We start from the raw sequence: 144,179 nt of genomic DNA, 5'->3' as shown, positions 1-144,179 counted from the left end.
CGGCAGGGCAGGTGAAGGGGCAGGTTTCGGGTCGAGAGCCAGACCCGATCCTCCGGTGTGTAAACCGGGGCCTCACTGCGATGGCTGTCGGCACTCGCCTTTTGCCGCCTGATGGCTCGTTGTAGTCGGACATGGGCAGCGTTCCATGTCTCCTCCGAGTGCCGAAACCATTCATCCACCGCAGGAGCCTCGATCTGGCTCTGATGCCATGGTGCCAGGACCGGCTGATAACCTAGCACACACTGAAAAGGAGTAAGATTAGTCGAAGAGTGGCGTAGGCAGTTTTGGGCCATCTCTGTCCAGGGGATAAATGACGTCCACTCTCCCGGCCGGTCCTGGCAATAGGACCGCAGAAACCTACCCACCTCTTGGTTGACTCTTTCCACCTGCCCGTTACTTTCGGGGTGGAAACCTGAGGTAAGGCTGACCGAGACCCCCAGGCATTCCATAAACGCCCTCCAGACTCTAGACCTAAATTGGGGACCCCGATCAGACACTATATCCTCAGGCACCCCGTAGTGCCGGAATACATGGGTGAACAGGGCCTCCGCAGTCTGTAGAGCCGTAGGGAGACTGGGCAAAGGAAGGAGACGGCAGGACTTAGAAAACCGATCCACAACAACCAGGATCGTGGTGTTACCCTGTGACGGGGGAAGATCCGTCACGAAATCCACTGATAGGTGTGACCACGGTCACTGCGAAACGGGAAGGGGTTGTAATTTCCCTCTGGGCAGATGTCTAGGTGCCTTGCACTGTGCGCATACCGAACAGGAGGAGACATAAACCCTCACGTCCTTAGCTAACGTGGGCCACCAGTACTTCCCCGCAAGGCAGTGCACCGTCCGACCGATACCAGGATGACCAGAGGAGGGTGATGTGTGGGCCCAACAGATCAAACGAAACATACACGCGCTCAACGGGACACTTGGGGGGAGAGGGGTCTGCACGTGACGCCCGTTCAATGTCCGCGTCCACCTCCCATACCACCGGTGCCACCAGGCAAGAAGCGGGAATTATGGGAGTGGGCTCCGTGGACCGCTCCTCTGTATCATACAGCCAGGACAGTGCGTCTGCCTTTACGTTCTGGGAACCTGGTTTGTAGGAAAGGGTGAAAACAAAGCGTGTGAAAAACATAGCCCACCTAGCCTGGCGAGGGTTCAGTCTCATCGCTGCCCGAATGTACCCCAGATTTCGGTGGTCAGTCCAAATGAGAAAAGGTTGTCTAGCCCCCTCAAGCCAATGTCTCCACGCTTTCAGAGCCCCGACAACAGCCAACAACTCCCTATCCCCCACATCATAGTTTCGCTCCGCCGAGCTGAGCTTCTTCGAAAAGAAAGCACAGGGGCAGAGTTTTGGTGGCTTACCCGAGCGCTGAGATAGCACAGCCCCTATTCCAGCCTCGGATGCATCCACTTCAACTATAAACGCTAAGGAGGGATCAGGATGCGCCAGCACTGGAGCCGTGGTAAACAGAGCCTTCAGGTTACCAAAAGCTCTGTCCGCCTCAGCCGACCACCGCAGTCGCACCGGTCCCCCCTTCAGTAAGGAGGTAATGGGAGCCGCCACCTGGCCAAAACCCCGGATAAATCTCCGGTAGTAGTTGGCAAACCCTAAAAACCGCTGCACCTCCTTTACCATGGTTGGAGTCGGCCAATTACACACGGCTGAAATGCGGTCAGTCTCCATCTCCGCCCCTGACGCGGACAACCGGTACCCAAGGAAGGAGACAGACTGTTGAAAGAACAGACATTTCTCCGCCTTGACGTAAAGGTCATGCTCCAACAATCGACCAAGCACCGTGCGTACAAGGGACACATGCTCAGCGCGGGTAGCGGAGTATATTAGAATGTCATCTATATACACCCCGCCCGTGCAGGTCCCTGAAGATCTCATCCACAAATGATTGGAAGACGGATGGAGCATTCCTTAACCCATACGGCATGACGAGGTACTCATAGTGCCCAGAAGTAGTGCTAAATGCCGTCTTCCACTCATCCCCTCCCTTGATACGCACCAGGTTGTACGCACTCCTGAGGTCCAATTTTGTGAAGAAGCGCGCCCCGTGCAATGACTCTGTCATACTAGCAATAAGAGGCAGCGGGTAACTGTATTTTATCGTAATCTAGTTCAAACCTCGATAGTCAATGCACGGGCGTAAACCTCCATCCTTCTTCTTCACAAAAAAGAAACTCGAGGAGACAGGTGAAATGGAGGGCTGAATGTATCCCTGTCCCAGAGATTCGGTGACATATGTCTCCATAGCCTCCGTCTCCTGCTGTGACAGAGGATACACGTGACTCCTGGGAAGGGCAGCACCCTCCCGGAGATTTATCGCACAATCCCCCGGTCGATGGGGTGGTAATTGAGTTGCCTTCTTTTTACAGAAGGCGATTGCCAAATCGGCATATTCGGGGGGAATGTGCATGGTGGAAACCTGGTTTGGACTTTCCACCGTAGTGACACCTATGGAAACACCTAAACACCTCCCTGAACACTGACCGGACCATCCCTTAAGAACCCTCTGTTGCCACGAAATAATAGGATCATGAGAAGCCAACCAGAGAAGATCCAACACAACGGGAAACACAGGAGAGTCAATCAAAAAGAGACTAATTCTCTCCTCATGACACCCCTGTGTTACCATAGCAATGGGAGCTGTGACCTCCCTAATCAGCCCTGACCCCAAAGGACGACTATCTAGGGCATGTACAGGGAAGGGAACAATCGGAATCCCTAATCTATGGGCCAAGGTCCGATCCATAAAGTTCCCAGCTGCGCCTGAATCTACTAGCGCCTTATGCTGGGAATGCGGGGAAAACCCCGGAAATCCTATAGATAACCACATGTGAGCAACAGGGGGGTCTGGGTGAGTCGTGTGCATACTCACCTGAGATGAACCGCCAGTGTTCCGCCTACCACCTCGACTTCCTGGAGAACCTCCCCAGCACCGACCAGCAGTGTGCCCTCTGCGGTCACCTCTAGTGCATGGACTGGTTCCCCCTCCGGTCTCCCTCGTACCAGCCCCTCCCAACTCCATAGGTGTTGGGGGATGGAACCAACGGACCCCGATCCGGACATCCGCGGGAGGCCAACAGGTTATCCAGCCGGATCGATAAGTCCACCAGCTGGTCCAGGTGGAGGGTGGTGTCCCTGCAGGCTAACTCCCTACGAACGTCCTCTCGCAAACCACACCTGTAGTGGTTGATCAGGGCCCGCTCATTCCATCCCGCACCCGCCGCCAGATTTCTAAAGTCCAGTGCAAACTCCTGAGCGCTCCTCATCCCCTGTCTTAACTGAAACAAGCGCTCTCCTGCCACTCTCCCTTCTGGTGGATGATCAAATACTGCCCGAAAGCGGCGGGAGAAGTCCTCGTAATTATCCAGAGTCGGGCCTTCCTCTCCCCCGATGGCGTTGGCCCACTCCAGGGCTTTACCAGTCAGACAGGAGATGAGAGCACTCACTCTCTCGCTTCCCGAAGGTGCCGGCTGGACAGCCGCCAGGTAGAGCTCCAGCTGGAATAAGAACCCCTGGCACCCGGCGTCTGTTCCGTCATAAGGTCTCGGGAGCGAGAGCCGAATCCCACCAGATACTGATGACGGAATGGTGGGCATGGGTGTATGAAGAGGTGCGGGTGGTGGTGGAATGGTTGAGTTGAAGGGAAATCCTCTTCTCTCCACCCTCTCCATAGTCTGCAGCACGCGATCCATGGCTGTCCCGAGATTCTGTAACATTATCGCGTGCTGCTGGATGCGCTCCTTTGCTGGAATAGGAGTGCTGGCTGCTCCTGCTGACTCCATATTAATGGTTCGTGATTCTGTAATGCTTTAGTAGAAGAAGTGTCGGAGTCAGGCGCAGGACACATGGATGAGTGTAAACAATAACGTGTTTACTAAAATCATAATCAAACTTCTTCCACATCCCAATACAGGGTTAGGAGAAAACACCTCCATCAATCACAAAACAGGAAACAATCACGGACAAGACAAACAGGGAAGCCAGAGGGTTAAATAATGAACATAATCAGGGAATCAAAAACAGGTGTGAATAATAAAGACAAAAGCAAACGAACAGGGAAACATAGATCGGTGGCAACTAGTAAGCCGGTGACGTCGACCGCCGAACGCCGCCCGAACAAGGAGAGGGGCTGACTTCGGTGGAAGTCGTGACAATAAACAGTAATAAAAAGGAAAAACCGTCAAGTTGTCAGGTAGCAAAGTAAGGTTAGCAACAAAACGCACAGCAGCACGTAAACAAGTCTGCAAGTGCGTTTTGAATTTTTGCATTAAAAAAGTTAGGGATCTCCAGCCAAAGAGAGCTGCGTTCCGCAATATGGTGTCATCAAAGACTGATGTTATCACCAATCATCCATTCTGCACGGACTGTGTGATGGATTCCATGTGACGGTGACAAAAATATTTGAAGTTTATCAGAGGGCTTTGGGGAAACTGGATACTTTTTGCACATACACATTTTCACACAAAACAGTACCATCAAAGGCCATAGAGGTTTGAAAGTTGTCAATTTATTGGGGAGATGAGTATCGGCTGAATTATCAGCCTTATTCTATAAACGGCTGTATGCACGGCTGCATATTTCCTAATTAATTGTTCAGTTCTTCAAAGCTTTTGTTTCATAAAACAGCACTTTAATATCTACAGTTGAAGTCGGAAGTCTACATACACTAGGCTAATTGACATCATTTGAGTAAATTGGAGGTGGACCTGTGGATGTATTTCAAGGCCTACCTTCAAACTCAGTGTCTCTTAGCTTGACATCATGGGAAAATCAAAAGAAATCAGCCAAGACCTCAAAGAAATTGTAGACCTCCACAAGTCTGGTTCATCCTTGGGAACAATTTCCAAATGCCTGAAGGTACCACGTTCATCTGTACAAACAATAGTACACAAGTATAAACACCATGGGACCGCGCAGCCATCATACTGCTCAGGAAGGAGACGCGTTCAGTCTCCTAGAGACGAACGTCTTTGGTGCGAAAAGTGCAAAACAATCCCAGAACAACAGCAAAGGACCTTGTGAAGATGCTGGAGGAAACAGGTACAAAAGTATCTATATCCACAGTAGAACGTGTCCTACATCGACATAACCTGAAAGGCCGCTCAGCAAGGAAGAAGCCACTGCTCCAAAACCGCCATAAAAAAGCCAGACTACGGTTAGCAACTTCACATGGGGACAAAGATTGTACTTTTTGGAGAAATGTCCTCTGGTCTGATGAAACAAAAATAGAACTGTTTGGCCATAATGACCATCGAAAAAGGGGGAAGCTTGCAAGCCAAAGAGCACCATCCCAACCGCAAAGAACGAGGGTGGCAGCATCATGTTTTGGGGGTGCTTTGCTGTAGGAGGGACTGGTGCACTTCACAAAATAGATGGCATCATGAGGGAGGACAATTATGTGGATATATTGAAGCAACACCTCGAGACATTAGTCAAGAAGTTAAGGCTTGGTCGCAAATGGGTCTTCCAAATGGAAAATGACCCCAAGCATACTTCCAAAATTGTGGCAAAATGGCTTAAGGACAACAAAGTCAAGGGATTGGAGAGGCCTTCATAAAGCCCTGACCTCAATCCCATTGAACATTTGTGGGTAGAATTGTAAAAGTGTGTGTGAGCAAGGAGGCCTAGAAACCTGACTCAGTTACACCAGCTCTGTCAGGAGGAATGGGCCAAAATTCACCCAACTTATTGTGGGAAGCTTGTGGAAGGCTACCCAAAACAATTTAAAGTTAATGCTACCAAATTCTAATTGAGTGCATGTAAACTTCTGGCCCACTCGGAATGTGATGAAGAAATAAAAGATGAAATAAATCACTCTCCACTATTATTCTGACACTTCACGTTCTTAAAATAAAGTGGTGATCCTAACTGACCTAAAACAGGGAACTTTTACAAGGATTAAATGTCAGGAATTGTGAAAAACTGAGTTTAAATATATTTGGCTAAGATGTATCTAAACTTCTGACTTCAACTGTAAATAATGTTGAAATTATAAGTCACTGTAGCCTACAGTTTGTCACATTTTATGACATTTTTCCTTGAAGATGTACATTTTAATTTCAGCTTTAATTGTTTACATTAGGGTGCACCTCGTTTCATTATGGTTTCACTTTCCATAATGTGTGAGGCATAAATTAGGTCATAATGTTGGCTTTGTGTGTTTGCTCAGTTTTGTCAACACAAGACAGTTCGCTTTGCACTAATAGGGTTTCATTTAAAGTTACTGCTTGAGCGAATTTATAAGTACCATAAGTGGCAATAAGAGATGTCAGGGTTCAGGTACGGTAAGAGCAGCAACTCTCAGCATGATTTCTTGTGTTCTGCGTACTGAGACTCAATATTCAGGTACCCACTGTTTTAACAATGGCCTGCAGATGTATCCCAACGGCATCTTTTCTTTTCTGACATTGTTTTGAACTTTCTGGAAGTCCATAGCATGAATAAAACATTCTGTATCACGACTGAAAATACGTTTCTGTCAAAGGAGAGCACAATTCTGTGTCGTTAATCTGTATAAGTATACGCTGAGTGTAGAAAAAAATTAGGAACACCTGCTCTTTCCATGACAGAATGACCAGGTGAATCCAAGTGAAAGCTATGACTTGTTAAATGTACTTCAATCAGTGTAGAAGGGGTGGAGACAGGTTAAAGAAGGATTTTGTGTATGTGTGCCGTTCAGAGGGTGAATGGTCAAGACAAAAGATGTCTTTGAACGGGGTATGGTAGTAGGTGCCAGGTGCACCGGTTTGAGTGTGTCAAGAACTGCAATGCTGCTTTTTTTTAACGCTCAACAGTTTCCCGTGTGTATCATGAAATCTAGGCAACTTTACACAACTGTGGGAAGCATTAGAGTCAACGTGTGCCAGCATCCCTGTGAAACGCAACTCAATATTAGGGAAGTGTTTCTAAAGTTTTGTACACTCAGTTTGTGTGTTTGCTTAATTTGCACAACTTTTTGATTATTCAGTTCATCAGGTATAGTGACGGCTGACAATTATTCTGACCTCTCAAATGAAACATGGGATGTTTTTGACAGGTTTATAACATAGTCTACAGAAGGTAATGAAGCCCCTTGTCTCGGTCCCAGTCTGCTAATGGACAGACCTATTGCCATTCTGCCTATTTAAAGGTATTGTCTTAATGATTCAAAGACAGTGTTCTGCCTGATCCCATCCCAGATCTACAATATTCATGATCTGAAGCATTGTAGCGAGTTGTAATGCAAGGTGACAGGCTTTGTAACGCTGCCTTTCCAAAGCCCCATCTGCACCATAGCAGTGGGAAGCGGCATCCTTGAAGTGTGAATAAAACATACCATCACAAGCCTGACCAAGACACTTTATCTGTCAATCTCTGGTCTGTTTGACCTTGGTGGTATTTGAAATGAGATTGAGCTGTGGGAGGGAGTTATTCTCTCTCACACCTGAGCTCTGACTTAGACATACCTACAGTAGACACCTCAAATGGCATTCTACCATATTCAGTACTCTACATTGTCCAGAACCCTATGTTTTAGGCAACTTGTCAATACAGCTGTTCAGTTGGATATTCAAAGCTGCAGTCTTTATTTTAACCTCTGAACTATAGGTCAATCATCCCAGGCTGTACTAAATCCTAATGGCCCTATTTATTTAGCTGTGTAAAGCAAATATTGACTTGTGCGCTAAATTCCCCAGTGCTCTGTAGTAGTAGACACTTTTGAAAGTTGTGTTATTGGGATGAAAACAGGGTACAGCCACAAGGGCTGTTTGGGGGGCCCTGAGCGAGATTTGGTTTGGGGACCCCGCCACCCCCCACCAAGACCCCACCACCCCCACCTACATTTCCTGCAATTCTCCACATTTTGCCGTGGAGGACAGCTCTTAATGTCTGTTATGGCGTGGCATCAAACACATAGACACCATGTGTGTGATGTATTTGATACCATTTCGCTCCAGCCATTGCCACCACCCTCCTGTGGAGCAGAGAAAATGTCGTTTTAAAGCAACTTTTCTGCAGTTCTCCACATTCTGCCATGGGGTGGAGATAAAATTTGGCAATTTTACAAAAAATGGATTGTACTCATTTTGCCATGGGGCAGAGACACATTTTCACTTGTAAAGTAAGTTTTCTACAGTTCTACACATTTTGACATGACTTATGCCATGTTAATGATATCTGAGAGAGTGAAAGAAAATCTATGGGGATCCCCTGGCACGTGCCCAGTAGGTATTGATAACTGGCTAGACTAATTTACCAATCTAAAAATTGTTAGCTGACATCAGTGGAGGCTTGTGGGAGGAGCTATAGGAGAATGGGTTAATTGTAAGGGCTGGAATTAAATAAATGCAACAGAGTCAAATATATAGTTGCCACCATTCCATTCTAGCCATTACAATGAGTCCATCCTCCTATAGCTCCTCCCACCAGTCTCCACTGGCTGACATGGCTAATTGAGTGAGTGTCAGTGATTGACAAAACAAGAGAAACTGCTGATGCACAACCAAATTTCAAACATACACCTTGTGTATTCTACTATTATAACTCAACAGTAAATTGAGACACCGACTGAATTGCTCATTTATTTCATATTATAAAATAAAAAAATTGGGGTCAGGGGCCTCCTATCCTGAGATGCTGTCTTTGGTGTGTATAGAGATTTTAATATTTTTTTTAAGCGTTTGAGTTGAGGATCTATGTGCCTTCCCACTGGGCACAGACGTCAATTCAACATCTATTCCACGTTGGTTCAACATCATTTCATTGAAAATACGTAGAACAAACTACGTTGATTTAACCAGTGTGTGTCGAGGTATTTGTCACTTAACTATGGCATGCACTTATTTATTTAGGCAGCAGACTTATTTATTTAGGCAGCAGATTCATCCATCCAAAACCAGCTGTACCATAACAACAGCTTTTCTGGCATGGTATAAAATGTGGATAAATTAAAAAAGTTATTTTATTGTAGAACCACACTCCAGAATTGCTTTGTTGATTTGTTTTAAAGATTCTTCCACAGAAAATAAAGCTTTGTCTTCAGAATAGGCCAGCAACCAGGCATATTACTGCAAATAGATAAAAAGAGAGTCTAACTGTAACGGCTGCCTTTAGAGAGAGTGGACCAAAACGCAGCGGAGTTAGTGTTCGTCATATATTTAATTACGGCAAGAACACTATACAAAACAATAAACAGACAACCAAAACAGTCCTGTCACGTTAAACACAGTAACACGAACAGAAACAATTACCCACAAAACCCCAACGGAAAAACATGCACTTATGTGTGACTCCCAATCAACAGCAACGAACTTCAGCTGTGCCTGATTTGGGAGCCACACACAGCCCAAAACAAAGAAAACGCAAACACATAGAAATAGAACGCCCACCCAATGTAACACCCTGGCCTAACCAAAATAAAGAACAAAAAACCCCTCTCTATGGCCAGGGCGTTACACTAACGGGCATTCACTTCTTTAATTGAATTAATATGTTCTCTTGGGCAAAACCATACGTCCCACCACACTCAATATTGAAATGGGTCTTGGTTGTCATAAAACTCTGAGTTGAGGATTAGCTGACTCATTCATGCACATTAAAATGGCCGAGGGAAGTAAAGGTGCTGAGGGTGCTGCAGAACCCCTAGGGCTTACAAAAGTAGTGCACTGGGCCTTTAATAGTCCTGTATTAGCCGTCTGTAGCGTGCGCAAATTATTCTTTTTGAGGCAGCAACACCAGACAGATGCAAGACATGCAGATGCCAAAGCCAGAGGGTGTCTTGCATTGCAGAATTAATAGAATGTACCTCTACACGAAATATAAAGTGAAACATGATGCTTTGAAGTGGTTTCTATGATGCCCTGAAAAACAGGCAAAATCCTTGACAAAGTTCTTAGACACCCGAACAGGGTCAGATGTGTAAGCAGACTTCATTCCGTCAAACAACAATACAGTTTCCTCTTGAGACAACGGACAAAAGACACTTTAGAAGCACTTAATAACCTTACCTCGACCGTTCACAAAATCACTCATCTTCTGAAGGACCCACAGAACTCAAGGCGCCTTTATAGATATCACCAGAATAGACATTATCTTTGGCAGATACGCTGTATTTTGGTTCCAATACCAACTCTATAATTGCTCCCAAAAGTTGATTCTTGATAATATGCCCTCTGAGTCAGTCACTTATAAATTCTTAGTCAGTAGATTGATCAGAACTCAGGGACATTATATTCTTTACTAGCATCAACAACACTGTGTGAGAGAAGCTGGTAATATCCCCTGCAGGTGTCTTAGTCTTATACCTAACTCCTCCAGATCCTGATTTAATCCCCTTTCAAATCCAGCAGACATTTTTCACTGTGACAATGTTGTTGATCACGGGAAAAACAAACTCCCAGTCGTGTGTATCCCTGAAAGTAATCAGAATCTGTAAACATTTCTTTTGAAAACTAAAACATGGTGGCTGAGGAGACCTCCACTGCACAGCGACAGCACCGTAACCAAGATGTTATAACCAAGCTGAAGCTCTCAATTGACATCGGGGTTGAATAACCATTTCAGGTTGAATTGACTAATTATTGGCAGTCTCAAATATTGTTAGTTTTTTATAGCGTCTATGGTTAAAGCTTCAGAAATGAAAGAATACTGCTTATGGCAGCGCTTGCAATAAATCAGAAATTTGTTCATTTGGTGTTCTCTAATGAAAAGCTTTTTATTACAGAGAAACGCAGTAGTCCTCTACAGCTTTCTCATCAACAAGAAAATTCCAATCGAAAGCCATAGCACCAACCCGTTGGGGACACACTAGTTAAATCAACGTTGTTTCCACGTCATTTCAATAAAATTGTTACACTGACGTCTGTGCCCAGTGGGAAAAGGCGTAATCTAGATTCAAGTCTTAACATTTGGACAACTGCCCCTCTCATTATTTACTAGCTTTGTTAAATATAGGCCCTCCATTAGGATCCCGTTACTTGTATGTCCTTCCGCGCTAGTATTGGTAGCTGTCATTATTAAGTAATGAGCTGCACACAATAAAATACAATTTCATGCAAAAACTATAAATTCATGGGGCAGAGAGAATATTCCTGCCAATGCTCAATGGGGCGTTACCCTAACTCTAACGAGCAATCCTTGCACAAGCAATTAAATGTGTGTTCCACCAGATCACTGTTCGGCATACAGCCTGATTTGCAGTACCAGTCGAAAGTTTGGACACCAAATCATTCAAGGGTTTTTATTTATTTTTACTATTTTCTACATTGTAGAATAATAGTGAAGACATCAAAACTATGAAGAAAAAAAACATGGAATCATGTAGTAACCAAACAAGTGTTAAACAAATCAAAATGTATTATATTTGACATTCTTCAAAGTAGCCACCCTTTGCTTTGCACACTCTTGGCATTCTCTCAACCAGTTTCATGAGGTAATCACCTGGAATGCCTTAAAAGTTAAAAATTAATTTGTGGAATTTCTTTCCTTAATGCGTTTGAGCCAATCAGTTTTGTTGTGACAAGGTAGGGGTGGTATACAGAAGATAGCTCTACTTGGTAAAATACCAAGTCCATATTATGGCTAGAACAGCTCAAATAAGCAAAGAGAAATGACAGTCCATCATTACTTGAAGACATGATGGTCAGACAATCCGGAACATTTCAAGAACTTTGAAAGTTTCTTCAAGTGCAGTCGCAAAAACCATCAAGCGCTATGAAGATACTGGCTCTCATGAAGACCGCCACAGGAAAGGAAGACCCAGAGTTACCTCTCCTGCAGAGGGAAAGTTCATTAGAGTTACCAACTTAGAAATTGCAGCCCAAATAAATACTTCAGAGTTCAAGTATCAGACACATCTCAACATCAACTGTTCAGAGGAGACTGCGAGAATCAGGCCTTCATGGTCAGATTGCTGCAAAGAAGAATAGACTTGCTTGGGCCAAGAAACCCGAGCAATGGACATTAGACCGGTTGAAATCTTTCCTTTGGTCTGATGAGTCCAAATTAGATTTTTGGTTCCAACCACAGTGTCTTTGTGAATAGCAGAGTAGGTAAACGGATGATCTCCGCATGTGTGGTTCCCACCGTGAAGCATAGAGGAGGTGGTGTGGGTGTGCTTTGCTGGTGACACTGTCAGTGGTTTATTCAGAATTCAAGGCACACAAAACCAGCATGGCTACCACAGCATTCTGCAGCGATACTTAGTCCCACTATCATTTATTTTTCTACAGGACAATGACCCAACACACCTCAAGGCTGTGTAAGGGCTATTTGACCAAGAAGGAGAGTGATTCATCAGATGACCTGCAGCAATCACCCAACCTCAACCCAATTGAGATAGTTTGGGATGAGTTGGACCACAGAGTGAAGGAAAAAGCAGCCAACAAGTGCTCAGCATATGTGAGAAGTCCTTCAAGAATTTTGGAAAAGCATTCCAGGTGAGGCTGGTTGAGAGAATGCCAAGAGTATGCAAAGCTGTCATCAAGACAAAGGGTGGATACTTTAAAGAATCTCAAATATAAAATATATTTTGATTTATTTAACACTTTTTTTGGTTACTACATGATTCCGTATGTGTTTTTATAGTTTTTCTTCACTATTATCCTACAATGTAGAAAATAGTCAAATAAAGAAAAACCCTGGAATGAGTAGGTGTGTCCAAACTTTTGCCTGGTACTGTATCTGTCCATTGTAGGAACACAGTCCAGAGGACTTAAGGAGATAGATGCATCTCGTACGTGGTTATACTCAATGTTCTGACATTGAAAGTTGCCGGTGGTCAAATAAGTTGAGAACTAAGTTTTAATGGCTTGAACTCTTGTAGCAGCAAGTACCTGGAGAAAGGAAGAGACTGACGAACTCACGTTGTGCCATCTGTATTACACTGAACTAAATGCAACATTCAAAGATTTTACTGAGTTACAGTTCATATATGGAAATCAGTGAATTATATTTGTTTGGCCCTAATCTATGGATTTCACAGGACTGGAAATACAGATATGTATCTGTTTGTCACAAATACAAAAATAAAAAATGGGCCTCAGGTTCTCGTCACTGTATTCAAATTGCCATCGATAAAATGCAATTGTGTTCATTGTCCGTAGTTTATGCCTGCCCATACCATAACCCCACCATGGGGCACTCTGTTCACAACGTTATCAGCAAACCGCTAGCCCACACGATGCTATACACATTGTCTGCGGTTGTGAGGCTGGTTGGACATACTACTAAATTCTCTAAAACTACGTTGGAGGCGGCTTATGGTAGACATAAACATTCAATTCTCTGGCAACAGCTCTGGTGGACATTCCTGCCGTCACCATGCCAATTGCACATGCCCTCCAAACTTGAGACTTCTGTGGCATTGTGACAAAACGGCGTGTCCTTTTACTGTCCCCAGCACAAGGTGCACCTGTGTAATAATCATGCTGTTTAATCAGCTTCTTGATATGCCACACCTGTCAGGTGGATGCATTATCTTGACGAAGGAAAAATGCTCACTTAAAGGGACGTAAACAAATTTGTGCACCATATTTGTGATAAGGTTTTTATGCGTATTGAACATTTCTGGGATCTTTTTTTTTCAGCTCATGAAACATGGAACCAACACTTTACATGTGGCATTTATATTTTTGTTCAGTGTAGATTCTTCTGAAGAATGAGGGCATATTCAAAGAGCCTTACCAGGTAAAGCTCCAAATGAAAACGACTGCCAGGTAAAATGAATTAGATACATTTGAATTTAGACTACAATTCCTTAAAGATGCCATAGAAGGAAATTGAGCATATCATTAGATTATCAAGTGTATGGTACCACTAATTAAAAATAAGTGACGCGTAAAGGTAAACATAGGCTTTGACAGTAAATACGATTCAAATTAAACATCGAACTGCAAATCCTATTCCCAGTTTGTCAATGAGAGGAGATTAAACTGAAGAGCATAACCTCTTCCAGAAGTGTACTAGAATACAAACACCAGCCTTAATTTTACCTTTTAAAGTGTTTTCACACAGTATAAGTGTACAGGAAGACTGCAGCCAGGCCTATTCACACGAACACCAGGTGGTGTGTGGGCAACGTGTGAGCATGCATAAGAAATAGCGGCTAATGTTTTGACTTTCTTCACAATTAAGTGGTTACATTTGAAGATGATGAAAAGTACATTTGGTAGTATGAATAAGCTGACTGATGGGAGGTTAAAGAGAGACAATCTCTGAAGATTTGTAAATCTACATAAAAAATGAATGCAAGGCAGACGACCTATGAGTGTCAACTTTTTCTCTATGGTGCTCATTGAGAACTAATAAAATATTTGAATGGTGTTATAACTACTGTCTGAGTGCTTAATCTAACCAGACCACCATGGAAATGCTGAGAAAATCAGAGAGGTAACAATGTGCCGTGCCAATACTGTAATCAGATGTCTGAATAGTGGATATAATTAGCAAAATGCAAGGCAAAGAAAAAGTCACATCACTTCCTTTGACAAGTACAAGGAAGTATGTTATATGAGCCCTCGAACAACCTTTCAACATCAGCAAAACAAAGGAGCTGATCGTGGACTACAGGAAGCTGAGTATGGCCTCATCCAAATCGCTGGAGTAGGTCGAGAGCTTCCCCGGTGTCCACATCACTAAGGATTTAACATGGACCGCACACGCCAACATAGTTGTGAAGGCACAAAAAAACGTCTCTTCCCCCTAAGGAGGCTGAAAAGATTTTTGCACCGGCCCTCAAAAAGTTATACAGCTGTACCATTGTGAGCATCTTGACTGGCTGCATCACCACTTAATATGGCAACTGCTTGGCATGTGACTGCAAGGCGCTAAAAAGGGTAGTTTGTACAGCCCAGTACATCACTGGGGCAGAGGTCCCTGCCATCCAGGACCTCTATACCAGGTGGTGTCAGAGGAAGGCCCTTAAAATTGTGAGAGGAGAGAGAATCTCACCAGAGCAGGTCAGGAACAAAGAGAAAGACACAAGGATAACCATTTTACCATGTTTGGATTCAAAATCAGTGTTGTTGACCAATAGCACTACTGTAAAGTTAGCTTCCAGTTATGTCACACACGCAGCTAACAAAAATATATTGACATTTCTGCTCTACCCAAAATTACAACCAACTATTTTCCACATTATTGCAAGACGCAAAAAGTAAGGAACTTGTCTGTCGGCCCTCCATTAAAGACCAACATTGATTAAAAAAGGTATACCAGTTTAATTTAACAACAAATAATGGACAGATTGGAAAAAAGATGGGAAGAGATTTGATGTTCCGATTCCATGGCACATGGTTTATTAACTGATATGGAAAACAACGCTGGATTCAAAACGTTCATTTTTCCCATTTAAATTATACATAATTCTTGCAACCAATAGAATGTTATATGGGGGATGCAACCATCCCAGTTCTGCATATCTTGCTGTGAAGAGACAGAATCTTTAGATCATTTGTTTTGGGACTGTCCATATGTAGGTTGTTTTCGGTCGCTGAAGAATTGCAACATTTACCTGGCGCTTACTCTGCAAATACTGTAGCACTGCTGGGTGATTTGAAAAGTCAATCAATCAATCAATAGTATAATGAAACTTTTACCAACATTTTTTATTTAATTTACTATCTGTAGAAACTGAGAATAGAAAGGATCAGAACTTTTGTGAAAAATATGGCAAATAGAAATCAAAAATGGATTGTGTTAACCTCTTGGGTAGGGGGCAATATTTTGACGTCCGGATGAAAGGCGTGCCCAAAGTAAACTGCCTGTTACTCAGGCCCAAAAGCTAGGATATGGATATAATTTGGATAGAAAACACTCTAAAGTTTCTAAAACGGTTTGAATGGTGTCTGTGAGTATAACAGAACTCATATGGCAGGCAAAAAACGGAGAAAATTGAATCAGGAAATGGGGGCCCACAAGTGTACGTGCTCAGCCCCCTCCTGTACTCCCTGTTCACCCATGACTGCGTGGCCATGCATGCCTCCAACTCAATCATCAAGTTTGCAGATGACACAACAGTTGTAGGCCTGATTACCAACAATGACGAGGTGAGGGCCCTGGCAGAGTGGTTCCAGGAAAATAATCTCTCCCTCAACAAAACGAAGGAGCTGATCGTGGACTTCAGGAACCAGCAGAGAGAGCACGCCCTTAACCACATTGATGGGACCGCAGTGGAGAAGGTAAAAGGCTTTGAGTTCCTCGGCATTCACATCTCCCACGCAGACAGTGTGGTGAAGGTGCAACAGCGTCTCTTCAACCTCAGGAGACTAAATTTGCTTTGGCCAATAAGACCCTCACAAACTTTTACAGATGTACAATTGAGAGCATCCTGTCAGACTGCTTCACCGCTTGGAATGGCAACTGCACTGCCTGCAACCGCAGGGCTCTCCAGAGAGTGGTGCGGTCTGCCCAACGCATCACCGGGGGCACACTGCCTGCCCTCCAGGACACCTACAGCACCTGATGTCACAGTAAGGCCAAAAAGATCATTAAGGACAACAACCACCCGAGCCACGGCCTGTTCACCCTGCTACCATCCAAATGGCGAGGTCAGTACAGGTGCATCAAAGCTGGGACCGAGAGACTGAAAAACAGCTTCTATCTCAAGGCCATCAGACTGTTAAATAGCCATCACTAGCCGGCTACCACCCGGTTACTGCCCTATATACATAGACATGGAATCACTGGTGACTTTAATAATGGAACACTAGTCACTTTAATAATATTTGCATACTGCTTTACTCATTTCATATGTATATACTGTATTCTATTCTACTTTATTTTAGTCATTGCCACTGACATTGCTTGTCCTTATTTATGTTTCTTTACTCCATTCTTTTACTTCAGATTTGTGTGTATTGTTATGAATTGTTAGATATTACTGCACTGTTGGAGCTAGGAACAGAAATATCATCTGCTAAATATGTGTATGTGACCAATACAATTTGATTTGATTTGATCAGCAACCAAGTTGTCCTTACCACGGGCATGTCGGATTTCAAGGGGAAACTCCAGCAATATCCGTAGAGATTTTCATCAGTAGAATGGCCTCAGGGAAACGAGTGGCAGCGCATATGATGGTTAAGAGAAACTGATTACCACTCTGCTTTGGCCAAAGGACCAATACCAATACAATCCAGTCATACGTCTTGTTGGCCCCAAGATGGCCTGCCATACTAACATTGTGAGCCAACCTCAGTATCTCTTGTTGAAACATAACTGGAACAACAATTTGATACACTGCCAATCGTCTTGCCTAGAAATGGCGCGAGAACGCCTTTCCTCATCAGAACATCTCTGTCAAATTAACGCACACAAACTTAGGCCTCACTCCAATGACAAAGGAATCAGAAATAACATCAGACTCAAGTTCCATATTATACAAAGCAACTTCCATGCAACCCATCTCCACACCCTGTACTAACACTGTAACCAGTTGAAGTTTCAGACAAAGGCAAAACATCCTCCAATGAAGGACTGGGCTGCCCCAGCTTCGCAGTATCGCCGCTCTGCAGAGACATGAACCCGTCTGAAACAAAGGGTTCATACACATCTGATCCAGGAAATACACCATTCCCAACCAGACTTAATGGGCAGGAGTGCTCCGACAAAAATAAACAGCTTTTTCTCTCTCTCATTTTTCTGTTTTAACTTAGGACACAGACAATGTGTCCTTTCTCACGGCAATAATGACAAACTGGCAGATATAAAAAAAAAAAAACGTTTTCTGCTAAACTTTGGGCACTGTGGAAATGGACTGAAACCTCACAGTAGGTGACTTCTCTGGATTGCTTTGTTCATAGGGATAACTACTGGGTGTGTTGTTTGAGAAGGTAGTGTGTCAACAAACTAATCTGCAAGAACTGCAGATTTCTCAACAGTGAGATCCTTGTGCTCATCAATGTAGGTAGCAACCGTTTCATGAAAACAATTATTGAACTGCTTGAGAAGTATGACTCATTGAATCCTCAAGGTCCTGTATTTCGTAATTTTCGGAACTGTTGTCTGTAGGCCCCAAGGATAGCACCTTTAATTAACAGTGTCATAATCTGAACTCTGGTCAAGAGACAAAGCAGCATACACTTTGAGTTTTTCCCACAAGAACACTTTGGAGGAGCAGTGACCAAATATCTTATGGCAATCCGCTCAAACAGAGTAAAATATACATCAACCTAATTTTTGTTGAAAGGCGGTACAAGTCGTCTTTTCCGACCAAGATCAAATGCTGTTGAGGGTGCCGGATTGCCTGACTGGATCTCCCTATGTTGTGCTCCAGCTCCATCTCTTTAAGTCGAATGGCATGCGCACATTCTTCTTTTTCTAGGCTGGCTGCACGTTCTTGTTTGGCTGCACGCTCATCTTGTCTTTCCCTATGCTTCAACTCTAATTTCTGTTCCAATCTCTCCTCACTCTCTTTCCCTGTTCTTGTCCTCAAGCTCTAATTTCTGTTGTTCCCATTTTGCCTTTAGATCTACCTCTCAAAGTTCCCATGTCTATGTGGGTACTCTACCACCCGTAGGACCCTTTTCATCATCCCCCACCAAAGCAGTACAGATCAACTCTTTGACTAGTGCTTTTGGATCACCAGATGCTACCTTGTTAATGCTTTGAAACAGCAGATTCGCCTTTGTACATTTATCTAGCATCTCCCATGTAGGGGTTTCCACAAACATTTCCAAGTTAAAGTCCCTGGCTTTATTTTAATGGCCTGTGTGTTTATGCAACTTTCAAAATCCCCTCAATCTTATAACCCCTCAAGGTGGATGTCAGTGACAGAAACTGTACCACAAAAGTGTATTTTGAACACTCAAATATCTGGGCAGAGCTTCAGAGTAGGTGACTACTATACTCACGGGGAAGAATATGACAGATGAGCCCCCATTTTGCTACGTTCCTCAGAAGAAAAAAAAAAGAAAAGTTGCTGAAACAGAAAGGGGAACAAACAAAGAGTCAACAACCAAAACAAAACAGGTGGGGTTTTAGGAGGGGCTCTGAAAGAAACTCATGGGGGTGTCCTCTGAAAGTTGACTAGCAACAACAACTAGGACATCCACCATGAGCACCCACTAAATTTTCCCATGAAGAGCACCCCACCTGCACTGAATGACTGGTCGCCACTGGTTTTAATACCCACTGTCCACCAGGCAAGAAATCCTAGCAAAGTTGCCTCTTGTGAATAGCTCACCGGATTCGATTTGATCCTGTTTTGTTACTGTTGTGATGTGTGGTGCTTGAAGTGTTACTGTGCATTTGGAGATTTTACAAATACTGTAAAAGCAATGTTTGCAAATTAATTTGCCCACATGTATGAACACTGACGCAAATGCAATTGATGTTTTGAAATTAATACATTTGTGACACTATACTCATCACTTTAGGCCAGGGTTGGGGTCAATTCCATTTTAATTCCAGTAAATTCAGAAAGTAAACAAATTGCAATTCAAAGTTTCCCTCATTGAAAAACATTTGAGATAATTGGAATTTCAGTCTACTTCCTGAATTGACTGGAATTAAAATGGAATTGACCCCAACCCTGCTTTAGGCACATTATATCAGCAGAGAGTCACTTTAAAATTCCCAATCATTGCCAATATTTTAGCAGAAAAAATCTACTTTAGACTGACAGTGTGAAATAGATGGAAGATAATGGAAATTGTATGGCTGCATGGCCTGCCCAGAGAGCTGTAAGATATCTGACCTATTGAGATGGTAACAGCATTTTAAGAGATGGCTTTTTACAAAGGACCAGCTCAATGGGAAAAGGTGAGAGGGTGAGTCATTTCTCTGAGCACATACCGGCACCTGCCTTTCTCTCTCCTCTCACTCCTTCAGCAGCTGTGCTACTCAGGCAGACAATCAGAACAGCACAGACCCCGAGCAGCAGTCTCTGCTTTCATCTCCATTCATTGTGCCCACTATATGAATCCCATTGGGTGACAAGGCTAAGCACAATTTGTATCAATTGGCAAGGCCTTCTACAAATGCTGGATTTCATGGTGTAGGCATTAAGAACATGATAAACAATATAAATATTGCCTTACCGGCCAAGGTTGTAAGCCTCATCTCATTTTACTAAACTGCCTGGGTTATTATAAGGTTTTTGGTTGTCTTTGTTTCTTTTGTTTATTTGAAAAATATATAAGAATTTGTACAGTTTTACCGTTTTTTGAAAATGTCTCTCCGCTCCCTGTTTCACCATAAACCTAAAGCCCTTACTCTAAGCAGCTCATTAAAAGTTGGCCAATGTCTGGGCAAAATTGCAGCGAGAAAGTGAAGGTAGTATTTTGTAGAATAACTGTCTTTAGTTAAATATATAAGATGTTAGTAAGGCTGTACAAACCCAGAATAGGAACTGAGAATCTCCTCTAAAGCAGTGGTTTTCGAACTTCTCCTCTGGGACCCCCATTTTTTTGTAGCTCTGAAGTAGCACACGTTTCAAGTAGTCATGGGCTTGAATTGTTGAATCAGGTGTGCTAGCTCTGGAATAGGTGTGCTAGCTCTGGGGGTCTGAAAGGGAGGTTTGAGAACACCTTCTCTAAAGAATAAGCACATTTAGAGTTTCTTGCCTGGGGGGTAATATCCTGTATGAGTCTGTCTGGAATGACTAGGAGGTTTAACAGTGCATTGGCATGCCATGTGTGTGGGGGGGGGGGGGGGGGGGGGGCAATACTATCCAATATCTACACGAATTATCCCACTTCAGATATTTTCTGATGGTTGGAGAATATAGTCAGTTAGGGTTAAGCCACATAAATGTAACGCATTTCCCTTTATGTACTTTTCTCTCTATGCGTATTCTGACCGTGAATTCAAGCATGAGAATAGCATTCTATTTATTCACCCGCTATTCGTTTGGGGTGGAGATCTAAGAAATGACGGTGTGGTGGTGATATGCCATATTCTGACCGTGAATAAGGTCTAGCGCACCTGCTGGTTTCAAGTGTAAAAGGCATCTACTTGAGTCTTTCCGATATAAATGATCCTGTCATTTACAAATTGATGAGAGCTATTGATAAGACCTAGGTAAATGAGTAATCCGTTTGGATAAGCAGATTGTAAATATAAATTAATTGTTTTGGATCTATTTTACCATCTGATCGCTGGAGACATGTGAAACCAGCTATATTTCAGCAAACTGAAAAGCAGATCAACATGACAGGTATTTTGGCCTCTTTTCCACAGTGAAGTATATGGGCCTGAAAGCCAAGAAAGTAACAAAAGTCTAAATAAATATATATAAAGGGTTCGTATGTGTGGGGCTTTAGCAAGTTTATTTGTCCAGGCCACAATTGTTCGTTGACTAGCACCATTCATTCCTGCTGTCGATAATTCTGATGTTATAACTTCTATTAGTAATTGTATGCACTGGTTGATTGGGAGAGAGTGAGGTAGTTACCATCTTAGAGTCAACATTTGTTTTGCAGTAATATTCCCTGACTGAGAGATTCAAGGGCTATCATCATTAAGTAATATCATACAATAGAACATCATGAAGAGCATTGCATATTTAAATTCATGCACTTCTAAATTAATTGTGTAACTTTGCATCAGAAGCATTTAACTGCAGGGCACTCCCACATCATTGTGAAGGAATTGATTTATGGGACACAGTAAACAGTTGGGGGTTTGGGCCAATTTCATCACAAAATGTTTCCTTGGTGTTAAATACAGTCTGTGAACAAATTTAACATGTATAAATTGGTGGTGTGGATTACGGGATTCCAAGGTCATATTTTTTCCATAATCTGTTCTAGTTAAAGGGTGGTTCACATTTTTGAATGGCTAGCTAAGAATGAGGTTCCAAATAAAAAAAATGTATTATAGAGGTTAGTCCTTTCAGGAGCCCAGATAATTTATTTATACATCTCATCATAGGATGTTTCGGTAGCTGTGTTTCCCACGGGACAACATAGGCCACCATAGTTGATCTAAGTTGTAAACATAGAAAAAATGTGTTTCCTGGAAATGTGTATTTATCTTTCAAATCTCGGAATGTTCTCAAACGTTACTGTCCATGATATCGGTAAGGGTACGGATTCCACATTTGGACCATTGGGGGGATACAAAGGCCGCCCTCCAGATCACAAGGCATTATTGTGAAATATTGGAGTATGGCCATACCATTTTGATTCCCAGTTACACTGTTTTTTAATATTGTTTAAGGGATATATCAGTGAAGACCCCCTCTTCCAGGGCAATAGGAGACACCATATTTCTCTCTATACTCATCCAGAGGGCAGAAGAATCATGTCTAAAACAATTTAGGATAGGGCGAAATGCTCGTGCATGGAAACACAATTTAAAGTTTGGTACGATTAGTCCTCCTACGTCTTTTGCTCTTTGTAAATGTGTTAATTTTATTCGGATGGTTTACCTTGCCATATACATTTTGAAACAGCACTATGAATTTGATCACAATGGCCAGAAAGGGAAGCATTGAATTACAGATATTCAGCCGTGGCAATATATTCATTTTGACAACATTTTCACCGGTTAAAGCAACTGGGACATGATTCCATCTACTGAGGACGGATTTAATTGATTCAAGCATTCTGTTAAACTTTCTGGCAATGGTTTTATCTAAAGAAGGAAATATCTCTACTCCCAAATGGGAAACGATTGGGATTCCATAAGTAGAGATGGAGTCATCCATCGGGGACTTGAGAGGCAGTAAGGCTGATTCGGTTAGATACATTTTATAACTTGAGATGAAGCTGAATTTATCTACAATCTTCAATGCATTTGTGTAATGTGTGTGCTGAGAGTCGGGAAGCAAGTTCAGGGAGTAAGTGTTTTAATAAATAAATGCAAATAAATACAAAACAAGAAACACAAATGATGCACAGACATGACACGAACACAAACAATGACGCCTGGGGAAGGAACCAAAGGGAGTGACATATATAGGGCAGGTAATCAAGGAGGTGATGGAGTCCAGGTGAGTCTGATGACATGCAGGTGCGCGTAATGATGGTGATAGGTGTGCACCATAACAAGCAACCTGGTGACCAAGATGCCGGAGAGGGAGCACAAGTGACAGTTTGGGAGCGATTGAGATACATTGTCTAGATATAGTAAAATATAATCTGTGTATAATGAGATTATTAAGGGATCATTAGATTTGACAGAAATTGGTGTTATTTTTGTTGATAGATGAATTGCCTAGGCCAAGGGTTCCATGGATAATAGGAATAGCAGAGGCGAAATTGGATCGCCTTGTCTGCGGCTTCTAGTGATTCTGAACAGAGCAGAGCAGATATTACCTGTTCTAACTATGGATGAGGGACTGGCATATAGTATTTTAATCATATGAATGAAATTGGAGCCAATTCCTATATGTTGTTTCTGATGAAGCATCTAAGATAAGTAATAGTCGATGGAGGTAATCCAAGCATAAACACTTTTTAACAAACCAGCTTCGGTCTGTGTGGATCAAGTTGGTTAACTTCCCTGGGCTAGGTCCCTAGTCAACAGCCAGTGGAATCTCGTGGCGCGAAATACAAATACCTCAAAAATGCTATAACTTCAATTTCTCAAACATATGACTATTTTACACCATTTTAAAGACAAGACTCTCGTTAATCTAACCACATTGTCCGATTTCAAAAAGGCTTTACAGCGAAAGCAAAACATTAGATTATGTCAGGAGAGTACCCTGCCAAAAATAATCACACAGCCATTTTCAAAGCAAGCATATATGTCACCAAAACCACAGCTAAATGCAGCACTAACCTTTGATGATCTTCATCAGATGACACTCCTAGGACATTATGTTATACAATACATGCATGTTTTGTTCAATCAAGTTCATATTTATATCAAAAACCAGCTTTTTTCATTAGCATGTGATGTTCAGAACTAGCATACCCACCGAAAACTTCCGGTGAATTTACTAAACTACTCACGATAAACTTTGACAAAATACATAACAATTATTTTAAGAATTATAGATACAGAGCTCCTTTATGCAATCGCTATGTCCGATTTTAAAATAGCTTTTCGGCGAAAGCACATTTTGCAATATTCTGAGTACATAGCTCGGCTAGCTATTTTGACACCCACCAAGTTTGGCCCTCACCAAACTCAGAATTACTATTAGAAAAATTGGATTACCTTTGCTGTTCTTCGTCAGAATGCACTCCCAGGACTTCTACTTCAACAACAAATGTTGTTTTGGTTCCAAATAATCCATAGTTATATTCAAATAGCTCCGTTTTGTTCGTGCGTTCAGGTCACTATCCGAAGGGTGACACGCGAGCGCATTTCGTGACAAAAAAATCCAAAATATTCCATTACCGTACTTAGAAGCATGTCAAACTCTGTTTAAAATCAATTTTTATGCTATTTTTCTCGTGAAATAGCGATAATATTCCAACCAGGCAATGTTGTATTCATTCAAAGGCTGAAAGAAAAAAATTGAGAATTCTCCTGAACGCGCATCTCAGTCTCACTGTCCCCAGGCTGACCACTCACAAACAGAACTGTTGTACTTTGCCCAGAGACAGCAGACACCCCATTAGACTTTCTGGCGGCTTTAGAGAGCCAATGGGAGCCTTAGAAAGTGTCACTTTACAGCACAGATGCTGTATTTTCGATAGAGATGCAACAGAAGGACAACAAATTGTCAGACAGGGCACTTCCTGTATGGAATCTTCTCAGGTTTTGGCCTGCCATATAAGTTCTGTTATACTCACAGAGACCATTCGAATAGTTTTAGAAACTTTAGAGTGTTTTCTATCCAAATCTACTGATTATATGCATATTCTCATTTCTGGGCAAGAGTAGTAACCAGTTTAAATCGGGTACGTTTTTTATCCGGCCGTGCAAATACTGCCCCCTAGCCCCCCAACAGGTAAGTCACGAAGGGAAGACAACATTTTGGAAAACTGTTTAATGTCTGTGTTTATCAAAGATAGGGGCCAATAGTGAGAACACTGAGTGGCATCTTTACCTTTTTTTTTATAAAAACAAAATTAGTGCTGTATTCACATCCTCCTACATGAACCTTTGTGAACGGATGTATTAATCATTTCGAGCACTAGTGGACTAAATTGTTTCCGAAATGTTAAATAGACCTCAGGAGGAATACCATCCCATCCAGGTGATTTGCCTATATTCATGCTATCCAATGACCTTTTGAGTTCATTGAGAGAGATTTGGGCTCCCAGCGAGGCGGCTTCCTCTGTTGAGAAAAGAGGAGTTCTTAATTATTTTAGAAAGGACTTAGACTGGCATGGTGTGGATTTACAATCAGAGGTGTACAGTTCTTTATAGAAGCAGGAAAATCTTGGATTAATTTGGGTTCTGATAGTAATTCCCCTGTTTCAGATTTAACAGTTGCTATATCAGCTAATTGATCATTACTGTGTAGCTTATTGGCCTGTAAAGATTGAGACTATTACCATGGAAGTCATGCTTGAGTCTTACTCAATGGATGGCAAATTCTGCTCTCTGTCTTACAATTCATTTATGTTTTGAAATTGGAAAGAGTAATAGCAACCTGGTCTGAAAATAGTGTTTGTTGAGAACACTCTAACACAGTTAACATTTCCAATTCTGATATCTTCTTTATTTGTGATTTATTCAACCCAGATGCAAATGCGGTTGGATTATTTTTAATAAAACCTTTATGGTGGCATCCCATAGAATCCAGGGGTCATCGACTGAACTTTTATTGATCATTATGAATTCATTTAGTTACATTTCAAATTGATCACAGAATGAAGGATTTTGAAGAAATGAAACGTTTAAACGCCATCTAGTGGCTCTTTTAGGAGATTCAGAAATGTAAAGTTGGCAGTAGTAAGCATGGTGGTCAGATAAGCTCACATGTCAAATTTAGATTTTCTTGATTGAAGAAAATAGAGGTGTAGATAATAGTATGAAATCGATTTGTGAGAATGATTTATGCAGAACGTGTACTCTTTTGCTTTATTATATGCTTGCCAAGCATCAATGTTGTTAGAGAGTATATGCTGGAGAGCCTTGGTTACGTGTGGATTGTAGTTGGTCTTATTAGATTTGTCCCGAATGTCCAAAATAGAATTCATGTCTCTAACAATATGCTCTTCAGTGAACCAAAAAAACGTAGTATCAAATGAATTTGGAGCATGCACATTAATAAATGCAATTTTCGTTCCATTATGGATACATTTAAGGAAAGTGATTCTGCCTTCTTAGTCTTCCCACAGGTGAATTATGAACGGACAGAATATGCCAGCTACTGGAGCGAAATAGACATGCTATTGTTCCTTGTAATATAGTGAACGTCCCACACATAATGTGATGTTATATGTTGACAATTATTTGAAAATAAGTCCGTTAAGGGAGTGAACATTATTTATAGTAAGGGTTACATGGAGAAAATCGGACTTCTGTGAAATGAAAATGGATGGCCCTCCCTTCAGCAAAATATATTTTTCCTAAATCCTCCCTGAATGCTTGGAAAAAAAGTGGCCCTCCCCTATACCCAAAATAATTATTAAAACAAAGTGGATAGCAGAGAACATGTCTACCCTCACTTCTTGGACAGACGATAGCCTTAGATATGCAGTTTTAGAAACTGTTACTCGTCCTGTCGGCATAGAAATTTCGATAGCGCCCATGGTTGAGGCCAGAAGGTTCACAGACCATAGTGGACAACTGTAAAAGCATTGCATGAATCTATCATCGTGTTTTCCAGTCTGAGAAAACACTGCCATTTAGAAACATTTCATGAAATTCTATGAATTGTACATATTATTGGAATGTTTTTTTTAATACAACACAAATTACTGAAATTTCAGGCTAAGAATGGACAAGGAGATAGGCCTATGTATTCATCTAATATTTCTTCAATGCCAAATCAGTGTGTCTTGTTTGCAACCAAGCAGTTGCTGTTTGCAAATAATTAAATCTGAGTGTCATGACTTCCACCGAAGTCGGTTCCTCTCTTTGTTCGGGCGGCGGTCGGTGTCACCGGTCTTCTAGCCATCGTCGATCCACTTTTCATTTTCCATTTGTTTTGTCTTGTTTTCCTACACACCCGGTTCTCATGTCCCTCATTAAGTGTTGTGTATTTAACCCTCTGTACCCCCATGTCTTTGTGTGGAATTGTTTGTTGTAAGTGCTTGTGCACATGTTTACTGGTGCGCGTCGGGTTTTGTCTTTATGCCGTTGGTTTTGAAATTAAACTGCTCTGGCTATTACCTAGTTCTGCTCTCTGTACCTAGCTCTGCTCTCTGACTTCACTGCCACCAGTTACGCACCCCTTTACACTGAGACATCATTAGGAATCTGAGCATAGTACTTTTAAAAGTTAGGAATACCTTTCCACCCCAGACAGAGCAGGCCTACCGACGGAGAAAAATGTATTGTTTTTAATAAATTCAATTATAGTAGTTGCAAGCTATCAAAGTTGACCTCTGGTCCTCCTTCTCAAACTGAACAGAACATAGGCTATAAGCTAGTCCATGCACAAAATAGTGATTTTTTTTTTGTACTAGGCCAAAAATATTTTGGAAGAAACCTTTGACTCTCCTCCTGAACTGCCATCATAGCCCTACGCAGCACATCCATTGGTTAACCTGTTAAGGATAGGGGGCAGTATTTTCACAGCTGGATAAAAAACGTTAACTTTAATGACACTTTAAATAAAACAAGAAAACGAAAGCCAACAGTTCTGCCATGTGAACACACAAGACAGAAAACGACTACCCACAAAACCCCAAAGGAAAACAGGCTGCCGAAGTATGGCTCCCAATCAGCGACAACGATGTACAGCTGTCCCTGATTGAGAGCCATACCAGGCCAAAACAAAGAAATACAAAAACATAGAAAAAAGGACATAGAATGCCCACCCTAGTCACACCCTGGCCTAACCAAAAGAGAGAGCAAAAACCTCAATGGCCAGGGCGTGACACACACCCAGCGAAGAATCAGAGATGAGGGGCGGCATCAGGCACACATCGATATATAACCTAATAAGCAACTAATTATAAAACACTGAAAAGTATTGACATGTCATCAATTACAAATTACATGACCCTCCCCTGGACTAAATAAAAAAAATACTAAACCCTCCCCTTAACTGAAATGTAATTTCCTCCAAGTAAGCATTCTGTAAATTTTGATCCGTCCCTAAATCATAGTTAATTTGCCCAGAAAAAATGCCATGAGAAAGCCACGCGTTATCAATGCATTCCACCAGAACTGGAACAGTTTGAGAATAAAAAGCTTGCGGTATGCTTAGTACTCCATTAAAATTCCACATAGATATGCTTGTTTTTGTGAGGAGTCTTAGAAAAAGAACAGGAACTTTTAATATGAACAGCATATACTAAAATATGAAATACTACATGTCATGTCTCAAAATCGATATGTATCTTACCTCTATATTGTTTTATTTGAGAATAAAGATGACGAGTTCAATTGTAGCCTGTCAGGTAGCCTTAAAGGGATACTTCTGTATTTTGGGTAATTTCCTACTTTCCCAGAGTCAGAAAAACTCATGGATACCATTTTTATGTCTCTGCGTGCTGTTTGAAGGAAGTTGAAGGTAGCAGGGAAATAGATCTAACTATTCAAAGGCCGGGTGGTTAGCACTTTGTACTCTAAGTATAATTTACAAGTACATATGAAATTATAATATTTTGATTAGTTTGAAAAACATTTGTATTTTTTTACTATTTTCTCTGAACTACACATTTCATTCATCTGCTGTGATGGTGGGTACAAGGATAGGCTGTGCGTGAGTGTCAACACAGCTGGTGAGTGTGTAGGGCCCTGTGAGTGTGCATAGAGACTAAAATAGGCTGTAGTGAGACTTGTGTTACATTGATGGACTACCATCACTTGTCCAATATCAAACATGGTTCGTGGGTGTGCTGTAAAATCTTTCAAACTTCAATTGAAGGATCCTTAGCAATTTAAAATGTCTATGTCACACCCTGATCTGTTTCACCTGTTTTTGTGCTTGTCTCCACCCCCCACCAGGTGTCTCCCATCTCCCCTGTGTGTTTATACCTGTGTTCTCTGGTTGTCTGTTACCAGTTTGTTTTGTTCGTCAAGCCTACCAGAGGTTTTCCCCTTGCTCTTGTCTTTTCTATAGTTCCTGTTTTCTAGTTTTGATCATTCTGCCTGCCGTCTTGTACCTTGCCCCACCACTATCAGGAATCTAGGTAAGACCCAGATGCAGACATGTCAAATTGACAATGGTTTAATATTCCAACAGGGGCAGGCAATAGACAGGTCAAGGCAGGTAGGGGTCAGAAAAACAGAGGTGGGGCAACGGTACTGGAAGGCAGGCAAGCTCAGGGTCAGGGGCAGGTGTGACAGGTTAAAGGAAATACTCATAGCCTGTTATACATTAAAAAGTATTAGTAAATTCATAGTATGCAAGGATCTTAAAACATCTAAGGTTAAAAAGATCAGGCATTCAGTACTAGTTGATAGAGATTGATAAAATTCATATAATTGTGTTACAAAGTTAAAATCCGTCAAGCGTACAAAGGGTAAGAATTGTGTAAACGTTATATTGATTACTTTATTTTGTGGTGCCTAATGGAAGGGTAAAAGTGTTAATCTGTGATCTACTAAATGCGCTTAATCTATGAGCCTGAGATCGATTGCTCTGGTCTCCACCCAAGTTCCCGGGGAAACCGCGGTCTTTTCCTCATTGCACTAAAGTTCTCATTGAGGAAACAATACCGTATCACTCTCGTGATTATTTCTTCCCTTTTTCAGGTACCTTATTGATGATAAAGAGTAATTTAAATGTAATAACTCGCTAACATGTCAAGAGTGTTTAAGGTGTGTCTTAGTAACATCTTGAGGAAGTTAGAGTTAAGTTTGCAGAGAGTAATATGAGCCTGCTCGGTTGCAGCGAAGAATAGCTTCGTACTGAGAGTACCTGCCATTTTATGTCGATTGTGAATGAACATGTGCGTTGTTAATAAGATATTTTGCGGTGTTATTTGTATAATGGTTTTTCAAACACTTTATTGCCTGTTGATAAAGTGAGTGATGGTTTACTGAGTTAAAGCTTTGTGCTTGAGTTATATTGAAATTAGTATATGTTTCAGTGAATTACAGTGTATACTGTTGTGAATTGAAGAAGCCTTGTACCCTACAATACTATTTCCTGTAGATCTGTTGTTCTGTAAAATGTGTTACTTTTGTAAAATGATTGCAGTAAAAGTTCTCATTGAGGAAACAATACCGTATCACTCTCCCCTTTTTCAGGGGCGTAACACAGGCAGATTGGACAGGCAGGCAGGCTCAGAGACAGGAAAGGCAAGGGTCAAAACCAGGAGGGCGAGAAAAAGGAGAGACTGGGAAAAGCAGGAGCTGAGAACAAAAACGCCTGTTGACTTGACGAACTGGCAACGGACAAACAGAGAACACAGGTATAAACACACGGGATAATGGGGAAGATGGGTGACACCTGGAGGGGGGGCGGAGACAATCTCAAGGACAGGTGAAACAGATCAGGGTGTGACAACCACACTGAATTATTGACCTCTACCTGCCCTGACCCTAAGACTGCCTGCCGTTCTATACCTTTTGGACTCTGATCTGGATTACTGACCTCTGCCTGCCCTTGACCTGTCGTTTTGCCTGCCCCCTGTTCTAGTAATAAACTTTTTTGACCAGGCCTTCGAGACTTTGCTGGAGCAATTCCGCGGATTTCCCAATGGGCAGCGGGTCACACCAGTAATCTCCCATCCTACCCCAGTGTTCTGAGATCCCCGCTTACCTCCTCCAGAGCGCTACGTGGAGATTCCGGAACCTGCCAGGCTTTTCTCTCCCAGTGCTCCCTCATTTTCGAGGTGCAGCCTTCTTCGTTCTGCTCGGACTGCTCGAGCATACAGTAGCGTACATCATAACGCTGATGTCCGGGAGGGCACTCGCCTTGGCTACAGCGGTGTGGGAGCAACAGTCCGCCATCTGCCTCAGTCTGGAGGACTTTGTGGCAGAAGTTCGGAAGTGTTTGATTCGTAAGCTGCTCCAGCTACATCAAGACGACCGTAGTGTGACTATGCAGTGGATTTTCACACGTTGGCGGCTGAGAGTGCCTGGAACCTCGGAAGCATTGTTCGACATGTTCCTTCAAGGATTACTGGTGGTCAAAGATGAGCTTGCAGCCCGGGAAATGCCCATGGACCTTGACTCCCTCATAGTCTTGACCATCTGGATCGATGGGCGGCATCGATAATGTAGGAGGGAGAGGGAATCTGTGCCCTGGCACCCTCGTTCGCCCTCGATTCCCACCTTGCCTCAGAATCCTGGAGACCCCCGAAGTCTACATGTCAGAGTGAACCCCAAGTCACCCGAGTTCTCTAGAATCACAGAGGGTTTCCAACTCGCCTCCTTCGGAGTCCAGGCACCTGGGCAGGGCTAGATTGACTCCGGCTGAGTGCTTATGACAACTCCACACCCAGAGCTGTCTATATTGTGGCACTACGGGACATTTCATAGCTACCTGCCCATTAAAAAACCAGGTCTCTGGTGGGCCTTAAGGAGAACTTTTCCTCTCCCCTTTTCCCATTCCTTTCCATGCCATCCTGCTGTGGGGAAACCAGTCAAAATTTCTCCGGGTACTCATTAACTGATGCCGATGAGAGTTTTTTGGACGCTACCCTGGCGTCTGAGCTGGGCATCCCCACTCAGCCCCTCTCCATTCCCATGGATGTTAGAGCGCTGGACGGGCGCTCTATATGCCAGGTCACTCACAATACCACTCCCATCAACCTACATGTGTCAGGGAACCACATCAAGGCAATCCAATTTATGCTATTAACCTGTTGGGGCTAGGGGGCAGTATTTTCACGGCCGGATAAAAAACGTACCCCATTTAAACTGGTTACTACTCTTACCCAGAAACGAGAATATGCATATAATTAGTAGATTTGGATAGAAAACAATCTAAAGTTTCTAAAACTGTTTGAATGGTGTCTGAGTATAACAGAACTCATACGGCAGGCCAAAACCTGAGAGGATTCCATGCAGGAAGTGCCCTGTCTGACAATTTGTTGTCCTTCTAGGGCATCTCTATCAAAAATACAGCATCTCTGCTGTAACGTGACATTTTCTAAGGCTCCCATTGGCTCTCAGAAGGCGCCATGACGTCTCTGCAGTCTCTGGGCGAAAAAAGCAGGAGATTTTGTGAGTGGTCAGGCAGGGAACACTGACACTGGAGCGCGCGTGCACGATAGGACTCCATGTTTTTCTTTCTCTCTTTGAACGAATACAACGTCGCCCGGTTGGAATATTATCGCTATTTTACGAGAAAAATCGCATAAAAATTGATTTTAAACAGCGTTTGACATGCTTCGAAGTACGGTAATGGAATATTTTGAATTTTTTTGTCACGAAATGCGCCCGCGCGTCACCCTTCGGATACTGACCTGAACGCACGAACAAATTTCAATATAACTATGGATTATTTCGAACCAAAACAACATTTGTTGTTGAAGTAGAAGTCCTGGGAGTGCATTCTGATGAAGAACAGCAAAGGTAATCCAATTTTTCTTATAGTAAATCTGAGTTTGGTGAGGGCCAAACTTGGTGGGTGTCAAATTAGCTAGCCGTGATGGCCGGGCTATCTACTATAATATTTCAAAATGTGCTTTCACCGAAAAGCTATTTTAAAATCTGACACCGCGATTGCATAAAGGAGTTCTGTATCTATAATTCTTTAAATAATTTATGTATTTTGTGAACGTTAATCGTGAGTAATTAAGTAAATTCACCGGAAGTTTGCGGTGGTTATGCTAGTTCTGAACATCACATGCTAATGTAAAAAGCTGTTTTTTGATATAAATATGAACTTGATTGAACAAAACATGCATGTATTGTATAACATAATGTCCTAGGAGTGTCATCTGATGAAGATCATCAAAGGTTAGTGCTGCATTTAGCTGTGGTTTTGGTTTTTGTGACATATATGCATGCTTTGAAAATGGCTGTGATTATTTTTGGCAGGGTACTCTCCTGACATAATCTAATGTTTTGCTTTCACTGTAAAGCCTTTTTGAAATCGGACTGTGTGGTTAGATTAACGAGAGTCTTGTCTTTAAAATGGTGTAAAATAGTCATATGTTTGAGAAATTGAAGTTATAGCATTTATGAGGTATTTGTATTTCGCGCCACACGATTCCACTGGCTGTTGACTAGGTGGGACGCAAACGTCCCACCTTGCCCAGGGAGGTTAAGTCTCCTCAGGTTCCCATAGTATTGGGATTCTCTTGGCTCCTGCGACACAATCCCATCACAGACTGGACTGCTGGTGCCATTATGGGCTGGAGCCAGTTCTACCACAGACATTGTCTGAAGTCAGCACAGCCTGCCCCGGGACGTCTTTTGGTGGGCTCGGAAGTTGCCCCAGACCTCCCCGCCATTCCTGCGGAGTACCAAGCCTTCTGTGAGGTGTTCAGTAAGGCCTGGGCCACTTCGCTTCTGCCGCACCAACCCTATGCGGAATTGACCTTCTCCCAGGCACCAATCCACTCCGGGGACGACTGCACTCTCTGTCGGGTCTGGAGACCAAGGCTATGGAGACCTACATTGTGGACTCCGTATCTGCAGGGTTCATCAGTCCTTCTGCCTCCCCTGCCAGCACAGGGTTCTTCTTTGTGAGAAGGACAAAACCCTGCGCCCGTGCATCGACTGCCAGGGCCTCAACAACATCACGGTGAAGAACCACTACCCGCTACCACTCATCTCCTCGGCCTTCGAGCTGCTCCAGTGGGCCACCACATTCTCCAAGCTGGACCTACGGAATGCATACCACCTGGTGCGGATATGGGAAGGGGACGAGTGGAAGTGTGCTCAGAGGCACCCTTTTTCTAGTGTGGGGCCTGACTATATCCACTACACTAATCATTACCCTACACTACACAAATCTGATCAACTGCATCCAGCCTGAGTGGAATGTAGCAAACCAAGAAGTGTCCGATTTTGTTTAGATTTTCATCTGTCTTCATTTCAGGGACTCCAAGATTCAACGTTGTCTACGCAAAACAATCACGGCCAGTATCAGCCCACCACTCAAAGATTCAGCAATGACCTGATGGAGTCCGTCCTGGAGAGACGCAAGGACAAATACTGGGAGCTCAAATCCTGTGGAAGAGGCCATTGTCTGGCTTCCAACATTGCCCCATCCCAAAACCCAGTAAGGAGGTCATTATTGGTTTATTCACATCTCCATTTGCTTTTGTAGAAGCAGCAGCTATTCTTCCTGGGATCCACAAAAAAACACGACAAGTAACAAAACACTGATACACATAGATCATTGCAGCACACTATTCTAACACCCCCAACTCCCACCGTATCCACGGACATGGTTTGCCTTGCACTATTACCTAATATAAACACACTCTAATGTAACATAAATTGTTAGCCTCTGGTCATTATCACTCTGCGTCTATGGATTAACAAAAAAAATGTTTTACTATAGGCTACTACTGTACATAACAGCACCGCCATGACTACGTTATACTGTCTATTTTATTGTAGATTTGAACCTTTTATTTATGTGAAGTGTCTGAATGCCTTCTCTATACTGTGTATTGTACATTATGTGCAGTGATCTGTATTGTGTTGAAAAAAATAAATATGTCTTTGCCAGTTCATCGATTGTCATGTCATTATTGTCACGTCCGTCGTAAAGATGGGACCAAGGCGCAGCGGGAATGTGTGAACTCATCTTTTATTGAAGGAACGTGAACACAACACTTAATCAAAACAACAAACAATGACGACGAAGACAGTCCTGTCAGGCTAAACGCTAAACATGGAACAACTACCCACAAATCCCAATGAAAAAACACCCCTATTAAATAGGACCTTCAATTAGAGGCAACGAGGAACAGCTGCCTCCAATTGAAGGTCAACCCAATAAACTAAGCATAGAAATAGAATAACTAGACACAGACATAGAAATAGACTAACATAGAACATAACCCCGAAACACACTAAACAAACACCCCCTGCCACGCCCTGACCAAACTACAATAACAAACCACCCCTTTTACTGGTCAGGACGTGACAATTATATACTGTGGGTCTACACTGTTTTGTTGGCATTTACCAATACCTGTAGTATTCAAATGTTACTGATACATTGATCTGACTGCTATATTTCATACACAACACTACCTCATGTGGCATCCTGTATTACAGTGATTTGAGAGAATTGTAACAAAATAGGTTGTACTGGTCAAAACAGCATTTATTAGAGTGACAAAATTGGTTAGGCAATGTCTGGCTGTGCTGCTGAATCATCAGAGTGTAATTACAACAGGCCCATTACATCCTCTGCCTCCTTGAATCCCATGTAAACTCCTGTCGGCTAGGGATATTTGCCGCGAATGGCACAAACAACACATAACGCAAGACTTCTGTTCCCTCGTCCCAGTCTCTCTCCATTCAATGCCCACTTCAACACCAGTCGATATCCAATCAGCCCGAAATTGACTAAGAAGAAATAAGTTGTTATTCGTGAGTGGCTAGATACAAATAATCTAACAAGAAACAATTTGATTTGATCAAAGTGAACCAACAAAAGTTATCAATAGATTATCTTCTCTATATTTTGTTACTGTGTGCTGTGACAAGCAACAATAATGTCACTTACTCAATAGACAGCTATCCATTTGATCCAGCAGGTATGGGCTGCGTCTTCCAGTTTATTTTTGGGACATGGAAGAATGTCTCTGTAATTCCAGAATTGATGAGCACATAACAGTTATTGGGGTTTGTTACACAGTCTCTGGGTGTGCTGCTTCCTTTGCCATAGCTATCAAGCCCCCCAATCGATGGCAGTAACAACTCCTACTCTGCGCAGGACAAACATTGCCATGGGTTGACCTGCGTCGCAGTCCCCCTCAGACCTGGCCAGTGGTATAAAAATACTTGAAAGTATTACTTAAGTTTTTTTTTAAGGATATCTGTACTTTACTGTTTATATTTTTGACAATTTTTACTTTTACTTCACTACATTCATAAAGAAAATGATGTACTTTTTACTCCATACATTTTCCCTGACACCTAAAAGTACTGGTTACATTTTGAATGCTTAACAGGACAAATTCACACATTTATCAAGAGAACATCCCTGGTCATCCCTACTGTCTCTGATCTAGCGGACTCACTAAACACATGCTTCATTTGTAAATGATGTCTGAGTGTTGGAACATGCCCCTGGCTATCCGTAAATAAATAAAAAACAAGAAAATTATGCCGTGTGGTTTGCTTAATATAAGGAATTTGAAATTATTTATCTTTTTACTCTTGATACTTCAGTATATTTTTGCAATTACATTCACTTTTGATACATAAGTATATTTAAAACCAAATACTTTAAAAGTTTTACTCAGGTAGTATTTTACTAGGTGACTTTCACTTTTACTTTAGTTATTTTCTATTAAGCTATCTCTACTTAAGTATGACAATTGGGTACTTTTTCCACCATTGGACCTGACTCTCACCACTGCTCCTGGTATCTCGTCTACCGGCTCCGCTGACTCAGCCTCCCTCTGTGCTTGCTCAGAATCTAAATCCTCAGCCCTTGAATGACGTTTTACATCGTCACATCCGAGTGCACCTTAAATGTCCCTTGCCCAAGCGAGGGAGAGTGATGTTCGGAGAGGCAATGTCCTGGGTGGAAATCTTGAAGTTGAGCTTAAAAACAAGTGATCAAAGTTGTTCACTCGCTCCCTCGAGCTAAATCAAGGCCCAAGGGGGCAACGTTAGTGAATTGGACCTCCACTTAAGATGGCAATCAAACTGCATCCGGTTTCGACGGGGATTCTCAGAGGGAAAGTGGATAGCGCAAGGGCTGAGGGGGTAAAAATAACATGTTTGGACTGCAGCCATAAAAATGTTATCCATAAGTTTGTCTGACTCAGCAAGTAGGAAATTACCCAAAATCCCCAAATACAGAAGTATCCGTTTAATTATTGCACAGCATCTTGCCTAGCTGAATTCTTTACCACTTTTTTCCCTCTGGCCTCCATTGATTTAGTCCCCTAATTCTGACCATCATACAAGGCTAAAAACTCCAATATGTTTTGAACAATTTAATATGGTAACTTTCAGGAGGAATCAAACCACCATTTGTATTTATTAACTAGGCAAGTCAGTCGAGAACACATTTTTATTTACAATGACCCCTGCCAAACCCTCCCCTAACCCAGACGACGCTGGGCCAATTGTGTGCCACCCTATGGTACTACTGATCACGGCAGGTTGTGATACAGTCCAGGATTGAACCTGGGTCTGTAGTGACGCTGTGCCACTCGGTCCCCCCAGGTTCACCAATATATTTTCACCAATATATATTTTTGTGTAAAGGCTCTCTAACCCTGTAGGTTAGCCTAATATGATCCACTATTGCTAGAGATTCTCACGAACAACCACATGAATGTGACAGAGGAACGAAAGGTAAACTAATGATGTAATGGAATAATGCAAAATGTAAGGAAACTAACACTAAAGTGACAGCTATAAATGTATGTGATATAACTGATGATGCCCAGTGGGGACACCATGTGATTTCAACATGGATAATTGGGTAATATTTGGTTGAGACATTGATCAGTGAGATTAAAACCTATATTCACCAACTCAAAAAGACAGCCAAAAGTTTATTGAATTTCCATTGTGTTTTCACTATGCATTCAAACATCTAAAAGCACAATCAAATTCCAATGAAAAACAATGTCTGATTTTTGATTTAGCTGTCACCCGAATGTCTATCATTGTGCTTTCAACCATTTAAAACCACAGCATAGTTCAAATGGCAATACAATGTCAGATATTGTGTTCATTTATACAACAGATTGTGTTATCAATGTGCCTTATCTGATAGCAGAACCAAATGACCTGGATTGCAGTTGAGATTACGCTAAAAGTACATGGTGTAAGTGATCAATGCCATTCGAGATTCTGCAGCAATTGTGTAGATCTCCACATACCTGTGGCAACCTATGCATGCCATCTTAAACATGCATGCATTATATGGTTACATAAGAAGAAATGTATAGTAACAGTAATCTCAGTGTGGCCATGGATGTGTTACGTTAAACGTTAAATGTTACATTAGTTTGTAAGATAGCCTTAACTTTTGGCTATTTACTGTATTACAAAAGTAATATTGAGTTGTGTTTGGTTGTCAACGCAACCCAAAAATCAACATTTGAAGATTTTTGTTCTTATTGGATAGTTCCATCTGTGCCACTAGCTAGTTTTCTATCCAATTGGCGACTGATTTTCATGTGTATATTCTGAAATCCACATGGAAACACATTGTTTGTAACAAATGGACTTGTTGCAGATAAAAAGCTGGGCATGATGACGAAGTGCACATAAAAATAATACTTTTTGCGGTTCAATTCCCATGTACCGAATAAAAAATACAAGTTAAATGGGTTTCCATCGCATTTTCAACTCTACTGATGGTTTTCTCACAAATATATATATTTTTTAATATAGCGAGTATGCCCACTCTGATACTGACACGTGCGTACTCTAGCAAACAGCTCGCAGATAGAGTGCAGGTAGGCTACCTACATTATGAGATTATTATGGACAAAAAAACGAGACTATTTTTATCTGTCAAATGGCAGCCAAGCATCGATGATCATGTCACCAGAATAAGACCCTCGATATTTATTGGAAAGGAGCATCAATTGAGCTCAACACCTTGCACTTTCACCACCCTGTCAAGTTCATCATCATTTATTTCATCTGTAGCCTAATAAATTGCATGCTTTTCCAACTAGTTGGGAAGGACCACATATGTTATCGCGTGACTCCAAGTTTACTTCGATATCATGTTTATTATTTCAATATTTGAGCATAAGAGTTTCCAGCAACATTTCTCCCATAATTCATTGTACAGACACAAATGATCCCTCCTTGTCTAGCATCTCTTGACTTGTCGACTTTTGGAGCTTTTACCGTTTGTTTTTCCATCAGGTCTGTCATGACATTTTTTTATCTGTACTTTATTGTATAAAAAGGTTGGATGGAAACCTGGATACTGACTGGCTTTAATACCAGTTTGTCTAGAAATTAAAAGTTAAAGAATAGGACTAAATCAAATCAAACTTTAAATACAGTTTGATTTTATTTAGTTTTACTCAAATTTCTTTTTTCTTTTGGTGTTGAGATGGAGACATGAATCCAACATATCAATTATTAAAATCCTTACATTTGAAATCAACTGGAGCTTGAAAACCTATTGCATTGTCAATTTTTAGTTGAATTGAAACAATAGCCATTGATGACTTTGCAAATGCTATATAGGCCTAAATAGCATCATGATGATGAGAGACAAAGTGTGGTCACATTTAATTTGGTCTGTTAAACCTACCCTTTGGAATGACTTCTATAGCAACAGTGAATCTATTTAGTTTAAGTGGAGATCTCTCAATCCTTCTGACCATAGCACATTGGTAATAGTCAGTGACAAATATGATAGCTAAACTGGGCTTGGTTAAAACCCTGTATGGGAGACCAAAGGGGAGCTTATCCAGTAGGAGGTGCTGCCCAGCCTATTGTTTTTTTCTGATAGTGGATATAATGTTGAGGAGCTGCTGTTGTTTTAAAGATACAAAGTCAACATATTTTATACAAGGTTTGTCTGTTGAAATTTGGTTAACATGGTGACATAATCCTGTGGTTGAAATTTCACCCTCAAAACAAGTTAGACTTTTTTCAAATCCAATGTATTTTCCATGTCACAATACGTTAATACATTTTTTTTGTCATTTTTTAGCAGACGCTCTTATCCAGAGCGACTTACAGTAGTGAATGCATACATTTCATTAAAAAAAATTCCGTACTGGTCCCCCGTGGGAATCAAACCCACAACCCTGGCGTTGCAAACATCATGCTCTACCAACTGAGTCACACGGGACCTGATGATGTTGATTCAACCAGTTTGTGTCCAGTGGGTTGCTACCGATAGTGGCTAATATTTAACATGATACAAATTGTTTTAAAAATGCTGTGAAAATTCTGGGCATATAATTCAAACATTCTAGAAAGCATAAATCAACTCTAGGTTCGGTGCAACTGTCAGTGCGCACAGGTTTTCATAGGCTACAGCTTTGGCTTGTATAAGGGCGAGACCCAGATGCAGACACGGGAGGCAGATGGTTCGAGTCTCTGATATTTATTATAATCCAAGGGGAAGGCAAGAGAATGGTCGTGGACAGGCAAAAGATCATAAACAAGGTCAGAGTCCAGGAGGTACAGAGTGGCAGGCAGGCTTGAGGTCAGGGCAGGCAGTATGGTCAGGGCAGGCGGGTTCAGAGTCAAGGCAGGCAAGGGTCAAAACTAGGAGGACTAGCAAAAGGGAGATGAGGAAAAAGCAGGAGCACGGAAAACCACGCTGGTTGACAAGACAAGACGAATTGGCAACAGACAAACAGGGAACACCGGAATTAAATATCCAGGGACTAATGGGGAAAAACGGGTGACACCTGGAGGTGGGTGGAGACAATCACAAAGACAGGTGAAACAGATCAGGGTGTAACAGCATGGTTCTCCACATTTCATCCCCACAAATTATGAAACCATTGGCCTACAATTACAATTCTGAATACTTCAATGTGGAAAGAGACCGAAATACCTGTCATGTTGATATGCTTTTCAGTTTGGGGAAATATTACTGGTTTCACATTTGTCTACAGCGATCATAAGGTAAAATAAAAAAGTCTGTCTTTCAAAGATAACTCGTAAAAATCCAAATAACTTCACAGATCTTCATTGTGAAGGGTTTAAACACTGTTTCCCATGCTTGTTCAATGAACCATAAACAATTAAAGAACATGCACCTGTGGAACGGTTGTTCAGACGGTAGGCAATTAAGGTCACAATTATGAAAACTTAGGACACTAAAGAGGCCTTTCTACTGACTCTGAAAACACCAAAAGAAAGATGCCCAGGGCCCTGCTCATCTGCGTGAACATGCCTTAGGCACATCTTCAAGGAGGCATGACGACTGCAGATGTGGCCAGGGCAATACATTTCAATGTCCGTACTGTGAGAGGCCTAAAACAGCGCTACAGGGAGACACTTGCTATATTGTATTTACTTTGCCACCATGGCCTTTTTTGCCTTTACCTCCCTTATCTCACCTCATTTGCTCACATTGTATATAGACTTATTTTTCTACTGTATTATTGACTGTATGTTTGTTTTACTCCATGTGTAACTCTGTGTTGTTGTATGTGTCGAACTGCTTTGCTTTATCTTGGCCAGGTCGCAATTGTAAATGAGAACTTGTTCTCAACTTGCCTACCTGGTTAAATAAAGGTGAAATATTTTTTTTTTTTAAAGGACGGACAGCTGATCGTCCTCGCAGTGGCAGACCACGTGTAACAACACCTGCACAGGATCGGTACATCCAAACATCACACCTGCGGGACAGGTACAGGATGGCAACAACAACTGCCCGAGTTACACCAGGAATGCACAATCCCTCCATCAGTGCTCAGATTGTCCACAATAGGCTGATAGAGGCTGGACTGGGGGGCTTGTAGGCCTGTTGTAAGGCAGGCCCTCACCAGACATCACCGGCAACAGCGTCGCATATGGGCACAAACCCACCGTCGCTGGACCAGACAGGACTGGCAAAAAGTGCTCTTCACTAACGAGTCGCGGTTTTCTCTCACCAGGGGTGATGGTCAGATTCACATTTATTGTCGAAGGAATGAGCGTTACACCGAGGCCTGTACTCTGGAGCGGGATCGATTTGGAGGTGGAGGGTCCGTCATGGTCTGGGGCGGTGCGTCACAGCATCATCGGACTGAGCTTGTTGTCATTGCAGGCAATCTCAACACTGTGCGTTACAGGGAAGACATCCTCCTGCCTCATGTGGAACCCTTCCTGCAGGCTCATTCTGACATGACCCTTCAGTATGCCAATGCCACCAGCCATACTGCTCATTCTGTGTGTGATTTCCTGCAAGACAGGAATGTCAGTGTTCTGCCATGGCCAGTGAAGAGCCCGGATCTCAATCCCATTGAGCACATCTGGGACCTGTTGGATTGGAGGGTGAGGGCTAGGGCCATTCCCCCCAGAAATGTCCGGGAACTTACAGGTGCCTTGGTGGAAGAGTGGGGTAACATCTCACAGCAAGAACTGGCTAATCTGGTGCAGTCTATGAGGAGGAGATGCACTGCAGTACTTAATGCAGCTGGTGGCCACACCAGATACTGACTGTTACTTTTGATTTTGACCGCCCCTTTGTTCAGGGACCCATTATTCCATTTCTGTTAGTCACATGACTGTGGAACTTGTTCAGTTTATGTCTCAGTTGTTGAATCTTGTTATGTTCGTACAAATATTTACACGTGTTAAGTTTGCTGAAAATAAACGCAGTTGACACTGAGAGGATGTTTCTTCTTTTGCTGAGTTTAGATCTAAAATAATAGTCATTTATATTTACGACTCCCTTATCCAAGCAGATTACCCATTTACCTAGCTCTTATCAATAGCGCTTATGAATTTATAAATTACAGTGCATGGAGAATGGTGTTATTTATATCGGGAAAAAATTTGGTAGATGCTTTTTCCACTTGGAACAGACAGATTCGCTAGACCTTATTCATGGTTTCCTCAAGTGTAAAGATGGTGGCATTATGAGGGAATTATGTCAAGGTCAGAATACGTGGTATCTGTAGACACCTCCGCCACACCTTCATTTCTTTGATCTCCACTCCAAACAAATAGCGGGTGAATAGCATGTTATTCTCATGCTTAAGTTCAAGGTGCGAATACGTGTAGAGAGAAAAGTGCATAAAAAGGGAATTACATTCCATACAGCCTTACCTCTTACCACCTCTGCATTGCTATTTCCTTCTGAGTGGAGATTTCACACTGTTAATTGCGATGAAAGGATTCCTGGAATTCATACATACAGCACAACATAAATTAGGTCAAATGAGCTGAACCTCACTAACAATGTGATGATCAAGACCAGCTCCTTGGATTGATAAGAGAGGTCGTTGCTTTTCAAAGGAACATCCTGTCTCTTTCACATCTCTCTCAAATCTCACAAACGGAAGGCCATGTACAGGGCAGAAGAGAAACGATGAAGGAAAACGGAACAGAGCATCCAAAAGATCCTGAGGTCACCCCACAAGCACTTGCTGACTCAGACTTGAAACGTAAACAACAAATGCACTGCTGAAGAAATACCATGAATAGAAATTCACACACATTCTGTACACAGGTCACTTCTTCAACAACACTGTGTATATCAATTCAATAATGTAACAGAGTCGCAGGCATAACCTGTGTAACCATTCAAGTTCGTCCAGAGGTCAACAGGGATGAAGCATACAGTTTAGGTACTTGATGAAAATTCAACTGTACGTTAGTAGGAACCATTAAATAAGAAAATTGCAATAGTTCCTTTGTGGGTGATTATATGGATGAATGCCGTTGTGATATGCAATTGCTAGCTAATACATTCTGCAGAACCACTTTTTATAAAAGTGTTTTCCACAATGTTACTAAAAGTGCAGTTTTGTAGCAAATAACTCTGAAGTACAGGACAACATGACACATTCATTCTCACAACGGAAAATATAATGGGAATGGAACTACGTACAGGTCGAACTTATCTCCCACAGTAGCCACAGGGATAGGGCAGCACACAATAACATATGGACGCCAGTACACACAGAAAGCCTTATATTCCATTTGTGACCAATAGTCAACAAAACAGCACTCCACGATCCTGAATGCTTGAATGAATATGAGGAATATTTGATGACAATAGTGGTTAGAGCCCTCAAAGCAAACATGTTTTCTGGTTTCATGTTTAATGGATTTCACTCATGGGAAGGACAGGGCAGCCTTCAAAAACAGCAGGACGGAAGGTCAAGCTTTGGTAAAATGTTTTCGCTGTTAAAAATGTATCAATGCAGGATCGTGTTCTACATTTTAGATGCATGCAATTATCAATGCGGCCCTATCTTTCTATTATCATGTTGTAATCATTGACAACATTGCAGGCTTGTTTTGTGAAGCATTAATGAGAAAGTCAGGCTGAAATTCCTCTCTATCATTCACAGATAAATTGTTTAGTTATTATGCTATTAATAAGCACTTTATATAAACCTCTGAGTAAATTGAAATGATCAGATCGAAATGTCCAACATCTGTTATGATGAACCAAGACTTATGTATTGGTAGAATGGAGAGTACAGAAGATAACTGATAACAATTACCTGGGTTTGACAACACGAGTTCATTTTTAATGGGGAGGGGGTCCGTTCAATTGGAACCCTGAATGAATGCCTGTTATCCAGTATTTGCTTTGAAAGTGCACTGTTGAGCCATGGTTGGTAGAAAATGTTATAAAGCCTGAGGCTCTGAGACAGTAAGTTGTGACTGCAGCATCAGGAGTGTGTTTCAATCGAGACACTGCTGCAGCTCTGAGACTCACCTTAAACCCCCTAGAGTCTAAGCCTGGGTGGGGATTGGGGAGTTCTACTAAGCTAACATATGGCATTGTTTTAAAATGGTCATACCAAGGACCAACGTTATATGATTTAGAATTTTAGGACCCCTTTAGGTATAAAAATGAATATATGTTAAAAAAAAAATATGATAAAACATTGAATTTGTCCTTACTGCTATTAGCCCATAGAAACGTGATTGAAAAAACAGTAAAAAAATGTATCAAAAGGAAGTTTGTGTTTATTACCCATATTTAACACCCTTTTTTTAGGCACTAAACTACTTCCATATATATACTTCCATTCATTTTTTTTACCGGGCTACCTTCATACGAGTCTTGTGAGGCTTGTGGGGGTCCTAGAGCAAAACATGTATGACATGTACAGTACGTGTTCGTGAGAGTCTCACCTTTCCATAGAGGTGTCAAGTGTGTAGCCCATACTGTTCAGATGCTACACAGAAGTTGACAGATTGGCGCTACCGACTTCAGACGAGTGACGCTTGTGGGGGTCGTAGACCAAAACGGAGAACAACGTTGTGTTCATTCAAACAATACTGACATTTTCTGGATGTCTCCTGGTCTGACAAACACCACTGTAACTCTGCCACCTTCCACTGCAGATGAGGAAGGCCGACATCGGCGGATGTGTGGATTGAGTCCCAGCCCATGCAAAAAACAGATATCTCTAGCTTAAACAGATGGATTTTTATGGGGATTTGTGTATTATGCTAATTCGATTTTCGACTCTAGGGGGTTTAAATTAAACAGCTCCAGGAGATATATTATTAATCACCGCCACATTGAAATAAAATATACATTAGCAATAGTATAGGTTGGATTGATAGTCCAACCACTGTGACGATTCCCCCTACCCTTCTTTAATGAAAATATATTTTGGGAAAAGTCTGTGTGTCATTTCTCTTGGTGTTCTGTGACTGCATGGTAAATGGATATTGGGTATTTGCCTAGCACTACAGGCTTATCTCTAGCTGTATGTGGCCCCTAAAGGATTGACGTTCCCTTACCAGAGGTCCCTCTATCTCTTTTTGGAGCCAATCAGCATGTGCACTTAAGGTATCCATGTTTAAATGTTTTCTTCTCTGAGAAGCAGTAAATGATGTGGAGTTATGGTGATTTAACCATACTCAAGGGATGTTCGTGTGAAATAACAATGTCTTACTTTCTGCTATCAATGAGCTACTCATACTGAAGACAGTGTGACATGGCGGAATGTCTGTGTCTGTGATACCAGAGAGACACGGTCACCCTATTGAAGGCTGAATGACAGCTATTTCATGGGCTCTAATGATAGAAAATATAGGAGGAAACCATGCCTATTGAACCCCTTTTCAGAGATCTGTCAAAAGCTGTATTTTGAGCTGGTATAGTCATTTAGTAGTGCATTACCCCGTGAAAAAGCCTGCCTGGCCAATAAATTGTCACCTCCGATGGTGCTTTGGGCTTGCATTTCCTTTCCTGTCTGATTGAGCTTAGTTTCGATTGCTGTCCTACCCTTGATACCTCTAACAAGAAACTATTTCAGTGGAGTGCCATTGAAAATCTCTTAAGCCTTGGAGGTATTACTTTTTACATACAATTGTTTGAACTTCTATTCCCATACTAGGGAATACAATAAATCAAGGGGGAAACATTGTATTTAGAATTTTGTAAACATGTTTTTCACCTTTATTTAACCAGGTAGGCAAGTTGAGAACAAGTTCTCATTTACAATTGCGACCTGGCCAAGATAAAACAAGCAGTTGAACCGTCCAGAGTAGTGATGCTGGACGGGCGGGCAGGTGCAGGCAGCGATTGGTTGAAGAGCATGCATTTAGTTTTACTTGTATTTAAGAGCAGTTGGAGGCCACGGAAGGAGAGTTGTATGGCATTGAAGCTCGTCTGGAGGGTAGTTAACACAGTGTCCAAAGAAGGGCCAGAAGTACACAGAATGGTGTCTGTGTAGAGGTGGATCAGAGACTCACCAGCAGCAAGAGCGACATCATTGATGTATACAGAGAAAAGAGTCGGCCTAAGAATTGAACCTTGTGGCACCCCCATAGAGACTGCCAGAGGCCCGGACAACAGGCCCTCCGATTTGACACACTGAAATCTATCAGAGAAGTAGTTGGTGAACCAGGCGAGGTAATCATTTGAGAAACAAAGGCTGTTCAGTCTGCCGATGAGGATGTGGTGATTGACAGAGTCGAAAGCCTTGGCCAGGTCAATGAATACAGCTGCACAGTATTGTTTCTTATCGATGGCGGTTAAGATAACGTTTAGGACCTTGAGCGTGGCTGAGGTGCACCATGACCAGCTCTGAAACCAGATTGCATAGCGGAGAAGGTGCGGTGGGATTCGAAATGGTCGGTAATCTGTTTGTTGACTTAGACATTTACATTTTACATTTTAGTCATTTAGCAGACGCTCTTATCCAGAGCGACTTACAGTAGTGAATGCATACATTTCATACAATTTCATACATTTTTTTTTTGCTGGCCCCCCGTGGGAATCGAACCCACAACCCTGGCGTTGCAAACACCATGCTCTACCAACTGAGCTACAGGGAAGGCTAAGCTTTCGGAGACTTTAGAGAGGCAGGGTAGGATAGATATAGGTCTGTAGCAGTTTGGGTAAAGAGTGTCCCCCCCTTTGAAGAGGGGGATGACCGCAGCTGCTTTCCAATCTTTGGGAATCTCAGACGACACGAAAGAGAGGTTGAACAGGCTAGTAATAGGGGTTGCAACAATTTCGGCAGATAATTTTAGAAAGAAAGGGTCCAGATTGTCTAGCCCGGCTGATTTGTAGGGGTCCAGATTTTGCAGCACTTTCAGAACATCAGCTGACTGGAATTGGGAGAAGGAGAAATGGGGAAGGCTTGGGCGAGTTGCTGTGGGGGGTGCAGTGCTGTTGACCGGGGTAGGGGTAGCCAGGTGGAAAGCACGGCCAGCCGTAGAAAAATGCTTATTGAAATTCTCAATTATAGTGGATTTATCGGTGGTGACAGAGTTTCCTATCCTCAGTGCAGTGGGCAGCTGGGAGGAGGTGCTCTTATTCTCCAAGGTCTTTACAGTGTCCCAGAGCTTTTTTGAGTTTGTGTTGCAGGAAGTAAATTTCTGCTTGAAAAAGCTAGCCTGGCTTTTCTAACTGCCTGTGTATATTGGTTTCTAACTTCCCTGAAAAGTTGCATATCACGGGGGCTGTTCGATGCTAATGCAGAACGCCACAGGATGTTTTTGTGTTGGTTAAGGGCAGTCAGGTCTGGAGAGATCCAAGGGCTATATCTGTTCCTACATTTCTTGAATGGGGCATGCTTATTTAAGATGGTGTGGAAGGCATTTTTTTTAACCCCCCGGGCAAGACGGGACGCTTGCGTCCCACCCAGTCAACAGTCAGTGGAATCGGGTGGCGCGAAATACAAATACCTCAAATGCTATAACTTCAATTTCTCAAACATATGACTATTTTACACCATTCTAAAGACAATACTCTCGTTAATCTAACCACATTGTCCGATTTCAAAAAGGCTTTACAGCGAAGGCAAAACATTAGATTATGTTAGGAGAGTACCCTGCCAAAAATAATCACACAGCCATTTTCAAAGCAAGCATATATGTCACAAAAAACAAAACCACAGCTAAATGCAGCACTAACCTTTGTTGATCTTCATCAGATGACACTCCTAGGACATTATGTTATACAATACATGCATGTTTTGTTCAATCAAGTTCATATTTATATCAAAAACCAGCTTTTTACATTAGCATGTGATGTTCAGAACTAGCATACCGACCGAAAACTTCCGGTGAATTTACTAACGATTAATGTTCACAAAATACATAACAATTATTTGAAGAATTATAGATACAGAACTCCTTTATGCAATCGCGGTGTCAGATTTTAAAATAGCTTTTCGGCAAAGGACATTTTGCAATATTCTGAGTAGATAGCCCGGCCATCACGGCTAGCTAATTTGACACCCACCAAGTTTGGCCCTCACCAAACTCAGATTTACTATAAGAAAAATTGGATTACCTTTGCTGTTCTTTGTCAGAATGCACTCCCAGGACTTCTACTTCAACAACAAATGTTGTTTTGGTTCCAAATAATCCATAGTTATATTGAAATAGCTCTGTTTTGTTCGTGCGTTCAGGTCACAATCCGAAGGGTGATGCGCGAGCGCATTTCGTGACCAAAAAAATCGAAATATTCGATTTAAATAGTAAAATAGCGATAATATTCCAACCGGGCGACGTTGTACTCATTCAAAGACTGAAAGAAAAACATGGAGTTGTCTCGTGGATGCGCATCTCCAGTGTCATTGTTCCCTGCCTGACCACTCACAAAAACTCCTGCTGTTTTTCGTCCAGAGACTGCAGAAACGTCATTCCACTTTCTGGCGCCTTCTGAGAGCCAATGGAAGCTTTAGAAAATGTCACATTACAGCAGAGATGTTGTGTTTTTGATAGAGTTGCCACAGAAGGAGAACAAATTATTAGACAGGGCACTTCCTGTATGGAATCTTCTCAGGTTTTGGCCTGCCATATGAGTTCTGTTATACTCACAGACACCATTCAAACAGTTTTAGAAACTTTTGTGTTTTCTATCCAAATCTACTAATTATATGCATATTCTCGTTTCTGGGCAAGAGTAGTAACCAGTTTAAATCGGGTACATGTTTTATCCGGCCGTACAAATACTGCCCCCTAGCCCAGACAGGTTAAATAACCAGGCATCCTCTACTGAAGGAATGAGGTCAATATCCTTCCAGGATACCCGGGCCAGGTCGATTAGAAAGGCCTGATCACTGAAGTGTTTCAGGGAGCGTTTGACAGTGATGAGTGGAGGTCGTTTGACCGCTGACCCATTACAGATGCAGGCAATGAGGCAGTGATCGCTGAGATCTTGGTTGAAAACAGCAGAGGTGTATTTAGAGGGCAAGTTGGTTAGGATGATATCTATGAGGGCGCCCGTGTTTACGGCTTTGGGGTGGTACCTGGTAGGTTCATTGATAATTTGTGTGAGATTGAGGGCATCTGTAACGGCCGTCATAGTGGATGGACCAAGGCGCAGCAGGTTGAGTGCTCATTTTTTACTTTTATTGAACACTTAAACAAGAAAACGAACGACAGCTAGACAGTTTTGCAGGCTAACACACAGCAATGCAAAATCAACTTCCAACAAAAGACAGGTGGACAAAGGGCTACCTAAGTATGGCTCCCAATCAGCAAGAACGATGTACAGCTGTCCCTGATTGAGAGCCATACCAGGTCAAAACAAAGAAATACAACACATAGAAATAGAAAATATAGAACATACCCCAAAACACACAAAACAAACACCCCCTGCCACGCCCTGACCATACTACAATAACAAATAACCCCTTTTACTGGTCAGGACGTGACAGCATCAAGCTTAGATTGTAGGATGGCTGGGGTGTTAAGCATGTCCCAATTTAGGTCACCTAGCAGCACGAGCTCTGAAGATAGATGGGGGGGCAAGCAGTTCACATATGGTGTCCAGAGCACAGCTGGGGGCAGAGGGTGGTCTATAGCAGGCGGCAACAGTGAAAGACTAGTTTTTAGAGAGGTCGATTTTAAAAGAAGTTCAAATTGTTTGGGTACAGACCTGGATAGTAGGACAGAACTCTGCAGGCTATCTCTGCAGTAGATTGCAACACCGCCCCCTTTGGCCGTTCTATCTTGTCTGAAAATGTTGTAGTTAAGGATGGAGATTTCAGAGTTTTTGGTGGTCTTCCTAAGCCAGGATTCAGACACGGCTAGGACATACGGGTTGGCAGAGTGTGCTAAAGCAGTGAATAAAACAAACTTAGGGAGGAGGTTTCTAATGTTAACCTCTATGGGCTAGGTGGGACGTTAGCGTCCCACTCTATTCAACAGCCAGTGGAATTGCGTGTCGCGAAATTCAAATACCTCAAAAATGCAATAATTTAAATATTTCAAACATATGACTATTTTACACCATTTGAAAGATAAGACTCGTTAATCTAACCACATTGTCCGATTTCAAAAAGGCTTTACAGCGAAAGCAAAATATTAGATTATGTTAGGAGAGTACATAGCCACAAATAATCACACAGCCATTTTTCAAGCAAACATATATGTCACAAAAACCAAAAACACAGCTAAATGCAGCACTAACCTTTGATCTTCATCAGATGACACTCCTAGGACATTATGTTGTACAATACATGCATGTTTTGTTCAATCAAGTTCATATTTATATCAAAAACAGCTTTTTACATTAGCATGTGATATTCAGAACTAGCATTCCCACCCAAAACTTCCTGTGAATTTACTAAATTACTCATGATAAACGTTGACAAAATACATAACAATTATTTTAAGAATTATAGATACAGAACTCCTTTATGCAATCGCTATGTCAGATTATAAAATAGCTTTTCGGTGAAAGCACATTTGGAAATATTCTGAGTACATAGCTCAGCCATCACGGCTAGCTAATTTGACACCCACCAAGTTCGAGGCAACCGAAACTCAGAATTACTATTTGAAAAATTGGATTACCTTTGCTGTTCTTAGTCAGAATGCACTCCCAGGACTGCTACTTTCACAACAAATGTTGTTTTTGTTCCAAATAATCCATAGTTATGTGCAAATACCCCCGTTTTGTTCGTGCGTTTAGGTCACTATCAAAAGGGTAAAGCGCGAGCGCATTTCCAGACAAAAAAAATCAAAATGTTCCATTACCGTACTTAGAAGCATGTCAAACACTGTTTAAAATCAATTTTAATGGTACTTTTCTCGTAAAATAGCGATAATATTCCAACCGGACAATACTGTATTCATTCAAAGAGGAACAGAAAAAATGGCGAGGTCTCGTGAAAGCGCATTTCCATTCACTTTGTCCTCAGGCAGACCACTGACAAACTGAGTTACTATACTTTGCCCAGAGACAGGAGACGCCCCAATCTGCTTTCTGGCAGCTTTAGAGAGTCAATGGAAGCCTTAGAAAGTGCAACATAACCCCACGGATACTGTAGTTTCGATAGACAAGCAAAAGGAGAACTACAAAATCGCAGAGAGGCCACTTCCTACTTGGAATCTTCTCAGGTTTTTGCCTGCCATATTAGTTCTGTTAAGGATGGATTCACCTCTACATCGCCAGAGGAACAGAGGAGGAGTAGGATAAGGGTATGGCTAAAAGCTATGAGAATTGGTCGTCTAGGACGTCCGTAACAGAGAGTAAAAGGAGCAGGTTTCTGGGGGCGACAAAATAGCTTTAAGGTATAATATACAGACAAAGGTATGGTAGGATGTGAATACAGTGGAGGTAAACCTAGGCATTGAGTGATGATGAGAGAGATATTGTCTCTAGAAACATCATGTGGGTGGTGGAACTGAGAGGTTGGATAAGGTATAATGAGCAGGGCTAGAGGCTCTATAGTGAAATAAGCCAATAAACACTAACCAAAACAGCAATGGACAAGGCATATTGACATTAAGGAGAGGCATGCTTAGCCAAGTGATCAAAAGGGTCCAGTGAGTAGTGAGGTCGGTTGCGGTCACGGCGATTCAGACAGCTAGCCGGGCCATGGATAGCAAGTTGGCAGAAGATGGTCTGTTATTAGCCACCCTGTGCGTTTCCGTCGGTAGATTAGTGGGGTTCCGTGTGGTAGAGGGGACCAATCCAATTGGCAAAATAGTTATAGTGGCCAATAGACCTATTCAGATAGCAGCCGATAAGACAGCTAACGATTAGCTGGCCGCAGATGGGCATTCAGGTTACGTCGAGACGGAGGGGCCAGTTGGATAACTCCCTCGGGCAGATAACGTTGGTAGTTCAGTCATGAAGGCCCGATGGGGCTCCGCATCGGCAGTAAAACGGGTCCGGATAGGTGATTGTAGCCCAGGAGTGGCTGATGGAACTCTTCAGCTGGCTAGCTCCGGAATAATTGATGTTAGCTCAGGGACCGACGTTAGCCAATAGTCACTCGGATAGCAGCTAGCTAGCTGCAAGATCCAGGTGTAAATGTCCAGAGCTTGCGGTAGAAATCCGGGGATATGGAGAGAAAATAGGTCCGGTATGCTCTGGTCTGAGTCGCGTTGTACAAAACTGGCGATAGCTTTTCGAGCTAAGGGATAGCTGTTGACCGCCAACCGTGGTTAGCTGAATTCTAACGTTAGCTAGTGAACTGGCTAACTTCTGGCTGGCTTCTGTTGAGGATTTCAGATTTGAGGTAAATAATACTTAAAAAAAAAATTGAATTACAGCAAGCACTTTCAATACATTAATACTGCCCAGTTTTGGACTTTGACAAAGGTGGAATATCTTTCCACAAATGAAATAAAACAATTTGAAGCAAAAATCCCTGAATGGTAAAAGCCCATGCTAACACAGTGGTCAAAAAAGAAATGGGTATTGTCACGACTTCTGCCGAAGTCGATGCCCCTCCTTGCTCGGGTGGTGCTCGGCGGTCGACGTCACCGGTCTTCTAGCCATCATCAATCAGTTTTTCATTTTCCATTGGTTTTGTCTTGTCTCCCTACATACCTGTTTCCAATCCAATGAATCATGTTGTATATTTCACCCTCTGTTTCCCCTCATGTCCTTGTCGGTGATTGTTTGTGATGTTATGTTTCGTGGGTTTGTGTATCGGTGTGCGCCGGGTATACTTAAACCATTTATTTTCTACTTTGGTTTTGGAGTTTTTTTTTTATTAAATACTCCATATTAACCAACTTGGTTTCTCCTGCGCCTGACTTCCCTGCCACCTACGTACACGAACATGACAGGTATACATGGTTCTCATTATACAAGTGTCCAAACTCTACAGTTCAATCTTTACTCACCTCTGTAACTTCCGCGAACTTCTGCACAGTTTCTGAAAAACGTTCCATCATTTCAACTTTAATTAAAGCCTAGAGGTAGATGCGATTGGTGCTGACATATACAGAAAATGAACAGGAGGGTTGACACTACGACGTTTTCTCCTGAGGTCTTGTTTTTCCCCTGTGTCAGATTATGTAGCTGGAATACAATTTGAAACATAATTTACATAGTTAAACTAGGGCTAATATTAACTGATGTCTCCTTGGGATAAATTGCAACTCGTACATTCCCATGCATGTTATCTCATAACCACAGACATCGGTTTAAAGCTAAATTAAGCAAAACATTTTAATGAGGAAATTGAGCTAGTAAGTGAATAATACCCTGGCAGAATTGCCAATCAAATTTATATTGAAAATAACTACAGAAAGATGCTATTACGTAAGTAAGTATCTGGCGTCATTAATATGAATGAACGTCTCTCAAAGAGATTAATTTCTACACATGGGTCTGTATTGAGTTAATTTACTTCATCTACATTTTGATTTATGAGTCCCTATGAGCTAGTCTTGATTACAACTCTATTATAGATCAGGTTGAAATGGTGGAGACTAAATGAATGTACCTGTCAAGGCTATGCAGGTGAGGAAAGTAAATTAAAGCCTTTGAATAATATCTCTAAATAAATAAACAGAGCAGAAAGCTAAACTGAAGTAGCACTTAAAAAAATACCGAAGAAGGTAACTTAGCTAGAAAGGTCAAATGAAGAGATTTTGTACAATAAGAAACAAATATGACATTGAACTTATCACAAGAAATATCCATATTTAGATACTGAAAGAAAAATGTTGTACTGTAAAAATGTTTCTCCTCTAATCATTGAAGCAAAGTTTTCTGCATTTAGATTAGGGTGTGTGGATTTCGTTAACTCTGTGGTTATAGATATTGTAGTCATTTGCAAGTTTGAATGGCACTACGAGATGAGGATTTCACACAGCTTATTCCATACCAATCACATTCATTGCTTAAAAAACAGAGAACCAGTCACTGGGGAAACTGTTTGAAAATTGTCACTATGTCCATGTGCGGAATTATGCAGAGTTTTCCATAGTTATCCTGAGGCCTAGTTTTATTTTATAAACTCATTCCAGAATTAGCAGAGTCAATGTTGGCAAGTGGCCCATACAGTCACTAAGGAGTGAACATGACAGACTGTGACTGAAGGCAGAGGAACAGAGTTTGGCTGGAAACAAACAATGACAAGTCCATATGGCAAGTCAGGGTGATGATTCAGAGATGTTGGATGTAGTGCAACAATGAACTCCCATAAGTGATGACAATACGTTTTGGGGTTTTGCTGCAATATAAGCACGGGTGTAGATAAGATGGTACAGGCCATTGAGAGAAAATAAGGGGATGAGGAGAGGTCAACATTTAGAAGCAAATAGTACTGCTGGAATTTCAAAACGCTCCTGAAATATATCTCCTTAAGAAAAACAACCACATTTCGAACAAATCACTGCCCAGTGTAATGCAAATAAGGCATATGACGACCTAATTGTTGGAAGCAATAGCTATGTCCATAAGGAGCCTACAGTATGTAACTGTTTGAAATGTTTAAGCATTTTGGAATGGAGCTGTAGCTATTTTTGTTCTAGCTTAAACAGCATAGTTTATGAGAAGCCTGAGGCTGTGCCAACATTGTCATTATGCAGTGCATGTATAAGATGAGGGTTGTTTGCTGTTCTGGAATACTCAGCTCTACGTTACTGACTGGCCTAAACTAGATACATTACACCTTATCATTCTGCTTACTTAAAATCATTTTGCGTGTTCTTTTATACTTTCAAGTCTTTTCCCACCAATGAGCTTAACAATGAAGCGTGAAAATGGTTTCAATGTAAAGGATTGTTTAGTAATATTTATCTAATATGGCTGATGTATGATATGGTGATGGAATGTTTTGGACTGTCGTGAAAATATGTGCCTCGTCAGAAGTATGTATTTGGACATTCTGCTAAATACAGAACGTGTCTGTGAACTACACATTGTTAATATGTTAATATCAGGAGTAAATAGAATTGATATAATATGGTATTCCTGGTATTTTGTTTGAGACAGTATTAAAGTATTCATTTTATTAGCGTTCCCTATATGAGGGTAATTGATCCCTACATGTATTAATCGAGATCTATTAGGCTCCATCTGACATTTTTGTAAAAAAATTGTTAAAAACATATAATTGATTTTTTGATGGTTTTCATGACTGTAAAGTACGATTTATGTAAAAAGTAAATTTTAAGTGAAAATAAAAAGTAGAAAATTCTATCTGCATAAACCCATTTGAACTTGGTGCTGTAAGGTTCTATCTGCAATCTAATCTCAAGCCTGAACAAATACAGATGGTCCAATCAGAACACATGTCTTAGCCGTCTCCCTCTAAGTATGGTCTAGGCTAGTCTAGCCAGCAATAACGGCTCACAAGCAACAACAGGGAAACACTGTCAGAAATCTTGAAGTAAATTAGGCTGTCACGTGGTTGTTCAGTGATGACTCTAATTTGTCTGATGATCATAATACATTTCTTAATGTATTTGATGATGTGTTCTGACTATCTTGGTAAAATAGTGTTATTCAATCATTTATGTATTCAAATAGCTACAGTTTTCTTAACAACCTTTTACTGAAGTGGGCTAAATCAGGGTCACACGGAGTGTTTCTTGGTAGTATTAAACAAATCTACTTTGAAACAAAAGTACACACCTCACACACAAGGTTATGGGCTTAAAAAAAGAAAACACCTGTATCATATCAGATATAGAGTTGAAATGTAATACATTTTGAGTTTGTATGGCAATATTACGCTTTATATACTGTACATCACAGAAGATGGAAATAAAGCTAAACTGTTTCACATACAGCAGAAACACCAGATTTTCAGCAGGTTTTTTGAAATAATGTTTATTAATTATGAAATGATGAAAGATATTAATAACCTTCCACCCATGGGGCCACTAGGTAAGTTGACTGCAGAAAAGGGCTACATACTGAACATGTCTAGTTCAGTGCTGTCAGATAGGACCTTATGGTTGAACCCAGATTGACATTTCAGAGCCATAAGGTTCTATCTGTGATTGAATCCAAAAAAAAAACAGATTTACAAATGTCTAAGGATTTTGATACTCTGTACTTTATCATATACTTTAATTATGAAAACATGCTTTGCGCAGATAGAACCTTATAGTCCCAAGGTCACACACATCTTTCAATAAAGCTCAAGTCAGGCAAGAGGGATAATCTTCCAAGATGGCATATGAGCGTGTTTATTGAATACCAATTGATGAGAAGAGAGAAAATACCAACTGATGGGATGAGAGAAAAAAAGAGACCAAATGTCAATACATCAAAACATTTCCTATACCTACCCTGTCACTTTCAGTACGTGTTTCAATGTCTCCTTCACCGATTTATGATTGTGTTCCCCATGCCAAACTCAATAACAGATGGGGTGGCTTTGAGGATTCTCTGCACTCCCGGTTACATGGATCATCATATCTTACCATGTTTGTTTCCACCTCTTCTCTAAGCGTACAGCTGGCATAGTGAATGGGAGAGCACACCTCCCAGCCTCTTATAGAATACTGCTGCATTTACCATTTCCCATGGATTCACCCTAGTTCTCTTTAATTGCTGTCTGCTTAGGGGAGAACTATATTTACCATCTGAGAGTAGCATTAGAACACCAAAGTGATCTTGGCTGCCATGGAAATGTCAAAAACAGGTTTCGGAGATCGCAGGCCACCACACAGACAAGGTCGTAATGTTTTTAATTCACAACAGTAATCTTGGGTTCACACCATTCACACACTCATTCACACCAACCATACACTCAGTCACAGATATAGTCCATGCTGCTGGAGGGTTGTTAAGATGGCCGCTGCAACCACCAGTCACTTCGGTCTTTCATCTGCTGTTGGTTTGTTCGTTCAGGAGCGGATTGGACATCTGGCAATTCTTGCAAATGCCAGATGGGCTGGTCGAAATTGACACAAACATATATTTTTTATATTTATTTTTTTTAAATGAAAAGGTGACATGGCCAGCGGCCCATGGGCCTGTTAATATACTTTTTTTTACGATCTTTGAATATTTTTTGTTATAATAATCTTTAATGAGCCTTTGGCTGATCAGTGGACAACTGCCGGGCCCCCTACCAAGATGGGCCGGCCCTGTTTTCTGATATTCATGACCTCAGCTCAGCCTATTACAAAGAGACCTGCTCAGTTAGACAGCCCAGATTGTAGATTGTACATATAGATTCAATGGGTGTAAAGATGGGGGAGGTCTGTCCGGAAAGTATGCTTATAAACACAGAGCACATTCTACATTGTCACCTCTTTAAAAAAGTTTTTTTTAGGACATTACCTTTACTGCTGAATTAATACATGGCTACTAGAAGTGGGTAGTATATTTTTTATATTGAATAATAATTGTTTCTTTTTTTGGGGAACTCAGTCCGGCTTTCAACTTACGCTTAAGAGTTGTAATAGTAGAATTTCTTAATTGGGTAGTGCATCATCAATTTTCTTCTTGTCATGTCAGTCATTGCATACCTAGAGCAGGGATTCTCCCCAACTCGTTCCTGGGGCCCCCCTGCGTGCACATTTTAGTTTTTGCCCTAACACTACACAGCTGATTCAAGTAAACAACTCATCACCAAACTTTGATTATTTGAATCAGCTGTGTAGTGTTAGGGCAAAAACCAAAATGTGTACCCAGCGGGAGGCCCAGGACCGAGTTTGGGAAACCCTGACTTAGAGAGCTGTCAGAAATATCCAGATCAGCTAGCCCACGTCAATTAGCATTTTTGAGCTAGGTTTTTTAGCCCATAGATTTTTGTTGTAATGTTTGAGTCACTCAAATATCACATGAATATACATTAGACATGGCAAAAAAAAAGTAGAATTGCAGGAAATAAGCTATAAACCTGCAAAATGTTCTCTCCACCAACAAGAGGGGTGTGAACAGTTTGTGTCATGCTTGTGCCCATTGAAATAGAAGGGGTGCAAGATGTTGCCGAATGCTGGAAGGGGGGCCTGGGTCAAAAAGCTTGGGAAACCCTGAGTTAGTCCACAAAAAGATGCATGGAATTCATCTCTATTGAACAATTAAAAAATCTGGAAATTCTGGAGTCCTATTTTGAAAGTAAAATATAACAGCTCTAGTCTAATTGTCAACTCAAAATTCAAGACAATCACTGGATTAGGTTACACAAAATATCTTGAATCATGCATTCCTGCTTGGACGTGTTAGATGAAACAACTGATTTCTTCAATACCTCAGTAGTTTATTTATTACACTTCTTAATAAAGCCCTATGAATGACTTTAAAAGATGATTACTCATGATTTGGGTCGGACCAAATCATGTGCTGGTGCCACCAACTGTAGAAGTTAGTGACACCAGTGACACCAGGGGAAAATGTTAGTCTGAAGCCCTGTAATAGTAATTAACACTTAGGGTAAGTGTTGATTCAGGGGACACATATGACAAGGATTCATTTGCAATATAGCGTATAATCACTGAAGCCCTTAAAGAGTTGCAGTCTGTTTTGGAATGGGTGGCCAGTAATAAACATCTCTGAACATCTCTAAAACTAAGATCATTGTATTTGGTACAAATCATTCCCTAAGTTCTAGACTTCAGCTGAATCTGGTAATGAATGGTGTGGCTGTTGAACAAGCTGAGGAGATTAAATAACTTGGTGTTACCTTAGATTGTAAACTGTCACACTCAAAACATATAGATTCAATGGGTGTAACGATAGGGTTGGTTTGTCCATAATAAAGACACCACACTCCACAAAGAAAGTCCTGCAGACTCGAGTTTTATCTTATCTTGATTATAGTCCTGTCATATGGTAAAATTCTGCAAAAAAAGAGCTAGTTAAGCTGCAGCTGGCCCTGAACAGAATGGCCCATCTTGCTCTTCATTGTAATCAGAGATAATATTAATACTATGTGCACCAGTTTCTCTTAGCTGAGAATTGAGGAAAGACTGACTGCTTGTTTTTATAAGAAACGTGTTGGAAATGCCAAATTATTTGCATAGTCAATTTACACACAGCTCTGACACCAACCAGACATGCCACCAGGGGTCTTTACACAGTCCCCAGGTACAGAACAAATTCAAGGAAACGTACAGTATTACGAACAGCCATGAGTACATGGAACTCTCATTGATCTTATATAGCACAAGTGAACAGCAAACCTGGTTTTAAACGGCACAATGTGACCTACTTGTTGTCTGTATGTACTGTACTGACATGTATACAGTAGATGCACACACACACACATACACACACACACACACACACACACACACACACACACACACACACACACACACACACACACACACACACACACACTGCATGTTAATGTTTTTAAATGTATATAAGTTGTAAAGTACATTTTTGTCTGCAATGTCTTTTTCGTTATGTGTCGGACCCCAGTAAGACTAGCAGTCGCTATTGGCGTCGGCTAATCGGGATCCTAGTAAATCAAATCAAAATCAAATAAGGCTTAAGCAGACAGGCAGAACGAGAGAGAAAAAAAGAGTGACGTGATGCTGAGACAGATAGACAGCACAACAGGGAGGCTAATTAAATGGCTAGAGCAGAGACACAGTTATAGTTGTATCTCGAGTGGTGTTTTTACATATTGTATTTGTTTGAAACATGAGCTGGGTAAAAAAAAAAGAAAAGAGGACTGTCTCGCCAGTCACTGGTACAGAAATGGTTGAGAAACACCGCACTGTGTTGCCAATGTTGTGCCAGCACTACCGCCGGGTGTGCAGGGTCACGGTGTTAGGGTGTATATGTAAGGACGGGGTGTGTGTCTGTGGTTGATGGCTAAGCAACAGGGTTGAACTATTTCCCCTCCGGTTTAGGGCACTCAGCCATGGGTAAAATACCAGCATGAAAATGTTAGGGTTGATCTTACTTCCGATTGTCTTGGTGACAACACACATCTACCATATCACTGATTAACATGGTCTAACAACATATGAATCCAAATTGTACATTATCTGAGTCACACCTTAGCCATCTGTTGCATCAATCTGCAGAATGAAAACATTTGACCTACAATGGTATAATGTGCTAATTTACATTGAATTATTTAAAAAGTGGCAAGATTCACCTTTTATGGGGATATGTAGCTGCTGTCAGTACAGTACATTCGGAAAGTATTCAGACCCCTTGACTTTTTCCACATTTTGTTACGTTACAGCCTTATTCTAAAATGTATTAAATCATTTTTTTCCCTCATCAATCTACACAAAATACCCTATTTTAACAAAGCAAAAACAGGTTTATAATTTGTAACAAATATAACTTTTACATAAGTATTCAGACCTTTACTCAGTACTTTGTTGAACCACCTTTGGCAGCAATTACAGCCTTGATTCTTCTTGCGTATGAAGCTACATGCTTGGCACACCTGTATTTGGGGAGTTTCTCCCATTCTTCTCTGCAGATCCTCTCAAACTCTGTCAGGTTGGCTGGGGAGCGTCGCTGCACAGCTATTTTCAGGTCTTTCCAGAGATGTTTGATCGGGTTCAAGTCTGGGCTCTGGCTGGGCCACTCAAGGACATTTAGAGACTTCTCCTGAAGCCACTCCTGCATTGTCTTGACTGTGTGCTTAGGGTCATTGTCCTGTTGGATAGTGAACCTTCACCCCAGTCTAAGGTCCTGAGCGCGCCGTTCATCTTTCCCTCGATCCTGACTAGTCTCCCAGTCCCTACCATTTAAAAACATTCCCACAGCATGATGCTGCTCGGTTTTCTCCAGACGTGATGCTTGACTTTCAAGCCAAAGAGTTCAATCTTGGTTTCATCAGACCAGAGAATCGTGTTTCTAATGGTCTGAGTTCTTTAGGTGCCTTTTGGCAAACTCCAAGTGGGCTGTCATGTGCATTTTACTGAGGAGTTTCTTCCGTCTGGCCACTCTACCATAAAGACCTAATTGGTGGAGTGCTGCAGATATGTTTGTCCTTCTGGAAGGTTCTTCCATCTCCACAAAGTAACTCTGGAGCTCTGTCAGAGTGACCATCGGGTTCTTGGTCACCTCCCTAACCAAGGCCCTTCTTCCACGATTGCTCAGTTTGGCAGGGCGGCCAGCTCTAGGAAGAGTCTTGGTTCTCCATTTAAGAATGATGGAGGCCATTTTCTGGTACCCTTCCCCAGATCTGTGCTTCGACACAATCCTGTCACGGAGCTCTACGGACAATTCCTTCAACCTCGTGGCTTGGTTTTTGCTCTTACTTGCACTGTCAACTGTGGACCTTATATAGACAGGTGTGTGTCTTTCCAAATCATGTCCAATCAATTGAATTTATCACAGGTGGACTCCAATCAAGTTGTAGAAACATCTCAAGGATGATCAATGGAAACAGGATGCACCTGAGCTGAATAGCAAAGGGTCTAAATACTTATGTAAATAAGGTATTTCTGTTATTTATTTTTTATACATTTTCAAAAATGTCTAAAAGCCTGTTTTTTCTTTGTCATTATGGAGTATTGTGTGTAGATTGATGAGGGAAAAAATACAATAATCGACTGTATGTAAAATGTCACACTTTTGCATCTCATGCTTGTTCAAAGTAGGTAACAAACATACACCAGTGGGCAGCAAAGGTGGAAAATAGGTCAGATCAGTCTGCAAAAGAACACATTTTAACAGCATGTGTCATTTTAAAATACAGTGTCAAGATGACCCAAGCTCATATTCAGCCCATTCCTTATTCAACAATGTCAAAATCAGAAATAACCCTCCTCCTTTTTTATGTGAGGAGAGATCCCGTCGAGACGATATGAAAAAGTCAGATTTAGAACTAGCTTTCACAGAACAGTTTCATGAAAAGACATCATTCAGAAACTGTGTAGAAACTGAATGGAGTTGCCAAAGATTGTGGGGATCCTTTTTTTTGTATCCCTTTGAATTATACATTAATGTGAGTATGTTAATACATTTTGGAATCAATGTCCTGGACTGTTAGTTATATCGCTTCAGTCCACATCTCTCTGTTTGGAAAAAAGTGGTGTCCTCTTTGCTCTTTTTAAAGGTAGAAATGTCAATCAACAGCAAGAGAAAATGTCAAAATGCAACTCCACATGAAATGAAATAAATGGCCAATTCGGGAATAAACATCATCAAGTCAAACTGTTGCTGATGGTCATCCGAAGTGGAGAGAAGAGACAGCACAGAAGTGGAGAGAAGAGACAGCACAGAAGTGGAGAGAAGAGACAGGGAAATCTCTTCTGTGCTGTCTCTTCTCTCTACTTCTGTGCTGTCTCTTCTCTCCACTTCTGTGCTGTCTCTTCTCTCTACTTCTGTGCTGTCTCTTCTCTCCCTCTGGCGTCACTTCTGTGCTCGTCTGGCTGTCTCTTCTCCCACTTCTGTGCTGTCTCTTCTCTGCACTTCTGTGCTGTCTCTTCTCTTCTCCGCACTTCTGTGCTGTCTCTTCTCCGCACTTCTGTGCTGTCTCTTCTCTGCACTTCTGTGCTGTCTCTTCTCCGCACTTCTGTGCTGTCTCTTCTCTTCTCCGCACTTCTGTGCTGTCTCTTCTCCGCACTTCTGTGCTGTCTCTTCTCTCCACTTCTGTGCTGTCTCTTCTCTCCACTTCGGATGACCATCAGCAACAGTTTGACTTGATGATGTTTATTCCCGATTTGGCCATTTATTTCATTTCATGTATCAAGTGACAATTTCACAAGACAAATACACTGGTGTCTCACTGACCACCACAGGGGGATTTGACTCGTAAACAGTTTTCAGTGCACCTCTACTGACATCCTATGGTCATTGATAGAATGCATGTAGTGTGTTTTCTGGAGGTGGTGAAATTATGTTGTTACTGCAGATAACTACACCAACTGCAGTTAAATGCTGTGGGGAAGGCGATCGTTCATTTGTAATAGGTCAATTGAATTATCTGAAAGAAAATGCCTGACAACATTCCTGACTCGTGGCATACCATAATAGTCATTCTCAAAATGTATTTTTGCCTTTTAACTCCTTTTTTTCAAGCTTACCAGCAGTTATTTGGAGGTCTTAGGAGCAAGGAAATCCATAGTACTGTTATAAGAGAGAAAGGAGCGCTGTCCTTTACATCTCTAAGTGTGATCTTATGATCAATTAATTATCTCTAACTCTGCGATATGACAATTAAAACACACATTTGGATTAATTACATGAAAACATCCATTCACATTTCTCCAAAGTCATACTGACAGTGCAACTGTGTAGTCATGGAACCTACACAGAGAAGTGTGGAATCAGGGCCAATTCTCACCTTTTGCTGCCCTAAGCGCAGGAAGATGTTTTAAGTAGAAGGTACTGACCAAGGAGTTGGGGGTTCTAACTTTTTCATTTTCTTTTCCCTCCGTTAGGCTACATGTTTCTCACTCAACTTCGATCCGACCGCTCCCATACACACATGCACGCTGCGCACCCAAGCTCCCATTAAGCCTAAAAAAAATGTCTGCCTTTGAAAAAAAAGTATCTAACTGATGGGATACACAAACAGGACAAGCTACATTCTTTGCCAAATCACGACAGCTTTATCACAAATTCAAAATGAACTGGTTGATTAAAGTAGGGAAATATGTTCCACCACGATCTGCAGTTTTGGAATAACATATGCATAATTTAGATGAGTTTAACCCCCCCCCCCCCCCCCCCCCCAAATCTAGGCAGGTTCCAGACAAAAATTGACAATAAAAACATTGTTTTGATGAAGGCAAATTGTGTATTCATTAGTCTACAACTTTGTTTCATGTTTAGCGGAAGCCTGCCCTTGATAACCAGTTTAAGCTCACAAATCAAACACAGGGCAAAATAAAAAAAAATCTGATGGTTAAAAAGAGAAGCATTTTAGCTTTCATATGCTGTTTAACTGTATGTTTCAACTACCAATGTTAAACAAACTACACCCTGTTAAAAGGGAGTAAACGGTGAACAGTTATATTGATGAGAAAGAGGCACCTGTTTTGGTAGCGCAAGTCAAGGCTCAAATGGCGCTTGCAGTCCTTCATTTAGCAAATTAGGTAGGGTACCTCACAACTCAAGTAAGCCTAAGTTTTTGTTCAGGGTAGACAGAGAAGATAGGCCTAAACATTTGATTTTGTTGTCCAGTGTGCTACTTGCTCTAGTATGTTAGCTACCCAGTGTGTTTACAGTTTCATGAATTTGTCATGAGAAAAAGGCTTGTGGAAAAAATGACTCCCTCCCATAGTTTTACCATCTCACCACCACCCCTACTTTCCACAGCTATGCCCCCAACTTGCAGCAGAACATTTGAGTGCCCCCCCAATTCTATTTTGCCGTGGAGCGTAGAGAACAATTAGTTTTAAAGAAATGTTTCTGCAATTCTACACATTTTGCCATGGGGTGGAGAGAAAACATGGCAATTTTATAATACTTTTCATGTAATTCTACTCATTTTGCCATAGAACAGATCCTTTTTTTTTGTTGCAGTTTTACAGCTAATTTCCTGTAATGACATATGCCATGTTAATATGATATCTGAGTGAGAATGACAAAAAAAATCAATGGGGGGCTCCTGGAGGTTAGAGCCCTGGGCATGTGCCCTGCGTGCCCACTCGGTATTCAGCCATGATTACTACTAGTTTAGATAGCTGGCAAGACTAACTACCAATAAAACAAGATGTTGACTGACATAAGAGAAAAACTGATGATACACAACCCAATTTAGAAATTGCACCTGGTATATTCTACTATTCTTACTCTCAATAGTAAGTTGAGAAGACTACTGATCCCCCCCCCCCCCCCCCCCCCAACAAAAAAAATGTTTTGCCTGGAACCGGCCCTGTGTGCAATACAGTCCTCTTCTCTGAATGACCTCCAGGGGGCACTCTCAATACATCTGCCTACCGACTGATGAACCTCAACAGGGACAATGTGAGAATTAGGAGCAACACTTTCCAGAATCACCTTCTCCTGTGAAGAACATCAATAGTGACAGAAAAGTGACAATGAGTCACATACAATCTTTGTTTGAATACTGAGATGTAGATTGATTAACATTTATGGACTTCTTACTACCCTAATTGACTCAAAAGGTCACAATGGTACTGCAGCAGTCTACATTCTGACGGAACACTCTGGGATGATGGCTAATGTTAAAGACACTTGAGCTGATTTGAATGAAGTGATGTTGGCACATAAGAATGGCTGTTATTCACATCCGTTTGCCTTTGAGGACCAAAATGTTGTACGCCTCTTCAGATTGTTAAGATTCTCTCCCAAACATTTAAGTCCAGACAGCAAAAAAACAAAACATAAAAAAACACGTCATATCATGTGAATCACAGCATATGTACATTTCTCCATTTCATTGTCACCTCAGGACAAGTGGGCTGCGGTTTCAGAGGCAGCGCCATGTACATTTTTTACAAGCTTTATTCTTTGTCTCCTTGAACTCAGATTCAGAGGTTGCCTAGCAACAGTGACAGTAACAGCCGGGACAGCCTTGATCTTGTTGTTTAAACCATTAAAAATAGGTGATGGAAGGTGGTACCATGGTAACTAAAACAGAGCCACAGAGCTCAGGAGCAGGTGTCTCTGTTGGCACACTTCCAGCCTGAAAGGTGCCAGCGACTCCCCTAACTAAGCCACTCACCAATGATTTAGGCCTACCACAAATCACAAACAAACATGTTTTTACTCATTATCAGCATTTAACCTTGCTCATAGGTGGTCAAGATTTTCAACTAATGCAGTGGTGTGTCGTCTTGTTTTTTTTTCTCAAAAGAAAATCCCCAAGATTGTGCATTCTACTGAATACAGTATAATAACCATTTGCATTCGGGTTGTTTCTCAAAGTGTAAAACACAGAGTGTGTATGACTTCAATAATGCCAATGGCTTTCACTTGTGCCCTTGAAATCCAAGTTAGGGACTAAATCCCAGTACAAAGCCATAAAAAGAAAGACGGGAAGACTCTATGGTAATTGTAACATTACAGAGGTAATCCAGTGGTCATATCTCAATTACATCAGGATATGTATGCTTAATGCAAAGGCAAATCGTGCATTATAAATGGGTTTCATAGGAGCCAGAATAATTTGAGACGTGAAAGCAAAGCAATGGTTTACTCTGCCAAAAGCAACAGATCATTGATGTGCTATACGTCCTCTTTATTGTCCCATTAACATGTAGAAATTGATATGGATTGTTTGCCTAAAGACAGCCATGCATTTCCACGTTCATCAATCAATCAATGGCCCATGAGGGATCTTCCAGTGTCTCTCTTCTAAGCAATTCAAAACGATTGTGAATAATATCAGTGAGCTTGGCTGAAAGTCAAGCACATTTCCGAGGAGAGCTCGGTAATGGTAATGACCAAGCAGAGGTTGGTTTGCAGCAGACACTGCTGTGCTCAAAGGATTTATTCTACAGTCAACTTCTACATGTGTGCGTGCTGCATGCGTGTGCCTGTGTGCAGAAGCGCAAATATTTGCATACGCATATTGATGAGGGTAGGATGTGAAACGTTTGATAAATTAGTTGTTAGGTTACGCTGTCACATAAGATCCAGTTGCAACTTGATGTTGTAAGTCTTGAGTGAAAAATTTCAATTGAATGTTTGATATTTGACATATTTTAAAGTATAAACAGGTGGTAACATGGATAACTAGTGTTCTCGGTACAACTTGCTCCCTCTATCTCTTAGCATGTGGCAGATTTGTAGTTCCTCATTGATATAATTCTGTCCCAGGGACAACATATGTCGACAGATTAAGTTGCTGAGTAGCACCTGGCCAGTCTCTGTGGGTGAGGCGATACATGTGGCGGCGCCCACAGTTCCTATTACTCTGTGCTCTACAGGAAGTGCTGTAGGGAACCAAACACAAGGATGAGCTTCTCTTGTGGCCTAAACGGCCCTGAACGGCCAGCCCTCAATGGAGCCTCTTATCCAGCTGTGAGAGAGCCTATCCCCACAGGCCTGGACATAATACAGTAACTGCTCTGTGTGCCCAGGCTGTGGCCGCCAACTCAGCATTCTTATGCAGATGGGGGCTCAGCCGTTTGAATGGGCAGTGAACCCAGAGTGGGTCCAACACAGTGGGATCCCAGCAGCATGGCTTCTTCATTAAGCTGATCAAGAAAATGAATGTTTCACTTTTATCATGTCCCCCCCCCCCCCCCCCCCCCATTTCAATCATTTTAAGGTATGCATCGCTACTGTACATGTAGTGACACATTCTATTGTGTGTAGGGGCTAAGAACAGTGAACACACAGCTAATTTACTTCATCTCACACATGGAATTGCATAAATATCTAATATCTTGAAGGCCATTTCCATGTCAGTGTTTGATAAGAATAGAACATACAGTATACTGTTTTTTAAATGTTTTATTATGAATTTGTCCCATCTGAAGGAAGTGTAGCGGAAATACCACAGAGGCTCATTGGACAATTGTGCAGTAAGACTCTAGGAAGAGGAGCCCATGTTTCCACATGTCAATGTTCTGACTTGCAGCATGATGGGAAGTTCCTATTTGGGCCACAGTGAAGCACCGCTCGAGAAGTGAAGTAGCCCTCCATTGAGGTTGAACACTGAAGGCTTTATCCTTGCAAAAAGTGCTTCACATTCCTGCTTCTTGGCACTGACACTCATAACATTCTCCCTTTCTGATGACTCTTTTCTCCCAGGGTAATGTTTTAACGTATTGTCTTTGAAGTGATTTGTGATATTGCATTCACATGGTTATTTTCCTGGCCCGAGCATTAGGCCAGCTGCGGATCTTCTCCTTGACTCTTACCTCTTGAGATATCGGATGACACACCAGCATGGACAGTGAAAGCTATGTTGTCTTTGCATTGTTCAACTGAAACCTGATACAGGTAGCAGCTCTCTGATCCTCCCTGGTTTGTCATCAAGATGGTATTTGGGTTTTCACACACCTGGGCTGGAAGTGTGACAGTTTTATGAGAATGGATTACTTGCCCTTGTTTACTTCACTACTTTTCTAAATGGGGATAGTTAGAATCAGTGTTATGTGGATATCACTTAACTATTTCATTATTTGTAGTGAACAAATAGTAATAAAGAAGAGGGTTATGGGATTATTGACAAAACTGAGCAGCAAAATTGAGTTTGAGTATAGCACATTTTCTTATAATTGGCTTGTGAATGGTGAACATTGTTTCAACAGTATTTCCTCATATCCTCAGTGCATAGAGAAATGTGAAACATCCCCTTAGTGGAGCAACACAATCAATACATTCTTTCTTCTGCGCTCTAAGCTAGCGTGGTGTGAACCAAGTAAAGCTTCCTATTGTCTCTCCCATTCAGCTCTCCATAGGTCAGGCTGGAGGGAAAATATGCATTATACGGAGACATGAAGGATCCCGCAACCAAAAAGACTCTCTTTTGTGCGGCTCCATCTTGAACTCTGCTCTGTGCAAAGAGCTGAAGTGTCATATTCAGCAGATTCACACAAATGCTTTATTCAGAGGAAGAAATACAAAACATACTGTAGGGCATTGTGTGTGGGACACAGATACTAAACTTAGACGAACAGCCTACAATGGTGATCTATTATCATGTTCCAGACCGAAACACTGCATTCAACTGGTAATTTAACTGGTAAATGAAGTCCTCGTTAGTCCAGCTTGTTCTACTGGGCCCTTTTACCTGGCAGTAGTCAGCTCAGTTAATTTGAGGACAAGCTGAGTGAGTAGCTCTCATTATCTGTTATCTCCTGTCGTGTTATCACTAGTAGAGATAGTGAGACATCACAGCCAAACACTGCATTCAACATATCTTTAAAGACATGACCTGAAACTTTGGCGACTACTAAGTATTTTTTAAAACCTCCCATATATGTCAATGTGAAGTTTATACATGCTCAGTCTATGAGCATAATTGCTGTTTAACACCAAACAGCCACGAAATCCCTAGTTTGAAAGCAACTGTTTTTCTGGAAGCTTTGCTGCACCAATTTCCCCCACGTGGGCCAGCCCCTAGCAATTTCAGTTCTAGCCAATGAGCTTCAGCCCCTCATCATTTGAGTGACAGCTAGAAAGATGCACATACAGCAAGGCGAGAGAGAGCAGTGATGTGGTGCACATATTGCACTTGTGACCTAGTAGCAAACTGCAAGGACCACTTTTGGCTAGTGAGGCTACTTTCAGTACTACTGGATAAAAAGTATTCAAAAGTACCAAAGAATCTCTTTAACAGGTAAATGAAGCCCACTTGTCAGTCCAACTTGATCTACTAGGATTCATATTAGATTGACCTGCCAGCCGTGAGATCAGTTCATTTGTGAGGACAACTTGAATGAGTAGCTATCATTATCTGTTAGCTCCTGTCATGTTATCACTAGTAGAGATCGACAGTGACTAGGGAGATAATACACACCCAGGGGAAAGGGTGGGAGTGGAGAACCATGCCCTATTGTTGTGTTTCTGCATGTGATGAGATACGTCATTCAGAGATCAGCATGCAAATACATATTTCCATCTCAGAATGAATCAAAACAAATGCACAATGATTCAATGTCAGAATGCCAACAGCAAATCAATGAAAGAGTCCCAGTGAATGGCCAGTGAATCTTATGTAGACAATAAGTAAGATTAATAGTAGGCATTACCCATCCCTAAGAGATTTAACATTTCACTGAAAAGTCTTTAACCTTTATGTTAGACAAGCTACGTATATCATCACTTGTACTACAGTTATTCTGACTGTCAACTGCTCGATAATGCTTTACTGCATATTGATTTATTCACTGCTTGGTTGATAATAAATACTTTATCATTGATGTCTTATTGTTTTCCAAGGTCCACTGACAGCTGGCAGCTATCCCTGAACAAATTAATACTATGCTGGCTACAATCTGACAAAAATCCAAGGTGGGTGCTTGCACCTACCCCAAACACGGGTGCATGTTTTGGTTTTGCCCTAACACTAGCACTACACAGCTGATTCAAATAACCAACTCATCATCAAGCTTTGATTATTTGAGTCAGCTGTGTAGTGCTAGGGCAAAAACCTAAATGTGTACCCAGATGGGGCCCCAGGACCGAGTTTGGGAAACCCTGCATTAGCTCCCGAGTGGAGCAGCGGTCTAAGGCGCTGCATCTCAGTGCTAGAGGTGTCACTACAGAAACCCCGGGTTGAATCCAGGCTGTATCACAACCGGCCGTGATTGGGAGTCCCATAGGGTGGCGCACAATTGGCCCAGCGTTGGCCGGGTTTGGCCGGTGTAGGCTGTCATTGTAAACAAGAATTTGTTCTTAACGGACTTGCCTAGTTAAATAAAGGTTAAATTATTTATTTATTTTTTAATCCTGAGAGGCACAAACGAGCCATTACCAGCTCTGATGATGGAGAGGGCTGTACATCACTGGGGACAGTAAGAGCTGGTTGATCAGTCGCTGCCAGTACCCCCCTAACCTTTCCCTCACATCCCATTTGTCTCCTACAGCTTTTACTGTTTGTGTTAGCACAATTACCCCTTTCAGACCAGCCACTATGACAGCATGGGCACAACACTTGAGGGTTAGATTTCATTTCATCAAAGCATTACAATTTTATTTGGACTGAGGATGGCTTTATAATGAGCTGGGATGAGATGGTTTCAGAGACTCACTTATAGAGTGCTTCATCAACCCTGCCTGTGTGTCCTCAATCAATAAGCTTCATTCATAAACAGTCCCCAAGCAGCACAACTTGTTACACTACACAGTGATTGTTGCTTAAATCCGTTATGGAAAATAAGACACACCTGCATGTTGGTCAGCAGTGGGACATGACTGAAAGGTCTGATAACTGACTGACTTGACTATTTGGTTGCACCAAATGACCAAAGAAGGCACAATAACATAGCCTACACATTTAGGGATAGCATAGAATGGACAAACACTGACAGCAGGCTTTCAGCAAATGTTCTTACATATAAAATACCTGATTTGACTCAATGTATTTGAATTATATTAGAACTGGCAAGCCATTTACATAATCATCTGTACACTGTCCAGATGTTTTGTCTCATACATATATACTGCATCCTCAATATAAACTCTTGATGCTTGAGGATATGAGTTTTATCACATTAGAAGCTCTGCCATACATACCCACATTCAATCATAGCTGCCTGGCCAAGTGTAATTAATATCTGATTAGACAGATGCACAGGACTGCAATCTCACTGATGGAGAGAGGGAAGGAAGGGGTGAGAGAAGGAGAAGAAGGTGAGAAGGATGAAGCACCAGAAGGGATGAAAGAGGGAGAAGGAGAGGGGGAGTGGAAGAAAGAGGGAGAGAGGAAGAAAGAGGGAGAGGCAGAAAGAGGAAGAGGGGGAGAGGAAGAAAGGGGGAGAGGGAGAGGAAGAAAGAGGGAGAGGGAGAGGAAGAAAGAGGAAGAAAGAGGGAGAGGGGGAGAGGAAGAAAGAGGGTGAAGTACCCAAGCAGTCACAGACCCATCACAGCTGCACTGCGTGCTTATACCACTTATTTTCTCTTTTCCGGTACAACACACACACACACACACACACACACACACACACACACACACACACACACACTGCATATATCTTTTTGGGGGGGAGGTTGTTGTGTATTGTTTTGTATTGCTAGGTATTACTGCACTGTTGGAGCTAGAAACATAAGCATTTCGCTGCACCTGCGATAACATCTACAAAATATGTGTGTACATGCGACCAATAAACTGTATTTGATTTGAAATTTGATTTGATTTGGATGAGTAACCCGGGTGGGGAGCCGCACACACACTTCGATCCTCACCAGCCCTTTAAATGAGCCATCAGAGCTGGATCGGGCCGTGCCTTCTGGACCAGCCCCCTGCCTGCTTGTGCTGGGTGCCTGGCTTGCAGCTGTTGTGATATTGATGGGAGATCTGTCTGTTTCTCACTGAGATGAGGCTTTACACTCTCAGTTCCTTTCTATTCCTTTGTTTATTCAAATTATCCACCATATCACAAATAAGAGTAATTGCAATGAGACTGATAACATCATTAAAGATATCAATAGCTATTTTTTTAACGAGACACCCAGTCTTCAGTGTCTTTACAGTGTCTTCATTCTATCACACAGCAGCTACATTCAAAATAACTCTTGGCCCACTCAGGCGGAACATAATGGGGAATAAACACATATCCTCATCCCAGTAGCTAGTATTCTATTTTGGTAGCAACATTTTACGGCTAAATAAATACTGAAATGGTTGTTGTTGTTGTAAACACCTGAAATGACATTGTGGTGTATAATGTTGCTGCTAAACAAAACCCTCTCTAACCTGTTTAACACCATACCGTAGCAGTATGACCTGTCCAAATGAAGGCAGTCAGTAAAGTGTGAAGCATTTGAAAAGTGTGTTTGACTGACCTACTTTGTTATTTATTCCTGTCTGTAAGTTCTGAACAGTGTTAATTTTCCAGAGAACAGCATGCCAGGTTTCTGGACACAGCAGGGGTATGATATATGAAATTACCCAGTGTTTGCCATTTCACTTTCACATTTGGCGGTACAGGCCCTCCTTTCAATTAATTTCATTTCATTTCATTGCCTTTACAAACACTAGCCTACTTACCATTGCATGACAAATATCTCTCTCTACCTCTCCCCCTCCCTCCCTCCTCTCCCTCTCTAATTCGCTCTCTCTCTCATCTCATCTCTATTGCTCAGACTCTGCCGCCTCTCCTTCTCCCTTTCTCCTGATCAAGGAAAAGGTCTTATTTAACAGTTCTAATGAGATGTGTGGCCATAGAGTCAACATTAAATCTTGTGGTGTGGTGACAAGTTAAACAATTACCAAATTGCTCCCAATCAGGATCTGATGGGCATGTAATGTAATGTGCGTGGGGGGAGGCACATTACTGTAAATAATGTCATTGGTTAATAGGAAAAGTGGCCATATAATGAGGTGTAGGAATTATGGTCAACTCTGACCCTCAATGTCTGAGTTATTAATTTGATGTAAAAACTGATAATTCAGTACTGAAAGCCTCGTCTGAATGTTTAGAGATAATGGGTTCCTACTTATTTGTGTCTTGTCGTCACAGGTGACCACAGAAAACAATTGCATGGTGTGAAAGGAGGTGTGTCTTCTCTACATTGGGCAGAATGGTAGCTGATAGGAATATTAATGCAATCTCCCTATGTAATTCCAGTGTCAATCAGGTTGGAAACATTTGGAGTGCATCGTTGGCAATAGCTTTCACCATTGGGAGCAATACATGGCTACCTTTTTCATGCTATCTATAGATGTGACACATGTACCCATGATTGCCATGTTTAGTCTCATAACTGTGGCTCAAAAATACTTTACATTGTATGGTTGTAACTAAACCCATGCTTCACTAATGTATGGCACCCATGCTTCACTAATGTATGGCACCCATGCTTCACTAATGTATGGCACCATATTTTCAAAAGAATGCATCCACAAGGAAAATAGAAATGTCATGCCAAGTTTAGGTCCCTGACAAAAAAATGAGGATTTTTTTTATGTGTGCACTGAGCTAATACAAATAACTTGATTTGGACTTGTGGCCCACATTCCATTCTCTGCAGCCACTGTGTGAGTGCCCATTTTAGTTGGTGAGAGCACACAAGTGGAGAGACTATAGTTAAACAACCCTATTGTCGATTACTATTCTCTAAATCCCAAGTTTAACCACTGCCCCAGAAGCAGGTACGCCAGTTCTCTAAACTGTGTATTTCATTCACCATACCTATTCATCTGGGTACAGGGCATAGATGGTGGTTGAACAATAACTAGGTACGCTGAAGAATAAATTGTGGTTGTCAAAGTTAGAGGCCGTATTTGGACAGGCGTTTTACACTGAAGGGTATTGAATTGAAGATGAGAGATTGAGGCCAACAGGCTCTTGTTCGTTAGGACTACAGCAAGGGTTCCCAAACCGTTTTGGCCCACAACCCCATTTTGATATCTGAAAATTCTGGTGACCCCAACCATGTGAAAAATAATGATGTAGTTAACAGCCAATGTTTACTTTTTTAATTGGGGCCATGGCAATCAATTGCAAAACATTCTAACAATATTTCTGATTGTATTCTCAACTCACCATTGTATACTTTTAATGTGGGGCTATGACATCATTTCGTATCACACCACCACTAATGAGATGGGTGTGCTTGAAGCATGTCGGGGCGGAGCTTCTCAAAGCCAGGGGGCGTGGTTGACAGTGCGCACCTCATGTCTCCTGTCACATCCAACCTGGATCGATATTTGTTTTTAATGGAGACAAGAGCACCGAATCAGTTTACCATGAGTTTTAATCCTCTGAGGGAGATGACGCAGTATTTCCTTTGAGTCAGGAACCAAAACTCCTCCATAGTGACCCGTGAATGCGTTGTCTGCAGCATTCGGTCACATGACAGCTCGATCAGCTGTTTGATTTCACTTACCGGAATGTCAGGTGAGCCAGGATCACAGTCAAATGGATTTCACTGATTCTGTATAATGTTTTTGTATTTCCCCTTCATGCTTGCATTCAGTGTGTTAAGTTTCCCAAATATGTCTGTTACATAGGCAAGGAGACACATTTTCTTTTCATTACACAGAAAGTCAACCAAGTAATTTTCTTTTTTACATTCATTGCGAATGACAACAGTTCCACTCTCATTTCGAAAAATCTTTCCCCTCAATATCCACCAAACCTCGGTGTGAAATAGAACATTGTCATGCTCATATCGCTCTGATCTCCACATAGTTTTGTGAACAGGCGTGCGCGGTGTCGTTTACAATCAAAGTTACCTGCTGCGTATCTCAGTGCTCTGCGCTCAGCTCTTTTACCGCCAGTTGCTCATGGTGTATCCATTATAACTCAGTGGATGTGTCATACATTGTATCCATATGGCAGAGGGAGACACATTCAAAACTAGAGTGCAGAGGCCTGCCCGCCGTCCTGTGATAGATGGAGCCCCATCTGTGGAAAAGCCCACCATTCGATCCCATGGAATCTGTTTTTCGTCAATATAGCCACGCAGCACACTGAACATCCCTTGTGCTGTTTCATGCTCGGGGATTGTGAGACAACAATATGTCCTCCTGAATAACATCCTCCGACATATAGCGGACAAAAGTCAAAGCATCTCGGCCCTCACAGCTAATGTCCATTCGGAGAGCATGTGGGGAGTTTTTGAGTTGTTCAGTCAGAGTTTCTTCTTGATTGCTAGCTATAGCACCAATTCTTAGTTTCACATCTGAAAAAGGTATTGATGTGAGTTGAGTTTCTGTGCCTCTGCCTCCCCAAACATTGTTATCACCATATCAACATCATAATATCAATATCATATTAATTTTAATTTAGATTTGAAAGTTAACCACATTACAATGATTTTGAGAGACAAAGACGATATTATAATATTATAATTATATATTTTATACCCCGATTTTGGAAATTCTCACGCAACTACATTTTCATATCAGGCGACCCTAGATGGGCCGCGACCCCTAGTTTGGGAACTGCTGGACTACAGCATGCCAGTTTGATACAAGATAAGACATTGGATGGTAATGCAATTGCTAAAAGATTGCTGTAGCCTATACATTCTTATGCAGTTAGATAATGTGTAAGAATATTACTGTGCCAAGCATTGATCAGTTTCATGACTTAATATTTCTGCCCCAAAAATTCAGAAATCGTAATTAAGCAACTGCTAAACTATGGTCTTCATCGTAGTAAAAACTGCCCTCTCATTGAAGCAGAAAAACATACGTACACCTTTACATCTATACCATATGGCTCCAGTCTCCAAACTATCTGTACATGATGTACCAAGCGTACAGGCTAACATGTCCACAACATGTCAAGAGGATAGAATAAAGTCAACACTTGAAAAATACATGGTATGGATGTAACTTTCTTCTTCTATGTTACTTCCCCACTGGTAATTCTGTGCAATTGACCAAAACATCAATGTCATTAAGCTGATTACAACATTGATAAGCTTTGTCATCTTTGACCATAAGCCACTGATAGCTGGTCTGTAACTGGACACATCTCAATAGTAGACCAGACCAGACGTTCACTTGCTTTGATAACAGATGGTTTATAGACCTAGTAGGGGTCGCAATCTCTGTTATGCTGCAAACGGAGATTCAGCCTTCTGTTTGTGTATTATATGACATGGCACTCCTAAATGCTCGAATCACATTATCACAAACAGAAATATAAGCAAAGAACATGACAGCAAATATGTGGACGTCTTCATTTTCGCTGGAGTTGAAATCAATCCACTGATGAAGATACCCTTAGAAAGATAATTTTCAAAACCCCACAATTTTTTATGCGATAAATGCCACACAAATATGTTCAATTTCTGTATCATGATGACTACTGCTCAGCCTATTCCCTCCCCTGTTGTCTGAAATAAATCTAATTGCCTTGATTTCATAGATTTTAATGTCATAGTAAATTAATGTTCTTTCTACACGGTGAATACCATATGTCATAGCAGCTGTCTGTTCCAAACACAGTGAGTGGCAGACCAAGCTCTCTGAACCAATAGGCTTTGTCCAGGCCAGAAGATGTTGGCTCAGTCCTTTTGTTCAAGTGTCCTGAATCTGAGCAGTTCAGCTTTAAAGAGACACATGTTTCTGACAGGCTGTTTTCACTTGATTCCAAATCCAAATCATGTGTAGTAAAACAGAAAACATTTAATCAGAATGTGTTTCAGCCTAAAAACAGATCAGATGCTCATATACTGTAATTCTAAATTGTAAATTTGGGTAATAAAAAACAATGGCAATAGCATTATGTATAAATTGAACTATATTTTAGACAATATGTTGTCTACTGTACAGCCATCAGTGATATCATGTGTGTTAAAGCACTATGGAATCATCTGCAGTGGTACACATCCAACCCAATGACTCAGACACAGACACAGGACCAACACTACACTAGCTGCTAATCGCTGGATGAGCACTGCATTAAAACATGGCTTTTCAAGAAGAAATGAGAGAACTGTTGCTCACGGGGGGAGTCATCCCCAAGGCATACTGCTATTGCTGAAGTAAATCAGCCTCAGAGTCAGTTCGGGGATAGACGTATCTGAACAACAAAGGAGACCGGCCCCAGAATAACACACAGCTCACAGACAGGGATCTCTACATGTTGTTTTTCAAGCACCATTGAAATTATATAGACTTTGACACGTCCTCCAAATCTCAGGAGACATTTTAACATGTGCTTCTATAACAAATACGTACAGGTTATCTGGTTTCTATTTTGTTTCAATAGTATATGCTTTTGGTAATAATTACCTGAATTCAGTGTGGTTTTACCAAACCTAGCCAATCTCTGTTCTGCCATCCTATTGAATTGTACACTTAATAGTTTAGCCTATGGGCAAACTAAGACTGTGGTGCTACAACAATTAGTATTCAGCCTTTCAAGACCACACGCATTCATTTCTTTTAAATTCAGAAAACAGCTGAAAGTCTAAAGAGAATCAATGTGTCTGCTCCCTCACAATGACTCATCTTCAGTATTAAAATGTCAGTTACCACTCCTCATCTTGTTTGCATAGTTAATATACATGTGTTAGTGTTGGGTATAAAATTACTTCCATAGACATGAACACAAGGGACTGTCTGTGCTCAAGAGAACCATCACATAAGGTTCAGTCAAACAACAGGTCATGTCAGATCAGTCATTTAGGGATAAGGGTCAAAGGTCATAGGAAATTCTCTCTCTTTCTCCCTTTCCCTCTCTTTATACCCCCCTCTCTCTCCCCGTTCTCCCTCTCTCTCCCTGTCTCTTGTTTGACTTTCAACCACAGTCTACATTATAACCTCATGATGAACCCTACACTTTCCTGCTATAAGTAACTCTGACAATGGAGTGGCAGGAAATACTACGGAGGATTCAGCTACATCCTGTATCATATACTCTACTGGCTCTACATCTACCTAATCAACACATCCTGGCTGCCAGGAGTTTTCCATTCAGATATGACCAACGCCTCTGTGAGAATAGGCAGGTCCAACTATGCAAATGAGGAGCAAGCTTTGATTTACATAAATTCACTGAAAACTTATACTAAACACACGGTTATACAGTATGAGTTATACAGTATCACACAGAATTGCACTTTTCATGTAGCCTACCTTCAGCCAGCAAATAACTTAACCACCGATCAAGCAACATTATGGACTAAACGTTAAAATGATGTTGCTGCAGGATTATTATGCTGTGACAATATGGCTATGTTTACACAGATAGCTCAATTATGATATTTTGCCAATCATGATATTATAGGCAAATATCTGATCTGATTGGTCAAATGGCCAATTGGTGGCAAAAAGGTCGAAAGTGTATAAATGCAGCCTATAGGTAAAATTAAGATCCTACATCTGTATGCATATTTCAGTGCAAATCTGGACCAACATGGGCACCAGATGATCTTGACTACCCAGAGAAATGCACACTGTGTTATTCTCATTCATGAAATGACAGAGGGATCACTGACTGGTCCTCAGCATAAATGAAACCGCAATACGTTGCATTTAATAAGGCCGTTTCAGAGGACCCAGTCTGGTGCAGAGCGGGCCAAGCCCTGTGCTGTACTGTACCAAGCGAGCAGAGCAGAGCTGCTGCCACACAGACTTAGCAGTGATAACATCAACACGGTGCCCACCACCACAGCCCACAGCCCGCCGGCTGGCACTGAGCCACAGTGTGGCCACCAAGCAGCTGGCCATTTACTCTGACTGATAATCCATCCAGGTAACCATCAACTACATCCTGCTTTGGATTGGAGGGAGCCATTCCACAGCACCAATAAGAACTAGCTGATGTGTTGTGGATGCAAGTGTGTGAAATTAAAGTAAATATATGTTGTTTGCTTAAGGAATATAGTGTTAAACAAGCAGGCTCAAGGTCTTGCATGTTGAGAGTCCATGTTTTAATCAGCTAGACACAGCACACATGACCTATATAACTGTAGTAGTTCTTAAACAAAGCAGGATGTTATTCAGACCTTATCGAGATCTTCAAATATGTGCATAGTATTAATATCATTATAACCTGGTCATTCAATTTGCATAAAATAGCGCTTTGAAGGAATCGCTTTGTCTTTTCAATTTGTATTCAGTGTGCCTATCTGGAAAATGACTGGAATAAATCAGAGAGGGATGTCATTCTGCAGAGAAACTTGCAGGCGTGAACATAATCCTTAAACATATCTAGCGTACTCCAACTGAAACATATTTCCTCCCTTGGGTTATAAAGCTTGGAAACATGAATCTAATGAGAAATCTGTCCTCACTGTAGTAATAGAGTACATGCATTCACTTGTGTTTTAATCATGAAACAAGATATATCAACATTTTAAAAGTATTTCAAATAACACTATACTGGGAATTAACAATATACAATATCAATATAAAAACCAAACACCCTGTCACTTGCATTTAACTTATCTTGGAACAAAAGGAACTCACTCCTGAGAAGATTGTGGAGGTGTGGGGCACACTTAAGAAAGATGTCAGTGTTAAAATAATACTATACTGGGACTTAAAATAATGTGCCTTCATAAAGTCTTCATGAACACTACATAAATATGTCACAAGTCATCTATAATTGTATGTCATGCTCTATAAAGGGTTCATAAAGGGTGACATAACCACCAATGTCAAATGTGGCATAACCCACTACAGTATGTAAAATATGACATGAGCCTGTGCTTTATAAAGAGTGGCTTAAGCACTGCTTAATAAATAAATTGAGGCTTCACAAAACAGTTGTAACCTTGGCAGAGCATTGCAACGCCAGAATAGTAGGTTCGATTCCCAGGACCACCCATATGTAAACAATTATACTCGCATTACTGTAAGTCGCTTTGTATAAAAGCGTCTGCTAAATGGGAATATATTATATTACTTTAAAACATTTCTGTAATGGCCCAACCTCTTTCCCTCTTGGGTGCATTGCCAATATTGGACCTGACCTCAACTTTCCCCAAAATGTTGGGCTGCAGGGTGACACGCTCTAAAGTGCTGTCAAGCACAGCAAAATAAAACATTAGTAGGATCTCCCCCCCCCCCCCCCCCATGTTTTTTCCCACTTTTTTTAAAAATAGAAAAACAACATTTGATTTTCTGTGTTCATAACAATGCTTAAACGGGGGGATCACTTTTGAGGTCTGGAAAAAATCTTAGAAATCAACGATTATTTTGTGTAGTTACCCTTTAATTCAGTGTGCATGCGCTGTTGTTTGGTTAGCACTGTTGTTTGATTAGCTGTGGAGTTTGTAAATCAAATGCCCACTTGTGGTGCCACTGGGCAGCAAAAAATGACGTTAATTTATTGTAATTTATATTAGTTTGTCGCAGTTAAGTATTGAGTTAGATTAAATAGCTACCTCAATCGTGACTTCACAGCAATTTCTATCCAGCTAACGGTAGAGATATAGCTATCGTAATTTCCGGACTATTGAGCGCACCTGAATATAAGCCGCACCCACTGAATTTAATTTTTTTTTTTATTTTGAACATAAATAAGCCGCACATGTCTATAAGCCGCAGGTGCCTACTGGTACATTGAAACATATTAACTTTACACAGGCTTTAACGAAACACGGCTTGTAACAAAAATAAATAGACTTTAACGAAACACGGCTTGTAACAAAAATAAATAGGCTTTAACGAAACACGGCTTGTAACAAAACATTTAAAATTAGCAGTAAACAGTAGCCTACCAAGAAAGTCATTGGTCACTATCTTCCTCCTCCTGTGCACTGAAACCACTGAAGTCATCTCCTTTCAAAAAAAATTGAAAGCGGGAAAAATCCATATATTAGCCGCCTCATTGTTTAAGCCGCAAGGTTCAAAGCGTGGGAGAAAAGTTGCGGCTTATAGACCAGAAATTACGGTAATGTTAGCAGCATATACTAGCTAGTTAGCTACAGCAATACACAATTTTCCACAAACGGCTTCCTTTCAAATAGTATTAAGAATATGCATACCCTTGCATCAGGTCCTGAGCTACAGTCAGTTAGATTTGGGTATGGCATTTTAGGCAAAAATTGAAAAAAATGGTCCGAGCCTTAAGTTAAAGTAAGTACAGCGTCATGAGATATGGAGGTGTTAAAAATGACCGAAGGTGTCTTGCTTCGAACAAATTATTACAGGACACCACATAAAGCACAATAAATAGATTATAAACATTCTGGATTTGAAGGTTCTGTCAAGATCCACAGGTTGTTGTAGTGTTTGAGAGGTATTTACATGGTTTGATGGACGTGCAAAGCTTGCGTTTGTATGTATGTGTGTGTGTGTGTGTGTGTGTGTGTGTGTGTGTGTGTGTGGTGTGTGTGTGTGTGTGTGTGTGTCAGAGCCAATATGATTTGGAGTAGTCCTACCTGAGACTACTGCACCAGGTATTCCTCTTATGTTACCATGCTGGAGACCAGGTCTTGATTACAACCTGTTACAATGGTGCCAACATTTTGTGGCTGATTTTTCAGCGGGGGACTGGGTGAATGTGTAAAAGACTTGACTGGGCCCAGCACCACACAGTATGGCTCGTTATATTGTTGTGTGTGTGTTTGTGTACTGAGGAACATGTAACTTGGTTCCAGAAGAAAGCCACTTTCAATTTTCTTATGTTGGGGGCTTTCATCAAGGTAAGTGTTTCTTGGTGTAACTATCAGAACTCAGGATAAGACCCAGATGCAGACATCTAGAGTCACAGATGTGTATTGACCCAAACAGGGGGCAGGCAAAAGACAGGTCAAAGGCAGGCAGAGGTCTGTAATCCAGGGCAGAGCCAATAAGGTACAGAACAGCAGGCAGGTTCGGGGTCAAGGCAGGCAGAATGGTCAGAACTGGGGAAACTAGGAAACAGGATGGGAAAACACGCTGGTAAGACCTGACAAAACAAGACGAACTGGCAACAGACAAACAGAGAACACAGGAATAAATACATTGGGGATAATGAGTAAGATGGGCCTGGAGGGGGGTGGAGACAAGCTCCTGGAAACAGGAGACAAAGGGCTGTGAGACAGGTTTAATCCTAGACACATGAAAAGTGGGAGGAATACGGAGCGTACGGGCAACAGAAGATGAACAGCAGAGGGGCTAATAATCTTGGAGATGGGGAAAGGACCGATAAAGTGGGGGGAAAGTTTGAGGGACTCCACCCGGAGGGGCAGGTCACGAGTGGACAGCCATACCCTCTGCCCGAGACGATACCGGAGAGCTGGGGTCTGGTGGCGGTCTGCTTGTCATCGATACCTGGAGGTGGTCTTGAGAAGAGCTGACCGGGCTCCCTTCCAGGCATGGCGACAGCGGCGGACAAACATCTGGGCCTCTTCCTCTTGCTCTGGGAAGGGCTGAGGCTGATAACTTAGGGAACTCTTGAAAGGCGGGAGCCCAGTGGCAGAGCAGGGGAGGGTGTTGCAGCTGTATTCAACCCACATGAGTTGCTGGCTCCAGGTGGTGGGGTTAGCAGAGACAATGCAGCTAAGAGTCGTCTCCAGGTCCTGATTGGCTCAGTTCGACTGGTCATTAGACTGGGGGTAGAACCCGGAGGACAGGCTGGCCGACGACCCAATGAGCGTGCAGAATGCATTCCAGAACCGGGAAGAGAACTGAGGACCTTGGTCGGAGACCATGTCCACCGGGAGTCCATGGATCCGAAAGACGTGCTGCACCATGAGCTCGGCCGTCTCTTTGACAGAGGGTAGCTTGGGGAGAGGAATGAAATGGGCGGCCATGGAAAACTGGTCCACTACTGTAAGGATGATGGTGTTGCCATCAGACGGGGGGAGACCAGTGATGAAGACCAGGGATATGTATGACCAGGGACGGTGAGGGACAGGAAGTGGTTGAAGAAGACCAGCCGTAGCTTGCCGAGGAGTCTTATTCTGCACACAGATCGTGAAGGCGGCGACGAACGCGGAGACGTCAGGGACCATGGTAGGCCACCAAAAGCGTTGTTGCACAAAGTCCAGGGTCTGCCGGGAGCCCGGGTGGCAGGCAGGCCTGGAGGAGTGGGCCCATTCCAGGACCGAGCGGCAGACAGAGTTAGGAACAAACATCCAGTTATCTGCTACTATAGCTACTGTAAATTGGACAGTGCAGTTAGATTAACAAGAATTTAAGCTTTCTGCCAATATCAGATATGTCTATGTCCTGGGAAATGTTCTTGTTACTTACAACCTCATGCTAATCACATTAGCCTATGTTAGCTCAACCGTCCCGTGGGAGGGACACCAATCCCGAAGAAGTTTTAACCTCACTAGGGTAGGGGGCACTATTTCACCTCAGGATGAAAAGCGTGCCCAAAGTAAACTGCCTGCTACTCAGGCCCAGAAGCTAGGATATGCATATAATTTGTAGATTTGGATAGAAAACACTCAAGTTTCCAAAACTGTTAATATAATGTCTGTGAGTATAACAGAATAACAGAGTCCTTCGATGTAGGTTGGGGCCAATCCACCACTGCTCTCATCTTTCCGAGATCCATCTGTACATTCCCCTCAGTGATGATGTAACCGAGGAAGGGGATGGTGGAGCGATGGAATTCGCACTTTACCGCTTTCACAAAAAGCTGGTTGACCTGTTGGATGTGGAGTACATGTTCTTGGGCTGAGCGGGAGAAAACGAGGATATCGTTGAGGTAGACGAAGATGAACCAGTTCAACATGTCACGGAGAATGTCATTAACCTCTCTAAGAGGTGTGGGACGCTACCGTCCAACCTGGCCAACATCCGGTGAAATTGCAGAGCACCAAATTCAAAAACAGAAATACTCATAATAAAATTCATAAAACATACAAGTGTTATACATCGGCTTAAACATTAACTTCTTGTTAATCCAACCACAGTGTCAGATTTCAAAAAGGCTTTATGGCGAAAGCATACCATGCGATTATCTGAGGACAGCGCCCAGCACACAAAACATTACATAGCCAAGTAGATTAGTCAGAAATAGCAATAAAATGAATCACTTACCTTTGATGATCTTCCCTCTTTATATCCAAAAACCTTGTTCAGTAATCCAATGGCTCAAGGGCGGTCACAACAGGCAGGCAAAAATTCCAAATAGTACCGTTAAAGTCCGTAGAAACATGTCAAACGATGTTTATAATCAATCCTCAGGTTGTTTTTAGCCTAAATAATCGATACTATTTCAACCGGACAATAGCGTCGTCAATATAAAAGAAAAACAAGTAAGGCACACTCTCGGTCGCCGCAGCAAACAGCTCTGGGGACATCCCACTATCCACTCACTCAAAGTGGTCATTCTCCCTCATTTTCAGAATAAAAGCCTGAAACAATGTCTAAAGACTGTTCACAACTAGTGGAAGCCATTGGGAACGGAATCTGGGTCCTATCCCTTTAAATGGTGGATGGGCTGTCGTTGGAAAAACAGCCATTTCAAAATAATGGCACTTCCTGGATGGATTTTCCTCAGGTTTTTGCCTGCCATATCAGTTCTGTTATACTCAGACAAAATCTGTAACAGTTTTGGAAACTTTAGAGTGTTTTCTATCCAAATCTACCAATTATATGCATATCCTAGCTTCTGGGCCTGAGTAGCAGGCAGTTTACTTTGGGCACGCTTTTCATCCGGAGGTGAAAATAGTGCCCCCTACCCTAGTGATAGTGCCCCCTACCCTTCTTCGGGATTGGTGTCCCTCCCACGGGACGTGTGATTAGCATGAGGTTGTAAGTAACAAGAACATTTCCCAGGACATATCTGATAGTGGCAGAGAGCTTAAATTCTTGTTAATCTAACTGCACTGTCCAATTTACAGTAGCTATTACAGTGAAAGAATACCATGCTATTGTTTGAGGAGAGTGCACAATTTTGAACATGAAAAGTTATTAATAAACAAATTAGGCACATTTGGGCAGTATTGATACAAAATCTGAACAGAAGCGTGAAAGTGCAGAAACAGCCACCATCACATGTCCTCAACTGGCAGCTTCATTAAATAGTACCCGCATAACACCAGTCTCAACGTCAACAGTGAAGAGGCTCTATAGGTTGGGTCACCCATAATCCCACTCCCATCAACCTCTGTGTGTCAGGGAATCACAGCACGACCATTCAATTCCCGCTCATCAAGTCCCCCCAGATTCCTGTGGTTTTGGGATTCTCCTGGCTCCAGTGACACAATCCCCTCATTGATGGGCTGGAGCCCGTTCTGCCATGCCCATTGCCTGAAGTTGGCGCAGCCTTCCCTGGGACGTCTTCCTGTGTGATCGGAAGTTGCCCGGACCTCTCCGCCATTCCCGCAGAGTACCAGGACCTCAGGGAGGTTTTCAGTAAGGCCCAGGCCACTTCGCTTCCTCCGCACTGACCCTATGACTGCGAGATCGACACCACCCCAGGGATGACTGTATTCACTGTCGGGTCCGGAGACCAAAGCTATGGAGACCTACATTGAGGACTCCCTGGTTGCAGGGTGTATCCGACTTTCTGCCTCTCCCGCCAGCACAAGGTTCTTCTATGTGTAGAAGGACAAAACCTTGCACCCGTGCATCGACTACCGGGGCCTCAATGACATCACGGTTAAGAACAGCTACCCACTACCACCCATCGCCTCGGCCTTTGAACCGCTCCAGGGGGCCACCATTTTCTCCAAGTTGGACCTGAAGAACACCTACCACCTGCTGCAGATACGGGAAGGGGGAAGACTGCCTTCAACACGGACAGCAGTCACTACGAATATCTGGTCATTTCATTTGGTCTAACCAACGCTCCAGCTGTGTTCCAGGCACTGGTTAACAATGTCTACACTGTATTTCTGATCAATTTGATGTTATTGTAATGGACAAAAAAAATTGCTTTTCTTTCAAAAACAAGGACATTTCTAAGTGACACCAAACTTTTGAATGGTAGTGTATTTAACCCAAAAATATATGGGGGATTGGAAATAATGCAGACAATTACACTGATGGAAGCAACAATCTATCCGCAATATAAAAATATAATAATCATTTATTGTGTATTGATAGGTATTACAGCACTGTTGGAAACATAAGTATTTCGCTGTACCTAAGATAACATCTTCAAAATATTTGTACGTGACCAATAAGATTTGATTTGATTTTAGTCAGTACACATAGTCCAGGTAGCTATTTAGTTAACTATTTACACTGAACAAAAATATTAACTCAACAGGTAAGTGCTGGTCCCATGTTTCATAAGCTGAAATTAAAGATCCCAGAAATGTTCCATTTGCAAATATAATCCATCCACCTGACAGGTGTGGCATATCAACAAGCTGATTAAACAGAATGATCATTACATAGCTGCACCTTGTGCTGGGGACAATAAAAGGCCACTCTAAAATGTGCACAAAACATTGTGCTTTGTCACACAACACAATACTAAAGCCTCCAACATCTTTTAGAGAATTTTGCAGTACGTCCAACCGGCCTCACAACTGCAGACCACGTGTAACCACGCCAACCCAGGACCGCCACGTCTGGCTTCTTCACTTGCGGGATGGTCTGCCACCTGCCACCCGAACAGCTGATGAAACAGTGGGTTTGCAGAACCAAATAATTTCTGCACAAACTGACAGAAACCGTCTCAGGAAAGCTCATCTGCCTGCTCGTCGTCATCACCAGGGTCTTGACCTGACTGTCGAGCTCAGTGGGCAAATGATTACATTCGATGACAACTGGCACAGCGCAGAAGTGTGCTCTTCAAGGATGAATCCCGGTTTAAACTGTACCGGGCAGATGGCAGACAGTGTGTATGGCGTTGTGTGGGCGAGCAGTTTGTTGATGTCAACCTTGTGATCAGAGTGCCCCAATGTGGTGGTGGGGTTATGGTATGGACAGGAATAAGCTATGGACAATGAACACAATTGCGTTTTATCAATGGCAATCTGAATGCACCATGATAAGATCCTGAGGCCCAATGTTGTGCCATTCATCTGCCACCATCAGCTCATGTTTCAGCATGATAATGAATGGCGCCATGTCGCAAGGATCTGTACACAAATCCTGGAAGCTGAAAATGTCCCATACTCACCAGACATGTCACCCATTGAGCATGTTTGGAATGCTCTGGATCGACGTGTATGACAGTGTGTTCCATTTCCCGCCAATATCTAGCAACTTCACACAACCATTGAAGAAAAGTGGGACAGCATTCCACAGGCCACAATCAACAGCCTGATCAGCTCTATGCGATGGAGATGTGTTGCGCTGTATGAGGCAAATGGTGGTCATACCAAATACTGACTGGGTTTCTTATCCACGCCCCTACCTTTTTTGAAGGAAGCTTTGACCAACAGATGCATATCTTTATTCCCAGTCATGTAAAATCCATTGATTAGGGACTAATGAATTCATGTATATTTACTGTTTTTCTTATATGAACTGCAACTCAGTAAAATCTTTGAAATTGTTGCATGTTGCATTTATATTTTTGGTCATTGTAGTAGTCTTATGGCTTGGAGGTAGAGGCTGTCAGGGTCCTGTTGGATCCAGACTTGGTGCATCGGTACCGCTTTCGATGCGGTAGCAAAGAGAACAGTCTGTGACTTGGGTGGCTGGAGTCTTTGACAATATTTAGGGTCTTCCTCTAACACCGCCTGGTACAGAGGTCCCGGATGGTAGTGATGTACTGGGCCGAACACACTACCCTCTGTAGAACCTTGAGGTCGGATTTCAAGCATTTGCCATACCAAACGGTAACGCAGCCAGTCAAGGTGCTCTCGATGGTGTAACTGTAAAACTTTGAGGATCTGAGGACCTATGCCAAATCTTTTCAATCTGAGGAGGAAGACAGGTTGCCGTGCCGCTTTCACGACTCTGTTGGGGTTTGTGTGGACCATGTTAATTCCTTAGTGATATGGACACTGATGAACTTGAAGTTCTCGACCCGCTCCACTACAGCCCCATCGATGTGGATGGGAGCATGCTTGGCCCTTCCGTTTTCTGTAGTCCACGATCAGCTCCTTTTTCTTGCTGATGTTGAGGAAGAGCTTGTTGTCCTGGCACCACACTGCCAAGTCACTTACCTCCTCTCTATAGGCGGTCTCATCGTCATCAGTGATCAGGCCTACTACCGTCGCGTCATCAGCAAACTTAATGATGGTGTTGGAGTCGTGCACGGCCACGCAGTTGTGGGTGAACAGGGAGTACAGGTGGGGACTAAGCACGCACCCCTGAGGGGCCCCCGTGCTGAGGGTCAGCGTGGCAGATGTGTTGTTGCCTACCCTCACTACCTGGGGGTAGCCCATCAGGAAGTCCAGGATCCAGTTTCATGGAGAGGTGTTCGGTCCCAGGGTCCTGAGCTTAGTAAGAACTTGGAGGTCATTATGGTGTTGAACGTTGAGCTGTAGTCAATGAATAGCATTCTTACTTAGGTGTTCCTCTTGTCCAGGTGGGAGAGGCAGTGTGGAGTGCAATAGAGATTGGGTCATCTGTGGATCTGTTGGTGCGGTACATGAATTGTAGTGGGTCCAGGGTGTCTGGGATGATAGTGTTGATGTGAGCCATGGCCAGCCTTTCAAAGCATTTCATGGCTTCAAATGTGAGTGCTATGGGGCAATAGCAATTTAGACAGGTGATAATGTACAATCAAATGTAGCCCTTGAAAGTGTTACGTGTCAAGACTTTTATCCATAGTGTAAATTAACTCAATATTACACTATACACCAGAACATACAGTATACATGAACAAAATCAGTCAACTCACAATAGCTTTTATATCGAAACCAAAGCGACGGGGGAAACAAAGCTGGGGGGGGGGAAATCTGTTGGGATGATGATGCTTTGTGCAAATAATGGCAACAATTATCCCGCTTAATCAAACACTTTACACTGTGATAATTGATTCATTTATTCAAATCAGCTGTTAGCCTCTCTCAACCATGAAATTAGAAGACAGGGAAAGTGCCAGTGCTCTAATACATTTACTCAATTTGGGTATTTATGGTAAAACACTACAAACACTATAAATCTGATTCAGCTCATTTGAGTGAGACATAAAAAGTAATATTGTCCAGGGAAAGGAAGTATTTAGTGAATGAAGAATGAGTCGATTCATGGACTCCACAGGTGTGTAATAAAGGGAGATGGATTGCTATGAATGTACAGTATGCCATTGATTGCATAAGGTAAGAATTGCCAAAAATTCCTACATTACAGCTTGAATCCTACTTAAAATACAAATATTTTGTTTTTAACACATACTATAACAGAATGGTGTCTGCAATCTTCTCCCTATCCTTTTCCTCAAATCTAAACTATGTTCATACCCACAGTAAAATACTGTAGGCAACATATCTTCAACCTTGACTCATCAAAATGACTTAGAAAATGAGGATCACATAAAGACAGTTTAGCTGTAGGCCGACACATCGTTATGAACATTTTCTGGACTTCTGATTGGCTGTAGCCAGGTAGCCTATATGCCAGAAGTAATAGTCTCTCATTTCAGTGTTCCCTTTCCCTACCGGGTGCTAAAGTTATATGTCTGGAGCCGTTTTTAAATGCACAGACTTCCTGCTTGACTTCTCAGAGACCTGCAGGGAATTTAGCTGACTGCTGATATTGCTTTATCTTGACCCCCAGAGATTCTTATAGAAATCCACTGCTTAGGTATGTAGAATAAATACTTTTGAGATGTAGGTAAAGAATCCATAACAATGTCATAAAATGCCTACTTCAAATAGATCCCAGATAATACATTTCTTCAGTCTGAACCAAATGTGAATATATATTGCCGCAAATAATTTGAAGTGGTGTTGTGCCATTTTTTTTACAGCTAGGCATAAGCGATTTCCTACGGTATGATTTTCCCCTAATAGCCAGATAATTTAATCTGCGATTTGTCTGTTCAGTGTAATTTGGTGTTACGGTGTTGGATTTACACTTTGGTGGGGAATTTAGACATAATTTAACTTTAATTTATATGTAACTAATTATATATTTTGTCCATCAAAAAGCAACTCTGTGTTTATGGTCAGTAACGTTTGGTGTACAGTATAATCTGGCATAAACATACAGTATTTTTTCTAGGGATACTGTAGCTAGAGGTGGTCACATAAGTATATTAATCCCAACCCTCTTTCTTATTAGACTAAACCTACTATTGAACTAGCCCTGAGCATGATATTGTCTTTCCTTTTAGCCCCTGTTATCATCACAGAGAGGACAAACATCCCGGAAGCCCTAATCAAATAATGAGCTGAGCCAGGCAGGCAGGATCTTGGAGCTAGGCAGTGAATTGAGCGTGCATAGCTCTCGGAGAGAGAGAGTATTGGGTCCCTGGTTATGTTGTGGTGCTTTATTAACACATGACCTTTATGCCAGATGGTGGTTTTAATTAGATACCATTAGCTCGCTGTCCTCCCCGATTATTCCAAACCCTTCCAAGCAGACCTTTATTTGATCTGCTGCCAAACATACTGTAAATGAGTTCTTTAGAGAAACAAATATTTATATTTAAATAACTCAATGAATGTTTGGACACACGGTCAAATCAAATCAAATCACATTTTATTGGTCACATACACATGGTTAGCAGATGTTATTGCGAGTGTAGCGAAATGCTTCTGCTTCTAGATCCGAGAGTGCAGCAGTATCTAACAGGTAATATCTAGCAATTCCACAACAAAACCTAATACACACAATCTAGTAAAGGAATGAGAATATATAAGTATAAAATATCTGGATGAGCACTGACAGAGTGGCTAAGATGCAAAAGATAGTAAAGAATAGATAGTGAAGGATACAGTATACAGTATATACATATGAGATGAGTAATGCAAGATATGTAAACATTCTTAAAGTGGCATTATTAAAGTGACTAGTGTTCCAGTTATTAAAGTGGCCAATGATATCAAGTCTATAGGTAGGCAGCCGCCTCTCTGTGTTAGTGGTGGCTGTTTAACAATCTGATGGCCTTGAGATAGAAGCTGTTTTTAAATCTCTCTGTCCCAGCTTTGATGCACCTGTATTGACCTCACCTTCTGGATGGAAGCAGGGTGAACAGGTAGTGGCTCGGGTGGTTATTGTCCTTGCTTATCTTTCTTGCCTTCTTGTGATATTGGGTGTTGTAGGTGTCCTGGAGGGCAGGTAGTTTGCCCCCGATGATGCGTTGTCCAGACCGCACCATCCTCTGGAGAGCCCTGCGGTTGTGGGCGGTGTAGTTGCTGTACCAGGCGGTGATATAACCCGACAGGATGCTCTCAATTGTGCACCTGTAAAAGTTGGTGAGGGTTTTTGGACTTGAAGCGTAGCTGCCATCTCTATCGGGTGCCATCTGAGAAGCATACAGGCAAGGTTTAGCATTCATGCTGTAGTCTAGATTTAGTTTTTCAGTCATTTGGTTGAACAAGACATGAAGACCACATATTAATGGCCTTCAAACTATTATTATTTTTTCACCTAGATTGCCACATTTACATGTTTTGTTATTTCACTGTGATGAGAACAGAGATGATATCTATGAACGTGGTCAACCAAAACATCTTCTTAAGATGACATCTTCTTATGCTTACTCCACCATCCCCTCCTCTAAAAGGGAGCGTTGTACCTGTAGGAGTATCCCTGGTATATAGCCATCTCTCGCTACAAATCAAATCATATCAAACATAATTCCAGACATGTTTCAAAATTCCAATCAACTATCTTGTCTCTTATCAGCATGTATCAACTAGTAAGGGAGAAAAATGCATCTGACAGTGGTCCTATTGCAAATTCTTGGCCTTGAGTACAGTCCTGCTAAATTCCAACACAAGCCCTTCCTGTCACATCCTGCTCTGTGCAGCCGCACATATCCTTTGGTCTCACCCTCTCCCAAGACCTTGTACGGGAAAAAGCCTCTGTCTTGACTTGTTCATACCAGTCATAGGGGGGCGATATCTGTGATATGCGGAGAAAGAAAACAAAATATTTTGGCAGATAATTAGGTGGCCTATTTCCTTTTGTGTGCAGGGCATGCATGCTGAACCTTGCCTGCCTGTTTCTCAGATGTAGGCAAAACATTGCATCAATGCTCAATTACTGTTCCTAATGATGCAAATAATGGTGCAACTGTGATGGTCTAATTATATTGCATTCGAAAACTCCAATCATAATATACAGTGCCTTCAGAAAGTATTCATACCCCTATTTACATACACATCACTAGCTCACAGAGGCTGCTGCCTATATACATAGACTTGAAATCACTGGCCACTTTAATGAATGGAGCACTAGTCACTTTAATAATGTCTACATATCTTGCATTACCCATCTCATGTGTATATACTGAATCCTATACTACTCTACTGTATCTTATTCTATGCCACTCTTACATTGCTCGTCCATATATTTATATATTCTTAATTTCATTCCTTTACTTAGATTTGTGTGTATTGGGTATATGTTGTGTACTTGTTAGATATTACTGCAATGTCGGAGCTAGAAGCACAAGCATTTCGCAACACCCGCAATAACATCTGCTAAACACATGTGACCAATACCATTTGATTTGATTTGATTATTCCACATTTTGTTGCGTTACAACTTAAATTCAAAATGGATTAAATATTTTTTTCACCCATCTAATCACAATACCCCATAATGACAACGTGAAAACATGTTTTTAGAAATGTGTGCAAAGTTTTTGAAAATGAAATGCAGAAATACATAAGTATTCACACACCTGAGTAAATACTAACACACAGTTGGAGTCATTAAAGCTCGTTTTTTCAACCACTCCACAAATTTCTTTTAACAAACTATAGTTTTGGCAAGTCGGTTAGGACATCTACTTTGTGCATGACACAAGTCATTTTTCCAACAATTGTTTACAGACATTATTTCATTTAGAATTCACTGTATCACAATTCCAGTGTGTCGGAAGTTTACATACAATAAGTCGACTGTGCCTTTAAACAGCTTGGAAAATTCCAGAAAATGATGTCATGGCTTTAGAAGCTTCTGATAGGCTAATTGACATAATTTGAGTCAATTGGAGGTGTATCTGTGGATGTATTTCAAGGACTACCTTCAAACTCAGTGCCTCTTTGCTTGACATCACGGTAACATCAAACGAAATCAGCCAAGACCCCTGAAAAATAATTGTAGCCAGAAGCCTGGTTCATCCTTGGGAGCAATTTCCAAATGCCTGAAGGTACCACATTCATCTGTACAAACAATAGTACACAAGTATAAACACCATGGGACCACGCAGCCATCATACCGCTCAGGAAGGAGAAGCGCTCTGTCTCCTAGAGATGAACGTACTTTGGTGCGAAAAGTGCAAATCAATCCCAGAACAACAGCAAAGGACCTTGTGAAGATACTGGAGGAAACAGGTACAAAAGTATCTATATCCACAGTAAAACGAGTCCTATATCAACATAACCTGAAATGCCACTCAGCAAGGAAGAAGCCACTGCTCCAAAACCGCCATAAAAAAGCCAGACTACGGTTTGCAACTGCACAAGGGGACAAAGATCGTACTTTTTTGATGAAATGTCTGGTCTGATGAAACAAAAATAGAACTGTTTGGCCATAATGACCATTGTTATGTTTGGAGGAAAAAGGGGGAGTATTGCAAGCGGAAGAACACCATCCCAACTGTGAAGCACAGGGGTGGCAGCATCATGTTGTGTGGGTGCTTTGCTGCAGGAGGGACTGGTGCACTTCAAAAAATAGATGGCTTCATGAGGAAGGAAAATGATGTGGATATATTGAAGCAACAGCTCAAGACATTTAGGCAGGTTACCTTCGCTTCCTTGGGCACAGGGACTATGGTGGACTATGTAGGTATTACAGACTCTGTCAGAGAGAGGTTGAAAACGTCAGTGAAGACACTGCCATTTGGTCCGCATATGCTTTGAATACATGTACTGGTATTGTGAATGGTGACCTGTTTAAAGGTCTCGCTCACATTGGCTACCGAGACCTTTATCACACAGTCATCCAGAACATCTGGTTCTCTCATGCATGTTTCAGTGTTGCTTGCCTCGAAGCGAGCAAAAAGGCATTTAGCTCATCTGGTAGGCTTGTGTCACTGGGCAGCTCGTGTCTGGGTTTCCCTTTGTAGTCCGTAATAGTTTTCAAGCCCTGCCACATCCGATGAGCGGCAGAGTCGGTGTAGAAGGATTCAATCTTAATCCTGTATTGACGCTTTGCTTGTTTGATAGTTCATAACGGGATTTCTTATAAGCGTCCGGATTAGTGTCCCGCTCCTTGAAAGCGGCAGCTCTAGCCTTTGGTTCAATGCGGATGTTGCCTGTAATCCATGGCTTCCGATTGGGATATGTACGTACGGTCACTGTGGGGATGACATTGTCAATGCACTTACTGATAAGCCGATGACAGAGGTGGTATACTCCTCAATCACGGAACATATTCCAGTCTGTGCTAGCAAAACAGTCCTGTAGCGTAGCATCCGAGTCATCTGACCACTTCCATATTGAGCGTGTCACTGGTACTTCCTGCTTTAGTTTTTGCTTGTAAGCAGGAATCAGAAGGATAGAATTATGGTCAGATTGTCACGCTCTGACCTAGGAGAGCTGTTTTTTCTCTGTTTAGTTAGGTCAGGGTGTGAAAGGGGGTGGGCATTCTAGGTTTTTGTTTTCTATGTTTTGGCCAGCTATGGTTTCCAATCAGAGGCAGCTGTCTATCGTAGTCTCTGATTGGAAGCCATACTTAGGCAGCCTTTTTCCCTTGGTTTGTGTGGGTAGTTGTTTTCTGTTTTGTTAGAGTAACCTGACAGAACTGTCGGCTGTCATTTTTGTTTATTTGTATTCAGTGTTCATTTTCATAAAAATTTACGATGAGCACTCAACACGCTGCACCTTGGTCCCCTTTATACGACGCACATTACACAGATTTGCCAAATGGAGGGCGGGGAAGAGTTTTGTATGCATCTCTGTTTGTGGAGTGAAGGTGTTCTAGAGTTTTCTTTCCTCTGGTTGCACGTGAGTGCTGATAAAAATTTGGTCAAACTGATTTATGTTTGCCTGCATTAAAGTTCTCGGCCACTGGAGCGCCACTTCTGGATGAGTGTTTTTTTGTTTGCTTATATCCTTATAGAGTTGTTTGAGTGTGGTCTTTGTGCCAGCATCAGTCTGTGGTAGTAAATAGACAGCTACGACTCTAATAGATGAGAACTCTCTTGGTAGATAGTGTGGTCTACAGCTTATCATAAGGTACTCTACCTCAGGCGAGCAATACCTCGAGACTTCTTTAATATTAGACATCGCGCACCAGCTGTCATTGACAATAAGACACACACCCCCCACCCCTCGTCTTACCAGAAATAGCTTTTTCTCTGTTCTGCCGGTGCATTGAAAAACCAGCCAGCTCTATATTATCCGTGTCGACGTTCAGCCACGACTACATGAAACATAAGATATTACAGTTTTTAATGTCCCGTTGGTAGGATAATCGTAATCGTAGGTCATCAATTTTATTTTCCAATGATTGCATGTTAGCAAGGAGAACGGATGGCAGTGGGAGTTTACTCACTCGCCTACAAATTCTCAGAAGGCAGCCCGATCTGCGCCCTCTTTCCATCCGTCTTTTCTTCACACAAATGACTGGAATTTTGGCCTGTTTCGGGAAAGCAGTATATCCTTCTCATCGGACTCGTTAAAGGAAAAGCTTCTTCAAGTTCGTGGTGAGTAATCGCTGTTCATGATGTCCAGAAGTTATTTTCGGTCATAAGAGACAGTAGCAGCAACATTATGTACAAAATAAGTTACAAACAATGCAAAACAATAACTAAATAGCATAGTTGGTTAGGAGCATGTAAAACGTCAGCAATGCTCTTCGGCGCCACTAAATTGTGTAACTAAATTGACCTCATGGTGAAATCCCTAAGTAGTTTCCTTCCTCTCTGACAACTGAGTTAGGCCTGAATCGTTGTTGTGACTGGCTGTATTAATACATCACCAAAGTGTAATTAATAACTTCACCATGCTCCAAGAGATGTTCTTCTTTGTAGGGCATTGAAAAACCTCCCTGGTCTTTGTGGCTGAATCTATGTTTGAAATTCACTGCTCGACTGAGGGACCTTACAGATAATTGTATGTTTGGGGTAAAGAGATTAGGTAGACATTCAAAAATCATGTTAACCACTATTTTTTAACACAGAATGACACAACTACTCATTCAAGGGTGCTTCGTTATTTGTATTATTTTCTACATTGTAGACTAATAGTGAAGACCAAAACTATGAAATAACACATATTTCCATATGTAGTAACCAAAAAAGTGTTAAACAAATCAAAATATATTTTAGATTCTTCAAAGTAGCCACCCTTTGCCTTGATGACAGCTTTCCACACTCTTGGCATTCTGTGTATGACGCTACAAGCTTGGCACTCCTGTATTTGGGAGTTTCTCCCATTATTCTCTGCAGATCCTCTCAAGCTACGTCAGATTGGATGGGGAGCATTGCTGCACAGCTATATTCAGGTCTCTCCAGAGATGTTCTATCGGGTTCAAGTCTGGGCTCTGGCTGGGCCACTCAAGGACATTCAGAGAGTTGTCCCGAAGCCACTACTGTGTTGTTTTGGCTGTGTGCTTAGGGTCGTTGTCCTGTTGGAAGGTGAACTTTTGCCCTAGTCTGAGGTCCTGAGTGCTCTGGAGCAGGTTTTCATCAAGAATCTATTCATACTTCGCTCTGTTCATCTTTTCCTCGATCCTTACTAGTCTCCCAGTCTCTGCCGCTGAAAAACATCCCTACAGCATGATGCTGCCACCACCATGCTTCACAGTGGAGATGGTGCCAGGTGGAGATCAGGCCACAGAGTTCAATCTTGGTTTCATCAGACCAGAGAATCTTGTTTTTAATGGTCTGAGAGTCTTTAGGTGCCTTTTGGCAAACACCAAGCGGGCTGTCATGTGCCTTTTACTGAGGAGTGGCTTCTGTCTGGCCACTCAACCATAATGGCCTGATTGGTGGAGGGCTGCAGAGATGGTTGTCCTTCTGGAAGGTTCTCCCATCTCCACAGAGCAAACCTAGAGCTCTGTCAGAATGACCATCAGGTTCTTGGTAACCTCCCTGACCAAAGCCCTTCTCGTCAGATTGCTCAGTTTGGCCAGGAGGCCAGCTCGAGGATGAGACTTGGTGGTTCCAAACTTCTTCCATTGAAGAATGATGGGGGCCACTATGTTCTTGGGGACCTGCAATGCTGCAGAAATCCTCTCAGAGCTCCATGGACAATTCCTTTGACCTCATGGCTTGGTTTCTGCTCTGACATGCACTGTCAACTGTGGGACCTTACATAGACAGGTGTGTGCCTTTCCAAATCATGTCCAATCAATTTAATTTTCCACAGGTGGACTCCAATCAAATCGAGTCTCATAGCAAAGGGTCTGAATACTTATGTAAATGAGGTATTTGTTTTTTTATATATACAGTTGAAGTCGGAAGTTTACATACACGTTAGCCAAATACATTTAAACTCAGTTTCACAATTCCTTGTAAACATTCCCTGTCTTAGGTCAGTTAGAATCACCACTTTATTTTAAGAATGTGAAATGTCAGAATAATAGTTGAGAGAATGATTTATTTCATATTTCATTTCTTTCATCACATTCCCAGTGGGTCAGAAGTTTACATACACTCAATTAGTATTTGGTAGCATTGCCTTTAAATTGTTTAACTTTGGTCAAAAGTTTCGGGTAGCCTTCCACAAGCTTCCCACAGTAAGTTGGGTGAATTTTGGCCCATTCTTCCTGACAGAGCTGGTGTAACTGAATCAGGTTTGTAGGCCTCCTTGCTCGCACACCCTTTTTCAGTTCTGCCCACAAATGTCCTATAGGATTGAGGTCAGGGCTTTGTGATGGCCACTCCAATACCTTGACTTTGTTGTTTTTAGCCATTTTGCCACAACTTTGGAAGTATGCTTGGGGTTATTGTCCATTTGGAAGACCCATTTGTTACCAAGCTTTAACTTCCTGACTGACATCTTGAGATGTTGCTTCAATATATCCACATAATTTTCCTGCCTCATGAAGCCATCTATTTTGTGACGTGCACCAGTCCCTCTTGCAGCAAAGCACTCCCACAACATGATGCTGCCACCCACGTGCTTCACGGTTGGGATGGTGTTCTTCGGCTTGCAAGCCTCCCCTTTTTCCTCCAAACATAACGATGGTCATTATGGCCAAACAGTTCTATATTTGTTTCATCAGACCAGAGGACATTTCTCCAAAAAGTATGATCTTTGTCCCCTTGTGCAGTTGCAAACCGTAGTCTGGCTTTTTTTATGGCGGTTTTGGAGCAGTGGCTTCTTCCTTGCTGAGCAGCCTTTCAGGTTATGTCGATATAGGACTCGTTTTACTGTGGATATAGATACTTTGTACCTGTTTCCTCCAGCATCTTTACAAGGTCCTTTGCTGTTGTTCTGGGATTGATTTGCACTTTTCGCACCAAAGTACGTTCATCTCTAGGAGACAGAACGTGTCTCCTTCCTGAGCTGCACAACGGCTGCGTGGTCCCATGGTGTTTATACTTGTGTAGTATTGTTTGTACAGATGAACGTGGTACCTTCAGGCGTTTGGAAACTGCTCCCAAGGATGAACCAGACTTGTGGAGGTCTACAATTTTTTTCTGAGGTCTTGGCTGATTTCGTTTGATTTTCCCATGATGTCAAGCAAAGAGGCACTGAGTTTGAAGGTAGGCCTTGAAATATATCCACAGGTACACCTCCAATTGACTCAAATTATATCAATTAGCCTATCAGTAGCTTCTAAAGCCATGACATCATTTTCTGGAATTTTCCAAGCTGTTTAAAGGCACAGTCAACTTAGTGTATGTAAACTTCCGACACAATGGAATTGTGATACAGTGAATTCTAAATGAAATAATGTCTGTAAACAATTGTTGGAAAAATGACTTGTGTCATGCACAAAGTAGATGTCCTAACCGACTTGCCAAAACTATAGTTTGTTAAAAAGAAATTTGTGGAGTGATTGATAAACACGTTTTAATGACTCCAACCTAAGTGTATTTAAACTTCTGACTTCAACTGTATATATACATTTGCAAACATTTCTAAGAACTTGTTTTCGCTTTGTCATTACAGGGTATTAAGTGTAGATTGCTGAGGAACATATGTTATTTAATCAATTTTAGAACAAGGCTGTATTGGGAAAAGTCAAGGGGTCTGAATACTTTCCAAAGGTATTGTATATCATAGGCTACAGTAGACTGCTAAATAACATTTCCAGTGGTGCACTGACTCACCTAATGATGCAGATGAAGCCATAGGCTACTCACTGTGATGGCCGAAGTGCTTGTCTTGTCAATAGCCTATCTCAAGATGAGCTACTTTGAAAAACAGTGCTGCTGTTATCTACAAATTGGGGAGTTGTTGAGAATTTTTTTTTTAATTGGTTCTACAGACAGATTAGTATTTTCTTCTCAGCAGTAGGCATTAGCTTTCTAAACTGTACGTGTTTCCCACGATTGTATTTTGAAATCTGCAAACTGACAGCTGAGACCAACCATAGAAATATAACCCATAGATGGCAGTTCCCATTCAAGTCAGGACTGGCATTCATTGGTAGTGTACCCAGTTTAACAGTTGCCAAGGTAGGAGGTTACAAAACCTTTCTATGGAGTATATGTTTATGGCCACAATGCAACAAGCTGTAGACTATATTTGGCACACATGCTACCCAAACTGTGGCCTTCCCGACTGTATGCATACCGGTAACTGCCCAAAAAAAGGAAACACTTGAGTAAACAAGTGATACAAAGTATATGTTATGGTGTGGGGTACATTTTGATGGAATGGTTTAAATCCACTTGTAGAATCTATGCCAAGGTGCATTGAATCTGTTCTGGCTGCTCGTAGTAGTGCAACACCCTAAAACACTTTATGTTGGTGTTTCCTTATTTTTGGCAGATAGCCTACCTGTTTGTGCTTGTGATAAAAACTTAATCCACAGTTAGTTTTTATAAACTGTTGATCCTCCGTGGCTAAATTAGACTTTCTGGTATATTCTGAACATTGAGAGCAGGCTCCTGTGGTTGGATAAATTATAATAAAAAACATAACGTAATAAAAGAAAATGCCCCTACGGGTTTGGGCCCAGCCACTGACTCACACAATTGACCAGTCACATTTATTTATTATGCAGTTTATTCAAAAATAAATAATAACCAGTTACCCAATCAAGGCTGAGCCCCCCCAGTTACCCACATGGGCCACCTACCTCTCCTTCTATCTGATGATTAGCAGAGCGGTAGCAGCAGGCTGTCTACACTCATTGAGAGCAGGCTCCTAAGTTTGACTGTGATTGGCAGTTGCAATGAAAAAATATATATCAATTATATACTACATATAATATACACAGGGTATTCCTAATATTGATTTGCACCACCCCCTTTTGACCACAGAACAGCATCAACTTGTTGAAAGCGTTCCACAGGGATGCTTCCCACAGTTGTCAAGTTGGCTGGATGCCCTTTGGGTGGTGGACCATTCTTGATACACACGGGAAACTGTTGAACGTTTAAAAGAAAAACAGCAGCGTTGCAGTTCTTGAAACAAACCGGTGCGCCTGGCACCAAATGCCATACCTAGTTCAAAGGAACTTAAATGTTTTGTCTTGCCCATTCACCCTCTGAATGGCACACATACACAATCCATGGCTCAGTTGGATTTAACAAGTGACATCAATAAGGGATCATAGCTTTCACCTGGTCAGTCTATGTCATGGAAAGAGCTGTGCTGTCACATGTGATATTTATGAGCGGCTGGCTCAGTGCTCCAGTTGGCATGAGAGATGTTGGAAGTGCTTGACCACTGCTGAAGTATTCCTCTTTAAGTTTGTAAAAAAATTCAACTGTATCTTGTGTTCTCCCCTTTCGTTAGCTTCACTTACTTTTTACTCTCTATTAAAAGTTGGTGTGGGTTTTATTTTGGTAAGCCTTTTCTGGGGCAAATTTAGTGGGAACTCATGGTGGGTGTCTATGGCTGTGTTTAGAATGGAAAAGTCTGAAAAAATCTGATGTGATTGGTCAAAAGACCAATTAGTGGGAAAAAATATCAGAATTGAGCTCCCTGTGTAAACATAGCCTTTAAGGGCCCAGTTTCTTGTTGCTAGTCAACTTTCAGTGGACACTCCCATGAGTGTCTTTCAGAACCCGTCCTAAAACCCACTTGTTTTGCTTTGGTGCTTGTCCGTGCTTCATTTGTACCCTTTTTTTGTGAACGACAACGTTATGGGTTTGTCTTAGAGGGAACGTAATGGTATGTTATAACTATCTTCAAAGCTGGTTGAACTGATGTCATGACAATCAGTTTACAACCGATTATCTGGTCGTAATGACGTCATTTGAATAACACACAGAATGAATAACACACAGAAGGTAATGCCGGTTAAAAATCTAATATTTCCAATCACTATTAAGCTGTTTTGTTTAAAGACATGCCAAGCATCCAACATTAAGACTTTCTAGAGAAGAGAAGTCCGTGTTCGGGGGATGCAGGGGGCAAGCTAATCCACTCTCTTGTTTCAGGGAACAATTTTTAAACTTTGAAATAACTGTCACGGTTGTCGTACGATGAAGGAGCAGACCAAAGCGCAGCATGTGTATCGTTCCACATTTTCTTTATTAAACTGTGAAACTATGCAATACATACAAAATAAACTAAAGAATAAAAACAACAAACCGTGACGAAGAGGTGAAACATACACTAACTCAAAAACAATCTCCCACAAACCCAGGTGGGTAAAACAACTACTTAAGTATAATCTCCAATTAGAGACAACGATGACCAGCTGCCTCTAATTGGAGATCATCCCAAAAAAGCCCAACATAGAAACCAAAAACTAGAACATAACAACATAGAAAATCTAAACTAGAAGAAAAGAAACTGTCACGCCCTGACCTACTCTGCCATAGAAAATAACAGCTTTCTATGGTCAGGACGTGACAATAACTAAGGATGAGGAAGCAGTTTAAAAGTTCCTTGGGAAAAACACAATCCATCATACCATGTAGTTGTAAGAAAGAAGTACTCACTACAAAGTGGAAATAATGAGCCATATTTTCCATTGCGTAATTATGCCTGACTTTTTAAATAACTGAAGCGCAAAATGAGGGTTATAATTGGTTTTAGTGTTCCCCTTGTCTTGTCTTCTCCTCTCTGTGCTGACGGACAGTGTGTTGTGGCTGGGTTTACAACAGAGTTAGGAACAATGGATTTGTTTCTGTGCTCTTTTACTCATGTTTTACTGTCTAATTGTAGTTTCTTTTTAAACAGTGTCATGCATGCATGAGTGTGTTTCATGTGATTTTATGCAGACGGGACTGATAAAAGCAATGCATTTTATAAAGAGATTTGGTAGAATTAAATGAAATAATATTTATCTTCTGAGAAGTCTAAATATTTTGGATGTATGTAATCCTTTTTTATAGATTCTGTTGTCTTTTGTGATGTATTCTGTAATCTTCTTTGTAAATTTTTATCATGGCCAAGGCCTCAAATCTAAGCCAGCTTTACACTGCCCCCACAGCTGTATATTGGAGAGAACCTTCCCTTTAATATAACTCTGTGACAATGCAGTAGAGCTGTTCCATGTCACCCATGCAACGTTATTTAAAACATGAATTAAAATATCTGTCATTGACAATGCAAAAAGCTATCGCACGCAACCATGCAATCTGCAAACATAACTATAACCAATGTTGAGGGTTGTGGTAGCGCCTGAGGCAGTGGTAGCAACCCCAGTGCCAGGTAACACCATACACATTCTGGTCTTTACAGCCTTATTCATCCCAGAGAACATTGTGCTTTCTGCTTTGTTAGTGAAGCAGCCAGTATGTTCTGTACTGGACTGTCGAGGTGGATTGTTCAAGCTATTTGCATTTCCCTGCTGTCTGCTCCCTGGAGAGATACAATGGCCTGATCATCTAGCATAGTTATGAAAGACTTTGTCTGAAAGACTAACATGAAGATGCAGTGCTTACTCTTTTATTGAGAGGGCTCTATCAGATGATCTGCAATTAATTGTGATATTGCAGATTGCAATAGCAATAACATTCTTTCCATAAAACATGTAACCCTTGTGTGGTGTTTGGGTCTGTGGGACCCATTTTCAATGTTTAATAAAATATAAATTATACAATGAATTATTTTGTTCAACCTGAGACTCATTCTCCTTGGCTCAGTTTCTGTGAAGAACACATTTTCATTGAGTGCACACTGTGCACCTCCCTACACATTTATATTACATATGTGGTGTCCGGGTCCGCTGGACCCGAGGGTAATAAAAGTGTGGAAAAGTGTGTGTGTGTGTGTGTGTGTGTGTGTGTGTGTGTGTGTGTGTGTGTGTAGGTGAAAACAAGTAAAAATTAAACAAAAAGGTTTGCTGTGTGCCACTATGTCTTCCTCCAACCTGGGCCTGCTGTTTTAACATAGCACCAAGAACCTGTCTGTCTCCCTGCCTGTCTCCCGCTTTTCTCGCACTATTTACCCTTTGTAGTGTGAAACTACACAATGTCTTGCGGGAACCTGCTCAATATTATTACAATACATTATTTCGATACATTACAAAAAATTCTGAATTTTCCCACACCCCAGCCAGGTGCAAATTGGGGACACAACAAATAAATAGCTTTGCATGTGTGGCTCCTTAGCACAGTCAATCAATATGGCAAAAATAATCTCTGCTCAGAGGGCCTTGTTTTTTTTGCAGAGAGAGAAGCTAGTGTGGAAGGAGCGTCTTCCACTTTGGAAGATTAAGAATTTTCCGAATATGAGGATCCTGTCAATCTCTGTCAATTTGGAGTCTGACAGTGAGTTGGAAGAAGAGGATGAGATTGACCCTCAGCCAGCCCCAGGACCAGCCCGTCAGCAGCCAGCCCCAGGACCAGCCTGTCAGCAACCAGCCCCAGGACCAGCCTGTCAGCAACCAGCTCATCAGCAGCCTGCAGGAGGAGAAATATGGATGTAAAAAAATTGTGAAATTGAATGGTCTTCTTGCCCAAGGAATGATACACCCCGCATGGCTGCCAATGTGATAAAGAAGCAACCAGGGCCGATGTGGATGGCGGTGCAGGACATAGTCTTCTTTTCATCCCAGACACCATCCAGAAAATCATTCTGGACTGCACTAATTTGGAGGGAAGGGGTGTTATTGGAGAGAGATGGAAGGAGATGGACTAAACTCATTTACATGCATACTTTGGGGTTCTTATCCTTGCTAACGGGGGACCAGTACGGAGAAAAAAATGTATGAAATGTATGCATTCACTACTGTAAGTCACTCTGGATAAGAGCGTCTGCTAAATGACTAAAATGTCAAATGTAAATGTCTAATATTTTCAGATCCAATGGGGAATCCACAGAATCCGTGTGGGATGCAGAAACTGGCAGAGAACTTTTCCGTCCAACAATGTCTCTGGAAAACTTCCACATTATTTCCAGGATTAATTCTCTTCGATAACCGAGACACCAGACCAGCTCGGCGGCAGAGAGACAAGCTAGCTGCAATTAAGTCAGTGTGGGACAAGTGGGTGGACCACCTTCCCCTGTTCTACAACCCTGGACCCAACGTTACTGTTGATGAGCAGCTTATGCCATTTAGGGGCCGCTGCCTCCTCAGACGGTACATACGGTCTAAACCCCGCTAAATATGGAATCAAGATCTGGGCTGCCTGTGATGCTGCTTCATCATATGTGTGGAACTTGCAAGTGTATAAGGGGAAGCCAGATGGAGGAGCCCCTGAGAAAAACCAAGGAATATAGGTTGCCCTGGACCTAACACAGGGACTCCGTGGCCACAACATCACATGCAATAACTTTTTTACTTTGCACATGCTGGGGCAGGAGCTCATCAAGAGGAAGCTGACGATGGTAGGAACAGTACGAAAAAAACAAGCGAGAGCTCCCACCTCAGCTGTTGAATATACAGAACAGGCCTATCAATTCTTCTAAGTTTGTGTTCACAGCCAACATGTCCCTAGTGTCCAACGTGCCAAACAAAGGTAAAAATGTGGTATCATGAGTACGCTGCATAGGGATAGGAGAATCCATGTGCAGGAACATCAAAAATCATAATGGATTACAATGCCGCAAAAGGAGGGGTGGACAATTTAGACAAGCTGGTGACTGGCTACAGCTGCAAAAGAAGAACCCTATGCTGTCCACTTGTGATATTCTTCAAGATCTTGCACATCTCGGCGTACAACGAGTTTGTCATCTGGATGGCATCTGGTTGGACCCAGATTGGAACAGAGGGAAGCTCCAGAGGAGACCGCTCTTTCTCGAGGAGCTAGGCAAGACATTGGTAAGACCTCAAATCCAGAGGAGGCAACATATCCCAAGGACCCCAGCTTCTGCAGCCATCGTGAGGAGGATTCAGGAGGATGATGCTGGTGCCCCATCCGACCGACCCACAGAACCAACAACTCCAATAGCGGAAGTAAGTGTGAGTGATGTTGTTGCATGTGTGTGTCTGACTCTCCTACCTTGGCCTGCTGTAACTATATATGTTAGTAAAATTCCTGAACAAAGTGTATTCATCATTCTAGATTGCAGCTGGTAGCAACAAGAAAACGTGCTGTGATGTGTGTGGACCCAAGAAGGACAGGAATACACATGCATCAAGTGCAAGAAATACACAGTAAAACTCTATCCCTCATGTGGTGTGTAGACCAGCCTTAATTTGTGTTCAATGGGGCTCATTTATCATTTCCAAAAAATACTGTATGTAAAATGTGTACTTCCAATTTGTTCAGTTCAAAGCAATAAACATCAATAGTGATGAAAATCTTGTTTCATTTATATTTGTTCAAGATAAACATGATTTATTCCACCCATGTCTTGATTATAACTTTTTTTTTTTTTTTTACGAATAACGCTTCTATTGGTAAACTACAAAAATTAACCATGTATGCTGTCTATATTGCTTGTAATTTATATAAGTCTAAGTATTTATCATGACACAAGGTGAGACCCAGAGTCTTACAATATTTATTAATCCAATAGGGTAAGGCAAGAGAATGGTCGACAGGCAAAAGGGTCAAAACCAGTTCAGAGTCCAAAAGGTACCAAAGGGCAGGCAGTTTACATAATGCAACTGCATTGTGGTAAGTAAAGGTATGCAACCTATGTATAACAGAAGTTTCTTATGAGAGGAACATATTGTGCTGTTACTGGCTGTCCTTTTGACAGAACACTTCCATTTGTACAAAATGTGTCACTTGATGTGAATCTTAACCAAAATGATTTGGCTGTCAGCAGTCCATTCTCCCTTTCATCATCTGATGGGAACAAGAAAAGGAGTGGATTTCTCACATCCATTATTCATAGTATTTGGGGAAGTTGGCCCATTTTAAAACTACCTTTGAGACAAATATCCCAAGGTGATAGCAATATACTTCCTTTCTCTGAAAGTATTATGAGCGTAATCATATTTTGACATCGGTGATATAGTCTTTAAGGTATATTTAACAACATAGTAAGAAAGAAAGACTTGATCTCCCATTGATGGCAGTCAAATAACAGCATGAGTGAATGGCACGATGGATGTACAGGTAATGTTGGTTGGTCCTGTCTGTGATGCTTCAGGGAGATTTTACCCTTGGGCATACGCATAGGTTCAGCGTTCTAACTTTAACCATTAGAGGGAGAACACATAGCTGGCCTTGGATCAGTGTCTGGGGCCAACTACAGCCTACTCCATCAATGACGCTGCAACCACAACTAACCAAATTCAGTTTAAGGGGCGTGTCTTGTATAGATTAAATACGCAACTATTATCTCTTGTATTCATCCCCATTGGCAGTTAAACATTTATCAAACAACAAATAACTGTCATCCACCTCAACATATCAACGGAGTTGTAAAGTACCATAAAGAGGAAATCTTCCTCTAGAAAATAATGTCTGTGTAACAGCATGTGGCGTCCTCACGAAGCCTGCATTGAGCGGGGGATGGGCAACCCAGCTGCTTCCGCCTTACACAACCACATTAAAAACAGATTTTGCTGAAAGAATGAGAGAGAAAGTATCAATCAAACATAGACCCTCATTAATTCTCTGCTGATGCACCAACAAACATGCATGGTGCATAACTCAGGACGACAGTTTATCTTCCCCGACAGTGCCAGTGTATTATTCATGCCTTGTTTGGATGAACAGACAGTGACGTAAACGCTTGAATTTGAAACTTAAATGTCCATTAATTGTTAGACTATTCATTCAGTATGTCAATAGCATGGTGGGTGATTCATTGTCTGATTCATTTGGAATGTCCTCAACCCATAAAATGAATGTGGCCACTCATGGCTATGGGTGTATGTCATTCATGGTGGGTTCCTCTGGGGTATTTGTAGAGCAGGTACCAAGTCTGACCTCATGTCTTTACCTCACAACCTTGGATCCACTATATCTTTGTCCAAAGATATTGTGTTATAGCATGGATCACAACTTGGCTCTCTGGAAAAGATTGTGGAACTGTAGAAATTGGGAATGTGCAGTAGCTATGTGCAAAAGTCTCATATTGAAAACCACTCTAGAAGACTAGTGTTGTCTGTGTAGAGGCCTTTTCGATAATGGCCAATACAGAAAGTGTGACGGGGAACTAAACTTTGTTTTTGTTTTTACTTCAGCACCCCCCCCCCCCCCCCCACACACACACACACACACACACACACACACACACACACACACACACATACCTTCAATGTTCCCTTTTCTAATTTTCCCTTTTTGGATGAGCAGTTCTCTTCTTCACAGCACCTCGTTGTCAATCTCTGTGATGACATTTTCAGTGTCAGCCTTACCGTTTCCCCGCTTAATTTGTTCAGGCATCCAGTGAATCTTAATGCCATCTCGAGTGAGGTGACGCAGGTCCTGTTCGCTCTAAACTCTGGAACGCTTCGTACAATCCCATTAATCACTCACACACAGGCAGCTCGCCCAGCCTGGCCCCTCTCACCGACCAGCTTCAGCTTTCAGGAAGGCAGGAAGGAATAGCCTTGTCACTGCTGTTTTAACACACACAGCCTCTTTAACATCCAGCCCCACTATGGACCTGACATCTAATGACCAATACAAAGAAGCGGGAATGTTACTAGTGCCTATTAACCCGTACCTAATGTCTTTCAAGAGACACATTGCCTTCAACACCCAAGGACCAAACACAATGTGGTTGGGACCTGGAGCTGGGTAGCAACAGCATTGATGCACATCAGGCTTTTAGAGGTAATCAATGCAGCAAGGCCATCTGATCTGTTATTAGAAGACACTAAAACAAGACATTGTGGCTATTCATAACCCCCTTTTCATTTCACTACAGAATAAAAAATGACATTGAAGGTTTTCAAATGAAATGTATTGTAAGAGTACATATTGATAGAGAAAAAAGACAACCGAGCACGCCCCCAATTCTCATCAACGGGGCTGCAGTGGAGCAGGTTGAGAGCTTCAAGTTCCTTGGGGTCAACATCACCAACAAACTAACATGGTCCAAGAACACCAAGACAGTTGTGAAGTGGGCACGACAAAACCTATTCCCCCTCAGGAGACTGAAAAGACTTGGCATGGGTCCTCAGATCCTCAAAAGGTTCTACAGCTGCACCATTGAGAGCATCCTGACTGGTTGCATCACTGCCTGGTATGGCAACTGCTCGGCCTCTGACCGCAAGGCACTACAGAGAGTAGTGCGAACAGCCCAGTACATCACTGGGGCCAAGCTTCCTGCCATGCTGGAACTCCATACCAGGCGGTGTCAGAGGAAGGCCCTAAAAATTGTCAAAGACTTCAGCCACCCTAGTCATAGACTGTTCTCTCTGCTACCGCACGGCAAGCGGTACCGGAGTGCCAAGTGGCTTCTAAACAGCTTCTACCCCCAAGCCATTAGACTCCTGAACATCTAATCAAATGGCTACCCAGACTATTTGCATTGCCCCCCCCCCCATTTTTTTTACACCGCTGCTACTCTCTGTTGTTACCATCTATGCATAGTCACTTTAATAACTCTACCTACGTGTAAACTAACCGGTGCCTCGCACATTGACTCTGTACCGGTACCCCCCTGTATATAGTCTCGCTATTGTTATTTTACTGCTGCTCTTTAATGACTTGTTGCTTTTATTTCTTATTTTTAGCCGCATTTCTTTAACTGCATTGTTGGTTAGGGGCTTGTAATTAAGCATTTCACTGTAAGGTCTACACTTGTTGTATTCGGGGCGTTTGTGACTAATACACTTTGATTTGATATTGGTCAAGAGATTTTCTTCAACCCTTCTGAACATCATCTACCAAAGGTGCTTGAAGTCACAATCAAAGTCATGTTCTTTTGCCAGCAAGTCATCTCTTTAAAACATATTTTTGTTAATCCTTGTAACTAACTGCCATACAACATCCCATTGGCACTCCTGAAGAGTCACAAACTCTAGGCTGGATGTGGTATTTCCCAACCCTCTCATAATCCTGCCATGCCTCATATGTTGTTTTCTTACCCCTGCTATTATCATCCATTGTGCTGCTCAGCACTCCATTTGGATTCACGAGTAATAATTATTTCTCTGCTCCAAATCGTCCCCAGAAGACTTGCCTTACTGGGTGACAAACTGGGGGTGTCATCTTTTTAGACAAATATCATTATCTTGGACTGTAAGCTGTCGCAACCAATATCCTGTGTTAATGATTAACAGTATGCTGTTGCTCAAGCAGGGATACGCTACCAGGGAAACAGGCAGTCATAACTACCGGAACATTCCCTCTACCTCTTTATCTACAGACTGACCTACTTAATAATGACTACACCATAGCTAGGTTAGGGAAGCAGGTAGCCTAGCAGTTAAGAGCATTGGGCCAGTAACCAAAAGGTCGCTGGTTTGAATCCCCGAGCTGACTAGGTGAATGTGCCCTTGAGCAAGGCACTTAACCCTAATTGCGTCCGTAAGTCGCTCTGGATAAGAGTATCTGCTAAATGACAAAAAATGAGAGGAAAAGTATGGATATACTGTATTCAGACTTATCAAATATGTTTTACTACATCATGATCAAGTGATGCCAAATGCAACATACATTACACAATAGAAATGCATACTGTGTATGTGCTGTGGAAATAATAACAATACATAGACATGCAACTGACAGCAAGATTGCAAATATAAATTCAAATCATAACATTTTTAACGCCAGAATAAACGTTAATTCACAATTAGTGGCATTTACTGTTGATATGGAGATCATAGTATGGCAATTCTTAATTGAATTGTGCTAGAGAGATTATCCTTAAGATCGCAATTGTCAAACCAAGAATATAGATGATCTGCAGTATGACTTTAAATGAGATACTATGAGAGAATACTATAGAGACTCAGGACATGTGAGAGATAAGTACATTACATTTTTTGTTCATTTGATGCTGGATGATACTTAATAACTATCATAATGAATGCATCTACCGACCATTTATATCAATGAACCACATTTTTTAATTGGATAAACTGAATACTTAAAATGGATCACCAGCTTTTCCTTGAAGTCATGTAAATATAGTATATTTCATGGGATAAAGCAAACTGAATATGACATACCTGTTTAACATCTAACCCACTAATAAATGAGGAAAACCCCTCCTGAAATATTTCTATTAAATTCATCCTGCAGATGTGAATATGCTCTTGACCTTGGCCATGTCCCTAGCTCTAAGAAAATAATTATCTGTAGAAAGAATAAGATAATTCTAGCATCAATACTCAGTGACACACATTTCATATTCAATGAGATCATCAAGGACATAACTGCAAGCTTCTACTCTGATGTGATGGATCTAGAGGCCCTAGAGTAGATATTAGAACTGAATAAATCTGTTACTGCACTAAAACAATCTTGATAAATGACAAACACTTTTCAGTCTGTTCCAAAGTATGATAATGCATGACCTTGTCATGGACACACAGATATACTGTACTGTACACTACACCGTGTATAGAATGACAATGATTGGTTGTTTGTAGCCTACCACAGGTGAGTTTCTTATGGACTACTTTGAGATATGTGAACCTTATAATGACTTTAATGCACAAGAGCTTTGTGTGTTTTATTCATATCCTTACATTTATATATTTATGGTTTTAAAATACTAGTAACTTTTTGTCAATCCCAGTTATACCATTATATGACATTCTCTAAGTCCTTATGGACTAGGGACTGTTCCTCATTCCACTAATGTAACAAAAACACCATTACAATGCAATTACAAACAAATTACTGAAGTACCATGTAATAACAATGTTGTTAATATTTGCATAGTTATTAGAGGTACACAGGTACTGTATCATAATTAAACAAGCAAATAATGTCTATATGTTGCATAGGATGCTGATTGAAACTCGGGACATTGCACTTCCAGAATTGATTTCCACGACCACTGTTTGGGGATCAATGTGTATTGAGTTAAAAAGAGCTTCATGTTTAAACCTGCAGGGCTGCCTTCCTTAGGTCAATGTGTAAATTAGTATGCAGAAAGAGCATGGCTGAGAGAAACATATTCATTAGAAGAGCAATTTGCATTACATACAGTATATATATTGACTATGCAACTCTATGCACATAGCCAAACTGGTCTCAGAGCATTTCGTATTATTCTGTACGCAAATCCGAGACATCCTATTTAGTATGATCTTACTTTTGTATTATTTTGTGGATGTCCATCACTCATTTCGCATGATATGTTACGAATTGCAATTCAAATTATATGTTAACAATTTAAAAAAGTACAATATGTTACGAATTTTCTAAATGTACAATATGTAAAGAATTTGATAAAAGTATGATATGTTATGAATTCTAGCTAGGTGGCTAACAGCTGTTGCTGCAGATAGCATTATTCCAGCCTTTGGTCTCATAGACTAGACGTAACATAGTAAACATATATCCAGGACACAAAAAACGAGTATAATGTGTTATGTTTGGTATGGTTACTTAAGACCGATGGTGAAAAATTAAAGTAGGGTGGTTGGTCGGGGTGGATGGGGGGTGGATGGGTGGGTGTATAACGTGAACGTCTAGCATCCAAAAGGTTGTGAGTTTGAATGTCCTCACGGACAACATTAGCATTTAATCTAATTAGCAACTTTTCAACTGCTTACTATTTTTTCACTACTTTGCAACTGCTTAGTTTGTTAGCTAACCCTAACCTTAACCCTATTAGCTAACCCTTCCCCTAAACCTAACCCTAACCTTAAACTTAACCCCAAGCCTAGCTAACATTAGCCACCTAGCTAGAATTCATAACATATACATTTTGCAAATTCGTAACATATAATACGAATTGTAATTCCTAACATATCATATAAAATGGGTGGTGGACATCCACAAATTAATACATACAATACAAAATGTAACATATCATACTAAATGGAGTGTTTCATATTTATGTACAGAATAATACTAAATGCTCTGAGACCTGGTTGACATTTCTGACATAAATTGAATTACTGCTAAATCACTGCCCCAACAGTTTGCTGAAATTCTGCTGGTTGAGTAGTTTAATCTTATTTTTAATATAAAGCTTAGTTAGTGAAAGCATGTGTGGTGTGTCTACCTCAGAACAGTTCCTAATTTGTGCTATATGCTTTGTAAAGTAAAATTTGTGAAATAGTTTGTGTATGGGGCAGTACCTAAACTCCAATTAATTACTTCCAAAAAATGCAATTACTAGGAAAACATTCTTGTGTTGAAATGTAAAGTAGAATTTTTGACGTACACTAAGGGCACTATTTAAATATTATAGATCATCTGTGAAAGTTGTACAGTACATATTGACTCATGGAGTAGTCAGGTCTGACAGCTCTAAAAGCATCCAGCGCTCAGTCCGGAGTACTTTAGACTTTGCTGTACATCATCTATCTTCGACTCCAAGGAACAGTTAACATGAAAACATGACAGACAGGAAGTTGCCAACCACATTTTTCTGAAGGTCATACCTGCATACCGGTACTGAAAAATAAATAATTCTTAGAGCATCTCAGTCATAGAATTAGGGTTTAGAATTAGAATGCTAGTAATTTAATAGGATCTCCAAGGTCTCAGGGACCTCATGGGACATAAGAGAGTCACTGTTTGATTATTCATGTTTTAAACTACTATAAATGATACACTCAACCTCATTGAGACTTTATATTGAGACTATTTAACATTTAAATTTTAGTCATTTAGCAGACGCTCTTATCCAGAGCGACTTACAGGAGCAATTAAGGTTAAGTGCCTTGCTCAAGGGCACATCGACAGAGTTTTCACCTAGTCAGTTTGGGGATTTGAACTAGCAAACTTTTTGTTACTGGCCTAACGCTCTTTAAAAAAAAATGCAGTTATCACGTCTTCATTGTGTCAAAGGCCAGTTAAAACACTGTATGTACAGGTAGTAGATATCTGAGGAACTACAGCATACTTCCTTTAGATTAGGTTTACCCATGGCAAAGGGTGTACTTAGAATAACAGCGCATTGTATTCTTTGAACACAGCTGATTTGTCCATTAAATCTGAAGCTCTTTAGCGGTATCACAGACTATTCGGCAAGCTGTCCTGAGGCACATTAGGTTTACACCATTATCTTGGTCTTGCTTGAAGAACTGCGGAGTAGTGAAACACACCAATGAGCAAAACAAGGTTGGGTGCTGATCACATTTCAATGCCAAATACACAAGAAAGTCTCTGTCAATACTTTGTTATATCCTCAAAAATCTATTAGGTGTCCTTAGCTCTATTGTATTAGGCCATGTGAGTTGGGGCATGGTCTGCAGACTATACTGAGCTGCTTCTATTATGAAACACACTGTTGGATTGTACCATGAAAAGAGCTCATTGTTTACTCCTGCCAAGACACACATTTCAGCAGCTATATAATATCAGTAGATGACATTAATTTCTCTCATGGCTCTGAAAAGACGCCCTATGGGGACTACCTAGAATGTGTAGTTGACTATTCCTGTGAGTTAACCTGTGTATTCTAGCTACAAATGCATACTATAATGAAGACTACAATGTATAGGGCCGTGAGTGCTGTGTGCTTTAAATGTAGCTGTACTGTTCAGTAGGCATGGAGATTTCATGTCTGGTGAATTAACAGACTGCTGATCCAGAGGTACTGATGTAACCAGGTAACCTCCTGCTCCTTTATAAATGGAAAGAACATTGCTAAATTAACTAGATTTTTGTATGAACCTCTGTCTTTTTTATGTTTATTTTATTCTTCCACATAAAGATGTGGAGAGAATGACGCAACCATCAACTATTGTGCCATTGTTGGGCTATAAAAAGGTGTTCTTGGACAGTTGCGTAAATATTGCTATCCTTCACAACACAGTGGAGGCATACGTTGCCAGAAATTGCAATTATTTGAACTCAATGAGAGGAATTTAACAAAATGTGTTTAGACAAGAATGTTTATCAGTTTTGTATCCTTTGAGTATAGTATAAGCTTCTTGTGAGGTCGTCTGAAGAGGTTGCGCTGAACATTTTCAACTTCCAGGAATTGTGTACTTGATCCTTGCAACATGGATTAATGGCACGATAATGGGCCTCAGGATCCCATCACGGTTTCTCTGAGCATTCAAATTGCCATCGATAAAATGCAATTGTGTTCGTTGTCCGTAGCTGATGCCTGCCCATACCATAACCCCACCGCCACCATGGGGCACTCTGTTCACAGGGTTGACATCAACAAACCGCTCGCCCACACAACGCCATACACGCTGTCTGCCATCTGCCCAGTACAGTTGAAACCGGAATTCATCCATGAAGAGCACACTTCTCCAGCATGCCACTGGCCATTGAAGGTGAGCATTTGCCAACTGAAGTCTGTTACGACGCCGAACTGCTGTTAGATCAAGACCCTGGTCAGGACGACGAGCACTCAGATGAGCTTCCCTGAGACGGTTCCTGACAGTTTGTGCAGAAATTCTTCAGTTGTGCAAACCCACAGTTTCATCAGCTCTCCGGGTGGCTGGTCTTAGATGAACCCGCAGGTGAAGAAGCCAGATGTTGAGGTCCTGGGCAGGCAAGGTCTGTGGTTGTGAGGCCTGTCGGACATACTGCCAAATTCTCTAAAACGACATTGGAACATTCAGAGCTCTGGCAACAGTTCTGGTGAACATTCCTGCAGTCAACTGTGGCCTCCCGAGTGGCGCAGCAGTCCCAGGCTGTGTCACAACCGGCCGTGACCAGGAATCCCATAGAGAGGCTCACAATTGGCCCTGCATTGTCCGGGTTAGGGAGAGTTTGGCGGGGATCTTTACTTGGCTCATCACACTCTAGTGACTCCTTGTGTCGCGCTGAGTGCCTGCAAGCTGACTTGGTCGTCAGTTGAACTGTGTTTCCTCTGACACATTGGTGCGGCTGGCTTCTGGGTTAAGCGCGGCTTGGTGGGTCATGTTTCGGAGGACGCATGACTCAACCTTCGCCTCTCCCGAACCTGGGGAGTTGCAGCAATGAGGCAAGATCATAATTGGATTGCAATTGGATATCATGAAATTGGGGAGAAAAAGGGGGTAAACATTTTTTTTTAAGTCCCTCAAAAGTTCAGACATCTGTGGCATTGTGTTGTGTGACAAAACTGCACATGTTAGACTGGCCTTTTATTGTCCCCAGCACAAGGTGCACCTGTGTAATGATCATGCTGTTTAATCAGCTTCTTGATATGCCACAATTGTCAGGTGGATGGATTATCTTGGCAAAGGAGAAATTCTCACTAACAGGGATGTAAACAATTTTCTGCCAAAAGATTTAGAGAAATAACCTTTTGGGACCAAAACTTTACATGTTGCGTATATATTTTAGTTCAGTATAATTACATCACAATTAAACAGATATTGGTAGACTGGTATCATGGTAATACTGTGTCACGTATTGCCTAGTCATTGTTTAATGACATGTTATTTCCTGAACAATATCTTAGCCTCTTATGTTTATTAATATGCACTCCTCTGTGTGCTGAGAAATGAACGACTCTCTGAAATGACAACTGGGTATTAGGGTTATCACACGTTTCTACTTAATATGCATTAGCATCCCATCCTATCACATTCTGTCTGGATGCAGCACGGATAGCAGGGCTCTTAATGGCCTATGATGCTGTTGGGAGTGAGTGTGTAATAGTGTGATTACTGTGGAAGACATCTTTTTAATGAGGGCTGGATGTATATTTGGCTCCTTCTGAGATTTAAATCTAGGGTACTTCTTCAATTAATACCCATTATACACATTTCTATTATAATGAATGCTTATCTATAGACATCAACAGGGGATGTCTGGGTGAGGAAAGGTTTAGTGAAGATAACATGCCTCAACAATTATGATCACTTTATTGGTCAAATGCACAGGTCCAACAGAAATGTGACTTCCGCTTTTGACCCAAACCCTCCAAAAGACACACATACATTGCCTTCAGAGAGTATTCATACCACATTACTTGTTCACATTTTGTTGTGTTACAGCCTGAATTTAAAATGGATTGCATTCAGATTTTATGTCACTGGCCTACACACAATATCCCATAATGTGAAAGTGGAATTATGTTTTGCCATTTTTACTAATTAATAAAAAATGAAAAGCTGAAATGTCTTGAGTATTCAGTATTCAACCCAATTGTATTGTTATGAAAACCTAAATAGGTTCAAGAGCAAAAATGTGCTTAACAAATCACAAAATAAGCTGCATGGACTCACTTTCTGTACAATAAGTGTTTAACATGATTTTCTCTCTGCATCCCACACATACAATTATCTGTAATGTCCCTCAGTCGAGCAGTGAATTCCAAACACAGATTCAACCATAAAGACCAGGGAGGTTTTCCAATGCCTGGCAAAGAAGGGCACCTATTGGTAGATGGGTAAAACAAATAAGAAGACATTGAATATCCCTTTGATGTCACGACACCTACGGAAGGTGGCACCCCTCCTCGCCCAGGCGGCGCTCGGCGGTCGTCGTCGCCGGCCTACTAGCTGCCATCGATTTATGTTTCACGTTCTGTTAGTTAGGCCTAGGTTAGTTGCGCACCTGTTTTGTGTTAGTTGTTAGTGGGGAGGGGTATTTAGGCTAGTTAGTTAGGTTTGTTGTTTGTGCGGGATTGTTCATTTGTCAGGGTGTGTTTCATGTGGTTCTGTATATTGTGGAGTTACGCTATTCCTTTTGGGCTGCGTCCCTGGTTACGTTCTTTTAAGGGTGGTGCGTTACTTTTGCACACCTTGCACTCCATACCTTGCATATTTTCCACGTGGATATTTTTATTAAATTCATTAACGGAATCTTTCTGTCTCCTGCGCCTGACTCTTCGGAATCCACAAGCCACCCATTGTGACAGAATCCCGCACCAACATGGAGTCAGCAGGAACGTCAACACCAGCCCCGTCCATAGAGGAGCGGATCGATCAACACTCCACCCTCCTCCACCGTCTGGGTACTGCTATGGACCAGGTGCTGGCACGCCTAGAGAGTTGGGACCGAAGCACTTCCGGCCCCACTAACCAGCCGGTCCAACAGCCGACACCTCAACCAGCATCTCCAGTAGCCAATGTCAGCGGGGTTAAACTCTCCCCTCCCAGGGAGTATGATGGCACGGCCGCTGGATGTAAGGGGTTCTTACTCCAGCTGGAGTTGTACCTAGCGACCGTCCGTCCTCCTCCCTCGGAGGAGGAGAGTGTCAGCGTCCTCGTCTCTTGTCTCACGGGTAGAGCCCTGGTATGGGCCAACGCCGTCTGGGACAGTCCGGACTCAGCCAGGGACAGCTACCCGGAGTTCACCTGTCGCTTCCGGGCAGTGTTCAATCATCCCCCGGAGGGGAGAGCGGCGGGGGAGCGGCTGTTCCACCTGAGGCAGGAGACGAGGAGCGCGCAGGACTTTGCTCTGGAGTTTCGGACCCTGGCTCCTGGGGCGGGGTGGAATGAGAGGGCCCTTATAGATCACTACAGGTGTAGTTTAAGGGAGGACGTCCGCCGGGAGTTAGCATGTAGGGACACTGCTGGCTCTCTGGACCAGCTGATTGACTTGTCGATCCATTTGGACAATCTGCTGGCGGCCCGCGGGCGTCCGAACCGGGCCCTGCTCATTCCACCTCCTAGCCCTCCTGCTCCTACGCCTATGGAGATAGGGGGGGCTGCCGCTAGGAAGGTCGGAGGGGGGGGCCTCTCCTGTACCGCCTGTGGTCGCAGAGGACACACTGTGGACCGGTGCTGGAGGAACTCACCCGGGAGTCTAGATGGTAGGCAGAGCACTTCTTTGACACCTCAGGTGAGTCAGCACCAGCCTCACCCAGATCCCTCTGTCAGTCGCATGTATGTATTAGTGTCCTTTCCCGCTTTTTCCCCTCACTCCCGGCTTAAGGCACTAGTCGATTCAGGCGCGGCCGGGAGTTTTATGGACCGTGGGGTCGCAACTAAGTTAGGGATTCCCTTGGTTCAGTTGGGCCAACCCTTCACCGTGCACGCCCTAGATAGTCGACCACTAGGGTCCGGTCTGGTCAGGGAGGCGACCGTGCCGCTGGTAATGAAAATGCAGGGGGGTCATGAGGAGAGTATCAGTCTCTTCCTCATTGATTCCCCGGCGTTTCTGGTGGTACTAGGGATCCCCTGGCTAGCCACTCACAGCCCTAAGATTTCGTGGGGACAGAGGGCTCTTAAGGGGTGGTCAAGGGAGTGCTTGGGCAAATGCATAGGGGTTTCCGTCGGTGCGACTACGGTGGAGAGTCCAGACCAAGTCTCTACCGTGCACATTCCCTCAGAGTATGCCGATTTGGCTATCGCCTTCAGTAAAACGAAGGCGACCCAATTACCACCTCATCGACGAGGAGACTGTGCGATAGATCTCCAGGTAGGCGCTGCACTTCCCCGTAGTCACGTGTATCCCTTGTCTCAGGAGGAGACGGTGGCTATGGAAACATACGTCACTGAGTCCTTGAGGCAGGGATACATCCAGCCATCTAACTCACCCGTCTCCTCGAGCTTCTTCTTTGTGAAGAAGAAGGAGGGGGGTCTGCGCCCGTGCATTGACTATAGAGGTCTAAATGCCATCACGGTGGGTTTCAGTTACCTGCTACCTCTCATCGCTTCAGCGATAGAGTCATTTCACGGGGCGCACTTCTTCACAAAGTTAGATCTCAGGAGTGCATACAATCTGGTGCGTGTCCGAGGGGGAGACGAGTGGAAAACAGCATTTAGTACCACATCTGGCCATTATGAGTACCTCGTCATGCTGTATGGGTTAAAGAATGCTCCCGCCGTCTTTCAATCCTTTGTGAACGATGTTCTCCGGGACCTGCTCGGTCAGGGTGTGGTGGTATACATCGATGATATTCTGATTTACTCCGCCACACGAGCCGAGCATGTGTCTCTGGTTTGTAAAGTGCTTGGACGATTGGTGGAGCATGACCTATACGTCAAGGCCGAGAAATGTGAGTTTTCCAAACCAGCCGTCTCTTTCCTGGGATATCGCATTTCCACGTCCGGGGTGGAGATGGAATGTGACCACATTTCGGCCGTGCGTAATTGGCCGACTCCCACCACGGTGAGGGAGGTGCAGCGATTCTTGGGTTTTGCCAACTACTACCGGAGGTTTATCCGGGGTTTTGGGCAGGTGGCGGCTCCCATTACCTCACTGATGAAGGGGGGCCCGGTGCGGCTGCGGTGGTCGGCGGAGGCGGACAGGGCCTTTAGTCGGCTGAAGGCTCTGTTCACCGATGCGCCGGTGATGGCGCATCCGGATCCCTCTTTGCCATTCATAGTAGAGGTGGATGCGTCCGAGGCTGGGGTGGGAGCTGTGCTATCACAACGCTCGGGCGCGCCACCGAAGCTTCGCCCCTGCGCTTTCTTCTCTAAGAAGTTAAGCCCAGCGGAGTGTAACTATGACGTGGGGGACAGGGAGTTGCTGGCTGTGGTAAAAGCCCTGAAAGTGTGGAGACATTGGCTTGAGGGGGCACGTCACCCTTTTCTCATCTGGACCGACCACCGTAACCTGGAGTACATCCGGGCGGCGAGGAGATTGAACCCTCGTCAAGCCAGGTGGGCGATGTTCTTTATGACATTTCAGTTCACAATCTCGTACATCCCAGGTTCCCAGAACACTAAGGCCGACGCACTGTCTCGTCTCCGTGAACCTGAGGAACCGTCCGTCGAGCCCACACCCATACTTCCAGCCTCCTGCCTGGTGGCACCGGTGGTCTGGGAGGTGGATGCGGATATCGAGCGGGCGTTACGGGCGGAACCCACTCCTCCTCAGTGTCCCGTGGGTCGTAAGTACGTCCCGCTTGGTGTCCGTGATTGATTGATTCGGTGGGTGCACACGCTACCCTCCTCGGGTCACCCGGGGATTGAGCGTATGGTGTGTGGTCTTAGTGGGAAATACTGGTGGCCCACCTTGGTGAGGGACGTGAGGCGCTATGTCTCCTCACTGATCTCCCACCGTCCCAGGGCAACACCACGATTCTGGTCGTTGTGGACCGGTTCTCTAAGTCCTGCCGTCTGCTTCCTTTACCCGGTCTTCCTACGGCCCTGCAGACCGCGGAAGCACTATTCACCCACGTTTTCCGGCACTACGGGGTGCCTGAGGACATCGTTTCGGATTGGGGTCCCCAGTTCACGTCCCGGGTGTGGCGTGCATTTATGGAGCGACTGGGGATCTCGGTCAGTTTGACCTCAGGTTTTCACCCCGAAAGTAATGGGCAGGTGGAAAGGATAAACCAGGATGTGGGCAGGTTTCTGCGGTCCTACTGCCGGGACCGGCCAGGGGAGTGGGCGAGGTTCGTGCCGTGGGCCGAGTTAGCTCAGAACTCTCTTCGCCACTCCTCAACCAATCTGTCACCTTTCCAATGTGTGTTGGGGTATCAGCCGGTCCTGGGGCCCTGGCATCAGAGCCAGACGGAAGCCCCTGCGGTGGAAGACTGGGTCCAGCGCTCAAGGGAAACCTGGAACGCCGTTAAGGAGTCACTGGAACGGGCCAGGGGACAACAAAAAAAGAGCGCGCACCGTCGCCGCAGTGAGGCTCCAGTGTTTGCCCCAGGGGAGAGAGTCTGGCTCTCAACCCGGAACCTGCCCCTCCGCCTGCCCTGCCGGAAACTGGGTCCGCGGTTTGTAGGGCCATTTAAAGTCCTGAGGAGAATAAACGAGGTGTGTTACAGGTTACAACTTCCTTCTTATTATCGTATTAACCCCTCGTTTCATGTGTCTCTCCTCAGGCCGGTGGTAGCTGGTCCGCTGCAGGAAGATGAGGTGCTGGAGATCCCTCCGCCCCCCCTGGACATCGAGGGGCCACAGGCGTATACAGTCCGGTCCATCTTGGACTCCAGGCGCCGGGTGAGGGGTCTGCAGTACCTCATGGACTGGGAGGGGTACAGCCCGGAGGAGAGATGCTGGGTACCGGTGGAGGACATATTGGACCCTACGCTCATCCAGGACTTCCACCGCCTCCATCCGGATCGCCCTGCGCCTCGTCCTCCGGGGCGTCCTCGAGGCCGGCGTCGGCGCGCTGCGGGAGCCGCGCGTCAGGGGGGGGTACTGTCACGACACCTACGGAAGGTGGCGCCCCTCCTCGCCCGGGTGGCGCTCGGCGGTCGTCGTCGCCGGCCTACTAGCTGCCATCGATTTATGTTTTGCGTTCTGTTAGTTAAGCCTAGGTTAGTTGCGCACCTGTTTTGTGTTAGTTGTTAGTGGGGAGGGGTATTTAGGCTAGTTAGTTAGGTTTGTTGTTTGTGCGGGATTGTTAGTTTGTCAGGGTGTGTTTCATGTGGTTCTGTATATTGTGGAGTTACGCTATTCCTTTTGGGCTGCGTCCCTGGTTATGTTCTTTTAAGGGTGGTGCGTTACTTTTGCACACCTTGCACTCCATACCTTGCATATTTTCCGCGTGGATATTTTTATTAAATTCATTAACGGAATCTTTCTGTCTCCTGCGCCTGACTCTTCGGAATCCACAAGCCACCCATTGTGACATTTGAGCATGATGAAGTTATTAGTTACACTTTGGATGGTGTGTCAATACACCCAGTCACTACAAAGATACAGGTGTCCTTCCTAACTCAGTTGCCGGAGAGGAAGGAAACCGCTCAAGGATTTCACCATGAGGCCAATGGTGACTTTAAAACAGTTGAATGAGAATTTGTATTTAATGGCTGTGATATATGAAAACTGAGGATGGATTGACAACATTATAGTTATTCCACAATACTAACCTAATTGAAAGAGTGAAAAGAAGGAAGCTTGTACAGAATAAAATATTCTAAAACATGCATCTTGTTTGAAACAAGGCACTAAAATAATACTGCAAAAATTGTGGCAAAGCAATACATTTTTTTCCTGAATACAAAGTGTTCTGTTTGTGGCAAAAACAAAACAACACATTAATGAGTACCACTCTACATCTTTTTAAGCATAGTGGTGGCTGCATCATGTTATGGGTATGCTTGTAGTCATTAAGGACTGTGAAGTTTTTCAGGATAAAAACATTTGTGGAATAGAGCTAAGAACAAGCAAAATCCTAGAAGAACACCTGGTTCAGTCTGCTTTCCACCAGACACGGGGAAATGAAATCACCTTTCAGCAGAACAATAACCTAAAACACAAGGCCAAATCTACACTGGAGTTGATTACCAAGAAGACAGTGAATGTTCCTGAGTGGCCGAGTTACAGTTTTCACATAAATCTACTTGCAAATCTATGGCAAGACCTGAAAATGGTTGTCTAGTAATGATCAACAACCAATTCTACAGAGCCTGAAGAATTTTGAAAAGAACAATGGGCAAATGTTGCACAATCCAGATGTGGAAAGTTCTTACCCAGAAAGACTCACAGCTCTAATCGCTGCCAAAGGTGCTTCTACAAAGTATTGACTCAGGGGTGTGAACATGTTTTCATTTCAATAAATGCAAACATGTTCATGTCTAAAAACATGTTCACGTTGTCATTATGGGGTATTGTGTGTAGATCGGTGTAAAAACTAATATTTGATCAATTTTGAATTAAGACTGTAACACAAGAAAATGTGGAATAAGTCAAGGGGTATGAACACTTTCTGAAGGCACATAGAGGTTTTGGAGAGGTGCAGGGGTCTGCCAAACCCGGCGCCCAGGGAGGTGTTGTTGCGGGGGATTAAGTGATTTGCTCAAGGGCACAGCGGCAGGCCATGGTATCTAGGATTTGATACCAGAAACCCTCCGGCTGCCAATTCACTTCCCAACAGATTTTTGCTGTCGGACCTTGGGACTCGAACTGGCAACCCGCCGGTTGTTGGATTTTCGCTCTAACCGCTTGGCTACCTATTACCAGGCAACCCAATAGTGATTGTTTCACAGCTTTTACTAGTATTTTTATCATTTTGTTGACACAACTCAATCCAATGTGTGTATCACATAAGTATGATAGCGAATGTCATAACGAACCTCCTATGGATATAACTATAATATGCACTCAAAGGTGATTTGAACCAATTTACATGTTTTGATGTGGAGAGAAAATAGAGTACATAGATTAGAGCTCCCATGGATATGCCTCCCCAGATGAGAAACATATCAACATATTTTCATTATGCATTATGGTATAGAGGACAATCATAATCATACACACACAAAAATGTGTATGAATTGCTATTCATTTCACTCTTTTTCTGAGTATGCAGGTATCTTCTATGATGAAAACAGCTTTTCCTAGTTCAGCCAATGCTATAAAAACAGTTGTAGAGGTGATGAGACATTCTATCAAGCAAACACTCTGCCTGTTTTCTCCCTTGTTCTTCCCAATTTGCCAGATGTACAGCCTGCTGAGTCTGACACTCTGTGGTAAGTCACCTTGAGAGAGATGCTGTTGGTTTGTTAGTGCTCCGTGCGTGGCGCTTTAATAAATCATTAACGGCTTATGAAAAAGGTAAACTTCCTTCAGGCCATGGGAGCCATGATCACAGCACACATAACAGACATGGCATCCAGCCAGAAAACGTGCTTCCCTGCCTTACCTCCACAGGCAATAAGGAAATAGACAAGGATCTTGTGAAAACAGAAGTACATGTGTAACACATTAAGCATGATGCTCACACATAAGTGAAGTAATACTGACAGCTACAGTGCTCCAATGCTGACTACTACAGTACTGAAAGTATGCAAATTAGTACATCATTTTATGAATGTCAGGGAATCTGTAGCCCGTCACACTTGTACCTGGACACTGATAAGCGCCTAAATTGTAATGCATGTGTCAATGGTGTGCGTACTGGGAGCGGAGTCAGGTGCAGGAGAGCAGAGAGTTGTGAACAGGCGCACACTTTATTTAGGCAGGAGAAACCAACAGACGGACGCCACTGTGTCGAAACCTCCATCCAATATGCCAAAGTGCAAAAACGCGCAAACAGTCACAATAATAAAGTACAAACAAATAAACATACCTCGTGATAAAACACACAACAAACGAACACCAGTCTAGCGTGTCAAAATTGACACGTAACACAAAACAATTTCACACAAAGACATGAGGGGGAACAGAGGAATAAATACATATAGTGTGATTGGGGAATGAAAACCAGGTGTGCAGGGAACAAGACAAAACAAATGGATAAATGAAAAATGGAGCGGCGATGGTGTAACGGCTGTCTGAAGTAGTAGACCAAGGTGCAGTGTGGAATTGTTCATCTTTTATTTTAGATGAAAAAAAAGGCACTTCACAAAGAAACACAGACGACAGCCAAACAGTCCTGTCAGGTATCTAACACACTAAACAGAAAACATCTACCCACAAAACCCAAAGGAAAAACAGGCTGCCTAAGTATGACTCCCAATCAGCAACAACGATGTACAGCTGTTCCTGATTGGGAGCCATACCCGGCCGAAACAAAGCAATCCCAAACATAGAACCACAGACATAGAATGCCCACCCAAATCACACCCTGACCAAACCTAAATAGAGACATAAAACGGCTCTCTCAGGTCAGGCCGTGACAGATGGCTAGAAAGTCGGTGACGTCGACCGCCGAACACCACCCGAACAAGGAGAGGAGCCGACTTTGGCGGAAGTCGTGACAGTATGACGTCAGAGATCAGGGTCTCTGCATCACAGCTCTGTATGGGTTTTGACTGACAGCTGTTCTGAACTTGAGCACCGCGCGTGGCAAGAAGTTGCCCCATCCCTCCCGATAACTGGGAAACTTTGAAAATAATTTAGTTGTCTGAGTGAGGGAAATGCTGTATATTAAGAGGATTCGATGTATTTTGAATGATGAGAAGTTGAGGATGAATAAATACTGCTTTGATGTCATACAAGCAAGCCAAGCATCCGTGAGTCCAAATGTGCACTTCACATTTCCATATAATAAAAATCATGTATGATACAGTGTCAATGTTTATGATCACTGATGTACAGTTTGATGTACAGTTACAAGCTGACATTATGTTTTACTCTGGGTTGTCCTGAACAGAATAAGCCTATGTTTGTTGTACTGTGCCGAAAATTTGCCGTGGACCACACATCTCAATGCACTCATGACTTCATTCTATGCACACCAAAACTTCAATCTGCTTCTCTGAATTACCTTGTGAAAGCTTAACACTTTAAGATAGTATTTTATAATTTAGCTTGTCATGTTGGCAATAGAACAAACTGATTGAAGACTTTTCTTTGAGTCATAAAAGTGCATCGAAATTACTTAAGAACTGTACACACTTTAGAAAGGTGTGTGGCCACTTGGAAACACCAGTTAGACCTCTCACTCAAACCCTTGTAATTTGTTTGTCTTATGTTAAACCTACTCCAAATTTTCCAAGAATATTCTTATCATGTCACTGAATCAACAGTGTAATGTTTGGATACAGTCTTGTGTTTTTTTCATTTAACTACGTAAGTCAGTTAAGAAACCCTAACCTGGACAACGCTCGGCCAATTCTGCACCGCCCTATGGGACTCCCAATCACGGCCGGTAGTGATACAGCCTGGAATCAAACCAGGGTCTGTAGTAATACCTCTAGCACTGAGATGCAGTGCCTTAGACTGTTGCGCCACTCGGGAACTGTTGTCAGGTGAACTGTTGTGTCCTGACCTTTAGTCTAATATTTTTCCCATATTCTACAAACTTTTCCCTTTGAATTTCTACCATGGTTATGCATTCCATATTTATTCTGTTAAAAACATTTCAATTTAGCCCTATCCATACAGGCCAATTCCCATAAGTGTAAGGGTTTTAAGTTATAAATCAGTGCTTAATATGAGAGCAAACCGCATGGATTAAATTGTGGGTTGAAAACGTTATTTCAGTATTTTGGAAACCACAACATGAATCATGACTATAGAGCTATCCATTGAGAGTGTGGCCCAATCATTTAATCGGAACAGTGTGGACTCCTAAGCTGAAGCTGTCATCAGTGGAGGGTAATTTACCCCAATGCAACACATTGAGCTCTATGAATCATTGTATTAATCACTTAAGCCCATGCAGTGTTTGAGTAAACACATCTACTGCAGCTAGTCTTAATAAAGCCAATTTAGTTCAACAACTGTCAAAAAGCATGCTGAATAAAACATTTCCATTAATGTGGTTCTATCATACTGAAAACATGTTTATTCGTAAACAGCAGATGTCATTGTTTTCTTAACAAATTTACATAACAAGCTGGGTGAAAATTCTCCACTTTTTCACCTCTATTTACCCGCATATATTCCCCGGAGATAAAAGTCTCATTTTCAGCCGATTAGTGGCCTGAATGACAGGCTTGTATGAAATTATGTGACAGGAAAAATATGGCAGATAATGAGAATACAGAGGCAGAGCTGCAGGAACCTTTCCTTGAGCTGCTTTTACAAGCGTGGATAATGCTGGTTTAGCCTTTTTTGTCATGAATCTTGTTCTGGAGGCAGCTCTGCATGGTGGTCACTATCTGGCACAGCCACAAAGTCCTAAAATATGATTTTAAACCTAAACCTAACCTTAACCCTTATGCCTAACTCTAACCTTAAATTAAGACCAAAAAGCAATTTTATTTCCTGAATTTTTACAATAGCCAATTTTGCAGCTGGCCTATCTAAGGGGAAATCTCTCAGTTCTGCCTCCAGGACAAGACTAATGGCAACAAATGTGAACCTGCATGCATAACTCCAAATGTATTCATGTCAAGGCAAAGAGACACCTCATTAACATGTTTGTCAATAATTGTATTTTGATTTTGGCAAGGATTTATACTATATCGCTTGACTTTTTATGCCAAGTTGGTATCTTCAAGATGGCGGAGCAGTCGGACGTCTGTTTGTTTTGTCCAGTCCCATCCTGTCCAATGTACAGATAAAGTCGGAAGTTTACATGCACTTAGGGTGGAGTCATTAAAACTCGTTTTACAGACAGATTATTTCACTTATAATTCACTGTATCGACTGTGCCTTTAAACAGCTTGGAAAATTCTATGATGTCATGGCTTTAGAAACTTCTGATAGGCTAATTGACATCATTTGAGTCAATTGGAGGTGTACCTGTTGATGTATTCAAGGCCTACCTTCAAACTCAGTGCCTCTTTGCTTGACATCATGGGGAAATGTAAATAAATCAGCCAAGACCTCAGAAAAAAATTGCAGACCTCCACAAGTCTGGTTCATCTTTGGGAGCAATTTCCAAATGACTGAAGGTACCACGTTCATCTGTACAAACAATAGTACGCAAGTATAAACACCATGGGACCACGCAGCCGCCATACTGCTCAGGGAGGAGACGCGTTCTGTCTCCTAGAGATGAACGTACTTTGGTGCGCAAAGTGCAAATCAATCCCAGAACAACAGCAAAGGACCTTGTGAAGATGCTGGAGGAAACAGGTACAAAAGTAACTATATCCACAGTAGAACAAGTCCAATATCAACATAACCTGAAAGGCCGCTCAGCAAGGAAGAAGCCACTGCTCCAAAACCGCCATAAAAAAGCCAGACTACGGTTTGCAACTGCACATTAGGACAAAGATCGTACTTTTTGGAGAAATGTCCTCTGGTCTGCTGAAACAAAAATAGAACTGTTTGGCCATAATGACCATCGTTATGTTTGGAGGAAAAAGGGGGAGGCTTGCAAGCCGAAGAACACCATCCCAACCGTGAAGGACAGGGGTGGCAGCATCATGTTGTGGGGGTGCTTTGCTGCAGGAGGGACTGGTGCACTTCACAAAATAGATGGCTTCATGAGGCAGGAAAATGATGTGGATATATTGAAGCAACATCTCAAGACATCAGTCAGGAAGTTAAAGCTTGGTCGCAAATAGGTCGTCCAAATGGACAATGACCCCAAGCATACTTCCAAAGTTGTGGCAAAATGGCTAAAGGGCAACAAAGTCAAGGTATTGGAGTGGCCATCACAATGCCCTGACCTCAATCCTATAGAACATTTGTGGGCAGAACTGAAAAAGGGTGTGCGAGCAAGGAGGCCTACAAACCTGACTCAGTTACACCAGCTCTGTCAGGAGGAATGGGCCAAAATTCACCCAACTTATTGTGGGAAGCTTGTGGAAGGCTACCCGAAACGTTTGACCCAAGTTAAACAATTTAAAAGCAATGCTACCAAATACTAATTGAGTGTATGTAAACTTCTGACCCACTGGGAATGTGATGAAAGAAAAAAAATCTACGATTATTCTGACATTTCAAATTCTTAAAATAAAGTGGTGATCCTAACTGACCTAAGACAGGGAATTGTTACTAGGATTAAATGTCAGGAATTGTGAAAAACGGAGTTTAAATGTATTTGGCTAAAGTGTATGTAATCTTCCGTATATTCATTTATATGTAATATACAGTACCAGTCAAACGTTTAGACAAACCTACTCATTCAAGGGTTTTTCTTTATTTTTCCTATATTCTACAATGAATAATAATATTGAAGACATCAAAAATATGAAACAAGACATATGGAATCATGTAGTCACCAAAAAAATGTTAAACATATCTAAAAATATTTTAGATTTGAAATTCTTCAAAGTAGCCACCCTTTGCCTTGATGACAGCTTTGCACACTCTTGTCATTCTCTCAACCAGCTTCACCTGGAATGCTTTTCCAACAGTCTTGAAAGAGTTCCCACATCCTTCACTTTGCGGTCCAACTCATCCCAAACCATCTCAATTGGGTTGAAGTCAGGTGATTGTGAAGGCCAGGTCATCTGATGCAGCACTCGGTCACTCTCCTTCTCGGTCAAATAGCCCTTACACAGCATGGAGGTGTTTTGGGTCATTTTCCTGTTGAAAAACAAATGATACTCCCACTAAGTGCAAACCAAATGGGAACGGCGTATCACTGCAGAATGCTGTGGTAGCCATGCTGGTAAAGTGTGCCTTGAAGTCTAAATAAATCACAGACAGTGTCACCAACAAAGCACCCCCACACCATCAAACCTCCTCCTCCATGCTTCATGTTTGGAACTACACATGCGGCGATCATCCGTTCACCTAATCTGCATCTCACAAAGACACGGCGGTTGGAACCAAAAATTAAAAATTTGTACTCATCAGACCAAAGGACAGATTTCAACTGGTCTAATGTCCATTGCTTGTGTTTCTTGGCCCAAGCAAGTGTCTTCTTCTTATTGGTGTCCTTTAGTAGTGGTTTCTTTGCAGAAATTCGACCATGAAGGCCTGATTCACTCAGTCTCCTTTGAACAGTTGATATTGAGACGTGTCTGTTACTTGAACTCTGTGAAGCATTTATTTGGGCTGCAATTTCTGAGACTCACAACTCTAATGAACTTATCCTCTGCAGCTGAGGTTATTCCGGATCTTCCTTTCCTGTGGCGGTCCTCATGAGAGCCAGTTTCCTCATAACACTTGATTGTTTTTGCGACTGCACTTGAAGAAACTTTTAGTTCTTGAAATGTTCTGGATTGACTGACCTTCATGTCTTAAAGTAACGATGGACTGTCATTTCTCTTTGCTTACTTGAGCTGTTCTTGCCATAATATGGACTTGGTCTTTTACCAAATAGGGCTATTTTATGTATACCACCTCTACCTTGTCACAACACAACTGATTGGCTCAAATGCATTAAGAAGGAAAGAAATTCCACAAATTATCTTTTAACAAGGCACACCAGTTTATTGAAATGCATTCCAGGTGACTACATGATGAAGCTGGTTGAGAGAATGCCAAGAGTGTGCTAAGCTGTCATCAAGTCAAAGGGTGGCTACTTTGAAGAATCTCAAATTAATATATATTTTTATTTGTTTAACACTTTTTTGATTACTACATGATTCCATATGTGTTATTTCGAAGTTTTGATGTCTTAGCTATTATTCTACAATGTAGAGAATAGTACAAATTAAGAAAAAGTAGGTGTGTCCAAACTGTTGACTGGTACTGTACATATGTCAAATATTATCACACTACATCTGAAGATAGATGAATGAGCAAGTTGCACAGTATCCACCTAGTCTAGAGCTGATACATATGTTAAATTGTATTAATACTCAGTCAGTGATGATTATTAGTGTTTGGGAAGGAGTAAAGGGAAAATACTGAAACAAACCTAGCAATTATGTTCCTTTTCATTATCTTCACTTCTCCACTCCCAGCACTATTACTGACTGATTACACCCTAATAATAATGGAACTTAGTCCTCCCCCCATCATGGTGGGTACAGTATCGGTTCACGCTCAAAACGAGAAGGAAAACTACCTCAATTGATTAGTTCTCGCTGTGAACATACAATTAAAATCTGTGGAACATCAACCAAATCTTCATGGGACTGCTAGGACCATTGTTGATGTAAGAGAATAAATGCACTTATCTCAAGCATGTTATGCATTTGATTCAGTACTCATTAAATACAACAGATGGTGGTATGGTGTTCAAGGAAGTGGAAAACCCTTGAGTGAGTTCTCATGCTTAACCACAATAGTTACACTAACTTGTTTTAAACATGTTGTATTTGTCACGACTTCCGCCGAAGTCGGTCCCTCTCCTTGTTCGGACGGCGTTCGGCGGTCGACGTCACCGGCCTTCTAGCCACCGCCGATCCACTTTTCATTTTCCATTTGTTTTGTCTTAGTCTTACGCACCTGGTTTCACTCACCCAATTACCAGTTTATTATTTAACCCTCTGTTCCCCATGCTTGTTTGTGAGTGATTGTTTATTGTATTTTCGGTCCGTTATTGTGTGCTCGTATGTTACTTTGTGTAAAAATACGTTGATTACTCATATTTGCTGTCCTGCGCCTGACTCTCTACACCAGCTACACACAGGACCCTTACAGTATTTGTATATGTAAAGTCAGTTCAATAACTGTTTAATCATTGATTGCATGATTGTCTCTGGAATCACTTATTCCTTCTATGATGTATATGTTTGTCCCTGTTGCACATCTAATTGTCATATTTCAATGCTTGCAAAGTTTATGTATTTTGTAAATAAATTCCCTCGTAGTTACTAACATGCACAAAATATATGTATGAGTGAATATTAGTAGCTGTCTTGATGAGGTCAGAACTGGATTACATATACTGTAAGTATACAGTGGGGTCTGGGAACATTGGATCCCCTGATAAAGATGAGCAAAAAATAAAATAAAGCTATTTTGCTTCCACTGGTCCTGGGGCTTTGTTAAGGTCAACAGCATCATGAACTTTACCAAGTACCAGGACATTTTAGCCAAAAACCTGGTTGCCTTTGCCAGGAGACTGAAACTTTGCGAATCTTCTAGCAAGACAATAACCCCAAGCACACATCAAAATCCATGAAGAAATGGTTAATTGACCACAAAATAACAATTTTGCAATGGCCATCTTAATCTCCGAATTTGAACTCCATTGAAAACCTGTGGTTTGAATTGAAGAGGGCAGTCCATAAGCGCAGACAAAAATATTCTGTATGGTGGAATGTGTTCTCCATCTTATAAAACATTTTAGAAAAAGGGGAGGGTGCTGGAGTATTGAAAACAGGGGATCCAATAATTTTGACCCCATCTTTTTTTTAAATGTTTTATTACTTATTTTAACAACATGTCTTTCTCTGAGCAATTGTATTAGTATAACATAATATAAATGTTTAATTTGTTTAGCATAAAATATAGCTCAGTATTTGCTTAATTTAGGGCTCCCGAGAGGGGCTGCAGTCTAAGGCACTGCATCACAGCGCAAGAGGCATCACTACAGTCCCTGGTTCAAATCCAGGCTATATCACATCTGGCTGTGATTGGGAGTCCCATAGGGTGGCGCTGTCATTGTAAATAAGAATTTGTTCTTAACTGACATGCCTGGTTAACATTTTTTTTTAATGTATTTATTTAGTATTTTTTGCTCATCTTTATCAAGGAATCCAATCATTCTGGATACCATAACTCCCTCAGTGACACAATTGGGACATGATATTCTATTTCGCTGGTCTGGTCCCATGGAGATAGTTGTCCATTTACAATGTAATTTATGGCAGCAAGGTGCCAAATATGCCCTCTGACTTCTGTGGCGCCAGATACACCAATATTGGGGATAGCATGCACCGTCCTCTACATGCATTTCTGCTGATATGTCCACTCCCCACGTATCTTCAAGAAAGGTGACATTGAGATTACACTGTATACCACAGCTAGGGAACCTCGAAGGCTATTTCGATTATAGTAAGTCTGCTTGTGCAATACCATAAAGAAGCATGAAATGTCAAGCCACTTGACAAAATAGTTCTTTATACAAGGCTCTCTGAGGAAATATGCCCATTTTAAAACCCAAAGTAGGGTGTTAATACATCAGGTATTCAAATTCCAGCGGGGAATAGACTTGTACTGCTCTAGACTCAGGGGGACAGACTGTTGTTGTTAGGGAATTTTCAAATCAAGCTCCACGCTCATCCTGCTTGATAATGAAAAGGTGGGATGTGCATAGACTCATCAAACTCGGCAATATGCCAGTGATGATGTGGCTGAAAACTTCCAGACAGAAAAATTGCCTGTGCACAACTAATCCACTGTGACGCGTATAGATTTCCCTATGCCCCGATGGAGTGTGAACTATTCTCAGTGGTTTTATCATGGAACTTCCATCATGGAAATCATATAGGTGATACTGACAGTGATGTGCAAGACTCACATTGTTTTTTTTCCTATTCACAGCCAAGCCAGATTATTTCTCCTGGAGGAGGGATGCAGCTGAATGCAAATGAAACAAACAACAAGCTGTGGGATATAACGAAGAGCCACTCTCATTGGAGCCTAGCAGCTATACACAACAACTGTTTACTGATGAGACTATTCACAAACACACAAAGCAATCAGCCAAGATGTATCAAATTGGAGACAAAGACAAGAAGATAAAACTGAAAATTGACCATTTTGAAGGCCAATATGAATATGAATTTGTGAACGTTGCAATACAATAGGAAAATATCTAAGAATTCAACTATGCATTTTAGTCTTATGCGTAATTGAGTGAGTTTATGACGAATAACAAGAATGTGGGACAAACGATTCTGGATGACACACCACACAGGAAGTGTCATCAAAGTGTCAGCTGATTGCCTAAGGAGGAACACTGAGGTCACTGTCTATAAATGACATGGCTTACACTAACAGTACATTTCTAGTCACAGTCATAGTTATCTATGTCTACTGACTGTATCATGACCACAACGTTGTACACCAAGCAGATCATGTCACTTCATCGGTAATCCAAAAATCAATGTCTGATGGTCTGACACAGGCACGCATGTACACACTCAATAAAAGCAATTACAACATATCCATGTTTTTGCAATGTTATGTTTTCCATGACATGAAGGGAATATATTGAAACTACAGCAAAGTACCCAGGAGATGTGAAAAACAGCCTGTTCTGTTTCTCTGGTGACAGTGTAACGGCTCCGTAATCTTGGTGATCGATTGGAAATCCAACTAACCATTTCATGAGCATTGTCAAGCACAGCACAATTTACTTGTCTCTCCACAGAGGCAGCTGAGGGAGGCTGGAAATGCTCAGTTACAGTGAGGAATTGATTGATGAAGTACTCTTGACTGCCAGCTGCATGTTTATATTGGCTTTTATTAACAATTGCAGCCTTTGCTAGAATGAATTCAATACAGCATGATGGATACAGCTGTGTGGATGTCAGGCATTTTGGGGCTCTGAAGTATAGATGATGATTGTTTAATGTTCAGGAACCTTCTGCATGTCATTTTGTTATGTAGGTGCAGCTGAATATCATAAGCGTATTTCATAGGCATGCCTTTATTTCTTTTATAACATATTAAGATGCCATATGAGAGATGACGGACAACATGAAGTAGATTGATGTATGTGGAACTGCTGGGGGAAACATTTTTGCATGGTTGCTTTAAATTACTGGACAGGAAACACACTGCAGTATATTGTAATGTTGATCTCCATCCCAGATTCCGTTTTTATCTCTTATTTTTGTTAATATTAAAAGAATAGTTTGGCATTTTGGCACTGAATCAGATGAACTTGTGGATACCATTTGTATGTTTCTGCGTGCAGTTTGAAGGGAGTTGCTTTCTGTAGACTTCCTGTCATTGCGCTAACTTCCTTCATACTGGATGCAAAGACATAAAAATGGTATCCACAAGTTCATCTGACTCTGGGGAAGTAGATTGCCAAAATCCCAAACTATCCTTTTAAGATCAAAATGAAATGGGCATAATAAAGTAGCTAGGCCTCCTTGTCCATTGTCTTCACAGCTAGTTAAAGACCAAAGGAAGGTTTAATCAAAAACACAGTATTAGCAGTATAATCAATTTGAAAAAAAGGGTCGGCCACTATATCAATTACTTCTGACTGTATCCAAAGTGACAACCTGTGGTTTGTTTTGTGGAAATGGGATTAGGTGTACTTTCTGTGTTGTAGCCTTGCCTTTGAACTGATTTAATCCCTCAATATCCTCCCTGCTGTTTACTTGTTGCCCTAACCCAACGCTGCTGACTGCACACATAAACTTGAGGAATCACATTAGGTTGACATGATGGTCCAAGGCTGAGACAACAAGGTCATTGTGCAGATGGAGATGGTGGGGTAAACATAGGCTTTTCAAACTAGACGCCGGAGTGGAGTCAAACACACAGTCAAGGAAACAACGCTAACAATATAACACCTTGAGGGTCTTTTTTCACAGATCACTTCTAACTTACATTGTGCACTAGACTGGTAACAGTAGTGGAGGATAAATGCAGTTAAATGCCATTTACAAACCTTTTTTTATTTTTGAGTGAACGTTTACCCACCTTTTGCGCAAAAATGCATTGAAAGTACAGGAAGCGCTACTTTACTCAATGCGAACAGTGATAAGGGCCCTGCATTGCATAGCAGACATTTTACAGGTTCCTGACCAATTCTGCTGTTTTGTGTGTTTTTTTGGTATGATCGTAACTTGTTTTGTGCATAATGTTTCCACCATCATTTCTGGACATCAGAACAGCAATCACTAACCTAAATTTGGATGAAGATTTCTTCTTGCAGTGACATACTGCTCACCCCGGACAAGGCCCTAACACTGAAAATAAAAAGATGGCGTAAGAGAGGCCGACGTATGGGCACCCTGACAAAACTAATTTGGCGAGTACATAAAGTGCCTTTAACCTCCGTTCTATTGGCGAACGTACAATCACTGGAGAGAAAACTGGATGAGCTCCATTCGAGACTATCCTGTCAACAGGACCGGAAGAACTGTAATATTCCATGTTTCAAGGAGTTGTGGCAGAAAAAGGACATGGATAATATACAGTGCCTTCAGAAAGTTTTCACACCCTTTGACTTTTTCCACATTTTGTTCTGTTACAGCCTGAATTTTAAATGGATTAAATTGAGATTTTGTGTCACTGATCTACACACAATACCCCAAAATGTCAAATTGGAATTATGTTTTCAGCAATGTTTACAAATTAATAAAAAATGCAAAGATGAAATGTCTTGAGTCAATAATATTCAACCCTTTTGTTATGGCAAGCCAAAGTAAGTTCAGGAGTAAAAATGTTGGTTAACAGCACAAAAAAAAAATGTAGGAAATTGTATGAAATGTATGCATTCACTACTGTAAGTCGCTCTGGATAAGAGCATCTGCTAAATGACTAAAATGCTAAATGTAAACAGGTTGCATTGACTGTGTGTGTGTGTGTGTGTGTGTGTGTGTGTGTGTGTGTGTGTGTGTGTGTGTGTGTGTGTGTGTGTGTGTGTGTCCACTGCAGTCAAATAACCAATCCAATTCGCCCTCTAGTGACCTCATGGGTGGAATTGTATTAATATTTTTCTTAATTTCATAATTAATATACTTACATTTTTTATCGAGTGTTTCTATGCCAAGGTTTTGTTATATTTCAGTCTTCTGTGATGTATATAAAGGGTCATATTGGGATGCAAATTCAACATTGAATACATTTCAACTCTATAGCTAGCATGGTACAGGTGTCTTCTTCTTTTAAGCCCATAACCATGTGTGTGAGGTGTATACTTTTAATTCAAAGTAGATTTCTTTAAGACTACCAAGAAACCCTCTCTGTAACCTTGATTTAGCCCACTGCAGTAAAAGGTTAACATGATTTCTAAATGACTACCTCATCTTTACCCCATACATTATCTGTAAGGTCCCTCAGTCTGTAAGGTCCCTCAGTCGAGTAGTGAATTTCAAGCACAGATTCAACCACAAAGACCAGGGAGGTTTTCCAATGGTTCGCAAAGAAGGGCACCTATTGACAGATGGGTAAAAAAAACAGACGTTAAAGATCCCTTTGAGCATGGTGCAATTACTAATTACAGATTGGATGGTTTATCAATACACCCAGTCACTACAAAGACTCAGTTGCCTAACCCTAACTCAGTTGCCGGAGAGGAAGGAAACTGCTCAGGGATTTCACCATCAGGCCAATTAAAACAGTTACAGAGTTGAATGGCTGTGATAGGAGATAACTGAGGATGGATCAACAACATTGTAGTTACTCCACAATACTAACATAAATGACAGAGTGAAAAGAAGGAAACATGTATAGAATACAAATATTCCAAAACATGCATCCTGTTTGCAATAAGGCACTAAAGTAATATTTCAAAATAATGTGGCAAGGAAATTAACTTTTGGTCCTGAATACAAAGGGTTATTTTGGGGGCAAATCCAACACATCACTGAGTACCACTCTTCATATTTTTATGCATGGTGGTCGCTGCATCGACAAGGACTAGGTTTTTTGGTACAGGCAAAATCAGACTGGAATATGTTCATAAATAAGTGCATCGACGACATCGTCACCCACAGAAGCCGTACGTACATTTCCCAACCAGAACTCATGGATTACGGGAAACATCCGCACTGAGTTAAAGGCTAGAGCTGCCTCTTTCAAGGAGTGGGATACTAATCCAGATGCTTATAGGACACCTCGCTATGTCCGCCAACGAACCATCAAACGAGCAAAGCACCAATACAGGACTAAGATCGAATCCCACTACACCGGCTCTAACACTCGTCAGATGTGGCAGGGCTTGCAAACTTTCACAGATTACAAAGGGAAACCCAGCCGCAAGCTGCCCAGTGACGCAAGCCAACCAGACGAGCAAAATGCCTTTTACGCTCGCTTCGAGGCAAGCAACACTAAACCATGCATGAGAGCATCAGCTGTTCTGGACAATTGTGTGATCACGCTCTCCATAGCTGATGTAAGACCTTTAAACAGGTTAACATTCACAAGGCCACAGGGCTAGATGGATTAAAAGGATGCGTACTTAGAACATGTGTTGACCAGCTGGCAAGTGTCTTCACTGACATTTTCAACCTCTCCCTGACCCAGTCTGTAATATGCACATGTTTCAAGCAGACAACCATAGTCCTTGTGCCCAAGAACGCCAAGGTAACCTGTCTACATTACCATTGACCCGTAGCAGAAGAATGGTCATGGCCCACATCAACACCATCATCCCAGACACCCTGGACCCACTCCAATTTACATACCACCCCAACAGATCCACAGATGGCGCAATCTCTATTGCACTCCATACTGCCCTTTCCTAACCTGGACAAGAGGAACACCTAAACTCAGCAAAAAAAGAAACAGACCTTTTTCAGGACCCTGTCTTTCAAAGATAATTTGTAAAAATCCAAATAACTTCACAGATCTTCATTGTGAAGGGTTTAAACACTGTTTCCCATGCTTGTTCAATAAACCATAAACAATTAATGAACATGCACCTGTGGAAAGGTCATTAAGACACTAACAGCTTACAGGCGGTAGGCAATTAAGGTCACAGTTATGAAAACTTAGGACACTAAAGAGGCATTTCTACTGACTCTGAAAAACACCAATTGAAAGATGCCCAGGGTCCCTGCTCATCTGCGTGAACGTGCCTTAGGCATGCTGCAAGGAGGCATGAGGACTGCAGATGTGGCCAGGGCAATAAATTGCAATGTCCGTACTGTGAGATGCCTAAGACAGTGCTACAGGGAGACAGGACGGACAGCTGATCGTCCTCACAATGGCAGACCACGTGTAACAACACCTGCACAGGATCGGTACATTTGAATATGACATCTGTGGGACAGGTACAGGATGGCAACAACAACTGCCCAAGTTACACCTGGAACGCACAATCCCTCCATCTGTGCTCAGACTGTCCGCAATAGGCTGAGAGAGGCTGGACTGAGGGCTTGTAGGCCTGTTGTTAGGCAGGTCCTCACCAGACATCACCGGCAACAACGTCGCCTATGGGCACAAATCCACCGTCGCTGGACCAGACAGGACTGGCAAAAAGTGCTCTTCACTGACAAGTTGCGGTTTTGTCTCACCAGGGGTGATGGTCGGATTTGCGTTTATCGTTGAAGGAATGAGCATTACACCGAGGCCTGTACTCTGGAGCGGGATCGATTTGGAGGTGGAGGGTCCGTCATGGTCTGGTGCGGTGTGTCACAGCATCATCGGATTGAGCTTGTTGTCATTGCAGGCAATCTCAATGCTGTGCGTTACAGGGAAGACATCCTCCTCCCTCACGTGGTACCCTTCCCGCAGTCTCATCCTGACATGACCCTCCAGCATGACAATGTCACCAGCCATACTGCTCATTCTGTGTGTGATATCCTGCAAGACAGGAATGTCAGTATTCTGCCATGGCCAGCGAAAAGCCCGGATCTCAATCCCATTGAGCACATCTGGGACCTGTTGGATTGGAGGGTGAGGGCTAGGGCCATTACCCCCAGAAATGTCCGGGTACTTGCAGGTGCTTGGTGTAGGAGTGGGGTAACATCTCACAGCAAGAACTGGAAAGTCTGGTGCAGTCCATGAGGAGGAGATGCACTGAAGTACTTAATGCAGCTGGTGGCCACATCAGATACTGACTGTTACTTTTGATTTTGACCCCCCCTCCTTTGTGCAGGGACACATTATTCAATTTCTGTTAGTCATATGTCTGTGGCACTTGTTCAGTTTATGTATCAGTTGTTGAATCTTATTTACACATGTTAAGTTCTTGAAAATAAACGCAGTTGACAGTGAGAGGATGTTTCTTTTATTGCTGAGTTTATGTGAGAATGCTGTTAATTGAATACAGATTGGCGTTCAACACCATAGTGCCTTCCAAGCTCATCACTAAGGACTTACCCTGGGACTGAATATCTTTCTCTGCAACTGGATCCTGGACTTCCTGATGGGCCGCCCCCACACATTTGCCATGCTGACACTCTACAAAGGGACCCTCAGGGGTGCGTGCTTAGTCCCGTCCTGTACTCCCTGTTCACCCATGACTCCAACACCATCATTAAGTTTGCTGATGACACAACGGTGGTAGGCCTGATCACCGATGACGATGAGAGAGCCTATAGGGAGGAGGTCAAGTTCATCGGTGTCCACATCACTAAGAATCTATCATGGTCCACACACTCCAACACAGTTGTGAAGAGTGAACAACAAAACCTCTTCCCCTTCAGCAGGCTGAAAATATTTGGCATGGGCTCTCAGATCCTCAAAACATGCTGCACCATTGAGAGCATCTTGACTGGCTGCATCCCCGCTTGGTATGGCAACGGCTTGACATCCAACCGCAAGGTGTTACAGAGGGTAGTGCTTTCAGCCCAGTACATCACAGGGGCCTAGCTCCCTGCCATCCATGACCTCTATACCAGGTGGTGTCAGAGGAAGGCTTAAAAAATTGTCAAAGACTCCAGCCACTCAAGTCATAGACTGTTCTCTCTGCTACCGCAAGGCAAGCGGTACCAATGCACCAAGTCTATATCCAACAAGACCCTGAACAGCTTCTACCCACAAGCCATAAGACTTCTAAATAGTTTGTTAAATAAACTGAATAAAAATATAAACTCAACCTGTAAAGTGTGCACAAATTTGTTTACAACTTTGTTAGTAAACATTTCTCCTTTTCCAAGACAGGTGTGGCATATCAACAAGCTGATTAAAAAGCATGATCAGTGTACCTTGTGCTGAGGACAATAAAAGGCCACTAAAATGTGCAGTTTTGTCACACAACACAATGCCACAGATTTCTCAGGGAGCTTGCAATTGGCATGCTAACTGCAGGAATGTCCACCAGAACTGTTGCCAGAGAATTCAATTTCAATTTCTCTACCATAAACGCCTCCAACATAGTTTTAGAGAATTTGGCAGTACGTCCAACTGGTCTCTAAACCTCAGGCCACGTGTAACCACACCAGCCCAGGACCTCCACATCTGGCTTCTTCACCTGCGGGATCAACTGAGACCAGCCAGCCAGACAGCTGATGAAACTGTGGGTTTGCACAACCAAAGAATTTCTGCACAAACTGTCAGAAACCGTCTCAGAGAAGCTCATCTGCATGCTTGTCGTCCTCACCAGGGTAACCGACTTCAATGGACAAATGCTCACATTCGACGGCCACTGGCACGCTGGAGAAGTGTGCTCTTCATGGATTAATCCCATTTCAACTGTACCTGGAAGACAGTGTGTATGGCGTCGTGTGGGTGAGCAATTTGCTGATGTCAACATTGTGAGCACAGTGCCCCATGGTGGGGGTGGGGTTATGGTAAGGCAGGCATAAGCTACAGATAACGAACACAATTGTATTTTATCGACTGCAGTTTGAATGCGCAAAGATACTGTGACGAGATCCATTGTTGTGCCATTCATCCGCCACCATCACGCCATGTTTCAGCATGATAATGCACGGCCCCATGTTGCAAGGATGTTTGGGATGCTGTGGATCAATGTGTACGACAGCGTGTTCCAGTTCCTGCCAATATCCAACAACTTTGTACAGCCAATGAAGAGGAGTGGGACAACATTCCACAGGCCACAATCAACAGCCTGATCCACTCTATGCGAAGGAGATGTGTCACGGTCCATGAGCCAAATGGTGGTCACACCAGATACTAACTGGTTTTCTGATCCATGTCCACACTTTTTTTTAAGGTTCTGCATCTGTGACCAACAGATGTATATCTGTATTTCCCAGTCATAGATGAGGGTCTAATACACTTTTTCAATTGACTGATTTCCTTGTATGAACTGTAACTCAGTAAAAAAATTCAAAATGTTGCATGTTGCATTTATATTTTGTTCACTGTAGTTAACCCAAGAGTTACACTACTGGTCAAAAGTTTTAGAACACCTACTCATTCAAGGGTTTTTCTTAATTTTTACTATTTTCTACATTGTAGAATAATAGTGAAGTCATCAAAACTATGAAATAACACCTAAGGAATCATGTAGTATCCAAAAAAGTGTTAAAATATATTTTATATTTGAGCTTCTTCAAATAGCCACCCTTTGCCTTGATAACAGCTTTGCACACTCTTGCCATTCTCTCAACCAGCTTCACCTGGAATGCTTTGCCAAGGAGTTCCCACATATGCTGAGCCTTGAATTCTAAATAAATCACAGACAGTGTCACCAGCAAAGCATCCCAACACCATAACATCTAATCCTCCATGCTTTACGGTGGGAAATACACATGCGGAGATCATCCGTTCACCCACACTGCGTCTCACAAAGACACGGCGGTTGGAAACCAAAAATCTCAAATTTAGACTCCAGACCACAGGACACATTTCCATCGGTCTAATGTCCATTGCTTGTGTTTCTTGGCCCAAGCAAGTCTCTTACTCTCATTGCTGTCTTTAGTAGTGGTTTATTTACAGCAATTCGACCATGAAGGCCGGATTCACACAGTCTCTTCTGAACAGTTGATGTTGAGATGTGTCTGTTACTTGAACTCTGTGAAGCATTTATTTGGGCTGCAATTTCTGAGGCTGGTAACTCTAATGAACTTATCCTCTGCAACAGAGGTAACCGGGTCGTCCATTCCTGTGGCGATTCTCATGAGAGCCAGTTTCATCATAGCTCTTACTTTATCAATTTCAATAGCTTTGTAATGAAAAATAAGTAACCAACCAGAAGTTAAATGGTTGACTTACAACACTCTTAGTGAATATTCTCCTCCGCAATGAGTAGCATCTCATCTCTGTCTCCATCTTAATATTTCATTAGGCAGCTTGCCTCCCCATTAAGAGACAGAGAGCCCTGTAATGGGAGCAATCTGAGGAATGTTTGGGCCTTGGGGGAAAGCATAGCACCGTCTGCTCGCTCAACACTTATTACTGAAATGCTCCTCTAGGGGAACTCCAAACGATACAATAGGAAATGTGGCATACACAAAGGGACACAGATTTCCCCCCCGGTGAGATGGGAGAGATATACAACAGAGAGCTCAGTTGTCAGGTGTGTGCCCTATCTGATTTAAATAAGATTGCGTTTAACAAACACCTTATCAACCTCCGAGGAAATCCACTCAACCTTCCAATTATGCCCTGAGATGTACGGGAACTTGTAAACAGTGTTCCTCTGGTGAACAATGTATATTGATATGCTTCATGAGCCAAATATGCTCCAGGTGAAATGTTCTACATTACACTAGAACATAACCAGCTCAGTGAGTGGGTGAACTCACAGCTATAATCCCCAGACTCTCTAGGTCTGCCTCTGCTTTGTTCTTAAGTTGTCAAAGTTGACATTTCCTCTGGAGAGGGTACAGTTGTATAATTCTGCTTTTCCACCTCTTCAGATCGCCCCCCCCCCCCCCCCCCCCATCCCCTCATCCCTCACCTCCCTTCCACCTTCATTTATTATTTTTCTCTCTCTCGCTCCTTGTGGGAGTCTCCACTTCAATTTTTCTCCATGAGCGCACTAGATTTATTGCTCCAGTAAATTTCTGCAAAAGAGAAGCAGGCGCACTGGGCCCCCAGGGAATCTCGGCAGGAGATCACCTGACCATGTTGTGGCCACAACTGCAACAAAAACACATTCCTCAGGAGGAGACATTTGTTATTCCAATTCTAATCCCAAACCTGGAGGAGGGGGGGGGGGGGGGGGCACGGCTACGCTACAGGAAGCAGCGGAACACCAGCACCAGTTACAAGACAGCAGGCAACATGCACGCAAGGACATTTTCCTGGGAAACAAGGGACCAGAGGACCAGTCTATACAGTCCTGTCCTGACTCTGAAAGCTAGAGGGATGAATGAGCTCACTGAACAACAGAGCATGGTTCTATATTTTATTAATTCAGGATGTACAGTATTTACAAAAGTATGGCTAAAATAAATTGGTCAATTTGGGATCTTTCCACCTCAGCGACAAATCAATTATTATGTTAAAATGGTTTGACATCTTTGAGTGTGTGTGTTGTTCCACATTTTATTTTCACTGTGAAACTATGCAATACATACACATAACTAAAGAATAAAAAATAAACGTGATGCAGAGGTGAAACATACACTAACTCAAAATCAAACTCCCACAAACCCAGGTGGGAAAAACACCTACTTAAGTATAATCTCCAATTAGAGACAACGAGGACCAGCTGCCTCTAATTGGAGATCATCCCAAACAAAGCCCAACATAGAAATACAAAACTAGAACATAACAACAAAGAAAAACTAAACTAGAAAACCCCCGTCACACCCTGACCTACTCTACCATATA

This window comes from Salmo salar, chromosome 06 (assembly GCF_965601325.2).
Source record: "Salmo salar chromosome 06, fSalSal1, whole genome shotgun sequence".
In the NCBI taxonomy this organism is placed as follows: Eukaryota; Metazoa; Chordata; class Actinopteri; order Salmoniformes; family Salmonidae; genus Salmo; species Salmo salar.
The sequence above is the reverse complement of the archived record's forward strand: the minus strand, read 5'-3'. Positions refer to the sequence as shown.